The following is a 144,179-nucleotide window of genomic DNA, read 5'->3' as shown; positions in this document are numbered from 1 at the left end:
GTGGCAAATCATAAAGGATAGAAACCTGTCAGAATTAGGTGTTGCATTCCAACATAAATCCTAAATGAGATAGAAAAATGCGAGAATCCTATTCCTAATATGATTCGGAAATAAGAGTTACGTATTAATTAAAATCCTAACGAGCCTAGAGTTCGTAACGGGCCCAGACGCATTCCGTCATAAAATTGATACGCGCTTAAAGACTCGATTAAGTCTCAAACTCTACGGATTTCAGGAATCCGAATCTGACTAAAGAAAACAGCCCAGACCCTATTTTCAACGCCTGGCTCTGGGCGCCGAAATCTTCGGCGCCCAGGCCTGGGCGCTGAAAATACCTGGGTACGTGTTTTTTCCTAATTCTTTGTGGATTAGAGCTCTGCAATTCTATCTTTGCACGAACTCTTCCCTATAAATAGACCCCTAAATTCGACGTGAAAGACACACACAACACATAATTATATTTTGAGTATTGACTCCAACCCTTAGCCTAAGCCTCTCGCTGCGAAATTGTTCACGCGTTCTGTCGCAATCGATCCATAAATCAAACAGAACGTATCCTGTCCCATAATTGAGATTCGTTAAATAAAAAGGAGAAATAGCAAAGTCAAAGTGGTTAGTTTTCTGAGAACCGTGACGCACCTCTCAAGGGTGCGTCGTAATGTGTCCCTTTTCGATGATTTAACTGCTTTCCTCGCCCTTTTTATGAACTGTTAAACTAACCTAATCTGATTGTTCTATCACGCCTAACAAATATAATATTTTTGGGAAATCGGATTATCATGCTAGGTCCCTTAATGCTATTTAAATCAGATAATCACGATCGAATTAGTATTATATGTTGCATATTGCTATAATCAATTCAGATTAGTTTAATAGTTAACGCATGTCCCTTCAATTATTTATGCTGAGCTAGTAAGGATATCCTGCCTCTGGAGTTATCGACGAGCGAAGTACTCCTCTCGGTAGTTACAGTCCCCCGAACCCTCAATCTCTACCTTGCGGGTGTATGTTGAGAGATCCCCACACCAGGGATCACAAGGGAACCTACGGCCGTCGTGGTCAAACATAATTGCACTCCCTTTATGTCACGATAACCGGGTTTTGTCAGTTTTTCTCATTGTCGTTAAAAACTGAATGGCGACTCCTATATTACTAGTCAATTGGGTGTAAACTCACAGGAAATCCAATTACACTTGATTGAATAAAAAGAATCGTCACACCCACGAGGGACGAGGTCACGCATTAGCCTCGTGCTTTTTCGACCCCCTCACAGAGGGTAATCATGATGATATCCTCTCCAATGTCATATAAACCTCTTTTTTTCATTGGAGTTGGTGTAAACTAATCAAGTTCTCTATGATCTTGTACGTATATAACATGAGAAACTTGAGATGGAAACACATATGGTTCATCATTTATCCGATCACCAATGTGTATTAAGTGACAAAAACTGACATGTGTATAACCTAAACTATTTCTTTTCAATCCTCTTCCTTGGACCACATCCACCCATTCACAACCAAATAAAACATTCTTAAAATCTCCATAGTAATCCAACTATATCATATAATTAAATCTTCCACAATACGCCAAATCTCCTATCGTCGGCCTTGTATCAACTAGCATAACTTTCAGTCTAGCAATCAGTACAACTCCACAATTTGAGTACTCATATTTTTCTCTTACTCTTTAGTACTAAATCGATATCCATTGTTAACATCAAAGGCGTGAAATCTTCTTGCTATATGATTCGGTCCACGTGCAAGTGATTTGATTTCAGTTCTTATTCTCTCATCATATGCATTTTCTGGATCCTTAACCCATGTTAAGTCAAAGAAAGAAATATCATAAATATAAACCTTTCAATACATGTAATTTAACAACATAAACTTACATAATTTTGTAGCCAATCACTAAATCCTTCATTATGTAGTCCTTTTCATGTTGTAAATGTAAGGTTATGAACAATACAATACATGCGGAAAAACCATAAAAGCCAGGAATCCAAATTAATTACCACGTATTCAATTAGCATAATTTAGTATACATACTATGTGATGCGTGCCTTCCCTAGCTGCTCCCGAACCGAACAAGAACAAGTAAAGGACTCCAAGTGTCGTCCCTCCGTAGCAAGTCCACAGCACGTCCAGATCCGCCTTAGATTCAACCGACTAGAATATTCTCTAAGGTTTTTATGCACTCGGGAAACTCACAAATGTGATAGGAAAATATTAAACTCTCCCTTGAATTTAATGTATTGTATGTTATGTATAAATTGTGATCATGAACCACATATTTATAGGGTGGGAAATAGAGAATTGTAATCCTACTACGAATGAAATAACTAAACCTATTAGGATTCTAGCTACCTATTTCTATTAGAATTCTAGGAATAATTAAGTACCTAGAAGTCCAATTATTGTAGGGCTAGGATAAAAACTTACTTACGGCCCAAGTAACTTGGCGCCTAAGTATAACGTGTGGACAATGGGCCTTGGCACGCAAGCCATGCTTGCCGCCCAAGTTGCCTTGCAAGCCACGCTGCTTGGCGTGCTGCAGCCCACGCTTGGGCTTAGCCCATCGCTTCTTGTCATCGGCCCATCGCAAGCCTCGCTGCCTTTGCTAGGCGTTGAGCCTAGTGCTGGCGTTGGGGTTCGTGCTCGGAGCTGGCGTTGGGCCTTGTGCCTGGCGCTGACTCGTCGAGCTCGCGGGCCTTGCTCGTCGAGCGATGGGCTGGCTCGCTTGCGGGCCTGTCGCTCGTCGTGCTTCCGATTCATTTTACGATTCTGGAATTTATTTCTGATTCGAGCAATATTTACGTTTCCGTTAATATTTCCGATTTTGATAATATTTTCCGATTTCGACAATATTTTCGATTCCGGTAATATTTTCGTTTCCGACAATATTTTCGATTCCGGCAATATTTTCCGACACGATGCATATTTCCGTTTCCGGCAATATCTTCGACTTGGATAATATTTATATTTCCGTTATGAACCATATTTCTGTTTCCGGTAATATCTTCATTTTCGGTAATACCTTTCTTTACCTTGTGATGATTTTGATCTCGACTTACACAAATATAAATATGTCATGAAAGATCATCCAATTTCATAACATATGATAAACCAGAAATTATCCTTTTATTTAATCAAACATATTTGTATACAAACAACATATTTTGAAATAAAGATTTAAAATTCATCAAAACCAATCCAAATATTTCGAAAACCATTTGAACAATCCATCATCATTTGAAAATCAATAACATTATTAAACTTTCAAAATTCCTGAAATAATTATTCACCATTCAAGAAATTAACAATTCAAAATTTCTTATTTACATTTTCAATTTGAAAACAATTAATAATTAGAAGTCAATAGTCAAACCATACGGAGTATGTAGATTTCAATCATATAATAATCTAGACAAATAAACTTTCCTTGATTAACAATCACCTCACGCAAATATTAATTTGATCCTGCTACAGATCACTCATGAGTTCCTAACAATTGATAAATAAAAACCCTAATTAATCCCTTATTGAACAATTAAATTACTAAAAATAATTCTAATGGTCATAAATTTAATTCATGAGTTATGCATGCATAATAAATATATTATTAATCATAATTTCGAACTCATGGTTTATAATACACTTTTAAAAATTACGGCATTAATTAAAAAGAGTTTAGTTAGTAAAAATTGACCGTAAAGAGAGAAGACTTTGAAATCAATTGGGTTACGAAAGTCACGACATAAAGGGTAGACGTCGGTGGCAAGAAGTCCACGACAGGGGTATCGTGGTGGTATTTGGGTTTTAGTAAGAAGATTTAGGGTCAGAGATAGAGAAGAAGTTTAAGAGCGGGCATGAAAAAGTTCTCAACTTTTGGTGTGAATAATAATGAATGAGGTAAAGGGTATTTATAGGTGTAGTATTAGGGTTATGATCATAATTGAACCCTAGGAGTTATATTCAAACTTGGTGTTTAAGCTAGAATACAATTCTGAATCTAGTCATGATTATGGAGATTTCGTTATGGAGTGAAATTGATTTAAAATAGAAACACAAATGATTAAATTACGAAAGTTTATAAGGAGGCTTGAAAACATATTTCATATTCATCCTGAAATTTTCAGAATTATCTTGAAGTATTCTGGTTTTTAGGGAACTATGACTTAGTAAAACTCTTTAAATCCAATTTTGAGTAGAATTAATCTATTTTTCCAAAATAAATGCGAAATATAGTATTATGAATATATTATCATATAAAATATTTTTACAAAATATTTAACATAATTTTCGGATTCATATACTAATTTTAAGTGGATTAAAACTCTTTTCTTCAAAATCAATTTCTAAAATAATTAGGAATTTTATTCCACTTTAAAATTAAGTAAAATATTAAAAAAAAATCCAAAATTAATATTTCCTCCAAAATATTTAAAATATTTTACCTCCAAAATTTTTGAATATGTTTCCCATCGAAATAATTTAATATCAAAAATGTATTAAAAAAAATGCATAAATGTGATTATTAAAATTCCTAAAAATAGGAAATTTTGGTATTTACTACCTTTAAAATACACCACTTTTGTATTTACTACCTTATGAAAGTTTTATTTTAAATTACTACCTTAAACTTCCAATTTTTTTTTATTTACTACCACTTTACAGTTTTCTCATTTTAAAATTAAGATATCTCTTTCGTTTCTTAATCGTTTAAAGTGATTCAAAGTTCATTATTTTCCTTTTTCTATATTGATTTCATTGAGAACATCATTTCAAAAAAAATCGTTTGATAATTCATAAATATTTTAAAATTTTACAAATAATATTTATTTTGTTTAAACTTTTAAGAAATGTTAAAAAGGAAGATCCCTATGGAATCCTTACACATAAATGAGAAGAATGGGTTTTGAATCACCTAAAATGATTAAGAAACAAAAGAGATATCCCAATTTTAAAATGAGAAAACTGTAAAATGGTAGTGAATACAAAAAAAATGGAACTTTAAGGTAGTAATTTAAAATAAATTTTTCATAAGGTAGTAAATACAAAAGTGGTGTATTTTTAAGGTAGTAAATACCAAAAAAATCCCTAAAAATATGGGGTATTACACCGCTATATGTAGACACCTACTTTTGTCCCCATTCCCGAAAGGGAAAGGTTCAATGATAAAAACATAAATCTCCACTTGACAACGCATCTCCTATAAAATAACGAATCTCAATTCCCCTTTTCATTTCACCCGAAACCTGCTATTTATAGAAACCTGCTATTTATGGAAACCTGATAAAAATAGTAACTGCCCTAATGGGTAGTTGCTAAAAGTGGCAAGTCATAAAAGATAGAAACCTATCAGAATTAGGTGTTGCACTCCAACATAAATCCTAAATGAGATAGAGATTATGAGAGAATCCTATTCCTAATATGATTCGAAAATAAGAGTCACGTATTAATTAAAATCCTAGCGAGCCTAGAGTTCGTAACGGGCCCAGACGCATTCCGTCACAAGGTTAATACGCACTAAAAGACTCGATTAAGTCTCAAACGCTCCGGATTCTAGGAATCCGAATCTGACTAAGAAAATTGCCCAGATCCTATTTTCAACGCCTGGCTCTGGGCGCTGAAAATACCTGGGACGTGTTCTTTCCTAATTCTTCGTGGATTAGAGTTCTACAATTCTATCTTTCCACGAACTCTTTTCTATAAATAGGGCCTTAAGTTCGACGTGAAAACAACACACAATTATTATTCTGAGTATTGACTCTAAACCCCTAAGCCTAAGCCTCATGCTGCAAAACTGATCACGCGTTCTGTCGCAATCGATCCATAAATCGAACAGAACGTATCTTGTCCCATAATTTGAGATTCGTTAAATAAAAGGAGAAATAGCAAAGTCAAAGTGGTTAGTTTTCTGAGAACCGTGACGCACCTCTCAAGGGTGCGTCGTAATGTGTCCCTTTTCCATGATTTAATTGCTTTCCTCGCCCTTTTATGAACTGTTAAACTAATTAAATCTGATTGTTCTATCACGCCTAATAAAGATAATATGTTGGGAAATCGGATTATCATGCTAGGTCCCTTAAAACAATCTAAATTAGATAATCGCGCTCGATCTAGTATTATATGTTGCATATTGTTAAAATCGACTCAGATTAGTTTAATAGTTAACGCATGTCCCTTCAATTATTTATGCTGAGCTAGTAAGGATATCCTGCCTCTGGAGTTATCGAAGAGCGAGTACTCCTCTCGGTAGTTACAGTCCCCCGAACCCTCAATCTCTACCCTGCGGGTGTACGTTGAGCGATCCACACCACCAGGGATCACAAGGGAACCTACGGTCGTCGTGGTCAAATATAATTGCACTCCCTTTATGTCACGATAACCGGGTTTTGTCAGTTTTTCTCATTGTCGTTAAAAACTGAATGGCGACTCCTATATTACTAGTCAATTGGGTGTAAACTCACAGGAAATCCAATTACACTTGATTTGACAAAAAGAAGCGTCACACCCACGAGGGACGAGGTCTCGTATTAGCCTCGTGCTTTTTCGACCCCCTCACAGTGGCGACTCCACTGGGGATAGTGAAGGAAATTCTCGTGCTCGTAGGTAATCAAAATAGCCGAAGGGTGAAACGATCCTACCCCGCGTTTATTTCCCCATCAAGTTGGGACGACCTGAAAATCAGCATATTAATGTGAACGGGCAGAACCGCATAACGAATCTTGGCTCCCTCAGGGAGTTTGGACTAAGGATACCCATCGCCAACCGGGGGGTGCATGCGCTTCGAATGTTGTCCACTCGGCACTTTCTCTAGTAGTACACCCGTCCCAAACCCAATCGCTCGCCCACTAGGTCCCTCTCGCCTGCATGCCCCCTTGGCTTGCACTTGCGGGTTGGCCTTCTGGGAAGAAATTCGTCTGTTGAAAGCACTACCCCGACCGAGGCATGTGGTGGATCTGCGATAGAAGCGGTACCAAGCCAGGCGCAAATAACTACCCATAGAAGCCTATCATAAACTACATGACATATTATTATTGCCTCATGATGGAATGCTAGTTATGTGTAGCGAAATATATGATTGTGTGTGACAAACTATCCTAGAAAAACCAACGACCTTAAAAATTGCCCAAACATTCATAAACCAATTTGCCAAAGAGTTATACCGAAATACGTGTTCCGCAAACCCGAACGACCGCCACAAAAATAAGCGACGCTCGGGATGGCCTATAACGAATCCCACAAACGCTGCACAACGCGTAAAGGACGTTTTTAGACAAGCACGCAAAATCGAAGTCGCATAAACAAAATTAGACGCAAACAGAAAACGAGAACCAGCCAGGGACGCATTTTCAACGCCCCTGGCTGGGCGCCGGAATTTCTCACGCCCGACGCTGGGCGCTGAAGTTGCTGTTTGGCCTTCTGGTCAGGCGCAGCAGCCTCGGTGCCCGCGAAAAAGAAAACACGTAGCAAAAAAAACCGTTCGTAAAAAAAATTGCTGCGAGGGCGTAAGAAAAGCACTCGATTCTAAAAGCGATTCATAAAAAAGAATAAATCTTTGCGTCGTTGTTAGGCCTCCTACGACGACAATGCTCGGCACCAAAACCGAACATGCTAATAATTATGAATGTCACACGGGCAAGTGTTTCGAAAATCCAAAGAATGACCAAAAGAAAGAACTAAAAAGTGTACCAACAAAAGAAAGAGTGAAAAACCAATAGAGAGAGTCGAAGTCTAGACTAAGTAATACTTGAAACTTTGGGACCTAAACTTTAGCTTATCTTATGCATAGGACTGGTCCTGCCACTTGGTGCCGATCAGGAAATCAACGGTTAGTGCGCCTCGAAGATACATTGCCAACACCAGGTTTAGTGACTCAAAGCTCCATCCGTCATCCCTCATTTCAAGGATCTCCGCTTCCCCAACCTCGATTCGCACCCTCAAACATGTCCATCGAAGAATTACGAGACCAGATGGCTCAAATGACCCAACTCATGGGCCAACTGAAAATGGAAAACGAAGCCTTAGCGGCTGCACAAGCCAAAAATGACCTTGATAACGAGAAGAGGATTGACAAAATGGTCCTACAGCAAACCATGGGGAGCAAGTACTTCTCCCTCGATCCTGAACCTTTTCCTGGCAAACTACCAGAAAAGTTTGTTTCATCTGACTTACCAAAGTTTAAATCCACGGACAATCCCCGTGATCATCTATTGAGCTTTGCGAATGCCATAGACTTGAAAGGCGTGGACAAGTCCATGTATTTACCTACCTTTCCTTTGTCCTTGGAACCTGTACCGCTCAAATGGTACTATCACCAGGACCCTAAGCTCTTCCCCACTTGGGAAGACTTTGTCAATGTCTTCATCAAGCAATACTCGTCGAACATGGATTTTCAAGTCACCATGCGCGAGCTTGAAGTTCTCTTCCAAAAGAAAATTGAGGGTTTCACAACCTACTTTGCTAGATGGAGGGATCAGGCGGCCCAACTAATCAATAGGCCTCCCGAAACAGAATTGGTCCAAAAATTCATTGACAACCTGGACCCGGCCTACAGACAACACCTTAGGTACCTGGGACTTGACACTTTCAAAAGAGTTTATGATGTGGGAATAAAGATCGAGGATGATCACGCAAAAACAATACAAAGTAAACCCGCATACAAAAGCAACACCTACAACAGGGGCAACACATCCCAAGCCCAAGAAGTCCATGCCGTAGAGGAGACTCCCGCCCGAAGATGCCCTGGAAGATGGGTCCGAGACCGAAAGTTTTCCCCACTCGGGTCGACTTTGGTACAAGCCTTCGAAAGACTAACCAATCAAGGAAAGTTGAGACCTATAGGCCCCACCCGTGACCCTCCTGTCAAGAGCAAATATTGGGTCGAAGGTACTTATTGCAAATTCCATCAAGGAAATGGACATGACACTGAAAACTGCTAGAACCTAAAAAATACAATCCAGGACATGATAGAGGATGAAGTGATACCTCTCCCTAACGTTGGCAAACCCAACAACAACATGAGCCCACTCGGCTCTTGTCACATCTCTCTCGACCAACCAGAAAATGAGAACTTTGACCCTACGGTGTACATTACACCACAAGGTGCACCACTCGCTGTGGTCCCTGTGGATCGAATCGAGAGAGAAGTGTGCGGTGTGTGGGATGATGAGGCTGAAGATATTTACCTATCTCAAGTGTCGGGCCAGGACCTCTTTACTGAAACTTGGCCCGGGTATGCTCTCATTGACACCACCCCTCAGGAGCCCGAGGTCGACAACCTCACCCGATCCGGAAGAATATACCAACCGGATATTTGCCCACCTCCTATGGACGATGTCCCAGTTAGGCAAACTCCTGAGAATGGACGGCACACCACCGTCGCGGAAATCATAGAAAATCCTCTTTTGAAACAACTAAAAAGAACTAAAGCCGAAATTACCATCTGGGATCTCATGTGTACTTCAAAAGAACATCGCGAAAAGCTTATTCGCTCACTCGACCTCATCTCAGTACCTACAGATATCACACCTGACTCATTGGTTAGCCATGTCACGAGAGATGCCGGAGAAAAGGCCATAGTTTTCACTGACAAAGACTTGCCCAAAGAGGGGGTGCTCACAATAAAGCCCTCTATCTAGTAGTTGGATGCAAAGGACAAAACATCCCCCTAGCACTTGTAGATAATGGTTCGGCGGTTAATGTTTGCCCATTGCGAACCGCCCATTGCTTGGGGCTAGGAAACGATGACTTCCAAACCTCCACGTAAGGGGTACGAGCTTATGATAACTCCCGAAGGCCCGTGTTGGGAAAAATCAACCTTACCATACAAACCGGGCCTGTGGCACGCACCACGGAGTTTCAAATAATCGACATCAAGCCCACTTTCAACCTCCTCTTGGGACGACCTTGGCTCCATGACTTAGGAGGTGTGGCTTCTACCTTGCACCAAATGGTTAAACTTAACCATAACGGGATAATACTAGAAATCCGCGCCCCTCCTCTCGACGTCAGTTGTACTATGGTTGGAACGGCCAAAACTGCAGACGGCCTTTACGGGTTTCAAATGAAAGAAGCAATCCAGTTCATCGAAGACTATGATCCAGCATTCCTAGACCCGCACGCATCCCGAGTCATCCCTAGAATGCTGTTAGCTCAAGGTTATTTCCCTGGGGCATAAGGAAGAAGGAATGCACATTCCATCCTTTACCCAACAAATCTACTCCCTTTGGCTTAGGCTATGAACCAACGGAGGAAGATATTGCTGACCGCCTGTCTGGGCTACGCCTTAACAAGGCCAAACAAACCACCCTCCTTCCCCGTATCAAAGAACCCTTAACGGAATGTTCGTTCGGGAAGGAGAAGGACACCCATGCTGTGATTTCCCTGAACCCTTCGTTCAGGATGGCTTGCTAAAACCAGGATTTGAAATCATCCATTACTGCCACACCTTGGATGAGGCACCCCACCTCACCAAGACTAAAACAGCTGAAATATTGGACGACCAGCCTCTATGGACATTTTTTAACGAATCGAGGCCTATGGAGGACGAGACTGTGATGACTACCCTAGCTTTACAAGATGAAGGTTTCGATCCAACCCGGTTAATCTCTCCTGCATCAACACTAGAAGAGATCGAGAACGGATGGGTGAAGATGTATCAGTGGGTCAATGCAAAAGGAATAGAATTCAAGATGAGTACCGGTGAAGGACCAAAGTTTTACGAGACTAAACCCAAGGCTTGAGCCACATAGAGCACCGTAGTAAAAAGCGCCTAGTAGTTCTTTAGAATGGTAAAAAAAAAAAAAAAAGACTTTAGATGGTCCTAAGACCCCTTAGAATATAGGTCAATTTTATTTCAGTATGTTTTCCTTACTTTCCAAATTAATAAAGGCGTAATATTTCTCCTAAAAATTTTATTCTAACACTAAAGTAAGCACCAAATGTACTTGCGAAATACAAAAATAAAGAGGCGGCCCACTCTAGGCCCAACAAACGAGGCCCACTCGGTCTTGAAATAGTGTCATGGGAACCAATTCCCGAAACCCACAAAATAAACCGCACCATCCCCTTCATATCCCCAAAACATAAAGGTCAACCAGTGTCATCATAAAAGTCAATCCATGCAACCCAAAGAAATCGAAGGAAATCAAAATCCAAAACAAAAGCAAATGTTGCTTAAAAAAGGAATTAATAAAATGTAACCCCGCCATACCCTTCAAAAACGACACGCACCTCAACCCACCTCAAAAGCCTACACAAAGATCTTCATATCTTCCACACCCTAACTCCATTTTCAAAGCCGTTTCGAGTCACGGATAGAAAAAAATAATCCGGACAAAAATGCATCTCACGCTAACAGTCAAAAAAGCCTCCGAAATAGCCTCAAAATTGATTTTAAATACGAGCAAAAATCAAAGCACTAAAACGAAAAAAAAGAGAAAAAAGAAATGCAAGAACACGTGAAGCAAAGCGTCAAAAACGACCGCCCAAATCATTTTCAGCGCCCAGGGCTGGGCGCCGAAATCTTTGACGCCCCAGCCTGGGCGTTAAAACTCTCTGCCTGCCTAATATTTAGAAGTGCTCGTCATTTTATCCGCACATAACGGAAAAATAACGAACACTTGGGGGGTACAGCACGTATCCAAACAGGCTTACCAAAAAATATAGCCATACAAAAATAGTCGAATTTCATTTTTACATAATACTTACGGCAAAAACGGTAGACGAGGCAAAAATAATGATAATACTTCACTCATTTGACCGATTAAGTAATATGCTACCACCTCAGGGCATATCTATTAAAATCCGGCATCCTAGAACTTATTCTAGCTAGAACTACGCGCGACCTGATTCTGACAACATACGTAGGCAATCCTTACCAAGGATTCGGTCCAATAAAAAAAAAACATATATAAATTGTGCAAAAAGTGTTAGACATATAAAAATATAAAAAAAAAAGAGGAGAAACAAAAAATGAAAATGAAAAAATAAAATACGCCTTTATTAAAAAAAAAAATAAGAAGGAAAACAAAGTGCTAAGGAATGAAAAACAAACACAACTGAAATAAATAAAGGGCACCTACACCCTAGCAAGAACTACACTACTCTAGTTCTTCCGGATCATCAAATAAAGTCTTGTAGAGGGCAATGTTCGCAGGATCCACCCCCACAGTCTTCTGCGCTGCCCCTATATCAATCTCCACAAGAACCGGCTCCTGGACACTAACTTCGAAAGATGCCAAGGCTTCAGAAACATTCTCAGTTATAGCCCGCTCAGCCTCAAGGGCACAGACAATGGTGGGAGAAGGATTATTATCATCAACTAGACTAGTCACTGTTTCTATAGGCGGCTGAGCCTTCCTAACCCATACATTGTTCCGGCGACGGTCTCCGCGAGAGCTTGCATTTCTTTTAACAACAGCAGGCCCCTTCATGTTAGGCATCTTTTTATGCCTGGAACTGGAACGGGGAGGAACTTCCTTTCGCTTTCCATCAGGACGAGCTTTCACAGTCTTAATACCATGGGTACGAGCTTTGGCAGAATCAGGACCCTCATACTTAACACGAATACGAGGTATCAAAAGCTCAGCCGGCTCCCCATTTCGAGCCTCGGTCCTCACAGCTTTATCATCGGAGCTCATCCACAACTTGTAGTTTTCAGAAAGACCCACAAAGCCATTTGTAGCTACGGCCCAACGCGGGAGACCATCATAATACTTAGCCCACGCTTGAACCCGTGCTTGTGAAAAGGCCGCTACTTTAGGTGGTACCGTATCAGAAAAGGGGATAGTCTGCCTTAAACCGTATTGACGCATGACTCGGTAAGGGAAAATATAAGTGGGCCGAGATAGCCCCAACAAAGAAACATAAACCGGTACATCAGACCCCCCCGTCATAGTAGTCAAACCCCACCATGGTACCACCCACTTAATAGAACAGATGCCATGAGTAAAAAAGGAGGCTCATTCTGTTAGGTTATGATACATATGACATTACATAGATCATGCGGAAACAACCATTAACCCAGGACAACATATTATTTACACATAATCATATAGCATAATTTAGATGCATACTCTTTGTTGCGTGCCCTCCCTAGCTGCGCCCGAACCGAACAGAACAAGTCTTTAGGACTCCAAGTGTCGTCCCTCCGTAGATAGTCCACAGCACGTCCGGATCCGCCTTAAGATTGACCAACTAGAATCGCCCTTAAGGTACTAGAAAATTTCGGCACTTTTATGAGCAAGATGTGTGTTTTAGTTTTCTCTCAAAAACTCACTTTTTGAATACTTTGAAACTTATTATAAATTGTGAGCCCTAGCCTCATATTTATAGGGGTATGGAAAGGGAATCGAAATCCTATTCAGATACAAATTAATTAAACCTAGAATCCTACAAGAACTCTAATTTTAATTAATTTATCAAATAGAATTAGGAATTTAATCATTAACCGAACTCTGCATGTTTTAGGAAACGTGCACGAACACAAACACTTGCACACACACGCACGGCTGCCACGATGGGCCCCATGCGTGCGCGCGAGCAGCAGCCCACGCAGCGCCCGCGCGCGCTGCGCGCTGCGCGTGCTGTGCGCGATGTGCGCGCTGCGCAGCCTGCTGGGCCTGGCCTTGCGCTGGGCCTGGCGTGGCTGTTTGTGCGGCGCGCTTGGCTTGCTGGGCGATGGCCTGGCTTCGTGCTGGGCCTCGTCCGGCAGGCCTCGTCCTATGCTTATTCGTACGATGCGCTTCCGATTAAATTTTCCGATTCCGGAATTCATTTCCGATACAAACAATATTTAATATTTCCGATTCCGGAATTAATTTCCGTTTCGAACAAATATTTAATATTTCCGTTTCCGGAATTATTTTCCGATTCCGGTAATATTTCCGATTCTGACAATATTTCCGTTTCCGGCAATATTTCCGATTCTGGCAATATTTCCATTTCCGATAATATTTTCCGATACGTACCATGTTTCCGTTTCCGGCAACATCTACGACTTGGATAATATTTATATTTCCGATACGATCCATATTTCCGTTTCCGGCAATATCATCGTTTCCGGAGTATTCATTTCTTGCCTGTGACGATCTTAGCTCCCACTGAAACCAAGATCCGTCGGTTCCGAATATTCATAGATGGAGTATTTAATGCCATTAAATACTTGATCCGTTTACGTACTATTTGTGTGACCCTACGGGTTCAGTCAAGAGTAAGCTGTGGATTAATATCATTAATTCCACTTGAACTGAAGCGGCCTCTAGCTAGGCATTCAGCTCACTTGATCTCACTGAATTATTAACTTGTTAATTAATACTGAACCGCATTTATTAGACTTAACATAGAATGCATACTTGGACCAAGGGCATTATTTCCTTCAGTCTCCCACTTGTCCTTAGGGACAAGTGTGCATTTCCTAATTCCTTTGTCGCTCGATGCTTGCTCTTGAACATAAGGTAAGAGTTGTCATCCTTATTATGTCCAGAGGTGTTCCTCGGTTTCAGAGTTCAACTGATCAAATAAACAGATAATCATAGCCTATGATTCATCCAAGCACGGCCATGCATTTCACAGTTTCTAGCTCTCCGAGTGGCCTTGTACAACTTTTAAGCATCTCATCCCGATTTATGGGAGGACAATCCCAATCTTGCGATCTTGAGATTAGACTTCGTTTGATAGGTGATTACCTGAGCGTTGCCTTTATAGCCTCCTTTTACGGTGCGACGGTTGGTCAACGTCAAAGCAACCAGTTCTCAAACAAGTAATCTCAAATCACTCAGGTATTGAGGATTTAGTGTCTAATAATTTAATGAAATTTACTTATGACAGACTTTCATCTCTTACAGTAAAGTTTCATAGGTCTTGTCCGATACTAGTCTTCCCAAAGTAAGTATCTATGCAAATGATTATGACATTGCCATGTCCACATAGTTCAAGAAACAGAACTACTAGTCATCTTGCATTCTAATCGTCTAACGTTTTCTATGCGTCCAATTTTATAGAAAACTCCGACTAGGGACCATTTTCAACTTTTGACATTCAAGTTCACTTGATAGATATTTCTTAGTCACAGGACTGGTCCTGACAGTCTATCTTGAATATATCGTCAAATTGAAGGGACTCATCATTTAATACTAAACCAAGATTAAATGGAATATGAAAATACATTTCATATATGATAAATGTTCAACCCCAATGTTTTACAACCATGGGCCTCAAACCCATCTTCTAAAACAGTTCATGGAATTCAAAGCTATGCTTGATTTCCAGTGCTACAATGTGAGTGTTGCTTCTCACTTGTTGCATAGGTTTAGTTATCATGCTTTGCCAATCTTAATATCCTTTTCATCGAATGTTCTTCGAGATATGATGATAAGATCTTTTCGAGTTTGTTTATTATGTGATCTAGTCTTTCTTACTTCGATGGTGGTTTTACTCATTTTGCAATGAAGAACCATCAAGTTAGCAGACGTTTTTCTTGCTTCAAGAGTGGTTCTACGCATTTTTCAATGAAGAATCATCAAGCCAGCAGATAGGTGATCTACCCAAGTTCAGTGAAGAACTTTAAACAACCCTGTTTTATTGCTTCTTAGGCAATAATTACTTTTACTTCAACTTTATAGGTTGCTAGTGATGCTTTGTTTGGAATTACTTATCCAAGCAGTTCACAGATATGTGGAATACTCTCAACTATATATTAGAACATAGAAATCATTATTTTAATTTCCCACGCAACAACTCATGGTCTCCAACCCATGTTGCCATTTTCAAAACACGATGCTCTATAACTCGTCCTTATCAATGGTTAACTCCAAAGGGTCTTGCTTGATCCTTTGCCAGTGTTTATGCGTGTAGCATCAATATTTAGCATATCTTTATTTCCTTGAATCAAGAACTATTCCTATGTACCTTTTCAAGTACCATAAGTATTCTTGATCTCAATCTAGTTGATCTTCACTTAGATCAATAGAGATTGGTATATGTTCGTCATGCCTAAAGTCATACGATACGTTTTTGGCGATCCTCATATTATATCATACATGATAAATTCTTTTGCAGAATAATTCCCAATTGAATTCTATTCATGTAACTTTAGCTTATCTAGTTTCAGTAGATACTAAATTCAGCTAAATTCTTTGACATATAATATAGGTTGAGAATCTCATTTAGACTCTTTGATGTTTAACTTAGTAAGTGCTTATACATAGTTCAAACATCCTTTACTTAGATTTATTCACATGGGTCGAATATCTCCAATGGAGTTATTCGTGTTTGATTTAGTAAATGCCATTACTTAATCTAAAACATTAATATAAGATCTTTGTAAATAGATCTTAATACCCAGTATGCACTAAGTTTCGCCTTGGTCCAACATTGATGAATAATTTCAAACCTAAGTTATTAGCATTTGAATGTTATTTCACAATAGAGAGATATGTGTGTGATACACATAGGACCAATTAAGTTTTATGTACTCCCACTAAACTTCTTATATATCTATAAGAATCATGTACATTTTATGAAACTAAAATACTTATTAGCTTCACTAAAATACATTTCTAATTCCCAATTGCTTGCTTAAATCTGTACTTAGATTTCATAAGCTAGCTTTCTTTTTCAAGCATTTATTTGGATCCACAAATCCTATGACATACCATGTACATAGTTTATTCCAACATTTTATTGAGGAATTGTTTTGTCATCCAATTGCTATATGTACCGATATGCAATCATTGCTTGAATTATAGACTTGAGCATTACGATTATGCATGAGGTTTCAACACAATCCATGCCATGAATTTGCTTGTAACCTTTTAGCAACTAATCTAGCTTTGTGCGTGAACACAATTCCATGTTTGATGGTTTTTATCCTTAAAACAAACTTGCAACCAATAGGTGTGAAACTATTCTTGCAAATCAACAAAATTTCAATTTTGTCATCAAAACATTGAGTATGTTTTATGGCCTCTAACCATTTAAACATATAGTCTATATATGGCCTCTAACCATTTTAGGGAATCTATATTTCGTCATAGCTTTCTTACAAGTCACAAACTCATTAATCTATATGATAATAGTTTGACTGCAAGTTGTAGGTTTCTTCACTATTTAATAGAAGAATCTCATAGTTTCATTGACCTGATCTCTATGTTTCTTCACTATCTAATAGAAGAATCTCATAGTTTCAGTGACTTGAATTCTATGCCTACTTGGGTATAGAACATCAAACAATAGAATATCAATAGCCACTTGAAAGTCCTTTGAATATTCTGTTCTCCTTGAAGCACTTGTAAAGTCTTTTAAGAGATGTCTATTCTTTAAAGCCACTTGTAAAGTCCTTACAGAATATGTTCGGATTTTCTGAAGCACTTCGAAAAGCCTCCGGAATGTCCGTTTATGTTTGTTGTTTGCCTCGAAGACTTTCGAGGTCTATTTTCTCCCACTTGTCATTTTGGAAACGAATCTCCAAAAGGACATCATTTCGAGCAAACAAACATTATGTTCTCAAAAATTCGTGGTAGAAACAATACCCTTGTGTCTCATTTGAATAAATCATAATGAAACATATATCTAGACTTGGGCCTTAGTTTGTTGAATAACAAACACTAAGCTCCCACTGAGTTTAGCAACTCTTTAGATATATTTAATTGAAAAGATATCCTGAAATTTCTTTTCAATAGCTTTGACGAATTTGGTTTAGTTTGGTGGTAGTTGAGCATTTTGTTTTAGAAATTATAGGAAAAGTTTTTATGATTCATCATTAATCGAATCAAGTACCAATTGACTTCGATTATTCCAACTAAGATATGCCATATCTTATGGACCTAGATTGTGAAATTACAACACACAATCATTGATGATCATATTTGGTCTCAAGTAATCATCAACATGATCTAACCTAGATCTTTATGATTTCTTGCCAAGTGGATTTTATACTTCTGAATCTTTGAACTAGCCAAACAGATTCAACTTATATCACATTTGAGTAAATAAACCTATATTCACTCAAATCTGTGTGAAATAATAAAGTCATAAAACCTTTCTTTAGCTTTGAACTCTATTGTCTAGGCGTTCTAACAATACTTCATATCTTTTGTTACTTTCAACAAGTAAGACTAGTTGTCTTAAAATGATCTAGAAATCAATCAATTTTCAAAAGTCCATCAAAATAGAGCTTATGAATGTTAACTTGTTGATATGGTCTAAGCAACAATGCCAAAGATTAGTGGAACTCAAATCAAGGGGTTGATTTGAACCTAGTAAAGTTTTTATTGTTAAAGAGTTGTTTGTTTTAATCAAGCATATTGACTCAACCTGTAATTGACCATTTCATTCAAATAAACAAACAAACATTGTTTTTGTTTTTCTTGAATGTGAGTCTTTCTGTGTTTGAAGCAGAAATTTAGGTATGCTGATTATGGAACAAAATAGCCATTAAGTTCCAGCCTTTGAAAGGACTTAAAACAAACTTAGATGACCCTACAACTAATGTAGCATTGCCATGCTTCATTTCCCACTTGTAGGTCATTAGTGTATCCTAGCTTCCATTGTTTGAGTTATTACCGAAGTAAGAACCTCAAGCGGTATATGATACCAAGGAAGTTTGATTGCTAGGTCACTTCTCTATAAACATAAATTTATAGGTAGAAACGGAATCGTAAATTCCTTTCATTTGTTCCTCGTTTTCCTATTTCTTGTACCTTTTCTTATAGTCTTAAGAATTGAATTCTTTAGTGTTGACTTTTATACTTTGTTAGACATGTCCAATGTCACTCCAACAAGGTTCTTACCATTTAATTTATGTTGAATATTTTGCTTCAACTAGATGATCTTACCAGAAGCTTGAAAGTTCTCTAAGCATCGATCTATTCGAATGTCTAGGGACTAGACTCATTCGAGAATTAAATGGACAAAGATATTAGGTTGTTAACCATTGGTAAAGCTGAGCGTTTAAGCTCAATGCTTTATGATCTCAAAACTACATTGTATTTTGAATTCACAAGCACCAATCGGTTTTCCATTCGACTTTGATACTCGAAAACAACCATAAAAGTCGCTAAAAGAAACGTACATTTTAAATCGCTCATTTTCTCTCATTTCCGTGAATCGTTCTTGAATTCACTACCAATCGAGGAAATTTACTGTTACCTTTCTAAAAGGATTTATTGCAGTGCAAGATATTTAATTATAAACAATAATTAAAACATTCATTGAAGCATGCAAAGTCTAAACATTTATCATGAATAATAACTTGAAATTAAAGCAATCATGCAATTCAAACAAGTTATTAGCATTTTATTCGAATTTATTGTTCCGGCAGGTGTGAATAAAATGATTCCAAGACCCTAAAACCATCGAAGAATTAAGCACAGTTTGTCGACTCAATTCTAAAACATTTTAGGTAAGCAAAAGCCTTTTGCTAATAGTCTAGAAACTACTCTTGGTTGATAGGTACGTCTAAGAACTTATTAGGTAAACCTATCGATTTTGCCACGACATAAAAGGACTCCTTACTTATATCGTTGAGTTTCACCAAAACTAACATGTACTCACAATTATTTGTGTACCTTGCCCCTTTAGGACCAATAAGTAACACCTCGCTGAGCGAAAACTATTACTAGATTGATGTAAAGGATATCCAAGCAAGTGTATATTTTGGCATGGCACCTTTTAACTCAATTTTTAAGTTTGGAACTTAAGGCTCTTACTATGTTGGTTAGATTTTAAGTGAACTAAAATCCTTAATCATGCAACATAATCAAGCTTTTGATCTCATGCATTTTAAGACATATTTAAAAGCAATAAATAACTTAAAACATGCATAAGATAAATGTGATCTAGTATGGCCCGACTTCATCTTGAAGTTTTAACTTCAAAGTCCGTCTTGAAAATCTCTGTGGGAGGCACCATTTTCTTCAAATAGGATAAGCTATAATTAAAACTAATTACAACTATTTGATGGTACGCAGACCATATTTGAATTGAAAAACAATCTTTGGTACTTTAGACCAATTACATTCAAATTAATGGTACGCAGACCATATTTTCTATCCTATTTGGGCCATACTAGTCACTTCATAACCTGCAAAACAGTACATATACAATATATACCATTCACCCATTCATTATCATGAATGGCCCACATAGCTGGTTAGTAAAACACATTATGCATCACGTAAACATTTGCAGCAATTAATCAAGGGCACCAATAATCTACCAATTATTCAGTCCTTATTAATTCTAATCAAGTTGTTTTAACCTTAAGGATTTGTAGACCTAATCAAGAGTTTATGACTAAAAAGCGCTCCCACTTAAACCAATAAATTTATATGCTTTACTAATTTTAAACATAAAAATGTATTTCTAGTCCAACCGGAATCATACAAATTTAATTAAAATTTAAAGCTCATATCAATTTATAATTGAATCCAAAAGTTTAATTTAATTTCAGTCGTATTTAAATTAATTCATGATTTTAATTTTAGTAAAATAATTAGAATAAATAAAATTTATTATAATTACAATATTCAAAATTAAAATCCAAGAAAATAATTTAAATTATTAATTTTAAAATTAATTAAAATTACGTGAACTGAAATTTTCAAATTAAACATTCAAAACGATCTTTAATCGTAACGCAAACACCCTACGCGTTGCACGCCCATGGGCCGCACGCACACAGCCATTGCTGGCCATGTGCGCGCAGCCCATGCGCTCATCGCATAGCTGCTGCATCCCCATCGCAAGCCTCCGCACGCATTGGTGCTCGCTGCGCGCGCCAGCGCTCATCGCACGCGAGCTATCGCTCGCAGTGCGCGCGCGACATCGCTCGCTGGGCGCGCGAGCCATCGCTCGCTGGGCGCGCGACATCGCTCGCTGGGCGGGCGACATCGCTCGCTGGGCGGGCGACATCGCTCGCTGTGCGCGCGAGCAATGCTGGGCGCAGCGCTCGTGGCACGCGAGCTTGCGCTCGCTGCGCGCGAGGCTGCGCGCTCTTGTGCGAGGCAGCGCGCGTTGTGGCGCAGCTCGCTTGCTGCCCACACGCGACTGCCTTGGCTCGCCCTTCGCCCATGCCCATTCGTCCATTGCTCGTGGCACACGACACAAGGCAGGGCTGCTGCCTTGTGCTCGTGCACTACGCCCTTGCTCATTGCATTCGTGCCGCACGGGCGACGAGCTCCCTTGCTCGTCGTCGCATGCCCGCATTATACAACACCCCTTAAGGGTAACACGAAGCGTCCATTGCTTCGTGCGTGCAAGTTTTATGAACGAATCGCATAAAAATTTAAAATTTATATTTAAAATTTATGACAAATTAATAAATAATATTAATTTCATAATTTTAGGGCGAAAAATCGAAAATTTATTATCCAATTGATTTCCGATTGTTATGGATTCAAGTCTAGGTCACAAAAATTTAAAATTTATCATAAATTTACAATTTTTATGGTGGTTTTTAATCATAGGTTTCTAATTAAATTACAATTAATTATGAAAATCAAATTAATTCTAAATTATTCTAATTTTCAACAAATTAATCATAATTACAAATTAGATTGCATAATTAACAAGACTAGGCATTCAAACTTGTTAAACATATGCAGTAGGTCAATCAAAAATTCAAGATTTATCAACAAGAATCGCAAATATTTAATTTAACATCTTAAATTTACGAAATTTTGCATTCGAAAAACTAAAACCTTCGAAAAGTCATAGTTGGGCTTCGAATTTGAGAATTCTGGGTTCGGCAGAAAAATACTCTTTTTGTCAAAATTTTAGAATGCCTTTTACATGCGGAATTGACACAAAAATCACTCAATTCGGATGAGTAACGAAGAAACTGCCGAAAAACTGCGTACGTATAATTAAATAAACGCAATTTGCAATTAATTAACAATTACGAAAATTAATCACCCCTTTTAATTCTTGCAAATTTGTAATATTTAACCATGTTCATGCAATTTAGATTATGAAAATAATAAGGGGCTCGTGATACCACTGTTAGGTTATGATACATATGACATTACATAGATCATGCGGAAACAACCATTAACCCAGGACAACATATTATTTACACATAATCATATAGCATAATTTAGATGCATACACTTTGTTGCGTGCCCTCCCTAGCTGCGCCCGAACCGAACAAGAACAAGTCTTTAGGACTCCAAGTGTCGTCCCTCCGTAGATAGTCCACAGCACGTCCGGATCCGCCTTAAGATTGACCAACTAGAATCGCCCTTAAGGTACTAGAAAATTTCGGCACTTTTATGAGCAAGATGTGTGTTTTAGTTTTCTCTCAAAAACTCACTTTTTGAATACTTTGAAACTTATTATAAATTGTGAGCCCTAGCCTCATATTTATAGGGGTATGGAAAGGGAATCGAAATCCTATTCAGATACAAATTAATTAAACCTAGAATCCTACAAGAACTCTAATTTTAATTAATTTATCAAATAGAATTAGGAATTTAATCATTAACCGAACTCTGCATGTTTTAGGAAACGTGCACGAACACAAACACTTGCACACACACGCACGGCTGCCACGATGGGCCCCATGCGTGCGCGCGAGCAGCAGCCCACGCAGCGCCCGCGCGCGCTGCGCGCTGTGCGTGCTGTGCGCGCTGTGCGCGCTGCGCAGCCTGCTGGGCCTGGCCTTGCGCTGGGCCTGGCGTGGCTGTTTGTGCGGCGCGCTTGGCTTGCTGGGCGATGGCCTGGCTTCGTGCTGGGCCTCGTCCGGCAGGCCTCGTCCTATGCTTATTCGTACGATGCGCTTCCGATTAAATTTTCCGATTCCGGAATTCATTTCCGATACAAACAATATTTAATATTTCCGATTCCGGAATTAATTTCCGTTTCGAACAAATATTTAATATTTCCGTTTCCGGAATTATTTTCCGATTCCGGTAATATTTCCGATTCTGACAATATTTCCGTTTCCGGCAATATTTCCGATTCTGGCAATATTTCCATTTCCGATAATATTTTCCGATACGTACCATGTTTCCGTTTCCGGCAACATCTACGACTTGGATAATATTTATATTTCCGATACGATCCATATTTCCGTTTCCGGCAATATCATCGTTTCCGGAGTATTCATTTCTTGCCTGTGACGATCTTAGCTCCCACTGAAACCAAGATCCGTCGGTTCCGAATATTCATAGATGGAGTATTTAATGCCATTAAATACTTGATCCGTTTACGTACTATTTGTGTGACCCTACGGGTTCAGTCAAGAGTAAGCTGTGGATTAATATCATTAATTCCACTTGAACTGAAGCGGCCTCTAGCTAGGCATTCAGCTCACTTGATCTCACTGAATTATTAACTTGTTAATTAATACTGAACCGCATTTATTAGACTTAACATAGAATGCATACTTGGACCAAGGGCATTATTTCCTTCACATTCGGCCTCATCCTGGCCTCGGTGCAAATATTTTCGGTTACCCGAGGCTATAGGGAGATAATGATTAGGATCGGCAGGAGCTTCCAAGAGCCTAAGCCGTTCCACGAGCCAAATCTGCAAAAAACGGGTACGATCAAAAAAAATAAAAATAAAACGGTTCCTGGGGCGCAGTTTCAACGCCCAGGACCAGGCGCCGATAATTCTAGCGCTCAGCCCTGGGCGCTGAAACTCAGCCCCAAGGCAGGACGAATAAAAAATATATATGCAAAAAAACGTATACGTGCGCAAAGAAAAAAATCGATTACCTGCAGGAATAGGGGGCTTCCCTTAAAATATTCAGACTTGGCGTCCTTCTTCAGCTCATTCGCACTCAGCAAAGTCTCGGCAACCACCAACGGCATAATAGAATAGCAACTTTCCATCTGGCTAATCAAGGGGATCAACCTTATGTCACCGAACTCACCATTGTTATTCGACAGCAAATAATGATTCAACAAGCAAAATACAAGGGCTCGAATATTCAATTTCTGTTCGGTCATATTCTTACTAGGCCTAAAGTGGTGTTTTACAAGTCTTGCCAAATTAACCTCATCACCTACAACAACTTCAGCAAGCATGTTAGCATCTAGTCCTAGGAAAGCCCCTATGGTTGTTTTACTCTCTTCAATAGTGCCAGGAGTGGCAGGGGTAGCATTAGTAGGATAACCAAGGATCCCAGCAAATTCATCTGGCAAAGGACATATTTCGTTGTCCCGAAAGACAAAAACATGATGATCGGAATCCCAAAAGCTTAAGGCTGCGTGCAGAAAATTATAGTCAATGTTAATTTGTTGTAAGCCTAAAAGTGCCTCTAAGTGGTATTCTTTCAACAAAGCCTTTTCTGTAGGATTAAGGGCCCGTAGCCAACGCCTAACAGCCCGTTGGAGTGAGAAAGTGGGAATCGACATGACGAAAGCAAGGAGTAACTAAACCGCAGCAAAGAAAAAGGAAATTGAGAGTGATGGAAAATAAGGACGTATCTAGCCCCTATATATAGCTGAACGCATCAAGTGACATCCTGATCCCATTCGGAAACGCGTTAATAAATCCGAAAGTCAAAAATCCCCAGGAAAGGACTTTCAGCTCCCGAAGCTGGGCGCCGAAATAATTAACGCCCAGCCTTGGGCGCCGAAAATGCAGCCCAAGGCCCAGATTTCACAAAACGCGGAGCAGGAAAAGACTTAAAACCGTGTTGCTAGACACGAGGCCCTATTGCAATTAAGATCAAGCCCAAAAGCACCTTTAAGCTCCCAAATAGCAAAAATGGTAAAACTTGGTCGGAACTTAGACTTGTTTCAAGGAACATATATGTACACTTTTCAAAATAAATATGAAATATCAAGGTCATTCTTCGAAACACCAAAAAATGTTGTTAAGTCGTTGGTTTCTCAAAAAAATGTTTGTCTGTCAAAGATTAATCCGAGCCAAGCTAAACCGGATGATATTAAACCTCGTCGCCCGAAGACTGAAGTCGCACCCCATGACTTCGCCAAAATAGCACACCACTATGAAAGGTCGCTCGCACATACGAGCACGACCCCAAACATGATTAAAAGACGTTATGAAGTATGCGAAAAATGACCAACAAAAGCCCAAGTGCTTGAGGGCTCGCGAAAAGTATACTCCAACAAAGAGTGCGCAATTGAAATCACATTCCCGGACTACGTTATACGCCGTCCCATGTTTGGATGATCTCAAAAGAACAGGTTCGGCCTCAGAAAAGGGTCGTCATTGACACTTGTACATGGTCCTCTGATCAAAGACCAAGTGGTGCAAAAATCGAGCCATAAAGACTAGCTCAAAACCACAAAAGCAGACGGTCGCAAGACAAAGGTCCGTCTAAACCCGTTGTCAACCCACGTTCAGGTTACAACTAAATTCGAGCATCCCTCGAAAGAATTCGCTCTTGAAAGAATGAACAAAAGAAATTCTCAAAAAAAGAAATCACGATAAAAAAATAGGAAACTTGCCCATCTCAGTTGGCAAGATCACGTCACGAACCACGCGAGTTCCAAAACGAAAAAACGAATTCAGGGACGTCCACCCTCAGCGGACAGGGCTCGCCCATCCTCAGCGGGCGGGGTCTGCGTCACTAGCCGCGCAGATCCTCAGTTTTCCAAAAATAATTTTTTTTTTTCAAAATTCAAATGAAACAGGCTCGCCATCTTCAGCCGGCGGGGTCTACGGCGCAAACCACGTAGGTCCTCATTTTCAAAAAATAAACACAAAACAAATTTCAAACAGATTCGTCCACTTCTATCGGACGGGGTGTCCACCATTAGCAGACAGGCTCGCCATCTTTAGCCGGCGGGGTCTGCGTCACTAACCGCGCAGGTCCTTAATCGCTGCAGCGATAACTCTTTCTGGTTTTCCGTTTTTCCAAAAAAGAACGATGTGAGTAGCTTTCCAAAGATTGGTTTTCCGTTTTTCCAAAAAAGAACGATGTGAGTAGCTTTCCCTTTTTCCAAAGATTGGTTTTCCGTTTTTTCCAAAAAAGAACGATGTGAGTAGCTTTCCCTTTTTCCAAAGATTGGTTTTCCGTTTTTTCCAAAAAAGAACGATGTGAGTAGCTTCCCCTTTTTTCCAAAGATTGGTTTTCCGTTTTTCCAAAAAAGAACGATGTGAGTAGCTTCCCCTTTTTCCAAAGATTGGTTTTCCGTTTTTCCAAAAAAGAACGATGTAAGTAGCTTCCCTTTTTCCAAAGATTGGTTTTCCGTTTTTTCCAAAAAGAACGATGTGCTGGATTTTCCTTCGTTTTACGTCCCATAAAAACAAGGGGGTTTTCTCGTTTAGCTAACCCTGAAAATGAGAATCTTTAAAAATATTTTTACCTCGTGATTGGGCTTAGCCATGCCCAATTACACTTTATAGCTTTGATTTCGAAAACACCTGTAGCTACTCCCAATGACAAAGTGAGGGAGTTTCTACGCACCTTTAGATCCTTCCAATGACAAAGTGAGGAAGTTTCTATACTATTAGTTGACGAATCCCAATGACACGTGAGGGATATGTCGACACTTCAAGTGATGACCCTTAAGTCAAATGTTATCACTTGGGGGCTCGTGAGACCCTCGCAAAACAGGTCACATGCACCATGGCTTGTGTGGCGCACTCCGTCCAGTACTTTGACCATCGTCTCATCCCGAGACTCAGTCAAAGTGGGGGCTAACTGTAGACACCTACTTTTGTCCCCATTCCCGAAAGGGAAAGGTTCAATGATGAAAACATAAATCTCCACTTGACAACGCATCTCCTATAAAATAACGAATCTCAATTTCCCTTTTCATTTCACCCGAAACCTGCTATTTATAGAAACCTGCTATTTATGAAAACATGCTAAAAATAGTAACTGCCGTAATGGGTAGTTGCTAAAAGTGGAAAGTCATAAAAGATAGAAACCTGTCAGAATTAGGTGTTGCACTCCAACATAAATCCTAAATGAGATAGAGATTATGAGAGAATCCTATTCCTAATATGATTCGAAAATAAGAGTCACGTATTAATTAAAATCCTAGCGAGCCTAGAGTTCGTAACGGGCCCAGACGCATTCCGTCACAAGGTTAATACGCACTAAAAGACTCGATTAAGTCTCAAACGCTGTGGATTCTAGGAATCCAAATCTTACTAAGAAAACGGCCCAGATCCTATTTTCAACGCTTGGCTCTGGGCGCCGAAATCTTCGGCGCCCAGGCCTGGGCGCTGAAAATACCTGGGACGTGTTCTTTCCTAATTCTTCGTGGATTAGAGTTCTACAATTCTATCTTTCCACGAACTCTTTTCTATAAATAGGGCCTTAAGTTCGACGTGAAAACAACACACAATTATTATTCTGAGTATTGACTCTAAACCCCTAAGCCTAAGCCTCACGCTGCAAAACTGATCACGCGTTCTGTCGCAATCGATCCATAAATCGAACAGAACGTATCCTGTCCCATAATTTGAGATTCGTTAAATAAAAGGAGAAATAGCAAAGTCAAAGTGGTTAGTTTTCTGAGAACCGTGACGCACCTCTCAATGGTGCGTCGTAATGTGTCCCTTTTCCATGATTTAATTGCTTTCCTCGCCCTTTTATGAACTGTTAAACTAATTAAATCTGATTTTTCTATCACGCTTAATAAAGATAATATGTTGGGAAATCGGATTATCATGCTAGGTCCCTTAAAACAATCTAAATCAGATAATCGCGCTCGATCTAGTATTATATGTTGCATATTGTTAAAATCGACTCAAATTAGTTTAATAGTTAACGCATGTCCCTTCAATTATTTATGCTGAGCTAGTAAGGATATCCTGCCTCTGGAGTTATCGAAGAGCGAGTACTCCTCTCGGTAGTTACAGTCCCCCGAACCCTCAATCTCTACCCTGTGGGTGTACGTTGAGCGATCCCCACCACCAGGGATCACAAGGGAACCTACGGTCGCCGTGGTCAAACATAATTGCAGTCCCTTTATGTCACGATAACCGGGTTTTGTCAGTTTTTCTCATTGTCGTTAAAAACTGAATGGCGACTCCTATATTACTAGTCAATTGGGTGTAAACTCACAGGAAATCCAATTACACTTGATTTGACAAAAAGAAGCGTCACACCCACGAGGGACGAGGTCACGCATTAGCCTCGTGCTTTTTCGACCCCCTCACACTATATCATAATTTTTTTTGTAGTGTTCTTGGAATTGTTTGTTGTACTTCATAATTGGAAAAAATAGGACGTTTCCCTCGTGGATCCACTTGTTTCATCAACTACTTGTGAAGTTGTTCTAAGGCCTTGTTCTTAATTTTGAGCTTAATTGAACTAAACTGAACTAAATTTAAATGAATCGAACTGAACTGCACTGCACTGAACTGAAATTAATTGAATTGAAATGAACTGAACTTAACTTAACTGAACTAAACATAACTTAACTTAACTAAATATTACTGAATTGAAATAAATAGTAAATAATAAATAATAAATACTCCCTATGCATGTTCTCGAATATTAGTCTCTTTTGGAATCTTGTCACTATTCACAATTGAAGAGAATATTCTAACTGTTTTTTCAATTCGTATTTCAAATATATTCATGTAGGATCTTGTTTTGTTCGTCTTAGTGTGTATTTTAACAATATTAATTTTTTATATTTCTTTGACCTATATTTGGAGATGTTTACGTTGAAATATTAAGTTAAAACGCGTGAAAAAAAGAAGTCAAAATGGGACTAATAATAAAGAACGGAGGGAATAACAAATAACAATTAAAAAGTACAAATAACAAATAATAAATAATAAATAGTATATAATAATACTCCGTATATAATAAACAACATATACATAGCAGTTAATATTAAATGCAAAGTAGTAAATAATAAATAAGTAATAATTAATACTCACTCCGTTCCATAATGTTCCTCACTTTTCCATTATGCGCGGTCTCCAATGCACTACTTTGACCGTTAATAATTTTAATTTCGTATTAGTAAAAATTATAAAAAATTGATATTTAGAAAATTTATATTGAAACGAATCCAATGATATCCAACAAGTTAACATTTATACTCTTAATCATACTTTTAATAACTAAAAGTAAACATGAGGAACATTATGGAACAGAGGGAGTAATTAATAACTAAATAATTAACCATTAATAATCCTTAATTAATTACTAAATAATAATAATGATGATAAATTAATAAATTATAGTAATTAATAATAAATCAATAGTAAATAATAAGTTATACTCCGTATACAGAGTATAATAATAATAAATCTAATGTCTAATATATATATATATATATATATATATATATATATATATATATATATATATATATATATATATATATATATTAATATATTATAAAGGAGGCATGTTTGCTTAAATATTAGAGCGCCACCTAGGATTACTATTGGTTTCGGCCAATGAAAAATAAGATTTTTAATTTATTTTTGAATTAAAAAATTGAGTGCCACGTAGATAATTAATTATGTGCCACATAGATATTTTATTTAATTGATTAATTACTGATATATACAACTCCATCCAAAATCAAACACTCTAATAATTAAAAAATATATCTAAAATAAAATTCACCCAAAATCAAACACTAATCTAAAATAAATTCAATTCAATCCAAAATCAAAAATAATCTAATCTAATATATAAATATAGCAGTTGGCATATTTGCTGAAATATTAGACTGCCACCTAGGATTACTATTGGTTTCGGCCAATAATATTAAGATTTCTAATTTATTTTTGAATTAAAAAAATCGAGTTTCATGTAGATAATTAATTAGGTGCCACGTAGATATTTAATTAATTATTAATATATACAACTCCATACAAAATCAAACACTCTAATAATTAAAAAATAAATCTAAAATAAAATTCATCTTGAATAAAACACTAATCTAAAAAATAAAATTTATCCAAATTAACACTAATCTAAAACAAATGCAATCCAAAACCAAACACTAATCCAATATTAGAGCATCACGTATAAAATCTAATGATTCCGGCCAATGAAAAATAAGATTTCAAAATTATTTTTGAATAAAAAAAGCCGAGTGCCATAAATAATTAGGTGTCACGTATATATTTTTAATAATTTATTACTAATATTACGCATATAAAACTTCATCAGAAGTCAAACACTCTAATAATTAAAAAATAAATTCCATCTTTAGGGTGATTCCTTGGGGGGGGTGAGGAATCATAGTAGAGGGATGTTTGGGAATTAAGTGGGTAAAGAAATCGTGCATCGCACGGGCTAAAATCTAGTAATGAATAATACGGAGTAAATAATATCATGCATGGAATTCAAACAATCTTAGCATAGAAGTCATTACTAACAATAAACTAATTATCCATATGTCACACGAAAGACTTTTTTTTTTGTGTTACCATCCGGTTCACCTTTAGGGCTAATCCGGATTCGGGGCAAGTTTTGGGTGGATAGGTTACACTCTCCTCCCAATTATTATTGCGAGGGATCGAACACGCAGTCCTCCTTACCAAGTTCAGCCTCAATCACCACTAAACCAACATACAATTGGTACACGAGAGACATTTATAATAAAAGGCCTCCATAATGTTAGAATGCACAAAATTGACAATATTAAAGGCATAAAATTATGAAAGACGAGCTTTAGAAATCCCTTTTGGAAAAGAAATAATACTACTACACTAGCTAGGGGCCTCCTCCTTTTTGCATTTTGTTGTGCAAAGATATACGGAAAATCGAAGAGTACTTATCCATAGTCTTGACAACGATTTGATGCCAAAAGCTTTGGATTTGCATATTCGCAATGGATTTCACTTTTTCTATAGCTAGGTATTTCTGTCTCCCTTCCATTGGAGCGGTTTTTCATTTCCCTTTTTCTTATTTCCTTTTGTGATACCTTGATAAATTAATTACGGGGATATTTGCCATTCAACCGGTTGTAACCAGTAACTACTCCCTCCTCCGTCCTTTAATATTCGACCTGTTTTGACCAGACACGCTTGCTGATGCACAACTTGCCACCAATTTCTTTAACTATATATTATAAAAACTTATAAAAATATTAATATTTTGAATATATATATTAAGATGAAGCCAACAATTATTATATACTAACATTTATTTTCATATACTAGAAATAAAATAGGGTCAAAGTGAATTATGTGAATAGTGCAAAAAGTCAAAACAGGTCGAGTATTAAGGGACGGAGGGAGTACCTTATAACATACGAGGTTAGATCCCGTGCAACGCACAGATGAGACTAAGGTCATGTTCTGTTCACCTTATTTTCACTTATTTCAGGAAAAATAAGTTCAAATAAGTTCAGTTAATTTCAGATAAATTCAGATAAGATAAGTTCATGAAAAATAAGGGTTGGCCAAATACAATTTATAACTAAAATAAGTTTTGATAAGTTCAGATAAGTACGGATAAGTTCAGTTAAGTTCGGATAAGTTCAGTTAAGTTTGGATAAGATAAGTTCAGGAAAAATAAGTGAAAATCAGGTGAATAAAACGCAGACTAAATAATTTTTTTTTCTCTATTCTGTCTAATTTATTTAAAATGAATTTTTAATAAAACAAAATCATAGAAGTATCAAATTTTATCATGGGTTGTTGGAAAGTTAGAGAAAATTATTATTTATTCGAACTATAAAGTGATTAGTGCAATCTTAGGTGTTTAGGGGTTTAGACAAAAATACTTAAGTTGTGCGGGAAAAAAAAAAACTTATTATGCCTTTATCATGTAACCGTTTCTTTTAAAATTGATATTCATAGCTTGTAACCATACCCGTACCCGCTACATAAAATGGAAGAAAAAAAAATGCTTGTTTGGATATGGACATATAATAACACATTTTTTTTTAAAAACTATTGCATGTAGGCTAAGAGTATAATTAAGTTTTTTTGAAAAAGATTTATGAACATAAAAATACTATCTTACTATTACGGAGTAACAACTTACTACGTATAATATAAAAACAATAATATCATAAAAATTGTGAATTTTTCATTTCTGGCATATATTTTCAAATTAGTATTAATATATTTGCCGTAATACACATTCTATCGTAATTGTAGAAAAAAAAATTAGAACAAAATAATAGGAAATTAGATATTATAAAATATTCTTTCATTAATTTTTTAAAAAAAAAAAATCTAAGGACATACTAGGAAATGACATGTGTCATTTCTGATGTATCTTTTAGTATATAGTATTGATGATTGATGATTAGCCCATGAGAAAATAAAGAGGTAGTTATGATTGTAACATGGACAAGATACAATCGGTTGTACATATATAAAAAATTGTCAGGAAGTATAAAAGTACTTTAAAAGTTTTGCTACAGAAATTAATTACGGATCTAAAATTTACATGGACTAAGTTAAAGTTAAACATGTACAAAAATGTTGATTTTGAAGATTCAATGTCCCCCACATTTTAACAATAAAAGGTTAGAGACAAACATATGGAATCAATTGACCTTTTTATCCATGCTTGTTACCGTACTGGCACTCTTCTCCTGCCCTTTTGTAGGGAAAAAAAATGTTTATTTCGTTAATAAAAGATCATATGACATTTGACAAAAAAAAATTCTAAAACATTAAATCTAACGAATACATAATAAAAGAAAAACTACAAACGAAATTACAATCATACTTTATGTGTTTTTTTTTTTATGCTCCTCTCCCACTTTTTACTTTCTTTTCTGGTTTTATTGTTGGAAATCCCAGTGAGAATACAAAAGAAAAATGAGTGGGGAAAAGGAAATGTGAAAAGTCCCACATGGAAAAAAAGCCAACTACCTCTAATGTTTATATTTGGGGGCTTGAGGGAATCATTTGTTTAAGAAAGCATGTGAGTGACATGGGTGGACACACAACCCACACACGCGTGCGGGCCGGGCCTTGGTACTTGGCGAATGCGGTTCGCGGGCGTGGGGTGGGTTTTGTGGTCCGGGTCTTTCTTTTTGGTCAGTGGTGGGCTTAATTAATTCTAACGGGCAGAAAGAATTAATCAAACCCACTAATTCCGTAACTGCCCCATTAACTCCACTTAATAGCCGTTTTAACTGCCCATTAATTACCCAGTAAATGTGGTAACCTCCCACTACCCCACTACTAGCCGTTTATGGCTGTTGCAACTTCCCTATAAATACATCACTTCTGTTTTCCATTAATACACAGTTACAGAAACATTCTCTAGAATTCTCTCTCAAATTCTAAACACTGTCCTCGTTTTTCTGGGCAAATATTCTGATCTCCAACCGGGGCTTGTGGGTGCACACAAACCTTGGTGTCGTGTTAACCCTGGAGGGCAACCGCAAGTGTTCTACTGCATCGGAGGTAGTGCGGAATTGTCTTTTAGAGCAGTGGTTTGGCCACGGCGCGACAATCGTTCTAAATCAGTCACCTCATTCATCACGATATTGAGATAAGTTTATTCTAATTACATTCCAATTATATTATTGTTGCAACATTATTTTTTTATAGTATTAAATCGCAACATTTATTACTTAAAAATATATGAATTTATTCCTTCTATTCATTTTGTATAGTTTTGGGTGAATGAGTTACAAGGATAATAAAATGAAAAAAAAGAGATTTGAACATGTAATGTATTGTACACATGCCTCATTCACGACCACAAAAATAGACCAAGACCTCATTGATTTATTTTTGTCGTGATAAGTGGACAAAAACAATGTGTTTTAATTTGTTAGACAAGTAATGTTAGCCATGCTAAGAGGGAAGCAAAGGGAATAATAAACCCTCTTTATAGTGTGAAGAGTCTCACCATTCGTTGCATTTAAAAGATGTATGGAATCTTTAAGCATAATTTATGGATTTTGATTGTTCATTAACAACTAACACGCTTTAATCAAATTTAAAGGAATTCTTCTTTAAAAGTGGACTTTCGAATCCATTAACTATATTCCTCTTTAATTTGTGCCACATATTATTATTATGTTCTAAAACTTCTAATATTATATCCTTGATGTCAAAATATAATGCTCTGTTATACCTATTGTTGTTTATCCAAATAAATTCTTTTATCGGAACAAAATTCGAGTATTTAGTTATTCTTTATTGATGATATTATATTACGAGGAAAAGTGCAACAAATATACGAAGAAATTGAAAGAAATGTGTTAGTTACCTCTCAAGAATATGAATTTATGAATATGAACCTTTCGGGGAATATGAATATGAATTGAAAGAAATGTGTTAGTTACCTCTCAAGAATATGAATTTATGAATATGAAGCTTTCAGGGAATATGAATATGAATTGAAAGAAATGTGTTAGTTACCCCTTTTGAGTTCATGTCTAACTATGTTACCCCTCTAGAATATGAATTGAGTTGTGTTACCCCTCAATAATCATTGGAGGTTGTTAAGGCATTCGACATTACATATTGAAGTAATGGCATGCCTCCGTGCACTACATTGGGTAAAGGACTCCTCAATAGATTCCTAGTTGTGTACACTGACTCAACTACCTTGATTTCTTACTTGCAGAGACAGATAATTCCGAACATTCATCTCGCTTGGACGGTGCAAGACATTTTTTTTAGAAAGGTAAGGATTTAGATATTGCAGATTTGCAAGGTGGATCGGGACCAAACGCAAACTGCTCACGACTTGGGTAAAAGGGCGGCAAAGGATGGACTTCAGTTCGTCTTTCCTTTCGTCGTTACGCCAAGTGGCTAGTTATAAATTTATTTTATTGATGCAAAATCAATCCATTCTAATATATTATAAAAAAGTCTTTCGAAAAATGTACATGTTTGAAACTCGAAACCAACCAGAAACGAATTAAAAATCTTACCATTTTGACAATCTAGTTATGCTTCTAGACTCAACTCAAGTATTATCTTAAAAAAAAAAATATACAATAAGCATTGTGTGCATATGTGCATAGTCCGTTGGAGACAAGAAGAAAGACAAATTAAAGGAGGCTAGGGAAAAGGTTTCACGGAATGAATACGACACATAATTAAAATGTGTGAATGTTGTTCGATAATCTTTGATGGATTTATCCGAGTCATTTGGGGTTTGTACAAGAGAAAGGATAATGATATGGGTGTTGAGAACTCGTGGTTGAGTCAGTGATGAGCCAATTAAGATTTAAGATGCAAATCTAGTAGATCGATTCTTACTTGAATGGACGCCGTAACTCCATTGCTGGCCACTGATTTTCCCTTTTGTATATACCAATCCATGTGACTTTTCTCTATTAATAGTTCGTACACTTTATTATTTTATTTCTTAAATTTAAAAGTTACACTTTTTCTAGTAAAATATTTATGCTCCATCTCCTCTTATGGTTGTTACATCTCCTTGATTATGTGGTCCTAATTTCATAATTTGATCAAATTGGAAACAATGTAATGATGTTGTTAAAGTTAAAAATCAAGTTGATATATATAAATATATACACAACCGACATCTATACCTCTTGCTAAGAGTGTAAAAACTAACTCGATTGTCAAGTGATCCGTACTAGAATTTCACCGATCTAATTCGACCTGAAGACTCTTGGCTCTAATCCAAGCTGTACCCGACCTGAATTCAACCCGAACGGATCCGACAGCGGACTCGAATATTCTTGATCATATTCAAAACCGACTTGTGCCTGATCCGATATCAATCCGCAACTGATTAGATATGGCCTTATGTGTTATGTTTAACATAGAAGTAAACGGGTGATGAATCGGGCGTGGTGGACCAAAAAATATCACTCGCATCAATCACCAAAAGATAGAAGTATGTTTTATTACATGAGCGATCTGGATCATCCACTTGATATTTTCATCCCCACATATAGTAGAAAAGTCGATTTTTGATCGAGTCAAGCTAAGCCTCGTCAACTAAACTCATTTTTTGCGAGGAACATATTTCCTCTGTTTCATAACGATTTTCTTATTTATTATTCATGTAGTCAAAGTTTAAATTTTTGGACGCGTGTGATTGATGATCCAATTAAGTATTGTAGAAAAAACAATATCTTGTGGGGTTTGTTGGATTTTTTTTCAATATAAATTTTCGAATATAGATTTATAATTTTTTTACTAATATTACATATGGAGTAATTTAATATATTAACTCGCTTTTGATCTCGGGCGATACCCGAGTTATTACATAAAAAAACCATATTTATAACATTACATACAAAAACGTGATTAGATGCTACAATTATTTTAATTTTTTTTAAACTATTTTGTCATTTATTATGTTTTGTTTGAGAAAGAAAAAAAATAAAATATGACATAATTTGATGGATATCTTTATTGTTTGAAACTTGAAGTCAAGGGTTCAAATCTTATTTAAACAATATTTCTATTTGTTTTTATTGTATATAAATACATGGAGTTGATTATAACTTTATAAGGATGAATATAAACACCTTTTAATATATAGTATAGATTAATTAGTGGTCAAAGAATGAAAGAAGTGACTCACAGGCCACGTGTAAAATGCAATTGAGGAACTTATAAATGCGATGGAGTATTAATTCTTCACAAATAAATAGAGTACGGAGTAATTATTTTCTTTTGGCATAATTTATCAAATACAGAGTATTTATTAAGTGATCTTTTGAAATAGTTTAGTCATACATTATGGCCTCCGGGTGTGTTTTATTCACTCGAATTTCCCATTCTAACTTATTATTTTTATTTAGCTTAAGTGATGTCATGTTCTCTTCACTTTAAATAACAATATAGTAAAAATAATTTTTTATCACTAAAATAAATTTTAGTTTGTATATTTAGTAACAACTATTTTATTCAATAGAAATTGGTTTTAATCAGTAACTTTGATGTACATATAAATATAGGAAAATTTTCCAAAACAACCTCCAAAAATTTGCCACTTTGCGGGTTACAACCTTGAAATTCTATTTTTGCAAATTACAACACGAAAAGTCGCCCGACATTTAAAACTACAAATTCTGGTCGAATTTGGAACACAAAAATAGAAAGTGTATATGTCTTTAATAATTAAAAAGATAATATTTTCTTAAAAATATAATAAAAAGATTCATTTAAAATAATGAAATTCATTTAAAAAAAATAATAAATACCATTTTTTAAAAATCCATCTTAAAAAATCATTTAATAAGAATTAGTTTTTAAGAGAATTATTTAACAAAATTTATTTATTAATAAATTCTTTGAATATACATAATTTTCTTTTTTAAATCATTTTTTTAATAATTATTATTTTTAAATTCATACTTCCTCCGTTTTTTTTATTATTATTATTGCACCATTTGCAATTTTACACTATTTGAACCTTCTGTTTTATCATTTTTTTATGATTTATATATAAGAAATTATATAGGAATCTGAAATCTTGTTAGATTCATCTCGATGTATATTTTCAAAATATCAGCTTTTTTATAATTTTAGCTAATGCATAATAAAGGAAATGGCTAAAGTTTTGTATTTGCAAGCGTGAAATATCAAATGGTACAATAATAATAAACAGATCGAGGCACTATAATAAGAATAATTTCTTTCAAAAATCAAATCAACTATTTTTCAAAAAAATAATTTTTCTTTTTTTATTATTAATGATATCACTTTCCATCCCCGGCCTTACAACGGAATTTGACAAGTGGTTGTAGTTTTAATTATCAAGTGGCTTTAATTTGAAGTTGTAATTTGAAAATAGAAGTTCGAGGTTGTAACCCGTAAATTACAAGTTAGGTATTGTTTGGAAAATTTTCCACAAATATAAGCCATGAATCAGTAATATTCTTTTAGATTAGTAAAAATCATCCTGCCACAGCACCACTTGACACTGTTCACACTCCTCTAGGCCGGGCTCTAGGCAGGGGCGGTGCCAGTAAGGGTTCAGTGGGTTCAACTGAACCCTTACTGGCCGGGGAAAAAACTGCCTAGGCTTAAGTAGAAGAAACATCAAACTATAGTTATTCAACGCATAGAATTATCACAAACAATATTAGTGCTTCAGCGGTTCTTCTGCACTACTATCATCCTGGCAATTAGGGTTCGATTCCTAGCGGAAGCATATTTTTACCTTTTCCCTTTACTTTTGTTGGTTTTTCTTGTACACTTCAAAAACTAGAACAAAATTATATGTGTTGTAGATCTTCCTTGCCCCATATTTTTTCTGTATTGATGAATATACCACTTGAACCACCTCAAAATGAATATCTAACACCTTGAAGTGAAATTCCATCACCTCAAAGTGAAAAACTCGTAGTGTTTAATTGAAATTTGTTTTAATGTTATTATATTAGAACATGTGTATCATCAAATTATTAGTTGTAATTTGAATTTCTACTATGAATTTTAATTTTATTACATGTGTCTGAAAATTTCGAACCCTTAGTCAGAAATTCCTGGCACCGCCACTGGCTCTAGGGCATAGCTATCTTATCTAATTAGGTTTCAACTATTTGTGATATTTAACTATTTTTCAAAAATATTCAAAAGGACCGATAATATGATGTATAGTAGTTGTATAGAAATATGATGTAGCAGTTTTTGGTGCATGCAAAAATAAAAAATGCAATAGTTGAAAATGTATGTCGAGGGCAAATGGTGCATGCGTAGGTGAAAATGTGGTTAGTGTATAATATTTCAATATCTAAAAGAAATATACGCGCAGAAAGCAGAGCCTCTCTGGGATTCTCTGAAGAAGAAAACAAAAGGCTGCCCTCAAGATTTGGGAAAAGATATGTAATACACTATACTGCCATAGTAAAAACAACAACGGTTTAACGTACTGCATAATTGCATTTTTTTTGGGGGCCGCAACTTGTAGTTGTCACTCGATCTTGAAGTATAATTTTCCAACGTCCATTTTTCACAATAATATTAACCATTGCAAGCCAACTCAGCCCATTTTCAACGCAGAGGCTATTATGTTTCACTTCTCTTCCATTTTCATTGTTCTTCATTTTCCAGATGGGGAACTAAGCCTATATACAGAGTTTGTTATTTTCATTTTATTCTTATTTCTTAGTATTTCTTTTTATTAAAATTTGATCATGACTATAACAGACCAGGAAGATTCAGAGTAGTCCCAATTAGAAACTAAAAATAAATAAAAAATCAGATCTCACCAGGCGAAGAGAACATAAAATAAGTTGCAGACTTCATAATTTATTTCGGATATAATGGCAAAAAGCTCTTTTGTATTAATTTTCCTTTCAATGATATATTCAATCTCTTTTGTTATCTCTAAATGATGAGTACATCTTTGTTTAATTCACCTTGTTTCATGATTTTTTTTTTATATTACAAACCTAATTAGATAAGATGATATAAGTTCAAATCAGATTATAAAAAGTAAGTTCAATTCAAAAAAAAAAAAAAACAAATTTAGATAAGATTAGATTAGATTAGACTAGTTTAGGCCCGGTGTGAAAGTAAAAAAAGATATATGTAAAAGTATATATAAATTCAAATTATTTACACTAATATAAACCTGGTCCATGCTAACTTAGCGTGGACCAGGGCAACGGAGTAATTTGTATGGGTAACGTATGTAATTGTCACGTGACAGTTATTTTGTAATTTTAAATAGTAACTATATGCGTATTACAGTAACTATGTGTTCTAAAGAGTTACTATGTGTTTTGAAGAGTTTTAATGCGATTTATGTCTAGCCCACTTTATATCCGTTTTAAACTTTTTTATTTTTCAAAATTTCAGATCTACATTCTATTCATTCTCTTTCATTTTCTCTCTCTTCATTTTCTCTCTATGCTTTTCAAAATTTAGCCCAAATTTCTAGGTTTTGTTCGATTTTCTTCGTTATTATCTTATAATTCTTATGATTGGATCTATTAGATGAGGAAAAATTGGAGGAAGTAGTAGATCAAGAAGGAGGTTCGTCGTTGCCGAAATCGAATCGAAGAATTTGCGCTCGCCTACAAATCTTCGCAAGAATTTTTAGATATCACATCTCGGTTTGTTGTTTTTTAAAGAATTTTAAGTCTATTTTTATTTAAAATTGAAAATATTTGTTGTTTTGAAGAAATTAATGTTTGTGTTTTACCGAAGTATCGTTTTCACTTCGCGAATTCGATAAGTGACTTCACGATTTTAAATAGTAACTATATGAGTAATACAGTAACTATATGGTTTAAAGAGGTACTGTGTAATTTTAATGGTTACTATATGTGCACAATAGTTACTATATTATTTTAATGGTTACTATATGTGTACAACAATTACTATATGTGTACAATAGTTATTATTTTGTTGAGTGATTCGAAATGTTTGTTGTTTTGTTGAAATTAGGGTTAGTGTTTCACATAGTTAGTATATAAATGATATAGTCACCTTTAATATATGTTGCGAAATAGTGTTTTTAATAGTCACTGGAATGTCCGTTGTGTTTATGTTAGTAGTATTTTTTAGAGTAACTATATTCTTTTAAAAAGTTACTATAACTTTAAAACAGTAACTATGTGTTTAAAATAGTCACTATATTTTTTAGAAAGTTATTATAAGTTTAAAACAGTAACTATGTGTCTAAGATAGTTATTATGTTATGAACAGTTTATAGTGACTTTTTGATAAATAATAGTTACTATACGATTACATTATGTACTATGTTATTTAGAGTATGTATTTGTCCGCTTCTTAGATAGTGACTATATGATTATAATGGTTACTATATGTGTTCAATAGTTACTATATTTTAATAATAGTCACTATATGTTTTATATAGTTACTATATGGTTTATATAGTTACTATATGGTTTATATAGTTACTATATATTTGATATTTGTATAAGAAAATAATACGAAGTATCAATCACATGTTATTCCAGGTCCTAAAGTTGCACTATCTAGTGAGGAATCTCCAAAAATACTTTACAATATCATTTGTATAAGAAGAAATAATGCCTTAAATTTAGAAAAAAGAGACAAAGGTTGTGAACTTTAAGAATTGATGCAGCAAAGCACAAGAGGTAGAAATAGTGTTTGTTGTTTGGGTGAAATTAGGGTTAGTGTTTCATATAGTTAGTATATAAATGATATAGTTACCTTTAATTTATGTTGCGAAATAATGTTTTTAATAGTTATTGGAATATTCGTTGTACGTGTTTATGTTAGTAGTAGTTTTTAGAGTAACTGTATTTTTTAAAAAATTACTATAACTTTAAAACAGTAACTATGTGTTTAAAATAGTTACTATATTTTTTAGAAAGTTATTATAAATTTAAAATAATAACTATGTGTTTAAGATAGTTACTATGTTTTGTGTAAATAGTTACTATGTTAAGAACAGCTTATAGTGACTTTTTGATAAATAATAGTTAATATACGATTAGATTATGTACTACGTTATTTCGAGTATATTTTTGTCTGCTTCTTAGATAGTAACTATATGATTATAATGGTTACTATATTTGTACAATAGTTACTATATTATAATAATAGTCACTATATGTTAAGCTAGTTGTTGTGTGATTATAATGGTTACTATATGTGTACAATAGTTACTATATTATTATATTAGTTACTTTGTCTTACTCCCTCCGTCCCGGAATACTTGACCTGTTTTCCTTATCGGGTCGTCCCTTAATACTTGACCTGTTTCTAAAAATGGAAATATTTTAAGAATATTATATTATTTCTCACTCCACCCCTATTAACCCACCTACCCCCTACTCCATACAAAAAATAATTAAAAATTCAACCCCTACTCTCCCCCAACCCCACCCCTTTACACATTTCCCACTAACTACATTAAAATAATACCCCACTATCAACTACTACCTATTAAATTAAATAAGTCAATTCAAGTACCTTAAACTCTGTGTCGGTCAAACCGGGTCGAGTATTTCGGGACGGAGGGAGTATATAGTTACTATATTTTTGAAATAGGAACTATGTTAGTTTATTATGTTATGTGCATGTTTTTATGTTATTCTATATTTTTAATGATATAGTTACTGTATTATGGATAGAGTTACTATATTATTATCACATCAACTATGTCTGCAACTCTGTGACTAAATGACCATCAATAATATTTATAGGTATTATATCTTGTATTATAGTAACTATATTTTTGGTATAGTTTTTTATGTATAGTATAATGTTCTTTTTATGTTCTTTGTTGTCTTCTATGTTATTAGTAATAAGAGTTACTATGTTATGATCACAACAAATATATGATCATAACAATAACTATATCTACAACCTTGCTCGTATATGACTATCATTAATATTAAGAGTTACTATATCATGTATAATAGTAACTATATATTTTTAATAGTTATTATCTTATCATTATGTCCTTTTTATGATCTTTCTTTGTACTCCATGTTATTATTAATAAAAGTGACTATATTATTTTGACAGTAACTATATGACTATAACAATAACAATAACTATATATGCAATTCTGCAAGTATTTTACCATCGTTAATTGTAATAGTTACTATATGATGCATAATAGAAACTACTCGTTTTACATAGTTACTATGTTATTTTTTCATATTTAAATGTTAAATTATTAACTTAGTTTAAATATTATTGATTCAGAAATACAAAGATGATGCACCCAGAATTGAAATCGTGCAAAGAATTAATTCTGCAAGGAAAATAAAAGCAAGAGGAGAAGAATAAAATCCCGACAACAATGGAAACCAAGAACGTGGTAGAGGAAGGACATGATGTGTTGGTGGAGAAAAGAGACGTGGTCCACGTGGACATGTCGATTAGTATTTTTTAGTTCAAAAAACATTTGAGTTTAACATGGTTTATTTAATAGATGCAAAGAATTAGAATGTCGTAGCTAAAACAACGAACCAAGTAGTTAATGTTTTCTTTATTATTGTTCAAGAGTTATAATTACTGTTACTTTTGATATAGTTACTCTTTTATATTTCAGTAATTATGTGATATATAATAGAAAAAATTACTATATGACCTCTAAACCATCTATATCATATTGTTTATTTTTATAATATAGTAATTGTTTTACAGCTAAAGTTATTTTTCTATATAATATAGTTAATCTTTGGATAGAATAATTGTTCTCATCGAAATTACTATATTATTATTATTATTTATTTCATAGTTACTATTCTGAAAATATAGTTACTTTACAGGACCTATAGTTTCTATAATTTACTCTTTTTGTCTGCAAGAATGAATATATAATAGTAATTGTTTTACAGTTAAAATTACTTTTCTATATGATATAGTTACTCTTTGGATAGAATAGTTATTCTTATTATTATTATGTTCATAGTTATTATTCTGGAGATATAGTTACTTTACAGAACCTACCGTTTCTATAATTTACTCACTGTTAAAATTACCTAATTACCCTGGTCCACGGTAATCTTATGGTGGACCGGGTCCATGCAAGTGGAATTGAATTCAAATTGTATAAAATAAATATCAAATGAACTGAATTTGCATACTCTATATTACAACAAAAGTAAGGGAGCGATTTCCATCAATATTGCATAAAATCCAATAATTCCCAAAATACGTTACTTTCTAAGTTATTTCCCACCATACCGTCCACGTAAGCAAGGGAGAAAGAGAAGTATTTTTTTTTCCGGTTCAGCATTGAACCGCCATATGAGATAGCGGTTTCGTTTTAAAGCAAACCGCCATCTGTTATAAACCGCTATCTGAGATAGCGGTTTGCTTTAAAACAAAACCGCTATCTCAGATGGCGGTTTGCTTAGTTGTAAATTATTTTTAACATGAATTACAGTTTAATAATGTAGAAGTAACCTCTTGTGACATCAATTGTGTCTGTAGCTCAATGGTGGATAGATTGTGTTTTTAAGCAGAAGGTCGTGGGTTCGACCCCTACCTAGCGCGCTTATTTCTTTTTTACCATTTCTTAATATTAAGTATAAACATTACCAAATTTAACTTATCAACATCAACATCTGTAGCTCAATGGATAGAGCGTCTGTTTCCTAAGCAGAAGGTCATAGGTTCAACCCCTACCTGACACGCTTATTTTTTTTTCCTATTTATAAATAGTTATTATAAACCGCTATCTCATATAAACCGCTATCTCAGATAGAGGTTTACTTAAGTCAACCGCTACCTGAGATAGCGGTTTAGTGTCGCTTCGTTAAAAAAATAAAAACCGGTTTTAATGCTGACGTGGACGGTATGGTGGGAATTAAGTTAAAAAGTGGCGCATTTTGGGAATTTGACGTTCTTTAAACAATATTGAAGGAAATCGCTCAAGTTAAGCTTTATAGTAGTATACATGTATGTAGTTGGATCTATCAAAGTTAACCAACCCAGAATGACCGAACCAAGACTAATATTTATCATAAAAGAGTGACTCGAGAACTATTTTCGGAAATAGATAACCCGAAAAAGACACGAGCATAACTGAGTTAGTCAAATAGTTTAAATTTAATACAATTTTGATAAATGGACTTTTAATATTAGTCTACTTACCATGTCTTATTATTTTAATTAACATCCGTAATCACCATGCATTATTACTAACAGTAGACTAACATTAGAAGTTCATTCACCAATATTATTTAAATTTTTTATAAAATTAAAAACTTATAATAATACATAAATAAAATCAAATTGTAAAGGAAAGAATAATGTTGATTCATCTTTCCTCCAATAATATAGTACGTAGTATGTTGTTATATTTTTGGTAATTGAATTATATTTATATTTTATTTTTATTTTAGTTTCCTAAAAAGGTAATGTGAATGTAAAAAAAAAAAAATTGGCGGAAAAAAAATGACACCAAAAAGTAATACCTGTCATTTCTGATATATGTTTTAATATAATATACAGTAATAGATAAGGAAAACTAAGATTACCTAAAGAAAACCTAAAGATGGTCCTATTCGACTGGTATAATGTGTTTTTCTTATAAAAAGAAAACAATAATACTTGTAATATACAAAGTAAAAAATAAAACGTAGGGAGTATCTTCTAAAAAATCAAAAGTCTTATAGGGTGTTGGAGTAATGCAGGCCGACACACATTTGACTTATTAACCGAGTTCCACAAATATGTTTGCCACATATCTGTTCGTATCAAATCACCTGGTTCCAGTGTTCCACCAATAGTCCAATTAACATTTTGAATATTTTGAACATATCATGCACATGCAGTTGCACACTGTTTTTTACCCTTGTACTTTTTAAAAAATAATTTAAATTTAAATTGGTATTGGCGGATCTAAAAAATATATTTAGTGTGTAAACTAAAAATTACAGAATTTAATGGGTTTAAAATTTAAATAATTAATTTTGTAACAAAATTTGAAGAAAACCTTAAAATTATAAAGAAAATTTTATAATGTAAATGGGTTCAATTGACCTCATTATTTCTATATTGCCTCTACCCTTGGGCAGTATTTGGTCTCTTTTGACATTTGTCATTAATTTAGTCCGATCTTATTGAAATTAATTATGCACACTGTTCAATACTTCCTTTGTATTTAATTAAAAGATACAGTTTGACCAACACGTAATTTTAGAAGGGTGAGTTGAATTTATTAAAATAAGGTGAAAATGGGATATTGAGTTACTTCGTATTATTTATTGTAAGAAATTGATAGTGAGTGGATAATTTATTGTAGTAAAAAGAGGATTTGAGTAAGTATGGAACCGCAAGAGGGAAAGAAAGATTAATATAATTGAAAGAGGTGACCATTAATGCCAAAAATAGGAATTGAAGTGTACTCATCTTTTAATTAAGGCCCTGTTTGGTTAGGAGGTGTTAGTTACGTTGTTTGTTGATAGCTTCTTTGACTAGCTGTTAGCGGTTAGCTGTTTGCATTAGCTGATTTGACTACCTGGTTGCATTACCTGTTTGTGCAAAAGTGTTTGGTCAATTAGCTGATAGTTATTAGCTGTTTAATATGTAAAATGACAATTAAGGACATTGACATACGTAGTACTTTGTTTCTTATTAATATTAGACAAATAGTTTATTGTGTTGATTTTTTATCTCTTTATTTTTTTAATAAACATTGACTAAATAAAATAAATTTATTTTTTAAAAGAAAAAACATTTTTAATTTAATTTTTTTAATAATATATATTTTTCAAATAGAGAAATATTACTAATATTTCAAGCATGATTGTAAAATATTTCGATTGCTTCAAAGTACTAATATAAAATTTATTACAACAAAAAACGAATCTAGTAAATCGGATGAAATGAAAAAGAAAGTGTGAGTAATGTTTTTAGGAGAAAAACAATGTAGGGTACCAAGGTTGATAGTGGTTGTAATTATAGGCAATACTAGGACAAAATTTCAGCCGGTTTAAAGGCTAATCAGCAGAATTCTTCTGTATATTGTCATGGTATGTAGGAAGGTGATGTCCAAAGGGTAGTGGATGTTTCTGGTTTCTCTAGAAATCTTCTTCCCTTTAAGTACTTGGGTGTTCCTATATGTTCTAAGAAGATTTATGTGGCTCAATGTGGTCATTTGGTGGATAAAATGATAACCATGATTAAGGTTTGGAGCTCTAGAAACTTATCATATACAGCTAGAATGCAACTAATCAATTCTGTTCTGCTTAGTCTGCATATGTACTGGGCTCAAATCTATGTTTTACCAAAGAGTGTTATGCAGGATATTGTGAAGATATGGAGAGAATTCCTATGGAGTGGGCAAGCTTTCAATCATAAACCAAGCAACATTGCTTGGGAGATGGTCTATAGTGACAAAGAGACTGGAGGTTTGGGTTTTAGAGATGTACTTCTGTGGATTACTGCTTTTATGGGAAAATATGTGTGGGCTTTAGTCACTAAGCAGGATAATGTCTGGATCACATGGGTTACTTCTGCGTATTTAAAAGATGGGGAATGGTGGGAGTATCAACCTAGCTCCTCTACTAGTTGGTACTGGAAGCAAGTGTGTAACACAAAGGAGAAGTTAAAACAGTTCTTTACTCTTGCTGAGCTGGAGAATATGACTCAGTATTCAGTGAAGCAAGTGTCTGAGAAATTAGTTGGGGAGAAACCTAGGGTCCATTGGGATAGAATGGTGTGGAATAGATTGAACATTCCCAAGCATAGATTCATCAGTTGGTTAGTTGTTCAATCCAGACTTCAGACTACAGCTAAGCTGGCAAAGATTGACATTAGTCAATCCCCTAAATGTCTAATTTGTGGTTTAGATGATGAGATTCATCAGGATTTATTTTTTCAGTGCCCTTATAGCAGTCAGATTATCCATGTAGTGAACCAGTGGATTGGTTTCTCATTTGATGACAATTTGGTTCAGTTACTCAGGAAGGCTGGACAAGGTAGAGTTTCAAAGTTCAGGAAGCAAGTGTATTTTGCAGCCATTGGTGTTGCTGTCTACTTGATCTGGAAGTGCAGGAACACTAGCTTTTGGGCAACTACATCCCCACTGTTACTCACAGTGTGGAAAGCCTAAAGCAGATGGTACGAAGCAGAATTCAAGTAGTTTTGCCAAGACATGTAAGCAAGAGATAGCGATTGGTTTACAACTTTAAAATAGCCTTTTGGTTTTGTTATTTTGTTTTTTGCAAGCTTTGTTTAGCTTTGGTTTCTGCTGATTCCTGGTGCATAGAGTCCAACCTAGTTGGTTTGTATGGCTTGGAATTGGCTTAAGTTGTAATTGTTTGATTATTAGTATTATTTCTCTCTTGCTTAGGAAAAAAAATTAGTAATACAAAATAGTCATTTTCATCTACTTTATCAAACCTCTAATTACAAAAAGCTCCTATATTGAGCTTTTTCAAAATTAGTTTTTTCACCCCAAAACTCTCTTCTAAACCTCTTCTAACCAAACACTTCAATTCCAATTAGCTTTTTCTAAAGGTCAAACCTCTAATTCATCCCAAAAAGTTCTTTTTCTCTCAAACCTCTCACAACCAAACACCCCTTAAATATAGCGATTATGAAAAGTATATTTTTTTAATTAAATACGGAGGGAGTATGAATTAATATATTTGTAGTAGTGAAATATGAAAAGGTGCATATACGATAAACTCAAAGATTTGACGTTGTGCATGCAACCACCATATAAACATAGGAAGTCAACATATATTGATTGGATTTGTAGAATTATGAGAGACAAGATTGAGAATCAAGGAAAGCAGAAAGCATTGACTATTAAGGCCACAAAGAGAGCAAATGACCATATATGGAGGAAGGCAGGCTCGACCGGCCACTTAGCAATAAGTTCAACAACCAACAATATACTTCTTATTTCATCGATCACCATTCACCAACAATATGTTATATGTGTAACCCACTAGGTCTATGATTAGGACACCATTGTTTCCCTCTGGTCTTTGTGTACGCAATAAGGGTACAATAAGTACTAATTAAGGGACCTAGCTATTTGAGCATGCATGCGTTCATTACTCGATCCTACTACTACTACGTACGAGTAACCACGACGACCTCCATGGTAGCCTTTTTTTTTTCTACTCACGTAGTCACGTACCTACGTAATATAAGTTCATCTTATAATTTTAGATGATATAAGATCAGCTCTAACACGTACTTTACAAAAATATCCTAACAACACAAGAGTTATTAGATGTACTATTATATACGCGGTACATTACTCGGACTACTCATTTTACATCATTACTCCGTGTTTGACCCTTCACTCTTTAACACTATTTTTTCAATGGAATAAAGACTTTGATATACGAGTATATATTCATGTACATATAACACGACCTATGTTCTCAAATAATATGCTAGTACTAGGATATTTTGGCATAATTAACTTTAGTAGGTAGTCCGGCAGGCATAGTGTGGAGGAAGTCTTTGTGTATACTAGGTATACCATTTAAATGGTATACTAGCAATAGAATAATACTAAAATCAGAAGTGGGGTCATTTTAGTTAGAAAAGAAAAAGGAAATGGGGGTTAATTCTTAGCGCCATGGAATTTTGGTGAAATTGTAGAGAGAGAGTGAAAATTTCCCCAATTGCGCCGATGTCACTGCTGAAATTTTAGGCGGCAAAAATGGTGAAATTATTTGCATAATTTTTTTCCCGTAAACTTTAATTTCTATTCTGTTTAATTTCTTCCCCCAATTTCTTCCCCCAATTTCATAATTATCTTTCAGATCTGGTTTGTTTGATTAAAATTTTGAAATCCGTATGAATGAAGCCCTCGAATGTGGAAGCTGGGCTCACCTTGTGTATGGTGTTTGTCATGAAGTACGCGTGGATAAGTTGGCCAAAAATTGGTAGGCGCCGGAAATGAGAACTTCTAAGGAGGGTGAAGGAGTGGTTGGAAGCAAAATGAGGTTGCAATTAAACCAGGTATGTTTCCAAGTTTCCGTAATTAGTTGTAAATAAACCAAATATTTCATTTTTTCATACAATAAATGCATTCAACTATTAGTGGAAAAATAATTTCAAAATATTTATTAAAACGAGGTCATTCAATTCAGTGAGTAGAGACTGAGAATTAGTTATGGTATGAATTTTTTTATTATCCATGTTATAAATTTGAGTAATGTTGAAATTACGGTTTGAATTTGGTTACGAAATATGGGGGAAAAAATTAGGATAAAGATGATTGGGATAATAATTAGGATCTCAACGATGATTGGAATAAAATTTAGGGTATTGTTACTGATAAATTGTGAAATTACGGAAAACATTTTGTTAAAAGAGGAAAAGGCAATGGGGAACACGAACTCATTGGTAAACATTTTTAAGGTTTGGTATCGGAATCCTGTACCATACTCCAAATTAAACACAATAAATTTCATTATGTAGGTTCTTGAATTGGATGGGGAGGAAGAGTTGTTGGATGATGTAGGGGAATATTGTAGTGATGATGGGTTTGACGAAGATGATGGGGTAGGTGATGGTGTAGAGTCTGAAGATGGGGGAGTTGAGGAGGTAGAAGTTGGTGAAGAACGTTGGGAAGATGACGAGGATGATGTTGTGGATGATTATGATGAAGCATTAGATGAAGGAGATGAATTAGATGAAGAATTGTGTATTGAAAATGATGATGACCTGAATGAGGTTAATGATGATAATTATGATGAATCCGGAGAAATGGGAGTGGGGCGAAACACTACTTGTATGGAGGATGGAGACATTGGCGGCCCTGGTGATGGAGATGGGGTTTCAACCATTAACGCAGATATGTATACAACTCCTACGAAGCGGAACAAAGGTCCCGTTCTACCGACCCCTTTCGCTTGGAATGTCTTTTGCTAATTGGGAAGCATTGAATAACTATTTTCGATCCTATGGGGAGCAGCAAGGTTTTGGTGTAGTGTGTATGGGAGGGAATAAGAGCGGGGTGAAAGACAGTGAAACGGGCAAATCGAATTCCCTGAGGACCTATGTTTGGAGGTGTGAGTGTCATGGAAGGCCAAAATACCGGCGGATGGTGAATGGCAGGGTAGTTACCTGCGCAGAGGAACCAATTCTTAAGAGGAAGACGAAGAAGTGTAGTTGCCCTGTTATGCTATATGGGGCTCGGACCAAAGAGAATTTATGGGTTGTGAAGAGTGTTGTTACTGAACATTTGAACCACATTCCCACTCCTACCAAGTCCAACCATATTTCCATGTTCCGGGTCAGGAAAATAACTCAGACAATCCTGAAACAGATTGAAAATGATCACGATTCAGGTGCACCTGTGGCTCAGATTTTCAATAACTTAGCGGGAAGAAGGAATGGTGTAGAGAATATTGGTTTTACGAAGAAAGACGTGCATAATATTTTGAATAGGAGGATGCGATTGAGGCTACGAGATGGGGATGCTGTTGCAATGATAAATTATTTAGATAAAATGACAAAGGATAATCAAATTTTTTTCCATCTCCACCGGCTTGATAAAACAGGGAAGTTGCAGGATGTAATGTGGGTTGATGCTCGTAGCAGAGCCGCGTATGAGTATTTTGGGGATGTGGTTTGTTTTGACTCCACGTACTTGACAAACAAGTATGAGTTGCCATTTTCGAACTTTGTTGGGGTGAATCACCATGGGCAAACAATTTTGCTTGGATGTGCATTAGTGTCTCATGAAACCGCGGAAACGTTCGTTTGGCTCTTTAGGGCATGGTTGTCTTGTATGGGGGGTAAAGCTCCCGATGCTATTATGACCGACCAGGATGCGGCTATGAGGAAGGCAATTAGAATAGCAATGCCAATGCCTAAAACCAGACATCGTTGGTGTATGTGGCATATTATGCAGAAGTTCAGCCGAAAATTGGGTTCGATGACTGATTTTCCCCAAATAAAAGTTGCCCTACAGAATGTCATATACAACAGTTTGACCCCTGTTGAATTCGAAGAAGGTTGGGCTGAAGTGGTGGAAACTTTCAAGCTGAAGGAGGCTAAGGAAAGCTACAAGTGGCTAGTAGGTATTTATCATGGTTTGGTACTACTTTTAATTCTAATCGTGATATGGTAAAGTATACATCATACGAAACCGTGATAACATTTTGGATTGGTACACGTTTTCATTTAATTATGTACCAAACTGCAATAAATATTTGATTTACATGTGCAATGTGGTAGGTATTTCATATATGGCATTGTCTTTGGTGAGAATGTCTTTCATGTTCAATTCCTTTGTTGTTAATTTACCTAATGACCTTTTTTAAATGTATAGGGTTGTATAATCAGCGAGAAATGTGGATACCTGCATATGTGAAGCATATTTTTTGGGCGGGGATGCAGACGACTCAGAGGGTTGAGAGTATTAACAGTTTCTTCGACGGGTACTTGAAGAAGAATACGAGATTATATCAGTTTGCTCCTAGGTACTGCAAGGCCATGGAAAGTAGGGCCAATGATGAAAAAGCTGCTGATGTGAACTGCTGTCGTTTTACTCGGTCTTTGGTTGGAGAGTTTGCTGTGGAGAGGAAGTTCCAGAAACTATATACTGATGCGAAGTTCGTTGAAGTCCAGATCCAATGTATGCGGGTATGTTACGTAACACCTATTACTTCGAAAGTAGTTTCTGATGTGGAGGTTGAGCATACGGTGTCTGACAAAGTATGGGTATGGTCCAAGTTCTTGAGAAAGGAAATATCTTTGGCAGGCCGGAAGCGTATATACGTCGTGATGTTCAACAAGGAGACCTCTTTTGCAAAGTGTGACTGCAAACATTTCGAGTGCCACGGCATTATGTGTAGGCACATCATTAAGGTGTTGGACGTGGAGGATGTGGAAAATGTGCCTGCTGGATATATAGTTGACCGATGGAGGAAAGATATACAACGCAAGCACACTCTTGTGAAGGTTGCTTATCATGATCCCGAGAAAACAGAAGAAGTTAAGCGCTATGACCGGATTATGAATGCGGTGGAACCTGCTGCCCTCCGTGGATCACTTTCCGAGCAGAAGTTGGATTTGGTCATAGAAGGTATTATGAATATTGTGTTACGTCTTGATGAGAGTGATGCTCTTTCAGCAGTTGGTGATAACGAAGCTGGTGCACTGACTTCCGGGGGGAACAGGATGGCGATTGTTGGTCCTACGACACCAGGCTCCGTTAACAAACCTCCAAACAACGTTGGGGATGATACTACCACACTTACCCCCCTGTTATGGTTAAAGATCCTGTTCCGCGCGGTGGTTTAAAGGCTCACAGGACTCGTGAAAAAAGATTTTTACAACCAGGTGAGAATAAAAACCCCGCAAGGAAGCAAGTCAGGAAAAACAAGAGTGTTGTACCACAAGACTTTCCAGAAACCAGCAATTGTCAGAACACTTGCCTTCCTCAACACAAGTACGTGCAGCCGCCAAACACCTTCCATCCTGGTTGGGGATCCCACGATCAATATGTGAGTGAATCACATACGCTACAAATTAAACTTAAACAAATATTGATGTGAGTTTGTGAGTTTGTGATATTCTATTTAAACAAATATTGATTTGAGTTTGTGATATTTCCAGGGGTATAGTGCTGATTACCTGCCTCAAATGGCTGGGCAAGTAAGGGGGACTATGGTATACCCTCAGCAGAACTACAACAATGGGGTATCTGTTCAACAGTTTCAGGTGATTTTTTTCGTGTCCTTTTGTACCACTCATGTTATTAAATGTTTATTAACCGTCAACAACATTTAGCTTGTATTTATTAGCGTTTGACATGTATACAGTCATCTGGAAGAGTAAGTGGAGTTGTTGCCACAAATTTGTTTCCCTCAGGACAGACAGAAATTCGCATATCTGTGGGTGGGATTCGTATGACCCCGGAGGGTGGTGACGTACTTTCGTCCCAAGACCGTTGTGGTATATCAATGTCACAAAACATATCTGGTGGTCCAATTGCCCAAAACCTATCCGGTTTACACATGTCCCAGAACATTAATGGTGTGCAAATGTCGCAAAACTTGAGTGGAGTGCAAATATCTCAGATGTCGCAAATGTCCCAGAATGCTGGTTCCATTCGTTACTTCACCAGTAACAGCAGCAGCAGAGGTGGAAATTATCAAGAGGCCGGGACTCATTGTATGCCTGCAAATCATAACCAGCACCGGCATAGTTTCCAGGTTGTGAACGAAACCTCCCATGGGATCACCGTAGTTATCAACCAACTACTAAACACTTGTTGCAGTCCAATCCGGGTTTGTTAGTCAATGAGGGTGGGTGTGGAACGCATTCTATACATGGCGCCAGTGGTAATCCAGTATTCACTCAAGACCTGCTCTGTTGTCATGACCTTACGAAGAATTAGAATTGATTTCCATGGTGAAATCCACCCAATAAATCTACCTTTGTGGTACGTTATTTGAAGTTGATTGACTTCCATCCAATAAGTCTGAATTATGGCGTGTTACCATATGTGCATTCCTCTGTAACATATGATTCAATTTGTAACCCAATTTGTGGTTTACAGGATGTCGTAACTTAAATAAGGTTACTTTAGATACTTTCGTAAACTGAATTTTCATAATTGACACAGAACTCTGAATTACTTCGTGTTTGCTATGTACTAAACCATGTATAATTCGGTAATTTGGTACCCTACTTCGTGTTTGCTATGTTTTACAGTATTTGTGTTAGTGTTTTTGCGGTATCTGTTATAGAACGACTATTTGTTAAAGTTATAGGGGTACTACATCTTGTCGTAACACCAGTACTTTTTTTTAAAAAATAAAGACGAATAATACGTATGAAGAATAAGAATAAGAATAGTAATACGAAAAGCATCATCCGCAAAATATTACATGGAAGGCAGCGCCGCCTAGGTTGAAACTATAAAATACACCTATTACATTTCCGACGAGCTAAAGGTAGGCAATGTCTGAACAACAACAAATAACTTACCTGTTACTATTACGCCATAGAAGTAGGATAGAAAAATCTACCCAAACCTAATAACTAAATACGTCATGGTGATGAATACTATGCCGATAAATACTACGCCGTAGTTAAGCTAGTACCTAACTAAGTTCTTATACTATAGGTAAAAACCACCCTACATAATAAGTACTACACACACACTGATGGGGAAAATTGTGTATAATAGCTCCAGACTCTGGCGCTTACAGTTCCAGTTTACGCGCAAGTGGTTGCTTCTGGAACTTCACCGACTGCATAAATCAAATAAACGATTACAATCAACTTAAATGTTTTCTAATTGTCTACATTACATAGTTCGTATGAGACATAATAATAGCGGTAGCGGTACCATACTCACCCATAACGGTACCATACTCACCCATAAAATACCGGTATGCATTGTAATGCAGTACTATGTACACCTGTTTGGTACTGTGGAGTCAACCCAATGCAGTAAGCATACCTGTTTGGTACCCTAATGGAAGTACCAGACGGTGTAAAACAAAGCGTTGGGAACCGAAATAAGAAATTAAATGAAGTACCTCAAATAAGACAGTAAACAGGAGGTTGGCCGAACCCAAATCAGATTCATTGTAGTTTGGTAACAAGTCGTTTCCCCGCCACATAAGGACTACCCCTCCGCATTGATTCTCAAACCATTTGGATTGATATTCTCCTGGTAAGTTGCTAATTAGCTCCCTTCAGTCGTTGTTACTTATTCGGGCTTCAGTAACGACCATGAGTGATGGATGGTGCCTTGCAAACATCTCAAAGAAGGTGGCTCTGAATGAGGGTCTGGTCATGGATAGGGCGTTCCATGCAACGACCACCGTACCTCGTGGTATGAAGGCGGAAACCTCCGTCCCAACCATAGTCTTTCCCTCTAAGAACACCTCAGTGTAAGCCCGTCGTTTGGTCTGAAAATACCTTGGAACAACAGTAATTTCCACCCCAGTAAACGTATGTTCCACACTCATAACATGAATAGCATGAGCGTTGGATGCAATGAAAACGTGGCTCCTGGAATCAGGGAAATTGTACACAGGGAGGTCGTCCACAACTACAGCTGGTCTAGGGTCTACCACAGCGAGGAGGTTGTTCGGGTACAACAACCACGACCCTTGTGCAGCAAGCCGGTTGGAACACCAATCTAAGTAAGCCCAAAACCCAAGATGCATATTAGGGTGGTCCGTAATTAAAGGGTGGTGTGCAGGCAGGATTTTACCTGCAGAGGTGACCATCACAGAACAAGGGAACATAACAGGGTGGTAAGGCAACTTACTAACGGCACAATAAAGCTGGATATTCAGGTCAGTTTTGATTGCGTGCGGCACACGGAGACCCTTTTCTGCGTCTTCGACGTCGATGGAGTAGTAATTGGTGCTGTAGTTCAATTCAGGCCCGTTTGAAGATTTTGGCTGCTCGAAGTACATTGTGGCTTTTGGGTGGCAGAGTAGTGTTCGGCTGCTATCACAAACAAGGATAGATTTGCCTTTGTCCATTTTTGGCAGGTTTGCCGGTGGAGAATTTGGAAACAATTAGGGTTTGAACAGCTAGAAGGAGAAACAAGTGGGTTGGTTTGAGGAGTCCCCACTGGAAGGAGGTTGTCAACTATAAAGGGAAGTGAATACTACACTAAAGTTGTCGGTGAAAAAACGTAGTGAAATAAATTCCTAACAACCTAGGTGGGTTAAAAAGTTATTACGTCGTTTGGTACCACCAGGTTTACTGATCTTATTACTTGGTACCGCTCCAGAGTACTTTTCCAGTAAATGCAAACTACTGCAATTTAACGTTATCAGCATAATTGTTCTTATTGTTGAGTGAAATCAATAGTTGAATGTTGAACACAATTTATCCAACTTTGGTGATGTTTTCGTTTGATTCAGTAGTTTGGGACACTAATATTGTCGGTATGGAACAACAGACTACTAAGAATCGGATTTTAGGGTTATGTGTTGTCGTTACTATGACTTGTACAGGACACTATTATTGTCGGTATGTAACAGTAGACCACTAAGAATTCGATTTTAGGGAAATGTGGTTTCGTTATCATAAGTAGTTTGGGACACTAATATTGTCGGTATGGAACAACAGACTACTAAGAATCGGATTTTAGGGTTAGTTACTATGACTTGTAGGACACTAATATTGTCGGTATGTAACAGTAGACCACTAAGAATTGAATTTTAGGGAAATGTGGTTTCGTTATCATAAGTAGTTTGGCACACTCATATTGTCGGTATGGAACAGTAGACTACTAAGAATTGGAATTTAGGGTTATGTACAAGTTAGTGATATGTTTGAAGGTAAAGGGTGTAGGGTACTTTAATGTGTTAAAAGTCGGATATTATAGGTCTTTAATTTGCCGTGACCTATTCGACACTAGGGTGTCCGAACATTGTTAACTCATATTTGAAATGACTCCAAACCCAATATTAGTAATAAAATGTAATGATTACATTTGTGAACTTTTATTAGTATTAGTACCTCATTAATAGGTTGTTTACATCTTACAATATAATGTGTTTATGTCTTACAATATGTGTTTAAAATTGAAAATTCTCACGTCTTAGAATAAAATGTGTTTACGTAAGATTACATGGTTGTCTTAATTTACGTATGTTATGATGTTCGATGATGTTATCCTGATATTTATATTCAAAATATCAAGTGTTATTAATTTATGCAAATACGAAAATTGAAATTTTATGATTTCATGATGACCACGATCTGTACGCATACGACCATACATTACACTTAGTAAGACTATTACTACATAATTATATACATATGTGGTTATAAAATGAGAATTACCTCCTACGTGAATGAATTAGGTAAATCTAAGGTAATCGGATTGAATGGATTTAATCAACTATCGGGTTCTTAACACTACTAAGGTTTGTGAGCGTTGTCGGATTTATACCGTCATTGGTTAGATTTTCAACCCTAGACCCAAATGAGATTGGGGCGACTTCTCGACCGGGTACACATTCAGTCCCTTAACCAATACGAATAATTTACCAATGCGATTAATTAACCGATACGATTAATTAACCAATACGATTAATTAACCAATAACAAATATGATACATTAAAAACTAATTTTAAATTAAGGTCCCAAACGTACGAAATGGCCTATCCCAAACAACGTAGTAATAGGAGAATTCCAAAATTAATTTGAAACATTGAGCGGGAATTTTCCCGCCTCCCTCAGTAAAAATTCAAAAGTGTTGGAAGCTTGTCAAAGAATCTTTGACTTTGACCACCACAGCTATATAAGCCACAAGAAATTGGCCACTTCCTAGCTCATTTTAAATAATTTAAAATCAAATAACGCCGGCTAATGTCTCATAGTTCTAATTCCCTAAGGTCACCGCCGGCAAACGTGGGATGCGTAGATGGCCGAAAGATGCTCTGGTGCGAGACGATCAGTTGTCCAACATGCATCACTTGCATAAATGAACTAAGGATTTCACAGACAACCACAAATCCACATAAATTATATTTTAAATGTCGATTTTGTGGGTGGTTCCGGTGGGTTGAAGATCACAATTTAATAACAGAGGAAAACATGCTGCCATCGCGTCTTGTTGATGTTGGGCTGGACCGCGTCCTCCACCGCCTCGACAAGATTGAATCATGCATTTGGATGTTGTATAAATTATTCGTCGTTTGTCTTATAGTTTTTGTGTATTTTCTCCTCCCAAAGTAAATCGACGTTTCCTTTGTAAAAGATCGTAATAATCAATAAAAAGCGTATTTTAAGAGTTGGACAATTTCATCAATATCTTTCGTATGTAAATTACATCTGTGTGTCGTATTCCCGTAAGTTTTGTTCGCGTTAATTGGGGGACTGTTTTTAGTTATTATGGATTAGGGAAAGCTAATATTACCTTTCATTGGGTCTGTCCGTCTGCAACGCTTAGCACATCAATAGACGTCGTTTTGCTCGGGAAGTCGTTTTCGGGATCACAGCCTACGTACGAATAAAAGGAACATATTGTTATATGTTTTATCAAACATTATTGAGCTACAATGAACCACAAACATACATTCCTCCCTTGTAACCCCCATTTGTACACTATCAAACATTTGGTGTTTTATATGCCCTCGTTTGGTATAGTAATACCCCAAAATACGTGTTTTCTCGGTCAAATCAGTTTTATATGGATCGAAAATGCATGGCCGAAACTGAATGGTTTGGTACACCATGTAGTTATTGTTTGTGTACCAAACCGTCGTTTGGAACCTTATCTCATACTATATGTCTATGTAAAACGGAGGACACTTACATGAAATTGTAACGACGCAAGGTGTTTAGGTTTTGCTCCCCCCATTTGACAAACGGGATCATGCCGGTACGTCATCGATGGCTGGACTTGGTTGACAGACCAAAACATAACAACACCCCCGGCTCGTCCTTCGGGACCGAATAAGTCATGTTGGTACGTCCCAGGCAGTGTTTGTGCGATAAGCAGTAGTTGAGGTTCATTTATTCTTGACTCGGTCACGATGATAATGGACGGTGTAAGTTGGGAAAATATGCGATAGAAGTGTTCCTTGAACGAAGGCCTGGTTACACCTCTAGCATTCCAAATGACCACTAACATTCCCTTTGCCAGTAGTGTCGGTGTTGTATGACCGACGTATTGTTCTGTTGATCACAGGTGAATATGGTGGTAACCCTTTTTATACAGGTTCCCTTCACGGTAGAAGACATCAACGTCAATTGAGTGAATGTAGTTAGAGTTTTTCATGACATGAAGTCCTTTGGTGTAAGAACCAAAAAATATAGGGGTTTTTTTGATTGGTACAGTGTATACCGGTGTTTGGTCAATATGTAGTACTGGAATGGGATCAATGAAAGGTAAGTAATTATAAGGGATTACCTCAAACGCCTCAAACTCGGCCCTGCTCCTAGCTTCCCACTCTATGTAAGCTAACAAACCAGCTGGAATACGACCACCCGAGTCTTCGGGAGTGGGGAGGTGGAATGGTAATACACGGTTGTTCTCCGTTACCATGAACCTACAGGGAAATCCTTCTCTGTCCGATGTTTTTGAAAATATTGCCCGTACGATAGTGTCCCTATCAACGGGGTTCCACTCCTCTTCCCCTATGATCTCGTCATAGGTCTGAAAGTAAAAGTTCCGATTTATATCCAACTCATATCGCATACCCGCAGCCGGGGAGAAGTACATTGCTTCGCGAGGATGATATAGGAGGTTCCTGGTTGGGGACGTTTCATTGCTTAAACATTGTTTTAAAACGTTTTGGGTTGGTGATTTTGGCATTAGGCTTCCTTTGATTAACAGTATAGGGGGACTTCGGGTTTGATTGTAGGGGAGGACCTCAAGTCAGTCAGTCGTTAGTGATAAATAGGGCAACTAGTAACTTTAATTACGGACGTTGGTGTTAAAGTACGTTGTAGTTATTGCATTTCCCCTTAAAATTTTATAATACATAAACAATACAAATTCAGATACTTTGACCTTGTATTTTTTCCTCGTATTTTTTGTGAATAGTACATTACACAAGTAAGTTTATTTTATGTCTTTTCATTAATATACTCTAGTTACGCCAACTACCCTTTACTAAAGTTGTACTTGGACTTAAACCCCAACCACCAACAAAGGTAATCATTCATTGTTGCATTCCTTATCCTGTACTTCTATAATTAAAATGAGGCATTCCTAGGTTTTATTTCATTTTGCATCCAACTTTCTATAGAGATTTAACAAGAAACTACTTCCAGTCATGGCGGGTGGTCCTACTCGGAAAGAAAATAAAAGGTAACTTCTGCTAATGTATGACCTTGTTCTGTTAAAGACAAATATGTGATAAATACGGCTTTTTTGTTGTGTTTATGTTTATATTACACCATTGACATCTATTTATTTTAGTTTATTAATGTCGATCGTACTTTACTAATACGGAGTGTGTACGAAATCGCTTGGTATGGTACATTTGTGTAAATATATTTGCAGTCATGGAAAAGGCAAGGCAGCTGAACAGGAAGAAACACCAAGGACTAGGAGGTATACAGCCAGGGAGAAGGGAAAGGCCAAGGTAATGGATAGTGACGAAGTGTTAAAGGTCATGGCTGATTCCGGCCAACGCGACGTAAAGGACGTCGTCGGGATCCACACGGTACGTAAAAGGGCTGAAAGCCTTGTCTTCCCCCACCTTCTGGCAGCTATGTCCAGGAACGGGGATGAAGCCATAGGTGGAATAGACTTCAACCCTAAATGGCCGTACCTCACACCTCTCAAGATAGTTAGTGCAAGACGCTTCAGGAAAGAGGCGTACTGTTTTTTATATTACTTACTAGATTCGTATAAGATGGCTTTTAGTTTTAACCTGAACAAACTTAAAAAAATCATCCTTAAGTGCATGGAAAATGATCTTTTCTACCGCTACCTTGTCAAATTCTTTGAGATGTTCAAGCCCTTGAAAGGGTGGTTGGATGAGGTCAATTACAGGTTACAGGTACATGAGACAGAGTCGGGTCCATTCGGCCTACTAGTGCTTGGTCGGAAATACATGGGTTTCAAAGAAAGGGAGACCACGTTCGAGTGGATGAATTTCGGAAACGAGGATCTTTTTTACTACCTCTCTTACGATGAAGACAACTACCTCCATTTCAAGAACGAAATGATAGATCTGAATGGGTTGGAGACGATGAGTGAGTTGGATTTACTCCTTGAAAACCCTTTTTACTCTACGCATAACTACCCTGCTCATTACGATCAGCAGATGGAACTGGCCTACGCTTCGAGATGTTCTAAGATATATTATCACGACGAGGACATGGTGTACTTTCACCCTGACTCAGCTGATGAGTACGATAGTTCTAACAGCGACGCAAGTGAAGAAATTTGATGCTAATTGGTACCTACACTTCGCTAATATGGGTACCAAATGATGCGGTTTGGGATACACAAACATTACGTAATCGGTGTGTCCTCGGTAATTTTATGTTTTTTATTCTGAAAGTGTTATTACTTTAGCCCTAGGAGGTTTGCAAAATTCTCCCAAAAGCTTGTATTTTTTGGTCGTTTTCAGTAAGGCCCTAGGACTGTATTTGTACTATGTAATCGGTATTTGGTACACACGGTAGTACCAAATAGCCAATTCGTACTTTATGTGAATTTATATGAGTTCACAATTAATATATTATTAACATTACATTTGTCATGATAGTCTAGCATTACTAATAAATAAACCTTGTTCAATTTAATACAAATTCTAACATTATATATCATAATACAACACTTAAGGAATTTAATTCTTCAGCTTACACAACACTGATTATAAGAATATAGCCGACTACGAATACAAACCAATATAATAAGAACCCTAGTTGTTTATAATTGTTGTAGTTGACTCACCCTCAATCCTTGCCATCTTCATAGATCCAACTCCGACGTACGGGCCACTTTTTTCTTTCTTGACACGTAAACCACCGGCTGTACACAAAATTGTAAGTATGAGTTACATAGTAGACGTCGAATTAGGAAACGTATTGAATATAATTGGGTGCGTCCTCATTTGAACTTATATACTCTTGTACTTACTTAGCTACCTACCCACAACATTAATTTGGAGAGGCCATCGCACAATCTAAAAGTGTCCAGAAATATTAAGGTGGATTGCAAAGATGATACTAGTGTAGTTTGTGTTTGGTACCACATTCGTAAAAGTTATTAAGAAAAGTAGTAGAAAGGTACAACTACATGCACGGGAATGGAACCCTTTTCGACCTTATTACGGTACTAAACTCTCATATTAAGGTCAAATTAGTTTCATGTAAAGGTAATCAATGTCGTTTCAAAGGGCATTTAATCTAAGTAGAGTATGTAGAAAGAGGGGTGTTGTACGCTTTTTACCTCAAATGTGAAGTTGAACAACCCGCTTTCTGCCGTGGAATCATCTTCTTTGTAAGATACGAATAGATCGTTAACGCGCCACATAAGAACCACCCCTCCACACTGATCTATGTTATCGAACACTGCACTCTCGTACTTTCCTGGTAGGGTAGTTATCAGTTCCTGACAGTGTTCGTCGCTTATCCTGGCTTCAGTGACAATCAAGAGAGCCGGGTGGTGGGTTGCAAACAGTTCCAAGAATGTCGCCTTGAATGATGGCCTTGTCATGGACTTAGCGTTCCATATTGACACAATCAAACCGCGTGGGATCGTATTTGGTACCCCCTCGAATTTCTTTTGTCCCTCAACAGAAATGTCTGTGTAGGCACGAGACATGCCCCAAAAAAATCGCCGGCTCACTCTGACATTTAGGCTATAGAAAAAGTCCTCCGCCCTCATAATGTGAATAGTGTCTGAGTAGGATGCAATGAAAATGTGTGCGTCGAAGGCGGGGATGTTATAAATTGGTAGATCCTGGACATCTATGTCTGGGACGGGGTCAACGACTGCAAGAAGCTCCGTTGGGTACAACTTCCAGTCAAGTTGTTCCCTCAGTTGGTTGGAGCACCAGTCGAGAAACCTCCATAAGCCCAAATGCATGTGCGGTTGGTCTCTGATTAAAGGACGGTGAGCTGCAGCAGCATTCCCTTCAGTTGTTGCCATGATGGCACAAGGGAAATTTTCATGGGTGTACGGCAATTTGTCCATGACAACAGTAACTTGAAAATTCAAGTCCGTCTTAATTGCTTCATCTAACGGAAAAAGCATTTCTAAGTCTTCCATGTCGACGTAGTACGAGGTGTTGTTGTAGTCCAACTCAGGGACGTTTGTTGATTTTGGTGGATTGAAATAAAAAACACAATTTGGATGTGAAAGGTAATTTTGGCAAGTCCCAGAGACCTGGTTTTGCGCAACCCTACTCGAAATCGACTTCAGTTTCTTCATGCTAAAAGGTAGTAATGAGAAATTGGCTTTTGAGTGAGGGGGAAAACACTTATGGCTATAAGTTTGTATAAAGGGAGAAGATTAAATGAAGTTATACTAGAACAGGTAGTTGATAGCCATTACTTACAGTGGTTGAAAGTAATTAATGTGACTCACATTTCCCAACGTTTTTACGTAAGTTAGTAAATGAACTTCAAATCTTTACGTTTGGAACCCCAAACTACCAATTAACTAGGTTTGGTATACGATGATTTATTCCCGTATACTTTTTAAACCGGTATGTACTCAAACAAAACAATACAAACTTATTTATATACACACTTATAAATACTCCGTATCACACCTGGACCATAAATACATGAAACATATATGTGTTATACAAAAGGTTTAGTTAATAAACAATCGTTGAGAGTGTGGATTGTTTGGGACTCTGTATTTAGGAGGTTGAGACAGCATAACCTTGGGAATGGTACTTTATGGGGATAAAACAATGACAAACTTGGCGTGGTAGTTTTTAAGTTTGGTAGGCGGGTATTGCGCACCATACCCCCGATGGGTAGTTACATATAGAAAGGCAGTTTCATTATAATAATAAAGGTAGTTATTCATTTCCACATTATTTGGATAAGGACGGACCCAGGGATCGTCTTCTATAAATAGGAGAACACATTCACGTTTATAGAGTGCATGTATTGGAGAAATACGATAATAAAATGGCATCGTCCGCAAACTCAAGATGGTCTGGCGTCCCTCATAGACCCACGGCGGAAGAACGTGCCATGGAAGAAATTAATGCAAAGGTGCAACAAATCAAGGAAGCGAAAATAACTCAACGTGACTGCATAAAATCAACAATGATAAGAATGAGGTGGGAAGGGAATAATCGGGCTGAGACCCTTTTCAAGGATTTTCTACAGAGGTATGACGATGTGGAGCAAGGCGTTGATGAAATGAACAAGGTAATGGAGAATGGGATACGAAATTGCAAAGAACATATACATCGACTCAAATCCATGCAACGTCATTTCTTTACATCGCTACACCAGGCGCTGCGTATCGGTGGTCATGGGGATCTTTGTGACCATATGAAAGAAATCATTGAGCAATATGACGACGCAGAACAAAGGGTGATTGATCTTAATATAGGAATTGAGCGTATCAAGTCCCCTACGCTTGCTCCGTGAGACTGATTATTCCCTTCGTTAACGCAATTCCGTATGTTTGCTAAAGTAAGGTGTGAAGCATTATAAGTAGTACATATTAATAGTAAGTTAGTGTGACGCAGTGTAAGTTGTAAATGTTATTTTAAAAATTGATGTCATTGTGTACAACTGTGTAATGTTAGTGCGTCTTTCTGTTTATGAAATTAGGCTTTGCAGATGTGTGTAAGTGTGTCTTATGATAAGTGATTGCAAGTATGTTAAGTGTTTGCAACTATTTAATGAACCATATTGTGTAATTACCATTTGTGGGTAATTTTATTGTAATTTTCGATAACGCCTTTGTACTCGACTACGCTAAATTTTCATACGGGCTACTTAATACTCGACAATCCTATTTTTTCGTCAACATTTAGTGTAACGAAGGGACGCTGTCTGGTAATTTCTTTGGGGGTCTTTAATAAAGCTGAAATATTAAAGCGTATTAGGTTGAAAATCGCGCGAATTGAATATCATAACTGACAACAAAGGTCAGCAGTTTGAAGAAGATATAAAGTTTGAAGAAGATATAAGGTTTCTTAAGTGTAAATGTTGGCGTCAATAAGTGTGAGTATATTGTGACGGTTGATTATCTATATTGTGACGGTTCATTATCTAAATAATATAAAACCGAAGAGGTGGCAGTTTTGTGACCGTTACATCAAATCCTCTATAAATAACACTTAGTATGAGGGAGATATTCAAAAACTTTATTCTCTCTTCACATCTCTTCACAACAAAGCATTTCATTTGCAAAATGGAAATTCCACCAAATGCATACCCCAACGTCTGCCCTAACCACCATTACCGTTATGATCATGTCGCACAACACAAAACTGCTCGCAAACTAGATCTCATACAAGAATTCGAGATCGACCTCGCGGAAAAGTACGGCCATGCGGTGGTTGCACCAGACCAACACGGTGATGAACAGCCCACGAGCGTCGATATTGTTGCAGGAGATGAGAATGTAATGGGTATCATATGGTCTAAGATGGACAAGCCAACTAGGGCTAATTCAGTGTTCGCATGCAAGAAGTGGGCCATGGAACTGATCAATCAATACTACCGCCCCAACTTCGACTGCAGATTCTCCGAAAGAGTACGTACCGTTAATTTTCGATACTATGAGATCCTAGAGTACAAAGAAACAAATGGCACTTACACAAGGATTAAATATAAGTGCGTCTGTGACCTGTGGAAGGAAGCATCAAATCTCTTCAACCCTAGGGAAACGCTGCTCAATGTACCGAGTGACATTGATTTCAATAATTTCGATCAAAGTGGGAACAATGCAAACTACAATTGGAGGATTCAGTGTGGTGCCATGTAATGTCTTGGAATTGGAATTCTCTACCCATTTTCGTTCTGTTATTTCAATGTCATAGTTTTAGGTGTGCGATTGTTTTCTTTTCATCTTATGTTTTGCTTAATTTTATTTAAATGCCCTAGTGTGAAGTGTGATTTGGTGTGTTTGTCATCCTCCTTTAGATTATGTTATTGTAATGTAAAGGTGTGATTTGGCTTAATAACTATGATTGCTAAAATGAAGTATTTTTTTAAAATTTGTATAATGGTAATTAGGTTTTCAATAACGAACGACAAATAACACTAACAGTTTCAAAGGTCATGTTATAATTTCGTCGAATGGTCTACGATCACCCTTATTCCGTAGGCATATGGTACCATTGAGTAAAGTAGTACCAAACCAATGAACAACACATGTTTGGTACTGTTTATATTGCGACAGAGGTACCAACGGTATAATTTTTTCAAATTAAAGGAATAGTGTAAGGTTAGCATAACGAAATATGGGTGTTTTTTTTTATTAAATGGATAAGGTGGCAGTTATGTGACGGTTAAAACAGGCGCTCTATAAATAACACTTCCTGTGAGGGTTATTTCCATAAACTTCATTGTCTTCACAAAGCATTTCCATAAACTTCATTGTCTTCACAAAGCATTTCATTCGAGAAAATGGAAATTCCGCCAAATTATTACCCCAGAGTCTGTCCTAACCACCGTTACCGTTTCGATTATACGGAACAACACAAAACTGCTCGCAAACACGATCTCATACAACAATTCGAGATCGACCTCGCGGAAAAGTATGGCTATGCGGTGGTTGAACCAGACCAACACGGATGTGCGAAGTCCAAGAGCGTCGAAATTGTTGCCGGAGATGCTAATATAATGGGTGTCATATGGTCTAAGATGGACAAGCCAACTAGGGCTAATTCAGTGTTCGCATGCAAGAAGTGGGCCATGGAATTGATCAATCAATACTACCGCCCCGACTTTGATTGGAAATTCTCCGAAAGAGTACGTACCCTTAATTTTCGATACTATGAAACCCCAGAGTACAAAGAAACAAATGGCACTTACACAAGGTTTAAATATAAGTGCGTCTGTGACCTGTGGAGGGAAGGGTCAAATACCTTGAACCCTAGGGAACCACTACTTAATGTACCGAGTGACATTGATTTCAATAATTTCGACACAAGTGTGGGGAATGCAAACTACAGTTGGAGGATTCAGTGTGGTGGCATGTAATGTCCTGGAAGTCTGGCCATTTGCATACTATTATTTCAATGCCATAGTGTTAGCTGTGTGATTGTTTCATATTTCACAAATGTATTGCTTTAGTTATTTTTTTAATTACCCTGTGTGTTTGACATCCTCCTTCAGCATAATATTTCCTTTGATTTGGTTAGTGTGAATGTAAAAGTGTGATTTGGTTAGTTTAAACATATGTTTATGTGTTGATTCCAGATTACTCTACAAACAATACACAAGATCACATTTTTCAATTTTCAAATTCAAATTAACGAGAATTAACCACAATAAAAACCCAACTACCGAACTTGATACCAAACGGGTGATAATTTACGGCTGATAATGTACCAAACCAAGGTATTGTACGTTTTTATCTCATATTAGTATTCAGTTGAGTCCGAATCAAATAGAAGAGGTATACCAAACTGTAACCCTTATAACATATGATTAATATTACCGAAAATTAAATAGTTCATTTACAAAGAACCTTCCAGAATCATATTACCCAATGGTAACGGGGGATAATGTAATCCATGATTCGTATTACCCTCTTCGCTTTAAATAATGGAAACTACTTAATAATGGAAACTACTTCACACGATCTGCATAAATATATATAATGCTCTTGTTTTTTTGGATGGATTACAGGATGAATTATACAAAATGTAGAAATTCGTGCGCCAGTACTTATGTATCTCAACTCGTGTGCCAGTACTTAATGTTTTGTAGCAACCGTTAATTTCACTCTTAATATCTCAACTCGTGTGCCAGTACTTATGTATCTAAAAAAACTAATGTGTCAAAATTGTATTTCGATACAAAATTACCAGCCTGTCGAACGGGTCGGACCTGACTTAGGACTTGATATAACCTTTTTATCCTTTATAACAATAAACACTGCTGAAATGAAAAGTAGTTATTGACTAAATTCATAAACACCGCAAATATTGATTACTGAGGTCACCGTGTTTGCGTACTATTTTGTCTAACTCTTAATCATCCAACTTTTGTAGCAACAATTACTAATGTTCGTGTGGTACATATCTGGTCTTGTTTGGTACTCAATTTATGCTTGGTACCATGCAAAGCCGGAACAAAGTTCAGGCTGTACCAAACTCGTAGATTGTACCCAAACTTTTCTAATAACGGTACCAAACAACCTATTAAGTACCACAACACGTACCAAACTCGTATTGTAAATCTTTAATGCACGATACAAAGCATACCACAAAACTTACAAAACATACCTGCAAGCAATGAATCCCATCTCCTAGGAATAATGTGAGTATCAAAAGACAACAACTATGATTTAGTTCACGCGTTAATCACATTTCAAAAAATGACCAGATAAGTGTGCAATTGTTTTCTCGGTTAAAAACCCTAAACGTTAGCAGATGAAGCACGACCAAACATCAACGAACTGGGCAGTGGGTTGCAACGATTTGGGGAAGAAGCGGGCGGCAGGAGTTGAAATCTGAATTCAAGTGAGACAAAAACAGTGCCTTCCGAGCTACATTGATGTCCCTCTGTCCCAAAACAAGTTTGAAAAGACAACTGTAAGTTTATAGTGTGGGGGTATAGCACTTACAGTTACAGTAGTAGAGGACTTACCACTTGCATCGTCTTTGTAAATGCCCTTGCACTTTCCTGGATAGCCATAAGCATTACTATTCCACACGCATGACTACAAAGCCAAACAAAACATATCAGTAAGACTTAAGGTGGTTACTCGACGATGAAAAGGTAGCATAAACAGTACTTGTCGTTGTAGTCAGGGAAGCTAATGGAGTCCAAGGGCCAAGTATGCATTTGCTTCAACTTCCAAACAAGAGCTGCATTATACTGCGTGTCCCTCCAATGTAGAACGTACTCCACAGCTGCTATCTGGAATGAGGAGACCGTATTATGTTAGTACAATAAAATGAGTGAAGTCAATGTTCTTAAACTCCCACCAAACCAGGTTAAGTAAAAACTAAGTAAAAACTACATATCACATGATTAGATACCAATTTTTTAACATCCCCAGAATGCTCGGAAGCAGGATTAGTATACATGCTGTCAATGAACCATATCTTCTGGTCTTTCAGTGCAAAAGCAACACACCACCAATGTCCGTTGTCCACAACTGGAACATAGACCTGGACATGATAATTACAAATTCTTACAAATCGCATACCTGTGTGTCGCGGACAATTAATACACCAAAAACTAAAATAACAAATTGTACAAGGACGTTCCTCAAAAAGAAGACAGATCCCGAACTGACCAAATAGAGAGCAATCATTCAACGTAAAAGGCATGTAGGAACTTATTTCCAAATCCTTAAAATACGGCCTCATCACTCAGTTATTAGTCCGAAAATAGTCAGACACATGTTGTTGGCATATAATCAGACATCTAAACATGGAGTAAAAAGACTAATTAGACTTACCACAGATATATCAGCTGACACAATCTTCTGGAGAGGGGTGGACCACTTCTTCAGCAGACCAGCATATGTTTCCCTCGTCTTTAATTTCTGATACTGTAAAGCACAACAACAAAAAACTAAGCAACCGCGTACGCTTACTTTATTGATTTCATTAATGGTGAATATTAGGAGAACATACCGCAAATGAGGAGTCCAGCATGATTCTGCGAGAATTCGTTGGGTATTCCAGAGCCCATTCCCTGTTGTATATGTTTGCAACGGCCCGAACGTACTGGGAATGCACGTACTCCCTAGGACGCACAACCGAGTAGCACATCATCCGATTTGCATCATTACCATCACACTCGATAAGCATGGCCCCCCTGCAAACATAAAATACAGATACAAGTGATTATCATTACATAAATGTACAACGTACATTAGTGTATACAACGTACTTAAGTGTTACATGAGTAAAAGTTGTAGAACGTACTGCTCTTTCCCTTTAGGATTGTATGACTCCACATAAGCTACTACGTCACTCTCAAGTTTTGTCATTCGTACTCGCGTCTGCCGATAGCGTGTTTTTGGGTTTGTTCTCGGAATCCTTAGGATCAATTTCTCCCGTGGTCGTTCTTGGTCATCGGTTTGGAGATTCTCATCAGTGGTCTTCCCTTCAGTGGGGTTATCTTGTCTGGTGTTCTCTTCACTGTTCTTATCTTCAGAGGGGTTCTCTTGAGCGATGTTCTCCAAGGGCGATGCTGCAACCGTTCCTTGCACAGGACCATTAGCCGGTCCCTCATCATCGTCATCATCCCTATTATTCGGCCCCCCATCCTTGACGCCACCATCCTGCTCTTCCGGCTCCTCAACATTCTCCTCACCATTGTCTTCATCATCCTCTTTGTCTTCAACTACACCCAGCTGTCCCACCTTCTCCGATGACATTCCATCTGAAGGTGGCCCGTCACCAGCTTGAACCTGTCCGTGCTGATGTGTCTGGTCGACCGGGTGCTTGCTTGTTTCTGGGTCAGTTGCTACTACACCTACATCATCAGCAGTGTGGACCAAAGGTACATCACCGTGGCTGACAGCAGTGTGGACCAAAGGTACATCACCGTGGCTGACCGGGTCTAGGGGATTCATAACTGGCACACTCCCATGAGGGCCCACAAATACACGTCCCCCATCAGACGGTTGCAACTCCACATCGGAATCGTCATCGGCATCCAACTCTGTAAGCACCTTATTGACAGACTTGTCCAACGGCATAGCCACACCATCAACATCTATCGTCAAATGATCGGTAGCATGATATGACCTCATTCCTCTTTCACGGGATACGCCCCGGCGATCTTGCAATAATGGAGCAAGCTGCCCCATAACCTAAACAGAAAAAAAGGTAAAGTAATTCATACACACAGACATGACTCCTCCAGACCTTGGTGAGTACTATTTTTTACTAGTTAAATATGTATGCCTGTTTATCACTAACACTCAATATTTGAAAATTATCCCACTACAGAGAGTACCAAACAACATCAATATCATTCATATGGTACACCTAAAGACATTTATGAGTACTATTTGAAACCCTAAAACATTTATGGCTATTAATCACTAACATCAACATAAAATTGAGGAAAGCGTTTAACTTCCCATACCATCTCTGTGACCTCCTGAGCTAGGGTGCGTCTCCATTCTGAAGAAGTCATCTGTGCTACCATCTCAGCAACCTCTACTGCGGGAGACCGTCTACCCTCCCTGCCGTAAAGGGGATGAGGATCCCCGTACACAACATCAACAGTCTGGAAAGATTATAAAAGGAATAGATTTCAGTCAGATTAGATAATACAAAACTTAATATGACAAATACGACCGACTAACAACCAGTTACCCACCGTAATCCTTCCATAATCTTCACTCGCTTTCCTATCCCGATTCTTGGCCTCATCCACTTCCTCCTGTGTCCAGACTTTGATCCTGGGAAACTCATCCCATCTCACAGGATGCGTGCATAAATGGTCTAGGTAGAAAATCTGTAAAACAAATCCACTTTCAGGTAAGGCACTGTAATATAAGACAGGATACTAACACCACAACAATAACAGTATTAACCTTTTATATAATTTAAAACATTAAATATTTCAGTAAGATAGACGCACCAGCAAAAACGACACACAACCACCAGTCCCAGCGGCATACCCCTGATGGTCTATCTTCCGCTGACAAGCGTCTCCGTAGTCTAAAAGCCATGTGTGACAAAACTCACACCAATTGTACAGTGATGCATTCTTTGCCACGGAAACTGCACCTAGCAATTTTAAAGACATGTTACCCCCATCTTTAGAAGGACATAAAATCTGCCCCAGCAACACAATCATGAAATTTTCCATGAACGAGGCCCTATCACGCTGATTAGCCAGGGGCTTTATCTTTCCTTCACCGTCAACCGGCCCTGCCAATTCCTTTACAGATTTTGCTATGATTATTGTGCTCTTTGAGGTTGATGTATTCTTTTCACCATACTTGAGGGCCATCGCTTTAAGGGTGCCTGGAGGAAGATCAGACTCCTTCACTGGCACCGGAAGACCGCTGTTCTGGAATCCGAATACATATTCCCAATGGGAAGCAGTTATCGGCAACACATGGCCGTCCCCTCCAACAAGGTAACTGTTACCCCCATCCAACCGGGACATCAGCCAGTAGCACAGCTGCCTAGGTAGCTTGGATATTTTCAAATCCAACATCCCCCCGAAACCCATTTTCCTAACGCAACTTCTCCTTGACTCATCAAAAGCAGCAATAATCTTAGAAAATGCATCCGTGCGACAGATAACGCTTGGTTGCTACACATAATAGTTTAAGTAAAAAATTGAAATTATCAACTGACAAAACCTAATCAAAATACACAATTCATCTTTAAATAAAGGATCAATAGTACCTTCCGGCCACAATTAGCCCGCTGAGTAGCAACTACCACGCCGTGAAACTTCGCATACTCACCCCTAGACATAGGATGTTTGGGAATCGGTACCTAAATATGAAAAAACATTAGCATCAACTACGTAGAAAAAACATTATTATACCATAAAAATCCTTAAAAACAATGAATAAATTTCAAAATTATATACCCGCACAAACATCCTCCTGTTATTCCCTTTGATTGCCTTCTGTTTTGCAGGGGGCTTTCCTTTTGCTACCCCTGTTTCATCAAACTTCCTACCCATCTGCTTCATCGCAGGAAGTATCGTCTTCTTCACAGGTCTCCTTCCCTCGTCAACATCATCATAATCCTCTCTACGCCTCTTCCGCATCATCTGCAGATGTGCCTTCTTCTTCAAAGCATTCTGCCCGACCTCCTTCCAACTCTTCCCTCTTTTCTGAACGCGAATAACAACATCCTCTCCTTCATCTTCATACCCACCATCCATATATTCACCGTCTTCGTCTTCTATATCTTCTTCCTCCTCTACTTCATCGTATGAAATAACCCTCCTGCTTTTAGCAGATTGCCTTTTCTTTGGCGCACGTTTCACTGTTCTCTGGCATAATTCATCCTCGAATTCTTCGTCCTCATATATCTCATCCTCATATTCATCATCTTCAACATCTTCATATGCATCCCCGTCAAAAACAGATTATTCACTGTCATCCCCAGACAGCGATCGCCCTTCCTCATCTTCTTCCATTTCTTCATCGATGACAGGGTCTTTGCCCTTTAGCTTACTATTCCGAGCAACTTCCACGCGTTTTTCCTTAAAAACAATATTGAAATACATATCTTGTGAATAAACGTATAACAATATACATACTATCAATTATCAGCAAATACGATACACTCATAAAATGAGCAGTGACACTCACCCTAGGTTTGCTGCTGCTACCACTTTGTCCCTTGATAACCATCCTACAAATACAATTTTACCAATCATTATACCATGCATACCTTCGATATAACAGTACCAAACACATTGGTAATTTAGGTTTGGTACCAAAAAAAATACCAAATCATATATCCTTTACCTAAATGTACCAAAATATGTAATATTTTCCATTTGGTACCAGATCAAGTACCAAACAACAATAAAACAAACAAAGGTAGTTTTAAAACCATGCCATCACACGAATTAAACATTAATCAGGCACCCCTTCATATCAGTTTAACTTTACCTAAACGAAGGCTTATCAAATTACTTAATTCGACTAGGAAAGTAATTCAACAACAAACATCACAGTATAAAATTCGCATAATAACCACAAATTAACCACTAATTAACCCGAAAATATGAAAAGTCCATAAAAATAGCTACTTCATCACTAAATTAAATATACACACTTAAATTTCCATAACAAGAGCTACTTCAAGTAATTAGAACATAATTGTGAAAAAAATTCACTTTCAATTCATCAGCAACACAATTGTCAAACAAAATGGTGAAACCCTAAAAATCAAATCAGCCCCAAAAAACTGTGAAAACATAAAATATTACCAAAACAAGAACTAAACATCAATTCATACAGAAAAAAATTAACTTCACCTGGAAAAGTTGAGCAGTTCGTTAGTTAACAAATATCACCGATTATAATCGCCCTGGCAAACACCCTTTTTGGAAGGTATGAATTGGAAACCGGTCACGAAGTGGCTAACCTTCTAACGAGAGACTGACAATTTGGGAAGTTCTTGCCGGAGAATTTGGAGGGAGAACAATTGAGCGGGAGAGCACGCAAGGAGGAAGAAGACGAAAGAACCGTATTTTGGAAAGAAACTGTAAAAATGAAACCCGCCTGATTTTTTACATTACATTAAATTAATAATCAGTAAATTATAAAATAGAAAGAAAAGAAAAACTGAAATTAAAAAAGAAATTTGAAATTCAAATTTTGGAACAGATTTTTAGAGAGAGAAGTTGAAAATATCTGAAGTTATAATTAATGGTGGGCCACCCACCTTTACTCCACTTAAAATTACCAACATGTTCCTAGTATACCATTGTTATGGTATACCCAGTATCGATTTAGACAACCTCCATAGTGTGAGTAACAACTGACATATAAATTAGAAAAATGATGCAAGCAAAGCTAGTACGTGAGTAGTGACATTCAAATATGAATGATGAATGGTGAAATTCAAGTACAAAAAGTATAAGGATGAGTATGTGTCGCGGTAATAAGTCGACACGGTTCATACCAAGTACAGTGAGCATATTCTAGTTGCAGTTAAAGGACTTCGCTATAATCACTTGTACTTCGTACTATACTACTCGTACCCATTAAGTCATTAACCCATACGGCATACCTGTATGATCAAGTCATGAAACCACCTCCAGTACTAATTATACAAAAAGGGTAGATGTACCCTCAGAGTATCAAATAGTTTCATATCATTGGCTGTGATTGATCTAAAATTTCAAATTCAAATACCATTTGATATTTTAGTTTTAAATTTAAATCTCATATGAAATTGCTTATACGACAACAACCGGTCAATGGGATCCCAGGATATGTTACTATTTGGTACCTTGGGGGTACATGTAGCAGCTTCCCTAATTATATATGCATACGTAGTACATTCTACCATTACGGACTATTACCTTTTTCTTAAATAAGGAAAGAAAATTATCGGCAATACTTGAATTAACATTTCGAACGTAATACTCCTATGAAGCGTACTTCCTCCGACCCAAAATACTGAGTAATCAGAACTACGTACGCTACTCATCTTTACATAAAATTTTAGGTGATAAATGCTTGTTTGATTATCAATTTGTTATTTTATGAAAAAGCTAAATGTAATACAGAATAGGAGTCAAAATGAGAGACTGTATGCAAAAATCAAAATATTATTTGTCAGAAAAGAGAGAGTAAAATATTGGCGAGGTCATTGTTAATATGGCACTAATGGCAGTGTACGTAAAATGCGTTCTAAATCCAATTCGGAGTATCCCTAACTCCAATTACAAGCGATTAGTGACACATACAAGGGTACAAACCTAACCAAGCTAAAATGTTTTGAAATGTATCTCAAATCATCCGAAACTAAGGCAACCTCTAAACTAACCTAAATACCTAATAAAGCAGAAAGCTGAAAGCCTGAAAGAAAAGTCCGAATTCATTTTTCTTCATGGTTTGTTTCGTCGAATTCTTTATTATGAGTACGAGCAGTACTTTATGCTACGCAATATAAATACTTCATCCGTTCCATAAATATCACACTATGGTTGACTTTTACTCATTTAATACATTACTTTGATTCTTAATATCTCAAATTACGTGTAAGTAAAAATTATAAAAAATTGATATTTAGAAAATGTATATCAATAAGAATCTAACATGACCTCACATGACTACAATTTTCTAACATATGAATCACAAAAATGGTCAAAGTCGTAATGTGGATAGTGTAAAAAAAGTTAAATAGTGCGATATTTACGAAACGGAGGAAGTATATAGAGGGTGTATTTCACTATCTGATATGATTGAACCAAAAAATAATTCTTTATAACTAAGGGATAACTTTTTAGGGTGAGTTCTCCCCAACATATAACACTGTAATTTACACTTCCTCCGTTTCAAAAAATTTATAAACCTGGTAGAACTTATTTGAAATATTTTTTTAAAAGAAAAGTTAACTCATTAATAAAGAGTCATATACGCCATCTATAAGAGAAATATATATTTAACACATACTACCTCCGTTTCAAAATGATCTTTACAAGTACGAACTTCGCCCGTACAGTGAAAATTTAGCTGAATGAAATGATATTAAAAGGGTAAAAAAAAGTATTATTTATAAATTAGACTGTTTTCAGCCTACAACGGCAAAAAATTAAACCTCGGGTGATGGAGAGAGAGAATTGAAGAGGGGAGAGCGGCGCTCAATTGGTATATATTCACAACTTATCTGGACTTATTAGCCATAAATTAAAACTTAATTTTTAAAGGTGAAGAGAATGCACTCTTAATATTTAGAGAAATATTTATAAATATTTCAATAATAACTATTGTAATTGCGACTCAACTAAATACTTCATTCACCAGTAACATCAAGGCCAAAATTTTCTTCATAAAATAACAAAGAGCATCCAAGAGAGAACTTATTATAAGAAGAGACTTTTTTATTTGTTGAAGTTTTGTTAAACTTCAATGTTAGAAATAACAAAAACATACAGAATTAAGTTATTTGTTTTGTCTATTTTGATACGGTGTGGTTGGAGGTAGATTGACAATATGGTATAAATGATGACGTATACTCACTGCTCAGGGTGAGTTTATCCCTAGTTTTGCAACGCGCGGATGGTGCAGGGGCCTGCACGTAGATCTACGTGCACCTTCACCAAAAAATACAAAAAAAAAAAAAAAAACATAAGAAATTAAACAGAAAGAACATAATAGAGTAAACGAAAAGAACATTAACCAAAACCTGAAAAGAACACTAATGTTAAAAAACTAAAGAAAATGTACAAAATTGAAAATAACATATTCTATCTCCTGATACATTATAAAAAGAACAACTATTTTACAAAAAGAACATCATGTGAAAAATGCAACAGAAAAACAAAAAAAAAACATATTATTGATAATATTTATAAAATATTAAAAAACAGTAAAAAAGTTAAAAAGTTAAAAAGAACACAAAATAATTAAAAAAAGAACAACAACTTTTTTAGAAAACACAAAGAACAAAATCAAAAAGAAAAATAAAATAAAAAACTCAAAAAAATTTATGAAAAAGGCAACAAAAAAAAGAACAAGAGAACAAAACACATGAAAAAGAACAACATTTTCCTTATCAAACAAAAGAACAGAATGAAAGGGACGAAAAGAACAACAAATCTATGTTCTTTTATTAGTTGTATTTGTTCTTTTCAAACCACTTAGTGTTCTAATTAAAAAGACAAAATCGATGATATTTTGATGCACTTAAAACTAGATCTATATTTTTATTTAAATGTATTTTTGTTCTTATCCATCGCATTAGATCTACGTTCTTTTATTAAGTGTTATTTGTTCTATTCAAACGATTTTATGTTCTAATTAAAAAAGACGAAACGACGATTTTTTGATGCACCTAAAAATAAATCTATAAAAAAAAGTATTTTTGTTCTTTTACCACGAATCAGACTATGTTCTTTTTTAAGTGTTATGTGTTCTTTTCAAACCATTATATGTTCTTTTTTTCACAATCTATGTACGTTGATATAAAAGAACAAACTATGTTGATTTAAAAGAACAAACTATGTTGATGCCACAGTAAAAGTAAAGTTGTGAAAAGAACATTACAATTTGAAAAGAACATTAGAGGAAAGAACAAGGAAACGTACCTTAAACACTTGATCAACATTTATCAGGAGCATCAATATCTTTTAATAAATCTTCAAAAACTGATCTCAATCCTCGAAAAATATCACGCTCTCCAGATATTCTCTTGTTTCGAAAACTAGCCAAATTGAACTAGTGTTTTTCTTAATTCACTCATTTTTCAAACAAAGGAGAAACATTCAGAAAGAATTTTAGAGAGAGAATAAGGAGAAACCATACTTTTTACTCTTTCACTCACCATCTCACTCTTTCTCTCTCAAAAAATCCCTCTTATGTTGAGAGAATATAAATCCTCTCCTCTTTCTCTCTCTAAAATGTATTTATAAAATGACTAATGGTTATGATTCATAAGTACAATTATTATATATATATAGTTGCTGAAAAATAGAAAATGAAAAAATAGGAAGTAGAATCAAAGAATAACAAAGAAGGAGAAAGGAAAAATTCTTAAAGAGTGTATAATGAGAACTATGCACGTGTTTTTATTTTGTTCTTTTAACAGAATATTATAAAAAGAACAAATGAAAAGACTAAAAGAACAAATAGAGAGACTAAAAGAACAAGTCAAGTACCTTGTCCAACAATAATATATGATTCGGAATCATCATTTTGATCATTCTGTTATCAATTATCAAGCACATTATTCATAATATCAGGAAAAAATAATAGGTTAACATGTATACAACCAAGAAAAAGAACGCAACCAAAAGAACAAAGGATAAATAAAAAGTAAGAAGAAAAATAACACAATAAAATAAAAAGAACAAGTTATGAAACGCAAATGAAATTGAAAATAATAAAAAAAAAAAAGAACACAATAGAATGAAAGAACAAATTATGAAACGCAAATGGTCTATTTTTCTACTATAATGAAACTGTTCTTTTAATACGAGCATAAATAAACTGTTCTTTTAATACGAGCATATGTTCTTTTAATACGTAAAATTGTTCTTTTCTGGAAAAAAATCGTAATTACATAATCCAAATCTTCAAAATCAGCGATTTCAACGAATTCAGCGTGTTGTTACATAATTTGATTCATTAAAATCATCAAAACCATCAAAACTCGATTATTACAAAAACAAAATAATCAAAATCATCAAACACACGATTATTACAAAATCAAAATCATCAAAACCTAGAATTTATTATTTCAAAATTGAAAAATTACCTCCCAAAATCTGATTATCAGCTACAGAATTCAGATTTGAAGAAGAAGAATCGGTTTAATTTGATGTTGAAGCAGAAAAATCAACGATTATTTGGGAATTTTCACTACTTTCTCACTCTAAGAACCATTTTAGAAAACCTAGTTCGTACTTTCTCTCTCCTCTTCACAATTTTAGTTCAAAACATAAAATCTAGAAGAATATATATCGCAAGAAGAAAGCAAATCGAATAAAAAACGCGAAATACAGAGCTGAAAAGAACATAGCCTTTAATGTTCTTTTGCTCTAGGGTATTGTTCTTTTGCTCAAGAAAAATGTTCTTTTATTCCAGGGATTTAATGAAACACGCGCGTTTTATGTGTTTTTTATGTCGTTTTGTTTCCGGTGCACCTAGAGCACGGTGCACCGCCTGCACCGTCAAATTTGCGCTAGTTTTGAAGGGAGTTTTTAGGTGAGTCTCGAGTCTTGGGATAATGTGGTAAAAGACTACCCCAAGTCTTGAAGTGAGTTTGAAAATCCAAAACTCACTCAAGACTCACTTAAGACTCCACTTTTTTCTCTCCCCAATCAAATCATGCCAAATCATCAAACTTAATTTATCTTATTTCACCCAAAAAATAAAAACTAATTATATTTTTATTCACTTTTGCTTCAAACTTAATTTATCTTATTTCACCAAAAAAAACTAATTATATTTTTATTCAAAAAAAAAAAAAATCAAATCCCATAATATGAGAAATGAGAAAGTGGAAAATTTAACCCAATTTATCCAAACATCAAATTTTCAATCTACTTATATTAGTCAAAATATCGATCATCCTTCCATTACGCCGTTAGTATTGAATCCACTTCCGACATCCTAGACCTGATCAAAAGGTGGGCCGGACCGAGAGTATAAAAATCTACCCATAATGTCGGGCCGGGCCGGCCCAATGTTCGGGCCAATTTTGTGTGCCCAAAACCCGCTATTTCGGGCCAAAATTAGCGGGCTTTCGGGCCATTTTCGGGTCGGGTCAAATTTATAACTAAAAATGTTGTTTTGCGTTGCCCAAAGCCCGCAATTTTTTTTTAAAGTTCGGGACGGGCCCGAAAATCGGGTCGGAATAATCTGCCCAAAATCCGCTAATTTTCAGGTCGGGTCGGGCAAGCGGGCCGAGCCCATGATGATCAGCTCTGCGACATCCTATATACTTTGTTCATTTGTTGTATATAAGAAAACATAATTTCAATATAATTTAGAAAATGTATCCAAAAAAAAATTATATACATAAAGTATTATTTTAGGAGTTAGGTGAGTCTGAGGTGAGTCTGGGGATAATGTATAAAAATAGGGAGAGTCTTATGTGAGTCTGAATAATAAAAAAAGTTAGTGGAAAGCTGATGTGGCAGAGTCTGAAAATTGAAAGTGAGTCTGGGGATAAACTCACCCTCAGTAGTGTATTTAACTAGCTCATGAAATAGCATCCTCACATCGTAACACAAATAGGGATGGGTTTGGGTTGGGTTTAGATCAGGTTGAGCCTCTCCGCCTAGTCCATTTGTCGATCACCCAGTTTATCCATCAACCGTGTTCCGTCCATCCATCATCCGCGGGTTAATCGAGTGGATCAGGTAAAAAATATGTTTATATTCCTATATTTTACTTCCGCCACATATAGCTATTTCTCATCACCATAACTTATAATATAAAAAATTCATGAAATACTAACTTTAATAAATAACGGATTTACCAACAGCTTACCTTTTATATATGTTTAAAATATAAATAAAAATAATATGTGTAAATAAATGGGTGATGGATCTCGTTAGGGTGATAAACAGGATATGGATAAAAAAATATCATCCTGTTAAAATATTAATCTAGAAAAATCTAGATAATACACTTGTAAAAATATAATAGTGAAATGTATTGTGTAGAATAATTTAGAAATATAATTGTAAATTATAATCTAGAATAATCTTAGGAAATATCTAGGAGTTAGCCTAGAAAAATCTAGTAACTAAAATCTAGATGTATGACAAGTGTAGAAAAATCTAGAAACTAGGATACACCCACTATAAATATGTTGTATGCATAAGTTGAGAGGTGCGCAAATCAAGAGAGCTCCCACACAAAACATGAGTGAGGGGTAGAAACAAGAGTTTTACAAAAGATATAAGTGAGAGACATGAGCTAGCTCTCCCAAATATTGTTGTATAATTCTTACTAATGTAATCAATGATAAAAATACAATTTTGTTATATTATCAGGTCCATCAAAATTTCCGCGTGCGTCCTCAAATTTCTATCACATCCCCATCCATCACTCACTTTACCCATTACCTGCTTTTCATCCATTTAATTCGGATTTTCATCCGTTTAATTGTAAATAATGGATTTATTTACAATTAATAAATACTGACTTTAATAAATAATGGATTTACCAACACCTTACCTTTTATATATGTTTACCAACACCTTACCTTTTATATATGTTCAAAATAAAAATAAAAATAATATGTGTAAATAAATGGGTGATGGATCTCGTTAGGGTGATAAACAAGATATGGATCAAAAAATATCATCCACATCCATCACTCGCTTTACCCATTACGTGCTTTTCATCCATTTAATTCGAATTTTCATCCGTTTGATTGTAATAGTTAGATAACCGAAAATCCAACATATTAATCATCCACTAGATATTTTCATCCTTATCCACAAACCATGCAAACAACAACAATGACCGGCCTTGACATGAACTCGATGAAATTTGGTAAATGAAAAGTTTTATGGAACTTTTTAGCCTTGACAAAGTATTGGTACAAGTTAATTGACTAATATTTTTTAAGATTTGGGTGATATTTTACGTGCATGCACAAGGTGTGCAATAAATTTATTGTATATTTGAATAACTTTTATCTAGTTTTTGATAACTTTTATATTATTAATTTTGTGATGATAAACATTTAAAGGGTTATATAGTTAATTTTATACATTATTAGTGATTTTGAAAGAACAATTTTTATTAAAGCAAAAAATATTTATCCCTCTGTACTAAAAGATGAATAATTTTTAATTTATATTAATTATTAAACATGAATCCCTCCTTCCGACATTTGTTAGCAATGACGTGTGCTTGTTCCACTCTAATCCTGTTTGTTTTAAGGATTGTGCAAACATTGATGTTGCATAAATAATTCGTATTCCTTTTAAAAGAAATACTACCTAGGAGAAATGTGCATAATTATCAAGCAGTACTCGTGGTACGTAATTTTGAAGACACATATTTAAAGTTGTACTATCTCTGTTTTAAAATGATTTTTACATTTACTATTTGCACAGATATTAAGACAAAATAGTAAAAATGTATAAAAGAGGTGGGTGAATATAATAAAATATAGATAAAGTAAGATAGATATGTAAAATGGTAAGTAAGTATAAGAAAAAATGAGTGGAAAATTATAAACATTGTGGAGTAATTAAGAGGGATAAGATAGTAACTTTTTATGTCCATAAATAGAATAAAACACAATGTAAAAAACATTATAAAACGTATTAAAATGGAAATTGTAAAGATCATTTTAAAACGGAGATGGTACTCGATTATGAATCAAAAATTTACTGCTTGTTCTACAATAGTGTTTAGAAAATCTTATTCCTTGTAAACAACTAACATGTACTCAGTATATCAAAAGTGTTGCCAATATAATATATATTCTAAAAATATTCCACAAGAAAACTTATTAAATACGGAGTACTACCTATATACGTAGTACAAAGTCGCAAATTTGATGGTAAAGGCGTGTGCACCGTGCTCTAGGTGCACCGGAAATAAAACGACATAAACACACATAAAACGCGCGTGTTTCATTAAATCCCGGGAACAAAAGAACATTTTCCTTGAACAAAAGAACAATACCCTAGAACAAAAGAACATTAAAGGCTCTGTTCTTTTCAGCTCTGTATTTCGCATTTTTTATTCGATTTGCTTTCTTCTTGCGATATATATTCTTCTAGATTTTATGTTTTGAACTCAAATTGTGAAGAAGAGAGAGAAAATATGAACTAGGTTTTCTAAAATGGTTCTTAGAGAGAGAAAGTAGTTAAAATTCCCAAAAATTCGTTGATTTTTCTGCTTCAACATCAAATTAAATCGATTCTTCTTCTTCAAATCTGAATTCTCCAGCTGATAATCAGATTTTGGGAGGTAATTTTTCAATTTTGAAATAATAAATTCTAGGTTTTGATGATTTTGATTTTGTAATAAACGTGTGTTTGATGATTTTGATGATTTTGTTTTTGTAATAATCGAGTTTTGATGGTTTTGATGATTTTAATGAATCAAATTATGTAACAACACGTTGATTTCGTTGAAATCGCTGATTTTGAAGATTTGGATTATGTAATTACGGTTTTTTTCCAGAAAAGAACAGTTTTACGTATTAAAATAACATATGCTCGTATTAAAAGAACAATTTCTTTATGCTCGTATTAAAAGAACAGTTTCATTATAGTAGAAAAATAGACCATTTGCGTTTCATAATTTGTTCTTTCATTCTATTGTGTTCTTCTTTTTTACTATTTTCAATTTCATTTGCGTTTCATAACTTGTTCTTTTTATTTTATTGCGTTATTTTTCTTCTTACTTTTTATTTATCCTTTGTTCTTTTGGTTGCGTTCTTTTTCTTGGTTTTCTACATGTTAACCTATCATTTTTTCAGATATTATGAATAATGTGCTTGATAATTCATAACAGAATGATGAAAATGATGATTCCGAAATCATATATTATTGTTGGACAAGGTACTTGACTTGTTCTTTTAGTCTCTCTATTTGTTCTTTTAGTCTTTTCATTTGTTCTTTTTATAATATTCTGTTAAAAGAACAAAATAAAAACACGTGCATAGTTCTCATTATGCACTCTTTAAGAATTTTTTCTTTCTCCTTCTCTGTAAATCTTTGATTCTACTTCCTAATTTTTAATTTTCTATTTTTCAGCAACTATATATATAATAATTGTACTTATGAATCATAACCATTAGTCATTTTATAAATACATTTTAGAGAGAGAAAGATGAGAGGATTTATATTCTCTCAACATAAGAGAGATTGTTGTGAGAGAAAGAGTGAGATGGTGAGTGAAAGAGTAAAAAATATATTTTCTCCTTATTCTCTCTTTAAAATTCCTTCCGAATGTTTCTCCTTTGTTGAAAAATGAGTGAATTAAGAAAAAACACTAGTTCAATTTGGCTAGTTTTCGAAGCAAGAGAATATCTGGAGAGTATGATATTTTCCGAGGATTGAGATCATTTTTTGAAGATTTATTAAAATATATTGATGCTCCTGATAAATGTTGATCAAGTGTTTAAGGTATGTTTCCTTGTTCTTTCCTCTAATGTTCTTTTCAAATTGTAATGTTCTTTTCACAACTTTACTTTTACTGTGGCATCAACATAGTTTGTTCTTTTAAATCAACATAGTTTTTTCTTTTATATCAACGTACATAGATTGTTAAATAGAACATATAATAGTTTGAAAAGAACACATAACACTTAAAAAAGAACATAGTCTGATTCGTGGTAAAAGAACAAAAATACATTTAAAAAAAATATAGATTTAGTTTTAAGTGCATCAAAAAATCGTCGTTTCGTCTTTTTTAATTAGAACATAAAATCGTTTGAATAGAACAAATAACACTTAATAAAAGAACATAGATCTGATCCGTTGGATAAGAATCAAAATACATTTAAGTAAAAATATAGATCTAGTTTTAAGTGCATCAAAATATCGTTGTTTTTGTCATTTTAATTAGAACACTAAGTGGTTTGAAAAGAACAAATACAACTAATAAAAGAACATAGATTTGTTGTTCTTTTCGTCCCTTTCATTCTGTTCTTTTGTTTGATAAGGAAAAAGAAAATGTTGTTCTTTTTCATGTGTTTTGTTCTCTTGTTCTTTCTTTTGTTGTCTTTTTCTTAAATTTTTTTGAGTTTTTGTTATTTTATTTTTCTTTTGATTTTGTTCTTTGTGTTTTCTAAAAAAGTTGTTGTTCTTTTTTTAATTATTTTTTGTTCTTTTTAACTTTTTAACTTTTTTACTGTTTTTTAATTTTTTTATAATATTATCGATAATATGTTTTTTTTTTGTTTTTCTGTTGCATTTTTCACATGATGTTCTTTTTGTAAAATAGTCGTTCTTTTTATAGTGTATCAGGAGAGAGAATATGTTATTTTCAATTTTGTACATTTTCTTTAATTTTTTAACATTAGTGTTCTTTTCAGGTTTTGGTTAATGTTCTTTTCGTTTACTCTATTATGTTCTTTCTGTTTAGTTTCTTATGTTCTTTTTGTATTTTTTTTTTATTTTTTGCGTTTTGGTGCAGGTGCACGTAGATCTACGCGCAGGCCCCTGCACCATCCACGCGTTGGTACAAAGTATGTATTTCTAAAATTAAAACAAGTGAAAAATAAAAAATTTCAATAAAAATTAATTTTCTATGTTATTAATTTATAACTTTTACATAAGGATAACTTTAAAAGTTTGAGTTAACTTTTACTCCTATAATATTTATTGTACACCACTTATAAATAAGAATTTGTGATATTCGATATAGTTGGTTGTCCAAATTTTTTGTCCTACAATTTTAACAAAAACTTTTGTGTAAGACCGCCTAACGGTTAGACCACTTTTTTGGTAATAACTAAACTAGTGTAAAACATAACTAAAAGTAATAAAATCATAACTAATTAAATAACAAAATAGTTAAGGTATAAATACAAAGAACTAAATGTATGAGTCGAATAGTTATTATTTTTTAACAAACGTATTATTAACTAAAACTCATAAAATCTTAACTAATTAATCTCATTGCTTAACTAATCAGTTTCATTGTTAACTAATTGGTTCGATTGTATAACTAATTGGTTTCGTTGCTTAACTAATTGAATTTCAGACTTAACTAATTGGTTTCAGTGGTTAACTAATTAGTTAAAGTGCATAACTAATTGGTTCAGTGCATGAAAGTGGTCTAACCATTAGGCCGTCTTTCCTAAAAGTTTGTACAATTTTAATTTGGCGCAATTTTTTGATTTGGATCGTACTTGTATATTTTGAATCAATCACAATTTGTATATACAAACTAATACGGAGTACTATTAAATATTATAATTCACAACTGGAATAACTAACTTAATATAGTACTCCGTAGTACGTACGTCAGCAATTTCCAAGAAAAGATAAATTTGGAGTATAATAAACCCAAATAAAAGTGACTATTTATATTCAAGAGTGAACCCATAACAATTACATGAATGAAGCAAAAGCCAGGAGAAATGGAGGGTACAAAAAAAGTTTCTCTCTTTTTCTTTTCAAGTAGCCACCCAAAAAGGCTCCCAATTGATTAATCTCTGACCTCTTTCTTTGCATCTAGTTGGTCTTTGAATCTTTTGTTTTCCCAATTTAACCCTTAACTCTACTTTAATTCCATTCATATCCTCTATCATATTTGCATCACTTTTGTTACATTCCTCATATTCTTCCTTACCAACCTTTTTTTCTTCATTTTGTACCAATTCATTTTCAACCCCATTACCAGTATTCTCTTGACAATTATCTTCGTTGTCGTTGTCGTTGTCATTGTCATTGTCATTGTCATCGTCGTTAATGTCTGACGAAGGCACCCTTAACATGGACAGCTTTAGTCGGCCATCACAACGTTCCGCTTGCATACAAGGCTGAACTGTAGGGGATGAAACAGCTTCAATTACTAATCGGCCATCTTCACGATATTGTTTAACACGAATAGTAGTATTACTCGACCCACTAATGGTGGTCAAGGGAGGCGGAAAGTTCCCTTGATCAAATGAGAATTGTTTCCTTATATCAAACTTTTGTCGCGGTGTTCTTACTTTCATCGTCGCTTTTATAGTCGATGACGATGATCGCGACGACGACGACGACGACGAAGGGAAGAGGCTATCGAGACTTACCATGTCACAAGTGCCGGTCTCGCATCCTAGGCTTTCCGTACACATTTGTAGACTTTTTTCACTGAGCATGTATGATGACCGTTTAACAAGTGGGTGAACATATATAGCCTCTTCTTTCGCTTTCCCGTCTACTTTACTTGGTAGAGTCTCAATGGAGCTCCAACCGCCGTTACTACTCGATTTTTCAAGATTTAACGGATTATTGACTTTGAGGCTCAGAGTTCTGGAATCAATGTTACTATTACAACAAGGTTGTAATTCTTGGTAAACAATGGTAGACATTTTCAAGTTTTCTCACTGACTAATTAATTTTATGGGAATTATTAGAATTGAAGAGAGTTTTAGAGAGAAGGTTTTTGTTTTTGAGTAGTAGTAGTAGTAGTGAACATGGGATGTAATGAAGAGGAGAGTTCCTCTATTTATAGCCCCTAAAATGTCACCCCATAAAGTTTCAAACGTAAGAGAGAGAGTATGGGATTGTGGGGGAAAGGACCTTTTTTCCACCACTTGAATTGTAAATTAGCTTGACACACTCTTAACTTTTAAAACAAAAGACTTAAATAAATGTTCTTGATTAAAAAAATTCAACATTAGGGAGGCAAAGAATATACTCTTCTCTTATTTGAAATTGGTTAAGAATCACCCGTTTAGCTATAATTCTTTTAGTAAATAAAAATGGAGTAAAATTAGTGCATGCGTCATCCACACAATTGATCACCTTAATTTGGTAGATCTAACTCAATTTTCATCCTAAATATGACTTTTACACTGGAGGTTCGGTATAATTTAATTCTTGCATGATCAACTCTGCGTTAAATGCTATGATTGAAAATTGCGCGCCTCCTAATAATTTATGTATAACCCTTTTCTCAAAGGAAAAAAAAAAGGAAAAGAGCATAAAACAAAGGATTCTATCAAATTTTGTTGAAAGTGATTGTTCCTCTCTTTTTCCTCTAAAAAAGAAAAGAAAATCTTCACACATGCCTAAGAAACACAGCTTTAGTCAAACTCATTATCGGGGAGCCGTACCATTCACAATATTACATTTTTTTTACACTATAAAAGTATAAATCATCAAATCAGCCAACACCCTTGACATTTCCAATTATCAAAAGCACAACAAATATTCCACATAATAACAGTAATCAATACATGCTTTGAAAACTTAAAACATGTGTTTGCTCACAAAATAAGAATATGAAACAAGTGGGCTCACTGTTGTCACAGCGGGCCGTGTCAACCCAACCCAACTCGGCTATCAGTATAACCGTCCATAACCCGATTAATATATACTACGTATGTTATAATAGAAGCAAGAAAGATTATAAATAATGCAAATAAATACAGAGAGTTAACGTGGTTTACTAACAATGAGTTAGCTACGTCCACAGGCAGAGGAGAGGAAATTTTTTATTGATCTTGAGGAGTACAAATTACAGAATACAACTAGGTTACGTGCTGGGGTATTGCAGTAAGGGGTTGACCGATTCAAGGCTTATTCTAATAATATGCCCAGACAACAAAGCTCAATCGATGTCTCAACCTAGGAGCTTGGTTAGCTCATAAAAATTTTTTAGCTAACATTTTTTATAAAGTAAAATTAATTCATTAATAAAAGAGTCATACGACATTTACAATACAAAATCAAAAGTAGCAAATAAAGAGCATAAAATACTTTCTTTCACAATGTTGTCCTAATTAATGTCCTTCTCACTAAAATTAATGAATAACCTCTTTCACATCGTTGTTTTATTAGCTACGATTAACATTCTACCACACACCAAGTCCGGTAAATAAAGATTTTTACGGTGACGAAACAAATATTGAGATGCTAATAAGATTGTTATGAAAATGACAGTACATATAGGATACATGGTAAATACAATTTGATGTAATATCTTGCAACCTAAAGTATAAACTTAAAAGAAGTAATTAAATGTAAAAAACATTATCTAAATGGATTAATTGAAGTCTTAATTGGTGACGTAGTTTAGAGTGTATGATCCAACAGCAAACAAGTTTGATGGTAAGTTAAGCTTTATTTGTAAAAAGTTATAGTAATTGAATCAATTCTATTCGCCGTCCACAAGCTTCCAATTAGTTCCACTAAGTTTAAATTAACAAGACAGTGTTTCCCATTCTGTTGCTAAATTAGTTTTGTAATCTCAACTTTAATTCTATGTTGGTTCTTGTTAACATCAGTGAGTAAAGCCTAATTTTTATTTAATAAGGACTTAATTGTGCTGACGTCAATCAGCATCGAATTGAATACCTTTTAACTCATGCATGCATGTATCATGTATGTCTAACACCCATGTATTATGTATTATACCAATTGCTTGTTGGTTCAGTGGTGATTGGGGTTGAACTTGGTAGAGAGAACCCGTGTTCGATCCCCCGCAACAACAATTGGGAGGGGAATGGAACCTAACCACCCAGAACTTGCCCCGAATCCAGATTAGCCCTAAAGATGAACCGGGTGCTAACACAAAAAAAAAACAAAAAATGTATGATGTATTATGTATATAAAGGAAGAAGATAAAATGATTGCGCCGGGTAATATTATCGTCTCGTGTGTCGGTGATATTAGTTAATTACTAACCGGATGCTGCTAATTACCGGCAACATCATCACATTATCACGGCCTATGTTGCACACAACTTGGTCTTGTTAATTAGTAAGCCTGATATTCAACATTTTAACTATAGGCAATCCATTGATCAAATAATTTATAGGTTGAGGCCAACAACAATTTGTAACAGGATTTTTCACCAGTTGCCTAGCTTGAGGTTTGTTAAATTAAATTAATTAACTTATAATTGTACTCCGTAATTTTTACCAGATACACCTAATTAAGGATATACCATTGTGTTTTAGTAAATGCACTAGGGAATCTTGAGGTATCACATTGCTCCCAAACCAACACAAGTTGACGAGTTGACTCACACTACTATATGGATTAGATATTTAGATTCGATATCCTACCCAATCCAAATGCCTTAGAAATAGTGACATTTAACTCCCATAAGCGGATGCTATAACATAACATGAGAAAATCTACCAAATATGCAACAAAAGACATGGCAAAAAACAAGTTAATTATACACGATTTTTTTTACCAGGTTCTTTCGAGGTTTGTGAAATTCACTATTAATGGTTTATAGTGATTGTCCCAAAAGTACATGATACCACAATCAATTATCAAGGTAATTTTCACCTTATACACCTAAAGTCGTATAGTAAAAATCACAAGGTAGCATCCGTGGTTTAGAAATGCACTAGGGGTACGTTCTTGCAATCCGTGGACTATGGACCCTGGTGCATAGTGAGCATGGTGCACAAAGAACACATGTGCATAAACAAAAGAACATGACATTACGACAAAAGAACATGCAATATAATGTATCACTTTTTTGTTATAAAAAATAACATATTATTTCACTATTTATTAAAAATATAAAAAATATATATCCATGTTCTTTTCACGTAACCAAATGTTCTTTTAATTATATACTTGTGTATTAAGGTGCACCATAGTCCACCTTCTAAATTACGACATTCTTGAGGTATGGCGTTGGGTGCGTGCTCCCAACTCGACACAACTTGACAGATCCTATGGATCAGATATTTTCTCCCTCCCTCCCTCCCTCCCTTCGTCCAAGTGCCTTAGACAAAAGGACACCCAACTCCCATAAGCGGATGCTACAAGTTTGGAGAATGGAACATAGGGCAGCATAACATGGGAAACTCCACTCTAAAGATTAAACCCACTAGTTAATTGTCTCCAGAACCATGTTAATTGTCTGGTGGAGGCCAACTTACTTGCTGACCTACCCTAATACTTAAAGTACATACCCTTATAAACTAGGGGTACTACTACTACTTGCTTCATTTTGATTTATACTAATTACAGCTTGTCTCGCTTTCCTAATGTAGAAAATACAAATGTACTCCTTACTTTTTTGTGTATGTGGAAAATAAAAACAGCTACCAATACGATATCAAGAACATGTATTTGTACTATTTTACTCCTTTTTTTTATATAAAAAATTTCTAACTTGTTTTGGTATGTATGCCATGTGCATTCACTTTTCATATTACCCCTTTTCTTTTGTAGATCGAATTTAAAGAATTTTAACCTATAGAGAATTGAAGAAGCCTTAGGGCCATACCAGAGGGCAAATTATTCGCAACAACGTACAATTACCCTATACAAACCAAGGAGATCCTGATCTAGTGCTTAAGACCGAGATCCTGTGTACAATAGGTGTCAGTACTCATTTGCACAAAAATAAATAAAAAATAAAAAAAACAACAACTATCGTATACGAGTAATTTAAGTTAGGTCATGCTCCGGATTGTTACATGATCTGAAAATTTTGGACATTCGGCCCATATTTGAAAGTCTCAAATCTATTACTATATACTAAAAGAGACACCAAGAATGACACGTGTCAATTACTGGTGCGATTGTTTTCCGCCAAAAACCATTTTCCTAAAAAAGTGTATCTATTTTATTTTATTTTTTATTTTCTACTTTTTTTTTGGTTAACTATTTATGTATGGAAACAAAATTAAGTTTTATGGCAACAATAGCTACGACATAATAATAATTATTCTAAATTAGTAATATTGTCAAATCGCAATATTAATAATAAAAAATATATCACTCAATATTTTGATCAAATTACCATATTAGCATTTTAAATATGCAGAGTATGTCAAAAATGTTATAACTATGCAGTCGTTTGGGAGATATTCAGTTAAATATTTTGTGAAAAAATTGTCAAAATCCGTGCGTGCACGGGATCTAATCTAGTTGGACATATATAAATGTCCGATGTCCATATTTTCGTTTAGAATGTTACAATAAATGGATATCCCACATTGCTAAGAGTATTTCAAATAAGTTCAAAACAAGTCAGTCTAATAAGTCTCTATACTTTTATTCACATGTACAATAGTTTCAATACGTTTACAAATTATAATATTTCAGAATCTTTTTAGATTATAGATTCGGAAAAATATGTTATGACAAGTAGAATACAATTAAATTGAACGACAAACTAAAAATTTTAGATGTGCTTTGAGCCGTATGATGGTTAGATCACTAATGAGCTATTTAAAATCCTAGAATCAAGGCTCTTTAGAGAGGGGTGCATGGGAGGAATGACCTAATGAGGTAGGTTGTATAAGGCACTTTTGTGATATAGCGTCCATAATTAATTAATTATTTAGTTTAGGTCTCCTAAGACTCCTATATCTAGATAATCTAGATATTTAAATTGCGAATCATGAATCTAAAATATCGAGGAAAAGTAAGATTGTTCAAAAACGATTAGGACTGGACCAAAAAATAACCTGTCTCATAGTAAATTTATTTTAATGGATTTTAGTTTAAAATTATTCATATAAATACTTAAAATGACCAACTTTTTTCTTAAAATATACTCCGTATGTTGGAAAGATTACTAAATACTGCTCCGTACGTATAAATTATGATACTACATAAGTAGTACCAAGCTTTTTCAAATATGCACTACAAGAAATTGTACTATTAACGACGGGAAATCCCGTCGCGAAAGGCCAATAATCGTTGATTAACGACGGGATTTCCTGTCGCGAACCCGTCATAAAAGGGGGCCGTCGTTAATAGAAATCCCGTCGTAAATCCGTCGTAAACCCGTCGTAAAAGACATTTGCGACGGTTATTCCCGTCATTGTTTGGTTGTTAGCCCCGTCGCAAAAGGCTTTTACGACGGGATTTTTGACCCGTCGTAATTAGGTTGTCGTTAAAGATACAAATTTTTGTAGTGATGGTTTGAACAAATTCTGTTTCTTTTGTCCTTTATTTTATCCATATTAATTAATAAAGAAAAGTTATGAAACTAATCTGGTCTTAGTTACCGGATTATAGACTTTTAAATAAAAACCTAAATTCAGTAGATAGACAACATGAGTTATTAGATACTACGTACTCCGTAATTTGGTATATCATGACATTAGGCAAAGACACTAGTACAACTGCATGTACTGGAGTACTTGAAAGTAGTCTATGATAGTGTTGGTTGAAATTAGGTCATGATATTTTGTGCTTATCACTTGATTGTACACACATGGTAGACTAAAGCAACCTCCAATAATCACGACCGAATACCTAATGTTTGGGGAGAATTGGACATAAATATCTTTTCAACATTAACAGAAAGTAATAAGAATGTTTTACCATCAATAAAAAGGTACTCCATGCATGAGTATATATGTCTTTGTTGTACTGTTTAATGGTCATATTTGCCGGAATATTGGACTACGATTACTCAATCCTGTTTTCGTTGTCACCTTACAATCTAGACCAAGAGTCCAATATGTCTTGACAATATCACTCTTCAAATCTTCGACTTAACTTAATTATACAACTCCTCAATTTTAATTATGATGATTAACCAGAGTTTAATAATGTTGCATGCTAATTATTGTGTTTGTGTCATATATAATCTAGTCCTATATGATCCCATACTTTAATTATTGAGAGTTTTGGACTAAATGTGAATGTGAACTTGCTTAGTTTGTTAAATTATTATAAGTGCTATTCAAACCGACTTGAGATCGTATCTGGTCTATATTATTTTTTTTGGTTCTACTACGAGGAGTTCACACCGCCTTCGCCGAGTGGATTAATCTCCCGCGGGAGTTTGCGTGAGTACCTCGATGGACAGCATCCCTCCCAGTTGAGATTTTTTCCATACCTAAGGCTTGAACCCGGCAACGCGCGACCTTGGTTAATGAATAAGAGACTTTTAACCACTCATGCCAACCTCAGTTGGTTTTGATCTATATCATTGTCTTTGAATACTTATTCATTTATACCACAAAGGATTTTTATAACGGTTGTATTAGAGATATTTTTGAGTGTTTTAGTTGAGATCATTAAGCAATGAGGTTCAAGTCAAAAGTCTAATTAAAAGGCACGTTGTATTGAATAATTATGTCATCACCAACATCTGTTTAAAAGAATAAAAGTAGTGAAAATGGAAGCCAAATGTAAAACAACATTCAGTAACAATTTCCTCTGTTCTTTAATGGTCTCTGACGTAATGTTTCAAACTAACCAATTTTATAGATCTCGTTTTATTTAATACACATGGAAGACTTTCGGGTTTATGGGCCCAATCATGAAATCAACATTTCAATGAAATAATTGCTGATAATAGGAGAATACAAATACTTCTATGATAGTAGTCGCCTTTTATGTGTATATATTTTTATCCCATATGCAAACACAATGAATAAATTAAACAAAATCCTTTGTTTGGCAAATAGTTATTGGCCAATTTTTCTATATTTGTTTTCAGCTTAAATGGTAGAGCAGGAATGTGGTTAAACATTGAACGAGAGTATCTATTATGCACCTATATGTACACCTTACGTTTTCATATCCAAATAATGCGTATAAAAGTAGAGTAAACGAGGACATTTATTTAAGAGAGTGTACATTACTTCTTTCTAAGTGCATAAAACTTGATGGCGATAACTTGGCTTCTCAACAAAATTACAAAGAATAACACTTTCAAAATGTTAAATTCATATGTCTACCGATCTACGTTCTATGCAATTTAGAAATTACAATACTATCAGTAACCATCAACACGAATAACAATTTAGAATCACCAAGATAATTCCGATAAAAAAAATAGCAATTAATAGTAGTCGTACTTAAAATTATATCCCTAAAAATATCACATTACTAGTTCAAATTTTACCATCATCCAAACTAATAATTCAGAATTCCGACCAACAGAAATAGAAATCGATAAGTCCAATTTTAAATTGAATGCTTATGTAAGCAAAAAGAATCAACAAAGATGGTCCCCTACACAGCTACAGTTAGCAGTGATAATTAATGTAATTAGATGCAAATGATAGCCCCCAAAGTTAATTAGAGAGACAAAGTAGCAACTGGTAGCTTAAAAAGGCGAGGCTGGTAACCTTTGAGAGAGTCTACGAGGGAAGCTAAACTGCTAATTATAGAACATAATCACATAATTAGTGTGTGGTGAGCAAACCGAAGAGACAAAACAAGAGATGCTGCTGTTAATTAATTCACATTAATTAGAATCAAATCCTTTGATTTGGTTTTACTAATGACAACTAATTCCTTCACAGATCGATCTTATTTCTTCTAAGCTTCTCCGTAGTACTTTGCTGACATAATTATGTCATCTACAGCCTGGTTTTGTTTTCAAGTACGGAGTATCTTTTAAGGATCATCATTAAATCTTTTAATTAAGGTTATTCTCACTTGTTTTTGGTTTGTTCGTTTAACCAAGAACCACATTACAACCCAAAAACACCAAAAAAACCCCCAAAAGAACTAAATACAGCAACTTACTTACTTGGATTATTCTTGAGTGGATTTGGTCCTTAATACTCCCTCTGTCCCTTAATACTCGACCTGTTTTAACCGGACACGTTTATCAATGCACAACTTTGACCACCAATTTCTTTAACTATATATTATAAAAACTTATAAAAATATTAATATATTTTGAAAGTATATATATTAAGATGAAGCCAACAATATATTATATAATAACATTCGTTTTCATATACTATAAATAAAATAGGGTCAAAGTGAATTATGTGAATAGTGCAAAAAGTCAAAACATGCCGAGTATTAAGAGACGAAGGGAGTAATATTAGTGTGGATCCAAAATCAATAATTTTTTCTAGCACCCTTTTTACGAGGAAGTCCAAATACATGCCTGGCATGTATTGGCAAATACATGCCAACCCAAAAAAAAAGATAAATGTAATTGTGAAATAATTTTGGGGGGAAATGGATAACGGAATAGTGAAATTGTAAAACGTGATGGTGACGTGGCATTGCTGAGTTGGCAATCATTAAACCCCTATCTTTTAGGTCTTCTTTCTTACTGAGTGTTGGGTTCCAATTGCTAGACTCACCATATTCGAACACCACCAATTCTTCGAACTCCATTGTCGAACACCACCGTAATTCATACCAAAAAAAAAAAATCAAACCCATTTTTTTTTTCTTCTTCTTCTCTTTTTCTTCATCAAACCCATTTTCGAACACCATTTTTTTCGAACACCACGTTTGTTGAGATATTATTTGGGGGTTGCTCCATAATGTCAATTTCGCAAATGGAGGGCATTGGTGACGAAATTGGTGACGAAATTGGTGAAGGTAGTCGCGAGGTTGAAGTAGAAGAGGAAGAAGAAGACTTCATATGGAGGTATGAACCACAATCCTCCTCCGACGAAGAGGTATGAATCTAGATCTGTTCTATAAATTATCCAATTGATTTTTCATGGAAATGGTGAAGGAAATAATGCCCTTGGTCCAAGTATGCATTCTATGTTAAGTCTAATAAATGCGGTTCAGTATTTATTAACAAGTTAATAATTCAGTGAGATCAAGTGAGCTGAATGCCTAGCTAGAGGCCGCTTCAGTTCAAGTGGAATTAATGATATTAATCCACAGCTTACTCTTGACTGAACCCGTAGGGTCACACAAATAGTACGTAAACGGATCAAGTATTTAATGGCATTAAATACTCCATCTATGAATATTCGGAACCGACGGATCTTGGTTTCAGTGGGAGCTAAGATCGTCACAGGCAAGAAATGAATACTCCGGAAACGATGATATTGCCGGAAACGGAAATATGGATCGTATCGGAAATATGAATATTATCCAAGTCGTAGATGTTGCCGGAAACGGAAACATGGTACGTATCGGAAAATATTATTGGAAATGGAAATATTACCAGAATCGGAAATATTGCCGGAAACGGAAATATTGTCAGAATCGGAAATATTGCCGGAATCGGAAAATAATTCCGGAAACGGAAATATTAAATATTTGTTCGAAACGGAAATTAATTCCGGAATCGGAAATATTAAATATTGTTCGTATCGGAAATAGATTCCGGAAATGGAAATTTAATCGGAAGCGTATCGTACGAATTAGCATCGGACGAGGCTTGCCGGACGAAGGCCCAGCACGAAGCCGGGGCCATCGCCCAGCAAGCATACGCGCCACAAGCCCAGCCAAGGCAGCGCCCAGGCCTACCGCAAGGCAGGCCCAGCGCGCGCCAAGGGCCACGGCTGCGTGGGCCGTGCTGCGCGGGCTGCTGCTCGCACGCGCATGGGCAGCCCTTGTGGCTGCCGTGTGTGTGTGAGTTTGTGCTCATGCGTGATTCCTGAATCTACAAGAGTCAGTGTATGATTAAGTTTCTATTCCTAATTGGATAAATTAATTAAATAGAATTCATGTAGGATTCTAATTTCGATTAATTCGTATCCTACTAGGATTACGATTCCTTTTCCATAACTCTATAAATAAAGGCCTAGGGGTCATAATTTACACAGAAGTTTCAAAGTATTCAAAAGTGAGTTTTTGAGAGAAAATTAAAACACACATCTTGCTCAAAAGTGCCGAAATTTTCTAGTACCTTAAGGGCGATTCTAGTTGGTCAATCTTAAGGCGGATCCGGACGTGCTGTGGACTATCTACGGAGGGACGACACTTGGAGTCCTAAAGACTTGTTCTTGTTCGGTTCGGGCGCAGCTAGGGAGGGCACGCAACAAAGAGTATGCATCTAAATTATGCTATATGATTATGTGTAAATAATATGTTGTCCTGGGTTAATGGTTGTTTCCGCATGATTTATGTAATGTCATATGTATCATAACCTAACAGTGGTATCACGAGCCCCTTATTATTTTCATAATCTAAATTGCATGAACATGGTTAAATATTACAAATTTGCAAGAATTAAAAGGGGTGATTAATTTTCGTAATTGTTAATTAATTGCAAATTGCGTTTATTTAATTATACGTACGCAGTTTTTCGGCAGTTTCTTCGTTACTCATCCGAATTGAGTGATTTTTGTGTCAATTCCGCATGTAAAAGGCATTCTAAAATTTTGACAAAAATAGAATTTTTCTGCCGAACCCAGAATTCTCAAATTCGAAGCCTAACTATGACTTTTCGAAGGTTTTAGTTTTTCGAATGCAAAATTTCGTAAATTTAAGATGTTAAATTAAATATTTGCGATTCTTGTTGATAAATCTTGAATTTTTGATTGACCTACTGCATATGTTTAACAAGTTTGAATGCCTAGTCTTGTTAATTATGCAATCTAATTTGTAATTATGATTAATTTGTTGAAAATTAGAATAATTTAGAATTAATTTGATTTTCATAATTAATTGTAATTTAATTAGAAACCTATGATTAAAAACCACCATAAAAATTGTAAATTTACGATAAATTTTAAATTTTTATGACCTAGACTTGAATCCATATCAATCGGAAATCAATTGGATAATAAATTTTCGATTTTTTCGCCCTAAAATTATGAAATTAATATTATTTATTAATTTGTCATTAATTTTAAATATAAATTTTAAATTTTTATGCGATTCGTTCAAATAACTTGCACGCACGAAGCAATGGACGCTTCGTGTTACCCTTAAGGGGTGTTGTATAATGCGGGCATGCGACGACGAGCAAGGGAGCTCGTCGCCCGTGCGGCACGAATGCAATGAGCAAGGGCGTAGTGCACAAGCACAAGGCAGCAGCCCTGCCTTGTGTCGTGTGCCACGAGCAATGAACGAATGGGCATGGGCGAAGGGCGAGCCAAGGCAGTCGCGTGTGGGCAGCAAGCGAGCTGCGCCACAACGCGCGCTGCCTCGCACAAGTGCGCGCAGCCTCGCGCGCAGCGAGCGCAAGCTCGCGTGCCACGAGCGCTGCGCCCAGCACTGCTCGCGCGCGCAGCGCGCGATGTCGCTCGCCCAGCGAGCGATGTCGCGCCCCAGCGAGCGATGGCTCGCGCGCGCAGCGCGCGATGTCGCTCGCCCAGCGAGCGATGTCGCGCCCCAGCGAGCGATGGCTCGCGCGCACAGCGAGCGAGCCAGCGCGCCCAGCGAGCGATCTCGCGCGCGCGCACTGCGAGCGATAGCTCGCGTGCGATGGGGCGCTGTGCGGAGGCTTGCGATAGGACAGCAGCAGCTATGCGACGAGCGCATGGGCTGCGCGCACATGGCCAGCAATGGCTGTGTGCGTACGGCCCATGGGCGTGCAACGCGTAGGGTGTTTGCGTTACGATTAGATCGTTTTGAATATTTAATTTGAAAATTTCAGTTCACGTAATTTTAATTAATTTTAAAATTAATAATTTGAATTAATTTCTTGGATTTTAATTTTGAATATTATAATTATAATAAATGTAATTTATTCTAATTATTTTACTAAAATTAAAATCATGAATTAATTTAAATGCGACTGAAATTAAATTAAATTTTTGGATTCAATTATAAATTTATATGAGCTTTAAATTTTAATTAAATTTGTATGTTTCCGGTTAGACTAGAAATACAATTTTATGTTTAAAATTAGTAAAGCATATGAATTTATTGGTTTAAGTGGGAGCGCTTTTTAGTCATAAACTCTTGATTAGGTCTACAAATCCTTAAGGTTAAAACAACTTGATTAGAATTAATAAGGACTGAATAATTGGTAGATTATTGGTGCCCTTGATTAATTGCTGCAAATGTTTACGTGATGCATAATGTGTTTTACTAACCAGCTATGTGGGCCATTCATGATAATGAATGGGTGAATGGTATATATTGTATATGTACTGTTTTGCAGGTTATGAAGTGACTAGTATGGCCCAAATAGGATAGAAAATATGGTCTGCGTACCATTAATTTGAATGTAATTGGTCTAAAGTACCAAAGTTATTTTTCAATTCAAATATGGTCTGCGTACCATCAAATAGTTGTAATTAGTTATAGCTTATCCTATTTGAAGAAAATGGTGCCTCCCACGGAGATTTTCAAGACGGACTTTGAAGTCAAAGCTTCAAGATGAAGTCGGGCCATACTAGATCACAAATATCTTATGCATGTTTTAAGTTATTTATTGTTTTAAATATGTCTTAAAATGCATGAGATCAAAAGCTTGATTATGTTGCATGATTAAGGATTTTAGTTCACTTAAAATCTAACCAACATAGTAAGAGCCTTAAGTTCCAAACTTAAAAATTGAGTTAAAAGGTGCCATGCCAAAATATACACTTGCTTGGATATCCTTTACATCAATCTAGTAATAGTTTTCGCTCAGCGAGGTGTTACTTATTGGTCCTAAAGGGGCAAGGTACACAAATAATTGTGAGTACACGTTAGTTTTGGTGAAACTCAACGATATAAGTAAGGAGTCCTTTTATGTCGTGGCAAAATCGATAGGTTTACCTAATAAGTTCTTAGACGTACCTATCAACCAAGAGTAGTTTCTAGACTATTAGCAAAAGGCTTTTGCTTACCTAAAATGTTTTAGAATTGAGTCGACAAACTGTGCTTAATTCTTCAATGGTTTTAGGGTCTTGGAATCATTTTATTCACACCTGCCGGAACAATAAAATCGAATAAAATGCTAATAACTTGTTTGAATTGCATGGTTGCTTTAATTTCAAGTTATTATTCATGATAAATGTTTAGACTTTGCATGCTTCAATGTATGTTTTAATTATTGTTTATAATTAAATATCTTGCACTGCAATAAATCCTTTTAGAAAGGTAACAGTAAATTTCCTCGATTGGTAGTGAATCCAAGAACGATTCACGGAAATGAGAGAAAGTGAGCAATTTAAAATGTACGTTTCTTATATCGACTTTTATGGTTGTTTTCGAGTATCAAAGTCGAATGGCAAACCGATTGGTGCTTGTGAATTCAAAATACAATGTGGTTTTGAGATCATAAAGCATTGAGTTTAAACGCTCAGCTTTACCAATGGTTAACAACCTAAAATCCTTTTTCCATTTAATTCTCGAATGAGTCTAGTTCCTAGACATTCGAATAGATCGATGCTTAGAGAACTTTAGAAGCTTCTGGTAAGATCATCTAGTTGAAACAGAATATTCAACATAAATTAAAATGGTAAAGAACCTTGTTGGTGACATTGGACATGTCTAACAAAGTATAAAAGTCAACACTAAAGAATTCAATTCTTAAGACTATAAGAAAGGGTACAAGAAATAGGAAAACGAGGAACAAATGAAAGGAATTTACGATTCCGTTTCTACCTATAAATTTATGTTTAAAGAGAAGTGACCTAGCAATCAAACTTCCTTGGTATCATATACCGCTTGAGGTTCTTACTTCGGTAATAACTCAAACAATGGAAGCTAGGATACACTAATGACCTACAAGTGGGAAATGAAGCATGGCAATGCTACATTAGTTGTAGGGTCATCTAGTTTGTTTTAAGTCCTTTCAAAGGCTGGAACTAAATGGCTATTTTGTTCCATAATCAGCATACCTAAATTTCTGCTTCAAACACAGAAAGACTCACATTCAGAAGAACAAAAACAATGCTTGTTTGTTTGTTTATTTGAATGAAATGGTCATTTACGGAATGAGTCAATATGCTTGATTAAAACAAACAACTCTTTAAAGAACTTTACTAGGTTCAAATCAAACCCTTGATTTGAGTTCCACTAATCTTTGGCATTGTTGCTTAGACCATATCAACAAGTTAACATTCAAAAGCTCTATTTTGATGGACTTTTGAAAGTTGATTGATTTCTAGATCAATTTAAGACGACTAGTCTTACTTGTTGAAAGTAACAAAAGATATGAACTATTGTTAGAACTCCTAGACAATAGAGTTCAAAGCTAAAGAAAGATTTTATGACTTTATTATTTCACATGGATTTGAGTGAATATAGGTTTATTTACTCAAAGTGATATAAGTTTGAATCTGTTTGACTAGTTCAAAGATTCAGAAGTATAAAATCCACTTGGCAAGAAATCATAAAGATCTAGGTTAGATCATGTTGATGATTACTTGAGACCAAATATGATCATCAATGATTGTGTGTTGTAATTTCACAATCTAGGTCCATAAGATATAACATATCTTAGTTGGAATAATCGAAGTCAAATAGCACTTGATTCGATCAATGATGAATCATAAAGACTTTTCCTATAATTTCTAAAACAAAATGCTCAACTACCACCAAACTAAACCAAATTCGTCAAAGCTATTGAAAAGTAATTTCAGAATAACTTTTCATAAAATATATCTAGGGAGTTGCTAAACTCAGTGGGAGCTTAGTGTTTGTTATTCAACAAACTAAGGCCCAAGTCTAGATATATGTTTCATTGTGATTTATTCAAATGAGACACAAGGGTATTGTTTCTACCACAAATTTTTGAGAACATAATGTTTGTTTGCTCGAAATAATGTCCTTTTGGAGATTCGTTTCCAAAATGACAAGTGGGAGAAAAAAGACCTCGAAAGTTTTCGAGGCGAACAACAAACATAAAACGGACATTCCGGAGGCTTTTCGAAGTGCTTCAGAAAATCCGAACTTATTCTTTAAGACTTTAGAAGTGGCTTTAAAGAATAGACATCTCTTAGAAGACTTTACAAGTGCTTCAAGGAGAACAGAATATTCAAAGGACTTTAAGTGGCTATTGATATTCTAATGTTTGATGTTCTATACCCAAGTAGGCATAGAATTCAAGTCACTGAAACTATGAGATTCTTCTATTAGATAGTAAAGAAACATAGAGATCGGGTCAATGAAACTATGAGATTCTTCTATTAAATAGTGAAGAAACCTACAACTTGCAGTCAAACTATTATCATGTAGATTAATGAGTTTGTGACTTGTAAGAAAGCTATGACAAAACCCAGATTCCCTAAAATGGTTAGAGGCCATATATAGACTAAATGTTTTAAATGGTTAGAGGCCATAAAACATACTCAATGTTTTGATGACAAAATTGAAATTTTGTTGATTTGCAAGAATAGTTTCACACCTATTGGTTGCAAGGTTTGTTTTAAGGATAAAAACCATCAAACATGGAATTGTGTTCACACACAAAGCTAGATTAGTTGCTAAATGTTACAAGCAAATTCATGGTGTGAATTGTGTTGAAACCTCATGCATAATCGTAATGCTCAAGTCTATAATTCAAGCAATGATTGCATATTGGTACATATAGCAATTGGATGACAAAACGTATTCCTCAGTCAAATGTTGGAATAAACTATGCACATGGTATGTCATAGGATTTGTGGATCCAAATAAATGCTTGAAAAAGAAAGCTAGCTTATGAAATCTAAGTACAGATTTAAGCAAGCAATTGGGAATTAGAAATGTATTTTAGTGAAGCTAATAAGTATTTTAGTTTCATAAAATGTACATGATTCTTATAGATATATAAGAAGTTTAGTGGGAGTACATAAAACTTAATTGGTCCTATGTGTATCACACACATATCTCTCTATTGTGAAATAACATTCAAATGCTAATAACTTAGGTTTGAAATTATTCATCAATGTTGGACCAAGGCGAAACTTAGTGCATACTGGGTATTAAGATCTATTTACAAAGATCTTATATCAATGTTTTGGATTAAGTAATGGCATTTACTGAATCAAACACGAAAGTCTCCATTGGAGATATTCGACCCATGTGAATAAATCTAAGTAAAAGAATGTTTGAACTATGTATAAGCATTTACTAAGTTAACATCAAAGAATCTAATGAGATTCTTCACCTATATTATATGTCAAAGAATTTAGCTGGATTCAGTATCTACTGAAATTGAATGAGCTAAAGTTACATGAATAGAATTCAAATTGGGAATTATTCTGCAAAAGAATTTATCATGTATGATATAATATGAGGATCGCCAAAAACGTATCGTATGACTTTAGGCATGACGAACATATACCAATCTCTATTGATCTAAGTGAAGACCAATTAGATTGAGATCAAGAAAAACTTATGGTACTTGAAAAGGTACATAGGATTACTTCTTGATTCAAGGAAATAAAGATATGCTAAATATTGATGCTACACGCATAAACACTGGCAAAGGATCAAACAAGACCCTTTGGAGTTAACCATTGATAAGGACGAGCTATAGAGCATCGTGTTTTGAAATGGCAACATGGATTGGAGACCATGAGTTGTTGCGTGGGAAATTAAAATATTAATTTCTATGTTCTAAGATACAGCTGGAAAGTCTTCCACATATCTGTGAACTGCTTGGATAAGTAAATCCAAACAAAGCATCACTAGCAACCTAAACAGTTGAAGTAAAAGTAATTATTGCCTAAGAAGCAATAAAACAGGGTTGTTTAAAGTTCTTCACTGAACTTGGGTAGATCACCTGTCTGCTGGCTCGATGGTTCTTCATTGAAAAATGCGTAGAACCACTCTTGAAGCAAGAAAAACGTCTGCTAACTTGATGGTTCTTCATTGCAAAATGAGTAATACCACCATCGAAGTAAGAAAGACTAGATCACATAATAAACAAACTCGAAAAGATCTTATCATCATATCTCGAAGAACATTCGATGAAAAGGATATTAAGATTGGCAAAGCATGATAACTAAACCTATGCAACAAGTGAGAAGCAACACTCACGTTGTAGCACTGGAAATCAAGCATAGCTTTGAATTCCATGAATTGTTTTAGAAGATGGGTTTGAGGCCCATGGTTATAAAACATTGGGGTTGAACATTTATCATATATGAAATGTATTTTCATATTCCATTTAATCTTGGTTTAGTATTAAATGATGAGTCCCTTCAAATTTGACGATATATTCAAGATAGACTGTCAGGACCAGTCCTGTGACTAAGAAATGTCTATCAAGTGAACTTGAATGTCAAAGGTTGAAAATGGTCCCTAGTCGGAGTTTTCTATAAAATTGGACGCATAGAAAACGTTAGACGATTAGAATGCAAGATGACTAGTAGTTCTGTTTCTTGAACTATGTGGACATGGCAATGTCATAATCATTTGCATAGATACTTACTTTGGGAAGACTAGTATCGGACAAGACCTATGAAACTTTACTGTAAGAGATGAAAGTCTGTCATAAGTAAATTTCATTAAATTATTAGACACTAAATCCACAATACCTGAGTGATTTGAGATTACTTGCTTGAGAACTGGTTGCTTTGACGTTGACCAACCGTCGCACCGTAAAAGGAGGCTATAAAGGCAACGCTCAGGTAATCACCTATCAAACGAAGTCTAATCTCAAGATCGCAAGATTGGGATTGTCCTCCCATAAATCGGGATGAGATGCTTAAAAGTTGTACAAGGCCACTCGGAGAGCTAGAAACTGTGAAATGCATGGCCGTGCTCGGATGAATCATAGGCTATGATTATCTGTTTATTTGATCAGTTGAACTCTGAAACCGAGGAACACCTCTGGACATAATAAGGATGACAACTCTTACCTTATGTTCAAGAGCAAGCATCGAGCGACAAAGGAATTAGGTAATGCACACTTGTCCCTAAGGACAAGTGGGAGACTGAAGGAAATAATGCCCTTGGTCCAAGTATGCATTCTATGTTAAGTCTAATAAATGCGGTTCAGTATTTATTAACAAGTTAATAATTCAGTGAGATCAAGTGAGCTGAATGCCTAGCTAGAGGCCGCTTCAGTTCAAGTGGAATTAATGATATTAATCCACAGCTTACTCTTGACTGAACCCGTAGGGTCACACAAATAGTACGTAAACGGATCAAGTATTTAATGGCATTAAATACTCCATCTATGAATATTCGGAACCGACGGATCTTGGTTTCAGTGGGAGCTAAGATCGTCACAGGCAAGAAATGAATACTCCGGAAACGATGATATTGCCGGAAACGGAAATATGGATCGTATCGGAAATATGAATATTATCCAAGTCGTAGATGTTGCCGGAAACGGAAACATGGTACGTATCGGAAAATATTATTGGAAATGGAAATATTACCAGAATCGGAAATATTGCCGGAAACGGAAATATTGTCAGAATCGGAAATATTGCCGGAATCGGAAAATAATTCCGGAAACGGAAATATTAAATATTTGTTCGAAACGGAAATTAATTCCGGAATCGGAAATATTAAATATTGTTCGTATCGGAAATAGATTCCGGAAATGGAAATTTAATCGGAAGCGTATCGTACGAATTAGCATCGGACGAGGCTTGCCGGACGAAGGCCCAGCACGAAGCCGGGGCCATCGCCCAGCAAGCATACGCGCCACAAGCCCAGCCAAGGCAGCGCCCAGGCCTACCGCAAGGCAGGCCCAGCGCGCGCCAAGGGCCACGGCTGCGTGGGCCGTGCTGCGCGGGCTGCTGCTCGCACGCGCATGGGCAGCCCTTGTGGCTGCCGTGTGTGTGTGAGTTTGTGCTCATGCGTGATTCCTGAATCTACAAGAGTCAGTATGATTAAGTTTCTATTCCTAATTGGATAAATTAATTAAATAGAATTCATGTAGGATTCTAATTTCGATTAATTCGTATCCTACTAGGATTACGATTCCTTTTCCATAACTCTATAAATAAAGGCCTAGGGGTCATAATTTACACAGAAGTTTCAAAGTATTCAAAAGTGAGTTTTTGAGAGAAAATTAAAACACACATCTTGCTCAAAAGTGCCGAAATTTTCTAGTACCTTAAGGGCGATTCTAGTTGGTCAATCTTAAGGCGGATCCGGACGTGCTGTGGACTATCTACGGAGGGACGACACTTGGAGTCCTAAAGACTTGTTCTTGTTCGGTTCGGGCGCAGCTAGGGAGGGCACGCAACAAAGAGTATGCATCTAAATTATGCTATATGATTATGTGTAAATAATATGTTGTCCTGGGTTAATGGTTGTTTCCGCATGATTTATGTAATGTCATATGTATCATAACCTAACAAATGGCACTCATATGTTTCTGGAAATGGCATTCAATGGCACTTCACTCCAATTTTTGATGTTTTATGGATTTTGTAGCAATCATGTGTTAGGGATTTGTAAAATCTGATTGTTTTTCGTTATTTGAAATTTATTGCGATTGGTTAATGTGTTGATTGGTATTAATCTATTGGTTTGTTGGTATGAATTTATTGATTTACTGAATTTGTTGATTGTTGAATTAATCATTAAAATGAATGATTGAATGCATTAATTAATCATTAAAATTAATACTGAACTTGGAAATGATGCTAATTAATGATGTAAGATTATAAATTTGATGGTAATTAATAATAATGTAAGATTTCCAAAAAGATTATAAAGGATGATTTTTTTGAGCATTATATTGGTGTGTGTTCTGGTTTGGAATTGGTTGGTTGAGATTGGTAATTGTGATGGGGGTTGGCTTTAATGTAATTGTAGGAGGGTGGTGAGGATTGTTTCACAACCCCAAAAAAGCGAATGGTAGTAACTGCCTACGGGGAAGAGGAGGAAGTTCTTGAATTGAAGGTTGGTATGGTGTTTCCTTGTTGGGAGGAGATTGAAGAACAGTTTAGGGGGTATGCCAAACAAAAGGGTTTTGGTATTGCCTGTCGTTGTGGTACGGTGAAATCTGTGGTTGGCTCTGATAAAGAGAAAGGAATCGGGAAAGAGAAGCGTAATTGTTTGTGGACTTGTGAGTGCTATGGTGTGCCGGAAAGAAGGCGCAAGGCATCCGATTCACTCCATGAAGTAATTGGGAGTGGGGTACGCAAGTCTAAGAAATGTCAATGTCCCGTACATGTATTTGCAAGTGTAAATAAGTTAGGAGAATGGGTGATACGTAGAGCAGTAATGGTTCATGAAAATCATCACCCCACCCCTAGTAAGTCTAGGATTATTGCTTATAACCGGAAGAAGTTTTTAAGGGAAAATCCTCATGTGTTGAGACAAGCGAATGTATGTTCGCAATCTGGTATGTCTGTAGCTCAAACTTATAACTTAATGGCGGTGCAACGGAATGGTAGAGGTAGAATGCCTTTCCTACGGAAGGATCTTAATGGAGTGGTTGTGAAGGTGAGGAAGGCAAGGACAAGTGGTGGTGATGCGAGGGCAATGTTTGACTATTTTAAGAAGATGAAAGCGGATAATTCTGATTTTTTTCACGTGTACTGGCAAGATGCAAAAGGGATGTTGCAGGATGTTTTATGGGTTGATGCTCGTAGTAGAGCTGCTTATGAGGAGTTTGGTGATGTTGTCTGCTTTGATAGTACGTACTTGACCAATAAATATAAAATGCCGTTTGCGAACTTTGTTGGTGTAAATCATCATGGTCAGAGCATATTACTTGGATGTGCGCTTGTTTCGCATGAAAATAGTGACACATTTGAGTGGATTTTCGGCAATTAGTTAGAATGTATGGGTGGTAAAGCCCCAATTGGGATATTGACTGATCAAGATCCCGCGATGAGGAGGGCTTTGAGAACAACCATGAGCAATACATGTCATAGGTGGTGCATATGGCACATTCTTCAGAAGTTTAGTAGGAAGCTTGGAACGCATGTAGAGTACCCCGATTTAAAGGTAGACTTGGAGCGCGCAATATATGATAGTCTAACATGTGATGAGTTTGAATTAAATTGGGCAACAGTGATGGAGAGGTACCAGGTTGATGATGATTGGCTTGAAGGTACATTCTCCGTCTGTGAATTATATATTTATTCTGAAAAAAATAATCTAAACTGATGCACACCACCACTGATCTGTGCACACCACCACTGATCTGTGCACACCACCACTGATCTGTGCACACCACCACTGATCTTTGCACACACCTGATCAGTGCACCTGATCAGTGCACCTGATCAGTGCACCTGATCAGTGCACCTGATCAGTGTACCTGATCAGTGCACCTGATCAGTGCACCTGATCAGTGTACCTGATCAGTGCACCTGATCAGTGATCCTGATCTGTGCACCTGATCTGTGTACCTGATCAGTGTTCCTGATTAGTGCTCTGATCAGTCTACCTGATCAGTGATCCTGATCTGTGCAACTGATCAGTTACATGAGTTGTTGGTGAAATTCATCTGATCAGGGTTGTATGCGGAAAGGAACATGTGGGTTCCTGCGTATGTGAAGCATTTATTTTGGGCTGGCATGAAGACGACCCAACGAGTTGAAAGTATAAACAGCTTTTTTGATCAATTTGTACACAAGCATACTCATTTGTATGAGTTTGTTGAGGCTTACTGTGAAGCAATGGAGGCAAGGGCAAATGAAGAAAGTATGGCCGATACGAGCACTGCGAGAAATCTAAGGCAAATTGTCACCTGTTTCCCAACCGAGGAACTTTTCCAGAAATTATACACGGACGCCAAATTTCATGAGGTCCAAAGAGAGTGTAGTAGGGTACTGTATGTGCGGTGTTTGAGCAAGAAAATGTTGGATGAGTCTATTGAAGAGTACGAGCTTGAGGATAGGGTTTGGATAAAGCCTAAACACGCAAGGAAGGAGATTGTTACGAAGCATAAGACGAAGTTTGTTGCAACGTATAATTACGTTACCAAGGAAGCATCTTGTGATTGTAAGCACTTTGAATGTCACGGTATAATGTGTAGGCATATGATATTGGTTTATGACTTGAATAACCAGACTAAAATTCCTGGCAAGTACATACTTCGTCGTTGGCGGAAAGATGTTGAAAGGAAGCATACGAAGGTCAGGGTGATGTACCACAACCCATTGAAGACAAAAGTTGTGTGTAGGTAAGAATTATTATTTCATTAAAACAATTATTATTTTATTAAAGCTCATAATGTGTACATGTTGTCATTGTGTATCTGTTGTTCACATATAATGTTTAATATTGACAGGTACGATAAGCTAATGGTGTTGTTTGAGCCTTTACTTTCAAGGGCAGCTACCTACAAAGAGTCGATGGATGTTGTTGTTGAAATATCTCACTTGTTGGCAATGCGTTTGGATGAGAAGATTGCAATGCTTGACAGGCAAAGGCAAAATGAGGATGTTGTAGTTGGTACCCCGTCATCTGTGTGTTTGGAGAAAGGTTGTACGGAATTGACCCCCTCATCCGTTGGCCAGTTACAACCTATTGGGGTACGACGTATGATGGTGTTTGATTCCCCACAAACGAATGAACATGAAGGAAGTTGTGCCGGTGGTGGTGGTGTATCGGGAAGCGTTGGAGGTTTATCTGGCAGCTTTGCTCGAGGTTTATCAGGAAGCTTCAATGATAGAATAGATGCAATGGATGCAATTGCAGCTGGTTTAACAGGTGGCTTTGATCATGATGATGATGATGTTGGTGGAAGTCCTAGCCTTGAAAGCATATATGTGGGCCTAGATGGGACCCAAGAAAATGGCAATGAGGTTTTTCCTTTGTTAGATCCTCCAATACCTCCAAGACCGACCCACAGGACTACTAGTTACCGGTATAGGTCATGTACCGAGCGTCTGAAGCGGCCAATTACCCAAGAACAACTAATGAACAGAGAGACTCTAACTCCTAGCTCAACCAATGATGTTGGTCCTTCTTCTCCTTGTCCTCCATGTCCTCCTCCTCCAGCTCAACCAAAGGCTGCACCGAGGAAGGCAGCGGCACCGAGGAAGACAGCGGCCCCAAGGAAGCCTGCGGCACCGAGGAAGCCAGCAGCACCCAGGAAGCCAGAAGCACCCAGGAAGCCGCGGAAGAGCAAGAAGGTTGATGAGCAACAACTTATAGTGCATCCTCAGCAACAACAACCGCAACAAAACTTTGTGCATCCCCAGCCACCCCAACAGGTAATTTACAAAGCTTTCATTATACAAGTTCATCTTTCGTCTGAAATATAGTTTAAGCTAGTTAATTAAGCTAGTTATGTAGTTTAAGAAATAGAAATAGAACTAGTTACGCTAATTAAGTAAAATAGAAGAATTAAACAATTAAGCTAGTTAATTAAGTAAAATAGCACCAGTTGGAAATTAAGTCTATTTTAGTAAAATTGAACCAGAAGATTTGGGTTTGGCAGTTGGAAATTAAGTCTCTGATTTGGTTTTGGCAGCTGGAAATGAGTCTCTGATTTGGTTTTGGCAGTTGGTCTGTTAGTCTGTTTTCACTGTTAGTCTGTTTTGATTTGGAAATTAAGCTTCCTTATTTGATTTGATTTGGTTTTGGTTTTGGTTTGATTTGGTTTGGTTTTGATTTGGAAATTAAGCTTCCTTATTTGATTTGATTTGATTTGGTTTGGTTTTGGCAGTTGGATCCTTATTTGATTTGATTTGGTTTTGGAAGTTGGATCTTTATTTTCAAAATTAAGTCTAGTAGTCTGTTTCACTGTTGGAAATTAAGTGGACAAGTTGGATCTTTATTTTCACTGTTGTTTTCAGGAATTTGTACAAAGTGTTGGTGGTATACAAATGTTGGATGGTTCCTTTAGGTACTATGCCCGGCCTGTTTCAGCTCCCGGATGTGTATATCAACAACAACGACCATATGTTGGCGATGGATATATTGATGGCTACATAGACCCGTCTGGGGACCATGTCACGTTTGGTTCTCCTCAATCGGGGCATTCTCAAATGGGCCATCCTTGTCAAATGGGCCATCCTACTCAAATAGGTCATCCTTCTCAAATTGTCCATCCTTCTGAGGTGAGCCATCCGTCTCAAATGGGCCATCCGATCCCTGTTATAAACTCGTACTATCCTGGGTCGTCATCTTGTCAAGGGTGTTCCTCCTCCGTAGGTCAGTTTCGTCCACTAAACAACATCAACAACAACACTGCTATTGTTTATAATAACCATTTTCCTTCGTTTACGCAAAATGGAAGTGTTTCTATGCAACCTGTTTCAGGCAACGATGGTGGTTCAAAGGCGACGATGGTGGTTCCTAGATTTATACAAAATATCTTGTTGGGAGGAAATGGCGAAGGTTAAGGACTTGTAATTCATTCAATTGGAATAGTTATTGTGTTTGTGATTTACTCAATTGGAATAGTTGTTGTGTTTGTGAATTAATTTTCCTTTCTTTGTGGGAGACTTTAAACAATTGATTTGGTACATTTTTACATTATCCTTATCCTAGTGCATAGTTTCAAAGGCCCATATTCAAAATTGGCCAATATTCAAAATTGGCCAATATTCAAAATTGGAGTATTCAAACATACGTTGTTTTTTATCACTAATGGTACTATCCGATCCAAAATGGCACTCATTTACATAAAAATGGTATTCATTTACATAAAAATGAAGTTATATTGCATGGCCCATAAAAATGGCCCATAAAAATGATACTCATTTGCATTAAAATGGTATTCGTTTACATAAAAATGGTACACAGTTACAAAAAATGGTATTCATTTACATAAAAATGGTACTCCTGTTACAAAAGTGGTACTCATTTAAAGGTGTTATTCAAGATATAACTTCTAAAAAGGGAACCATGTTCGCTTGAGTCACCATGTTTGAATCATTCGTGAAATCGATTCATAATCGAATCATTAATTCATCGAATAATTCGAATCATAATCAAATCATTATTCGAATGATGTGAAATCGAATCATTATTTATAAGTAAAAGTATCGAATGGTATATCGAATCATTAGAATGATTTTTGATTCATATGCCGAATTAGAAATCGAATAATCTATCAACACCTTAGGGTCAACCTTATTCAAATAATTAACCATTTTACTCAAATATCACTCTTAAGTATATTTTTTAGGGCCTATAAATTCAAAATTAAAAATTAAAAATTTTAACTCTAACTTCAAAATTGACAATATTACCAATTCGAATGATATTTAATAATTTAAAAATGACATTGATTTCTGAAAAATGGTTTAACATACATTTAGAATGGTGTTATATTGTCAAAAATGGTATCAGTCATCCCCAAAAATGGCATTCAAAAACAGAATAAAATTTTACACCATGTAACCCTAAACCCTAAACCCTAAACCCCAAACCCTAAACCCCATTAAGTGACACTAAGTCACTACATCACTACATAAATCGAATTAATTAATCAAAACATTACACCATGAATCCAATCATCCTTATTCACATAATTACCGAATATCCTAGTTCAATATGGAATGGAATTGAATCATCAATCATTCACCTTATTCAACTCTACATTTGAATCATTAATTTGAATTCATCGTACAATCGAATTGTGAATCATAATTCATGATTTTATACGAATCATTATCCATGATTTAACTCTCACCTATAATTACACACCCTAAAATTAAAATTAACCACATATCAAATTAATGATTTAATTCAAAATTTCCAAATTTAATTCAAAATACATAAAAATGGTATTCAAATAGGTAAAAGTGGTATTCATTTATAAAATGAGTGGCACTGTGTTGTCAAAAGTGGTGTTATGGTTAAAGAAAGTGGTAGTAAGATATCTACAATGGTATTAAGATATCTATAATGGTATTAAGTTATATTTGAAAACTTATGTTTTATAATTAAAATCATAATATAGCAATTGTAATTGGATTGATTATTAAGTCATTCACCATATTTTATTGATTAAACTATGATTCCTAATTATTTCATTAAATCGAGTCATTAACCATCAAATTCCCATTCAAATGATTTAGAGGGAACCATGTTCTCTTGAGTAACCATGAGTCTTATGTGAATCGTAAATTTGAATCATTTCTATAATTGAATCATAAATCGTTATGTGAATATGAATCATAAATCGAATCGTTAAATCATATCCTTAATTTCATACAATATTTACACTCTTAATTATAGAAATTAATCCTAATTTCAAAATTAAACCATACTTTACTTCACTCTAATCATTTTCTAAAATTAAACCATACTTCACTCATTTATATATGGTATTGTTTTATGAAAAATGGTATTACTTTATAAATAGTGTGCCACTATTTTCTCCAATATGGTACATAGTCATCAAAAATGGTTTTATTAATAGAACAATGGTGTTATTTGTTATTAAAATGGTACTCATTGCAATTCATTTACATTGAATGGTTCTCATTATTTAAAAATGGTATTCGTGTTATATAAATTGGTATTTAAGTGTATGATTATGGTGTTAAGAAGGGTACAAAATTGGTACTGTTTTTTGAAAAAAATGGTGCGAATATGGTCATACTTTGCATATAATTTGGGCCATATTTGGGCCATATTTTGCAAAGATTTGGAAATATGCATCCTGCAAAAAAATACATCCTCAAGCCTGAAATATTCATCCTGCAATACATCCATGATCACAAATTCTTGATCCAACTGCAATATTATCCATGATCCTAAATCGATCCTAAATCGCAACAACAACAACAACAATATTATCCATGATCCTAAATCGCAACAACAACAACAATATTATCCTAAAGTCTTCCAACAACATACATCCTAAATATTCAACAAAGTCTTCCAACTACCAAATTTACAAATTAATAACAATTTATCCAACAACTATGATCACAAAATTATCCAACACCCACATTATCCTGCAAATCATCCAAGAACCAGTTTAGGGCAAACCACTACTACCCCCCCTTGTCCTAGCTCGAGGCAGCATTGCTTCAAGCATGGCGTAACTCACGTCATTGTATTCCGACAGCAAGTCGTCAAGCATTAAGTCCGTTCTTAATTTCACCAAATCATGCTACAAAATCAGGAAAAATGTAAGTCCTACTACTATGTTGGACCACACAAAATCTTAAAGTTGAAGTTGAGAAAATTATACTTACCACTTCATACTGTGCCACGAACCGAGGCGCACATGCCTTCATGCAGATTAACATTATAATCCCGCATGACTTACTACAACACATTTACACATTTTTAAGTCAAACAAATAATAAACTTTACAGGCACGATTAAGAATACAAATAAACCGCATATATACTTACTTGTCCACATTGCCTGCTATGTTGATGACCTCAGTACGCCAATTTCTCATTGTCCCTGCCTGGTATCCAGGTACATTTACCTCGAACATGGTGTCCATTGCATTAACCTGGTACGAGTATACCAATATTCACATTTTTAACTCCTCAACAAACTACTACAAATTTATGAAAATCAGTACAAAGTCAAGTCCTCAACATTTACCAGATCATTAAGGTTATCGGCATGTTTCTCCGCTGGGTTTTTGAAGATCGAATCAATCAATCTTATTTCCTTCCCCTTAATGTCAAAACAGACACCCCACCAATGTTCTTTGACCAGTACGGGGACAAATACCTGTACCACGGGTGTCCCGTTATAACTGCTTCACTTAAAAATTAACCACACATATATTAAACCAAAAAACATACCGTCGCTAGAGAAGTAAACGGGATGTTTTTCAGAACCTTGCCGTACTTGGTGCCTATGATGTAGTTGGAGTCTCTGGGTTCCAATACCCTTAACTTTGAACCAAGAAAAACAACAGTCAGATAATACAAACCAACATAGATGGGAAAGAAAAATAAAGTTAACTCGACAATACTTACGGCAAAATCAGGAGTCAGCAATATCCTTTCACTCTTTCCAACGAACTCCTTCACCCTCCACACCTTAGTGTACAGAAAGGAAGCCATCCGAACATACCCGGTACTCACACATTGGCTCGCCATCAATGTGTGGTAACAATCCCTTTGATCAGCCACCCCACCATCACAGCTAATCATCTCTGGTCCCGGGCTATATACAATTCATTTACAATTAGAGCCACATTCAATAAATATAAATAAACGTAAACGATTTATTTAAATATTCATACCAGGTGGGGATGTTCCTTGATGACCGCCAAGATAGGATGAATACAAGGACACGGTTTGCAAACGCTGTAATTCTCTGTGGATTCGTAGACAACTCATACACAGCAGAAGACAACGCAGGCTTAGTCACTCTTTTGGGCCCAGTCCCGGGAGTAATTGCTGGCTCGTTCTCTTTTTCTTTCTCTTTTCCCTTATCTACAATTGTGACTTGCTCAACATTTGTCACTTGCTCAACTTTCTGGTGGAACGGCTGCGGTGGAACGGCTGCGGCGTCTGATTTCTTTGAAGATCCAGTTGTTGAGTATAGCATCTCCTCAAACAAAAGTTGATTAGCTAGCTTCACACACGAAGCTGCCACCATTCCAACCATCCCAACAGGACCTTCCTCGACCTGAACAGGTGCCGCAGTAGTCGAGAGACCGTTCGAAACAGCAGCTGAAACACCGCCACCCCCACCACCAATGTTATAGTGGAACGAACCAGAATCGCCTGCTGAGTAACCCCCACTGTAGACACCTACTTTTGTCCCCATTCCCGAAAGGGAAGGTTCGATGATGAAAGCGTAAATCTCCACTTGACAACGCATCTCCTATAAAATAAACGAATCTCAATCCCCCTTTTCATTTCACCCGAAACCTGCTATTTATAGAAACCTGCTAAAAATAGTAACTGCCGTAAAAGGTAGCTTCTAAAAGTGGCAAGTCATAAAAGATAGAAACCTGTCAGAATTAGGTGTTGCACTCCAACATAAATCCTAAATGAGATAGAAAACTGCGAGAATCCTATTCCTAATATGATTCGGAAATAAGAGTTACGTATTAATTAAAATCTTAACGAGCCTAGAGTTCGTAACGGGCCCAGACGCATTCCGTCATGAAATTGATACGCATTAAAAGACTCGATTAAGTCTCAAACACTACGGATTTCAGGAATCCCAATCTGACTAAGAAAACAGCCCAGACCCTATTTTCAACGCCTGGCTCTGGGCGCCGAAATCTTCGGCGCCCAGGCCGGGCGCTGAAAATACCTGGGTACGTGTTTTTTCCTAATTCTTTGTGGATTAGAACTCTGCAATTCTATCTTTCCACGAACTCTTCCCTATAAATACAACCCCAAATTCGACGTGAAAAACACACACACGCACAATTCATATTCTGAGTATTGACTCCAACCCCTAGCCTAAGCCTCACGCTGAGAAATTGTTCACGCGTTCTGTCGCAATCGATCCACAAATCGAACAGAACGTATCCTGTCCCATAATTGAGATTCGTTAAATAAAAAGGAGAAATAGCAAAGTCAAAGTGGTTAGTTTTCTGAGAACCGTGACGCACCTCTCAAGGGTGCGTCGTAATGTGCCCCTTCTCGATGATTTAATTGCTTTCCTCGCCCTTTTTATGAACTGTTAAACTAACTAAATCTGATTGTTCTACCACGCCTAACAAATATAATATTTTTGGGAAATTGGATTATCATGCTAGGACCCTTAATACTATTTAAATCAGATAATCGCGATCGATCTAGTATTATATGTTGCATATTGCTAAAATCAACTCAGATTAGTTTAATAGTTAACGCATGTCCCTTCAATTATTTATGCTGAGCTAGTAAGGATATCTTGCCTCTAGAGTTATCGACGAGCGAAGTACTCCTCTCGGTAGTTACAGTCCCCCGAACCCTCAATCTCTACCTTGCGGGTGTATGTTGAGAGATCCCCACACCAGGGATCACAAGGGAACCTACGGCCGTCGTGGTCAAACATAATTGCACTCCCTTTATGTCACGATAACCGGGTTTTGTCAGTTTTTCTCATTGTTGTTAAAAACTGAATGTCGACTCCTATATTACTAGTCAATTGGGTGTAAACTCACAGGAAATCCAATTACACTTGATTGAATAAAAAAGAATCGTCACACCCACGAGGGACGAGGTCACGCATTAGCCTCGTGCTTTTTCGACCCCCTCACAGTGGCGACTCCGCTGGGGATAGTGAAGGAAATACTCGTGCTTGTAGGTAATCAAAATAGCCGAAGGGTGAAACGATCCTACCCCGCGTTTATTTCCCCATCAAGTTGGGACGACCTGAAAATCAGCATATTAATGTGAACGGGCAGAACCGCATAACGAATCTCGGCTCCCTCGGGAGTTGGGACTAAGGATACCTTTTTTTCGCCAATAGGGGGGTGCATACGCCGCGCATGTTGCCCACTCGGTACTTGTGAAGGTAGTACACCTATCCCGAACCCAATCGCTCGCTCATTAGGTCCCTCTCGCCTGCATGCCCCCTTGGCTTGCACTTGCGGGTTGGCCTCTTGGGTGAAATTCGTCTGTTGAAGACACTACCTCGACCGGGGCATCTGTTGGATCTACGATAGAAGCGGTACCAAGCCAGGCGCAAATACTACCCATAGAAGCCTATCATAAACTACGTGACATATTTAATTTTCAAATCCATGTTTGTAATGTAGTAATGTGTAGCGAACTATGTGACTATGTTATGATTGTGCGTACGAATAATGTTAGACAAATAATGCTAGACAAATAATGCTAGAAAACCAACGACCTTAAAAATTTCCCAAACATTCATGAACCAATTGACCAAAGAGTTATACCAAAATACGTGTTCCGCAAGCCCGAACGATCGCCGCAAAAATAAGCGACGCTCGGGATGGCCGTATTGAATCCCACAAACACTGCACAACGCGTAAAGGACGTTATTAGGCAAGCACGCAAAATTGAAGTCGTATAAACAAAAGTAGACGCACACAGAAAACGAGAACCAGCCAGGGACGCATTTTCAACGCCCCTGGCTGGGCGCTAAAATTTCTCACGCCCACTGCTGGGCGCTGAAGTTGCTGCCTGGCCTTTTGGTCAGGCACAGCAGCCTCGGTGCCCGCGCATAAGAAAAACATACGTAGCAAAAAAAAACTTTTCGGAAAAAAATTGCTGCGAGGGCGTATGAAAAGGCACTCGATTCTAAAAGCGACTTGTAAAAAATAAATAACTCCTTGTGTCGTTGTTAGGCCTCCTACGACGACAATGCTCGGCACCAAAACCGAGCATGCTAATTAAACGACCTTGAATGTCACATGGGCAAAGTATTCAAAAAGTAATGTTCGAATAAAGTCTTCAAGAAAAAATAAATGTTCAAATGAAAAATAAGTAAATCCGAGTCTAGACTAGGCTATGCCAAAGTACAATCTAAATCCTAAGTCTTAGTTGTCTTATCAATAGAATCGGTCCTAATGCTTGGTGTCGTTCCGCAAGTCAAAAGGTTAAACCATATTGAGTCTCCCTTCCTAACATTTAAATCAATAAGCACCCATATGTAATTGTCATCCCTTGCTAAGAGTCTACGGCCTCAATACTCTCTCTCACCCATAAAAAGAATAATACATGTATTTGCAAAATGGAAACGGTCACATTCTGAAAATCATTCCCCCATAGTCGCACAACCCCCAAAGTGAACCTAAGGTGTCAATACCATTGGCGAAGAAAAAAATTAATGGCCTCAAGGCTTATAATCACATTGGGTCACGACTATCATAGTCCTCTCGAGTCACTCACTCCTTGAAATATTCCTAAGTACAGACTAAAAGATTTTCCATGAATGCAACCTGACAAACCATGAAAATACCCAAATCGGCATGCCATAAGGCTACCATTGGGGTAAAGCAATACACACTAAGAGAGAAGCCGCACTAATGATTCTAGCCTTGCAAAAATAAAAATTCGATCTCCCCAATTAACTACCTTGCCAACATTAAGCAAAATGGCGCATGACAAATGAACACCCAAGGTTTAAATCTGAAGTGTCAACCAACGAAAGTTATGGTCCAATTAGCCTAAGTCTGAGAGTCGCTTGGTCAAGTATTATAGGCTTACGCCACGTCATTATTTTGAGTCTAGGCCACCTCCTTATATTCACACACGGGTTATAATCAGAAAGATTAATGAAAGTTCGAGTCTAAATCACAACTTCCAATTAAATCCCGAAAATTAGAATCTGAAAAGAAGCAAAAAAAAATATTTTCGATGTAATTCTTTCGTTAAATTTCAATAAGGTAAAAAACAACATTTTGAACGTACACTATTTGCACATTTTAAGAAACGACTAAATACGCTTGCAAAGTAAGACAATTTAAAGGTCCACCCTAGGCCCACTAAAGCTAAAGGTCCACCCTAGGCCTACTAAAGTTAAAGGTCCACTATAGGCCTACCAAACGAGGCTCACTCAGTCTCGCCTCGTGACTCAAAGACCATAACCATCTACCTTTTAGCCCAAACAAAAAATTGATTGAAGGATTTATGTTGGGGAGAAATCCCAAGCAAAAAGAAAAAAGAGAAAGAGAAAAGGGAGAGCGAAAAGAGCCATGAAATACTTAGCCCGTACCTCCCAAAGTGCGAAATCTACCCAAGTAAACGAAGGAAAGGAATTGAGTCAACCGATCCAAATCATAAAATTCTACGATGTCTACCCTTTCCAATGCTTATGCTCTTAGACGCCTTCGCTCTGAGGTCCCTGTGCAGCTCATTTAACCCATCCATGTTCTCATTGCTATAACCCAAGAAACCATTACCTCAACTCTTGTTTTTGAACTTGTTATCAACCGCAAACCACGCACGGCCATTGACACGTGCGTCATGCCCATTATTTCAAAAGCCCAAACATGTTCTTACGCCACCATTAGCATAATGACCATATAACTTGTGTGGATACATCCTATACCCTTGAGCTGTCCCCATGATATTCATTGGCCTTGGTTGATGTAATCCTCGTGCTCGACTAATAACTACACAAATTACCCAATCTCATTTAACCCATCCTTCAAGCCGTCTTGAGTCACAAATAAAAAAAGAGACAAATGAGAAGTACATTCTACGCTCAATGGAAAAATAAAAAAAATATGTGAATAATAAAAAAGGAAACTTTGCAAAGCGCCTCTAAAGTTAGTCTAAAAAAAATGAAGCATTTAGCGCACCAAAAAAGATCCGCCCAGAAGTCATTTTCAGCGCCCAGAGCTGGGCGCCGAAATCTTTAGCGCCCCTGCCTAGGCGCCGAATCTCTCTGCCTGCTAAAATTTGTCCAGAAGTGCTCGTCATTTTATCCGCACATACACGGAAAAATAACGAACACTTGAAGGGGTACAACATGTATTCAGATATACATACCACCAAAAATACATGTACTCAAAAAAATATATAAAACAAATTTTCACTTATTCTACCGTTTCAAATAATATGTTTCCACCTCAGAACATACTTGTTTAAAATCGGCATTCTAAGAAACCATTTTCTAGGCTAAGAACTACGCAAGACCTGATTCCAAATTAAATCTATTTAAGGCGGATACGTAGGCAATCCATGATTCGGTCCAACCAATTTGCAAAAATATTAAAGCCTATAGAAAAACAAGAATAAAAATAGAAGTCCCTTATTGAAATTTAATTACTTACAACCCAAGTCGAAAGAAAAATTTGAGTCAAAGGAAGAATCCAAATCATCAAGATGTCAAAACGAGCACACATCAAAAAAATAATAAGGGCACGTACCCTTGCCAGAAGGAGCACTCACACTCCTAGGCACTTAGCCAACACTCAAAAAAATCGCTTTGCCTCAATTGAATAGGGGCTAGCGCAAGCATCCATGACCTCTAAAGTACTCGACTTGACCCTCCCTAAAGCGAACTAACTCACTTAAAGACTTTCTTTCACCACTAGACATAGTCGTTAGCCTAAAAACCTTCTTTCACCACTAGACATAGTCGTTTCGCTTAAAGACCTTCTTTCACCCCTAGACACAGTCATAATCGCCAACAAGTAATAAAGGCAGTAAGCTTGCAATAAAGAGGATTGTTCTACGGCGTCGCCCCATCGTTCCTTCGAACTCAGGGCACCCGTTCATGGTAATTCAAATGCTTGCGAATCCCCTTTGGAAAAAAATCAGACATTGTCAATAGGACTTGGCACTTAACCAAGGCTCACCCTACTCAGACATATAACACGGACATCTAAAATCGAAATCTAAAAGCATCATTAATGGGAAGACATAATAGCAATTGGGGGCTAAAAAATTGAAATGAAAGAGCTAGGGAAAGAACTAAGTATACCTTGACCTTTTGTGCAGACATACACCAAGTAAATCTAAGTGAATTTGAAAACGGTTTATATTCCCGCGATCATGGAAAAGATGGCCCTAAAAGCCTAAAAGCATATGCCAAACGGGCACAAGTAATATCTTGACGCCTGCACCCTGGCTTCCAGCAAATCCTTAGACAGCATTCCAAAAATCGTAACAGTATTTTGATTCACTCATGTAATCCTGTACGAACCCTTGTATAAGTCAATCTACTTAGGACACCTCGGATTGTACACAGTAGGACTCGGATTTCAAATAATTTTCAAAGGCTTCTTCGAACATAATAAAGTGTCATTGGTTTAATCTAAGTATGCGTTTTGCAAGTGAGTCAAAGATATTTCTAAATATGATTATGGGTAAAGAAAGGCACCTAACTTTTGGTCAAGGCACACTTCCACATGTTACTACCTTGACCATGGCGATGTCGCATAATACGACATCTACAAGAGAAGTAGCAGGTCACTACTCGAACGTACCTCGCACTAAACGAGTCTGGTTCAAACTATTCATGATCCATGTCACCATGAATGCATAAAAACGTATGCCAAGCATTATAGCACCAAGCCAATCCCGTAGCTACAGTTGGGGGCTTGAGAAAAACACTCTAAAAATGCTCGAAATGACGATTTTATCGCAAAGTCTCGACGCTAATGCTATACATACGTCATAGGGGCACAATCCTAAGGTCTGATCATGTAAAACGAACCTTAGAATGGCTACAACCCCTCCCAAATTCTAAACACTACTTAGAATACATAAAGTCACCTCACTAACAAGGGTAACTGAAAATCGCGAGTCACCAACACTCCGATCAAACTACTGCACATAACGCTCGCCCTACAAGCGCCCGTTACACAGTCTACCTCGTTCCAAAGCAAAAGCGAAAGAAAAAAAATCAAGGATAAGAAATGTCAAAATATACCCAGAAATCAATTTCAACGCCCAGAGCTGGGCGCCGATATCTTTAACAGCTGAATCTTTCTGCTAGCCAAGTTTTGCCCAGATAAAAAAAAAAGGGAAGAAACACCTATGAATCCTCGCATCGAATGAAGTAATAAGCCGTGCAAACCCACGCAGAAGGTGCTACACTTGTTCAAGCACCTGAACTAGGCGTGATGAAGTACTCCAATGCAAAATATAATAATGATATCCCAACACCTGGAGGAATGTTCAAAGACACGTTGTTAGGCCACACAAGCCTACGTCGCACCATAAGTTCAACCATCCCACAGTACAAGTCTAAAAAAAAAGAGTAAGGCATATTGCAGTAATGTAGGCACGACCAAGAGCATGTGTAAAAGAGGCAAAGACTACTTATCGCCCAAATTCAAAATGCAAGCCACACGACTTCTACATTGAGGATTAAAGGTAGCAAAACATTACCTACCGCGGAAGGGATAGCTCGCACCTACACGAGCGGAACCCCAATGCATCTTTCTCGAAAGAACCTACAAAATCGTACGCCAAAAGGAAGCATCCCAACATGCATACTTGGGGGCTCCAAGCTACGAAACAACCATAGCAAAATAAAAAAAACCTCGAAGCAAATGTTTGAACAATCAAAAGGGCACGATGTTTGAGCCCACTTCATGAATGGGCCTGAACCCTATCAAGCTTCTAAGCAAACTATTCAAAATCAGTCATTGCTCAAAAAAAATGATTCAAGCAAACTGATTAATGGACCGCCCACAACGGCCATTCTATGAACGCTCGTTCGCACATACGTATCATCTTTTCTAAGTATCGAACATTTACAAACGCGTTCAAAAGAAAAAAAGAAAACGAACGAACAAGAGGCCAACTGTGTCATCAAAAGACCAGCCCAAACAACACTTTCAACGCCCCACCTGGGCGTGAATTATTTCAACGCCCAGGCCTGGGCGCCGAAAATGAACCCAGACTCAAAAAAAAGGGCCCTAACTTCTATTGGGCCCTGCCGCATCCATTTGACTCGAAAATTGCCAATTTCCTTACTGAAAGTTGCACCTCACGACTTTGTCAAGAGTAGCACACCACTACGAAGATCGCTCGCACTTACGAGCACGATCCCAAACACAATCAAGGACATTACAAAATGCGTATCCCCAAAGAACCTCTTTGACAAGAACTGACCGCCAAGCACGAGTACTTGATGGCTCGAAAGAAGAAATATATCCCAAAAAAAGGGGTATGCAAAGTTAAAACAATGTTCCCAGACTACGCTGTACAAAGTCCCGTGTTTGGATGTCTCAAAAAATAAAACCGGTTTACGACCTCAAGACAAAGGTCGCCATTGACACTTATACATAGTCCCCTAATAAAGGACCCATGTAGTGGAAAAATTGAGCCAAAAAGACTAGCTCAAAACCATGAAAAGGTGATGACCACGAGACTATGGTCCATCTAAACACATTGTCAACCCACATTCAGGTTGCAACTAAATTCAAGCATCCCTCGGAAGAATTCGCTTCTATAAGAATGAATAAAAAGAAATTCTCAAAAGAAAAAAAATGAAATAGGGACTTGCCCACCTCAATCGGGCAAGATCGCATCACAAACCGCGCGAGTTCCCAAATCGAAAAAAACGAATTCAGGGACGTCCACCCTTAGCAGACAGGGCTCGCCCACCTTCAGCGGGCGGGGTCTGCGTCACTAGCCGCGCAGGTCCTCAGTTTTCCAAAAATGAAGTCTTCAAAAACAAAATGAAACAGGCTCGCCATCTTCAGCCGGCGGGGTACACGGCGCAAACCACGTAGGTCCTTATTTTCAAAAAAAAAAACACAAAACAAATTACAAATTAGATTCATCCACTTCTATCGGACGGGGTGTCCACCCTTAGCGGACAGGTTCGCCATCTTTAGCCGGCGGGGTCTACGGTGCAAACCACGTAGGTCCTTATTTTCAAAAAAAATGAACACAAAACAAATTTCAAAATAGATTCGTCCACTTCTATCGGACGGGGTGTCCACCCTTAGCGGACAGGTTCGCCATCTTTAGCCGGCGGGGTCTACGTCACAAACCGCGTAGGTCCTTATTTTCAAGATTTCAAAAACAGATTCGTCCACTTCTATCGGACGGGGTGTCCACCATTAGCGGACAGGCTCGCCATCTTTAGCCGGCGGGGTTTGCGTCACTAACCGCGCAGGTCCTTAGTCGCTGCAGCGATAACTTTTTCTGGTTTTCCCTTTTCCAAAAATTAAAAGGATTGGTTTTCCGTTTTTTCCAAAAAAGAGCGATGTGCTGGATTTTCCTTCGTTTTACGTCCCATAAAAACAAGGGGGTTTTCTCGTTTAGCTAGCCCTGAAAATGAGAATCTTTAAAAATATTTTTACCTCGTGATTGGGCTTGGCCAGGCCCAATTACACTTTATAGCTTTGATTTCGAAAACATTTGTAGCTACTCCCAATGAAAAAGTAAGGGAGTTTCTACGCACCTTTAGATCCTTCCAATGATAAAGTGAGGAAGTTTCTATACTATCAGTTGACAAATCTCAATGACACGTGAGGGATATGTCGACATTTCAAGTGATGACCCTTAAGTCAAATGTTATCACTCGGGGGCTCGTGAGACCCTCGCAAAACAGGTCACATACACCATGGCTTGTGTGACGCACTCCGTCTAGTACTTTGACCATCGTCTTACTCCAAGACTCAGTCAAAGTGGGGGCTAACTATAGACACCTACTTTTGTCCCCATTCCCGAAAGGGAAGGTTTGATGATGAAAGCGTAAATCTCCACTTGACAACGCATCTCCTATAAAATAAACGAATCTCAATTCCCCTTTTCATTTCACCCGAAACCTGCTATTTATAGAAACCTGCTAAAAATAGTAATTTCCGTAAAAGGTAGCTTCTAAAAGTGGCAAGTCATAAAAGATAGAAACCTGTCAGAATTAGGTGTTGCACTCCAACATAAATCCTAAATGAGATAGAAAACTGCGAGAATCCTATTCCTAATATGATTCGGAAATAAGAGTTACGTATTAATTAAAATCCTAACGAGCCTAGAGTTCGTAACGGGCCCAAACGCATTCCGTCATGAAATTGATACGCACTAAAAGACTCGATTAAGCCTCACGCTGCGAAATTGTTCACGCGTCCTGTCGCAATCGATCCACAAATCGAACAGAACGTATCCTGTCCCATAATTGAGATTCGTTAAATAAAAAGGAGAAATAGCAAAGTCAAAGTGGTTAGTTTTCTGAGAACCGTGACGCACCTCTCAAGGGTGCGTCGTAATGTGCCCCTTCTCGATGATTTAATTGCTTTCCTCGCCCTTTTTATGAACTGTTAAACTAACTAAATCTGATTGTTCTACCACGCCTAACAAGTATAATATTTTTGGGAAATTGGATTATCATGCTAGGTCCCTTAATACTATTTATATCAGATAATCGCGATCGATCTAGTATTATATGTTGCATATTGCTAAAATCAACTCAGATTAGTTTAATAGTTAACGCATGTCCCTTCAATTATTTATGCTGAGCTAGTAAGGATATCCTGCCTCTGGAGTTATCGACGAGCGAAGTACTCCTCTCGGTAGTTACAGTCCCCCGAACCCTCAATCTCTACCTTGCGGGTGTATGTTGAGAGATCCCCACACCAGGGATTACAAGGGAACCTACGGCCGTCGTGGTCAAACATAATTGCACTCCCTTTATGTCACGATAACCGGGTTTTGTCAGTTTTTCTCATTGTTGTTAAAAACTGAATGTCGACTCCTATATTACTAGTCAATTGGGTGTAAACTCACAGGAAATCCAATTACACTTGATTGAATAAAAAAGAATCGTCACACCCACGAGGGACGAGGTCACGCATTAGCCTCGTGCTTTTTCGACCCCCTCACACCCACCAGCATTGTTCTTTCCACCTGATCCTCCTGAACCTCCTGATCCTCCTGAATTCTTTCCACTTGCAAATGCATCAAAGCCGATCGGTGCTCGAGCAGCAGCATCGTAGCCTTGACGAGGAGCGTTCTCAAACCCAGGAGGACCTAGACCTAGACCTACACTTACATCATCACCACCCCCTCTTCCCATTGAAGGAAATAATGCCCTTGGTCCAAGTATGCATTCAATGTTAAGTCTAATAAATGCGGTTCAGTATTAATTAACAAGTTAATAATTCAGTGAGATCAAGTGAGCTGAATGCCTAGCTAGAGGCCGCTTCAGTTCAAGTGGAATTAATGATATTAATCCACAACTTACTCTTGACTGAACCCGTAGGGTCACACAAATAGTACGTAAACGGATCAAGTATTTAATGGCATTAAATACTCCATCTATGGATATTCGGAATCGACGGATCTTGGTTTCAGTGGGAGCTGAGATCGTCACAGGCAAGAAAAGAATACTCCGGAAACGATGATATTTCCGGAAACGGAAATATGGATCGTATCGGAAATATAAATATTATCCAAGTCGTAGATGTTGCCGGAAACGGAAACATGGTACGTATCGGAAAATATTATCGGGAATGGAAATATTGCCGGAATCGGAAATATTGCCGGAAACGGAAATATTGTCAGAATCGGAAATATTATCGGAATCGGAAAATAATTCCGGAAACGGAAATATTAAATATTTGTTCGAAACGGAAATTAATTCCGGAATCGGAAATATTAAATATTGTTCGTATCGGAAATGAATTCCGGAATCGAGAATTTAATCGGAAGCGTGTCGTACGAATTAGCATCGGACGAGGCCTGCCAGACGAAGGCCCAGCACGAAGCCGGGCCATCGCCCAGCAAGCCAAGCGCAACAACCACACGCCAAGCATACGACCAGGCCCAGCGCAAAAGCCAGGCCCAGCCGAAGCTTGGGCGCGCGCGCGGACAAGGCTGCGACAGTGGGCCTTGCGCTGTGCGCTCGGCGTGGGCCGCAAGGCCTGCGTGTGGGCGTGCGGTGCTTGTGCGCCACTCGTGTGTGTTACTCGGAATCCTAAGGCTACCGGGATTCGTAATATGATTAAATCTAATCCTAATAGATAAACTTTGTTTAATTAGAATCCTAGTAGGGTTATAATTAAATAGATATGTATTCTAATAGGATTACAATTCCTTTTCCATACCTCTATAAATAAGGGCCTAGGGTCATTATTTGTATACAAGTTTTCAAGTATTCAAAGCTAGGATTTTTAAGCAGAAAAATCAGTCATAACTCTTGCCCATTTAGCCAAAAATAAGTAGTACCTTAAGGGCGATTCTAGTTGGTCAATCTTAAGGCGGATCCGGACGTCCTGTGGACTTTCTACGGAGGGACGACATTTGGAGTCCTAAAGACTTGTTCTTGTTCGGTTCGGGCGCAGCTAGGGAAGGCACGCAACAAAGAGTATGCATCTAAACTATGCTAAATGATTATGTGTAAATAATATGCTTTCCTGCCTTTATGGTTTTTCCGCATGATTTATGAATTGTCATATGTATCATAACCTAACAGTGGTATCACGAGCCTCTTATTATTTTCATAATCTAAATTGCATGAACATGGTTAAATATTACAAATTTGCAAGAATTAAAGGGGTGATTAATTTTCGTAATTGTTAATTAATTGCAAATTGCGTTTATTTAATTATACGTACGCAGTTTTTCGGCAGTTTCTTCGTTACTCATCCAAATCGAGTGATTTTTGTGTCAATTCCGCATGTAAAAGGCATTCTAAAATTTTGACAAAAATAATTTTTTTTCGGCCGAACCCAGAATTCTCAAATTCGAAGCCTAACTATGACTTTTCGGAGGTTTTAGTTATTCGAATGCAAAATTTCGTAAATTTAAGATGTTAAATTAAATATTTGCGATTCTTGTTGATAAATCTTGAATTTTGATTGACCTACTGTATATGTTTAACAAGTTTGAATGCCTAGCCTTGTTAATTATGCAATCTAATTTGTAATTATGATTAATTTGTTGAAAATTGGAATAATTTAGAATTAATTTGATTTTCATAATTAGTTATAATTTAATTAGATACCTATGATTAAAAACCACCATAAAAATTGTAAATTTATGTTAAATTTTAAATTTTTATGACCTAGACTTGAATCCATGTTAATCGGAAATCAATTAAATAATAAATTTTCGATTTTTTTCGCCCTAAAATTATGAAATTAATATTATTTATTAATTTGTCATTAATTTTGAATATAAATTTTTAATTTTTATGCGACTCGCTCATATAACTTGCACGCACAAAGCAATGGACGCTACGTGTTACCCTTAAGGGGTGTTGTATAGTGCGGGCATGCGACGACGAGCAAGGGAGCTCGTCGCCCATGCGGTACGAATGCAGCGAGCAAGGGCATGATGCACGAGCACAAGGCATCAGCCCTGCCTTGTGTCGTGGGCTGTGAGCAATGGGCGTGTGGGCAGGGGCAAGAGCAAGGCACGAGCAGTCGCGTGTGGGCAGCAAGCGTGCTGCGCCACAGCGCGCACTGCCTCGCGCAAGCATGCGGAGCCTCACGCGCAGCAAGTGCAAGCTCGCGTGCCACGAGCGCTACGCAAAGCAGCGATGGCGCGCGCGCAGCGAGCACCAGCTCGCATGAGGCCTTGCGAAGGAAAGCAGCAGCAGCGATGCGACGCAGCGCATGGGCTGCGCGCACATGGCCAGCGATGGCTGTGTGCGTGTGGCCCATGGGCGTACGTCGCGTAGGGTTGTTGTGTTGCGATTAGATCGTTTTGAAATTTTAATTTGAAATTTTCAGTTTACGTAATTTTAATTAATTTTAAAATTAATAATTTAAATTATTTTCTTGGATTTTAATTTTGAATATTGTAATTATAATAAATTTTATTTATTCTAATTATTTTACTAAAATTAAAATCATGAATTAATTTAAATACGACTGAAATTAAATTAAACTTTTTGGATTCAATTATAAATTTATATGAGCTTTAAATTTTAATTAAATTTGTATGTTTCCGGTTAGACTAGAAATACATTTTTATGTTTAAAATTAGTAAAGCATATGAATTTATTGGTTTAAGTGGGAGCCCTTTTAGTCATAAACTCTTGATTAGGTCTACAAATCCTTAAGGTTAAAACAACTTGATTAGAATTAATAAGGACTGAATAATTTGTAGATTATTGGTGCCCTTGATTAATTGCTGCAAATGTTTATGTGATGCATAATGTGTTTTACTAACCACCTATGTGGGCCATTCATGATAATGAATGGGTGAATGGTATATATTGTATATGTACTGTTTTGCAGGTTATGAAGTGACTAGTATGGCCCAAATAGGATAGAAAATATGGTCTGCGTACCATTAATTTGAATGTAATTGGTCTAAAGTACCAAAGTTGTTTTTCAATTCAAATATGGTCTGCGTACCATCAAATAGTTGTAATTAGTTTTAATTATAGCTTATCCTATTTGAAGAAAATGGTGCCTCCCACGGAGATTTTCAAGACGGACTTTGAAGTTAAAGCTTCAAGATGAAGTCGGGGCATACTAGATCACATTTATCTTATGCATGTTTTAAGTTATTTATTGCTTTAAATATGTCTTAAAATGCATGAGATTACGGCTTGATTATGTTGCATGATTAAGGATTTTAGTTCACTTAAAATCTAACCACGATAGTAAGAGCCTTAAGTTCCAAACTTAAAAATTGAGTTAAAAGGTACCATGCCAAAATATACACTTGCTTGGACATCCTTTACATCAATCTAGTAATAGTTTTCGCTCAGCGAGGTGTTACTTATTGGTCCTAAAGGGGCAAGGTACACAAATAATTGTGAGTACATGTTAGTTTTGGTGAAACTCAACGATATAAGTAAGGAGTCCTTTTATGTCGTGGCAAAATCGATAGGTTTACCTAATAAGTTCTTAGACGTACCTATCAACCAAGAATAGTTTCTAGACTATTAGCAAAAGGCTTTTGCTTACCTAAGATGTTTTAGGATTAAGTCGACAAACTGTGCTTAGTTCTTCAATGATTTTAGGATCTTGGAATCATTTTATTCTCACCTGCCGGAACAATAAATTCGAATAAAATGCCAATAACTTGTTTGAATTGCATGGTTGCTTTAATTTTCAAGTTATTATTCATGATAAATGTTTAGACTTTGCATGCTTCAATGTATGTTTTAATTATTGTTTATAATTAAATATCTTGCACTGCAGTAAATCCTTTTAGAAAGGTAACAGTAAATTTCCTCGATTGGTTGTGAATCCAAGAACGATTCACGGAAAAGAGAGAAAGTGAGCAATTTAAAATGTACGTTTCTTATATCGACTTTTATGGTTGTTTTCGAATATCAAAATCGAATGGCGAACCGATTGGTGCTTGTGGATTCAAAAATACGATGTAGTTTTGAGATCATAAAGCATTGAGTTTAAACGCTCAGCTTTACCAATGGTTAACAACCTAATATCTTTGTCCATTTATTTCTCGAATGAGTCTAGTCCCTAGACATTCGAATAGATTGATGCTTGGAGAACTTTACAAGCTTCTGGTAAGATCATCTAGTTGAAACAGAATATTCAACATAAATAAAATGGTAAGAACCTTGTTGAAGTGACATTGGACATGTCTAACAAAGTATAAAAGTCAACACTAGAGAATCCAATTCTTAAGACTATAAGAAAGGGTACAAGAAATAGGAAAACAAAGGAACAAATGAAAGGAATTTACGATTCCGGTTCTACCTATAAGTTTATGTTTAAAGAGAAGTGACCTAGCAATCAAACTTCCTTGGTATCATATACCGCTTGAGGTTCTTACTTCGGTAATAACTCAAACAATGGAAGCTAGGATACACTAATGACCTACAAGTGGGAAATGAAGCATGGCAATGCTACATTACTTGTAGGGTCATCTAGTTTGTTTTAAAGGCTGGAACTAAATGGCTATTTTGTTCCATAATCAGCATACCTAAATTTCTGCTTCAAACACAGAAAGACTCACATTCAGAAGAACAAAAAACAATGCTTGTTTGTTTGTTTATTTGAATGAAATGGTCATTTACGGGATGAGTCAATATGCTTGATTAAAACAAACAACTCTTTAAAGAACTTTACTAGGTTCAAATCAACCCCTTGATTTGAGTTCCACTAATCTTTGGCATTGTTGCTTAGACCATATCAATAAGTTAACATTCAAAAGCTCTATTTTGATGGACTTTTGAAAGTTTATTGATTTCTAAATCAATTTAAGACAACTAGTCTTACTTGTTGAAAGTAACAAAGAATATGAACTATTGTTAGAACGCCTAGACGATAGAGTTCAAAGCTAAAGAAAGGTTTTATGACTTTATTATTTCACATGGATTTGAGTGAATATAGGTTTATTTACTCAAATGTGATATAAGTTGAATCTGTTTGGCTAGTTCAAAGATTCAGAAGTATAAAATCCACTTGGCAAGAAATCATAAAGATCTAGGTTAGATCATGTTGATGATTACTTGAGACCAAATATGATCATCAATGATTGTGTGTTGTAATTTCACAATCTAGGTCCATAAGATATGGCATATCTTAATTGGAATAATCGAAGTCAATTAGTACTTGATTCGATCAATGATGAATCATAAAGACTTTTTCCTATAATTTCTAAAACAAAAAGCTCAACTACCACCAAACTAAACCAAATTCGTCAAAGCTATTGAAAAGTAATTTCAGAATATCTTTTCATAAATATATATCTAAAGAGTTGCTAAACTCAGTGGGAGCTTAGTGTTTGTTATTCAACAAACTAAGGCCCATGTCTAGATATATGTTTCATTGTGATTTATTCAAATGAGACACAAGGGTATTGTTTCTACCACGAATTTTTGAGAACATAATGTTTGTTTGCTCGAAATAATGTCCTTTTGGAGATTTGTTTCCAAAATGACAAGTGGGAGAAAATAGACCTCGAAAGTCTTCGAGGCGAACAACAAACATAAACGGACATTCCGAAGGCTTTTCGAAGTGCTTCAGAAAATTTGAACTTATTCTTTAAGGACTTTAGAAATGGCTTTAAAGAATAGACATCTCTTAGAAAACTTTACAAGTGCTTCAAGGAGAACAGAATATTCAAAGGACTTTCAAGTGGCTATTGATATTCTATTGTTTGATGTTCTATACCCAAGTAGGCATAGAGTTCAAATCACTGGAACTATGAGATTCTTCTATTAGATAGTAAAGAAACATAGAGTTCTGGTCAATGAAACTATGAGATTTTTCTATTAGATAGTGAAGAAACCTACAACTTGCAGTCAAACTATTATCATGTAGATTAATGAGTTTGTGACTTGTAAGAAAGCTATGACGAAACCTAGATTCCCTAAAATGGTTAGAGGCCATATATAGACTCAAATGTTTTAAATGGTTAGAGGCCATAAAACATACTCAATGTTTTGATGACAAAATTGAAATTTTGTTGATTTGCAAGAATAGTTTCACACCTATTGGTTGCAAGTTTGTTTTAAGGATAAAAACCATCAAACATGAAATTGTGTTCACACACAAAGCTAGATTAGTTGCTAAAGGTTACAAGCAAATTCATGACATGGATTGTGTTGAAACCTCATGCATAATCGTAATGCTCAAGTCTATAAATCAAGCAATGATTGCATATTGGTACATATGGCAATTGGATGACAAAACATATTCCTCAATCAAATGTTGGAAGAAAACTATGTACATGGCATGTCATAGGATTTGTGGATCCAAATAATGTTTGAAATGAATGCCAGCTTAGGAAATCTAAGTACAGATTTAAGCAAGCAATTGGGAATTGGAATTGTATTTTAGTGAAGCTAATAAGTATTTTAGTTTCATAAAATATACATGATTCTTATAGATATATAAGAAGTTTAGTGGGAGTACGTAAAACTTAATTGGTCCTATGTGTATCACACACATATCTCTCTATTGTGAAATAACATTCAAATGCTAATGACTTAGATTTGAAATTATTCATCAATGATGGACCATGGCGAAACTTAGTACATACTGGGTATTAAGATCTATTTACAAAGATCTTATAATATTGTTTTGGATTAAGTAATGGCATTTACTAAATCAAACACGAAATACTCCATTGGAGATATTCGACCCATGTGAATAAATCTAAGTAAAAGAATGTTTGAACTATGTATAAGCATTTACTAAGTTAAAACATCAAAGGATCTAAGTGAGATTCTTAACCTATATTATATGTCAAAGAATTTAGCTAGATTCAATATCTACTGAAATTGAATGAGCTAAAGTTACATGAATAGAATTCAATTGGGAATTATTCTGCAAAAGAATTTATCATGTATGATATAATATGTGGATCGCCAAAAATGTATCGTATGACTTTAGGCATGACGAACATATACCAATCTCTATTGATCTAAGTGAAGATCAACTAGATTGAGATCAAGAACACTTATGGTACTTGAAAAGGTACATAGGAATAGTTCTTGATTCAAGGAAATAAAGATATGCTAAATATTGATGCTACACGCATAAACACTGGCAAAGGATCAAGCAAGACCCTTTGGAGTTAACCATTGACAAGGACGAGCTAAAGAGCATCGTGTTTCAAAATGGCAACATGGATTGGAGACCATGAGTTGTTGCGTGGGAAATTAAAATATTAATTTCTATGTTCTAAGATACAGCTGGAAAGTCTTCCACATATCTGTGAACTTCTTGGATAAGCAAATCCAAACAAAGCATCACTAGCAACCTAAACAGTTGAAGTAAAAGTACTTATTGCCTAAGAAGCAATAAAACAGGGTTGTTTATGTTAAAGAGTTCTTCACTGAACTTGGGAAGATCACCTATCTGCTGGCTTGATGGTTCTTCATTGAAAAATACGTAGAACCACTCTTGAAGCAAGAAAAAGGTCTGCTAACTTGATGGTTCTTCATTGAGAAATGCGTAGAACCACCATTGTAGCGAGAAAGACTAGATCACAAAATAAACATACTCAAAAGATCTTATCATCTATCTCGAAGAACATTCGATGAAAAGGATATTAAGATTGGCAAAGCATGATAACTAAACCTATGCAACAAGTGAGAAGCAACACTTACATTGTAGCACTGGAAATCAAGCATAGCTTTGAAATTCCATGAACTGTTTTAGAAGATGGGTTTGAGGCCCATGGTTGTAAAACATTGGGGTTGAACATTTATCATATATGAAATATATTTTTCATATTCCATTTAATCTTGGTTTAGTATTAAATGATGAGTCCCTTCAAATTTGACGATATATTCAAGATAGACTGTCAGGACCAGTCCTGTGACTAAGAAATGTCTATCAAGTGAACTTGAATGTCAAAAGTTGAAAATGGTCCCTGGTCGGAATTTTCTATAAAATTGGACGCATAGAAAACGTTAGACGACCAGAATGCAAGATGACTAGTAGTTCTGTTTCTTGAACTATGTGGACATGGCAATGTCATAATCATTTGCATAGATACTTACTTTGGGAAGACTAGTATCGGACAAGACCTATGAAACTTTACTGTAAGAGATGAGAATCTGTCATAAGTAAATTTCATTAATTTTATTAGACACTAAATCCTCAATACCTGAGTGATTTGAGATTACTTGTTTGAGAACTGGTTGCTTTGACGTTGACCAACCGTCGCACCGTAAAAGGAGGCTATAAAGGCAACGCTCAGGTAATCACCTATCAAACGAAGTCTAATCTCAAGATCGCAAGATTGGGATTGTCCTCCCATAAATCGGGATGAGATGCTTAAAAGTTGTACAAGGCCACTCGGAGAGCTAGAAACTGTGAAATGCATGGCCGTGCTCGGATGAATCATAGGCTATGATTATCTGTTTATTTGATCAGTTGAACTCTGAAACCGAGGAACACCTCTGGACATAATAAGGATGACAACTCTTACCTTATGTTCAAGAGCAAGCATCAAGCGACAAAGGAATTAGGAAATGCACACTTGTCCCTAAGGACAAGTGGGAGACTGAAGGAAATAATGCCCTTGGTCCAAGTATGCATTCAATGTTAAGTCTAATAAATGCGGTTCAGTATTAATTAACAAGTTAATAATTCAGTGAGATCAAGTGAGCTGAATGCCTAGCTAGAGGCCGCTTCAGTTCAAGTGGAATTAATGATATTAATCCACAGCTTACTCTTGACTGAACCCGTAGGGTCACACAAATAGTACGTAAACGGATCAAGTATTTAATGGCATTAAATACTCCATCTATGGATATTCGGAATCGACGGATCTTGGTTTCAGTGGGAGCTGAGATCGTCACAGGCAAGAAAAGAATACTCCGGAAACGATGATATTGCCGGAAACGGAAATATGGATCGTATCGGAAATATAAATATTATCCAAGTCGTAGATGTTGCCGGAAACGGAAACATGGTACGTATCGGAAAATATTATCGGAAATGGAAATATTGCCGGAATCGAAAATATTGCCGGAAACGGAAATATTGTCAGAATCGGAAATATTATCGGAATCGAAAAATAATTCCGGAAACGGAAATATTAAATATTTGTTCGAAACGGAAATTAATTCCGGAATCGGAAATATTAAATATTGTTTGTATCGGAAATGAATTCCGGAATCGAGAATTTAATCGGAAGCGTGTCGTACGAATTAGCATCGGACGAGGCCTGCCAGACGAAGGCCCAGCACGAAGCCGGGCCATCGCCCAGCAAGCCAAGCGCAACAACCACACGCCAAGCATACGACCAGGCCCAGCGCAAAAGCCAGGCCCAGCCGAAGCTTGGGCGCGCGCGCGGACAAGGCTGCGACAGTGGGCCTTGCGCTGTGCGCTCGGCGTGGGCCGCAAGGCCTGCGTGCGGGCGTGCGGTGCTTGTGCGCCACTCGTGTGTGTTACTCGGAATCCTAAGGCTACCAGGATTCGTAATATGATTAAATCTAATCCTAATAGATAAACTTTGTTTAATTAGAATCCTAGTAGGGTTATAATTAAATAGATTTGTATTCTAATAGGATTACAATTCCTTTTCCATACCTCTATAAATAAGGGCCTAGGGTCATTATTTGTATACAAGTTTTCAAGTATTCAAAGCTAGGATTTTTAAGCAGAAAAATCAGTCATAACTCTTGCCCATTTAGCCAAAAATAAGTAGTACCTTAAGGGCGATTCTAGTTGGTCAATCTTAAGGCGGATCCGGACGTGCTGTGGACTTTCTACGGAGGGACGACATTTGGAGTCCTAAAGACTTGTTCTTGTTCGGTTCGGGCGCAGCTAGGGAAGGCACGCAACAAAGAGTATGCATCTAAACTATGCTAAATGATTATGTGTAAATAATATGCTTTCCTGGCTTTATGGTTTTTCCGCATGATTTATGAATTGTCATATGTATCATAACCTAACACCCATACCCCCAGGAAAACCAAAAGGCCCTCTTCCAATTCCCATACCACCAGCCCCTCTTCCCATTCCCATACTCGTACCAACACCGTAATCACCTCTGCCAACAAACCGCCTAGTGCCAAACCCACTAGTGCCAACCAACCCACTAGTGCCAACCAACCCACCAGTGCCAACTAACCCACCACGAGGCCCAACCCAACCACTGCCAACACTGCCAGCAAACCCCCAGCGCCAACCAAACTACCACCCCACCCACTGCCATCACCACCAACACCCATACCACTACCGCTCGCTAACCATTCCCTCTCGGACACAGCATTCACAATCATACGCTCCAACTCGGGTTTGAACAACTCAAGTACCTGCACAAACCAAACATGGTGCACCAAAACAACTTAACATTGCACACATCCAAAACAATCATACGCTCGGGTTTGCACATAAATTACACTAACCCTAACCAACAATAACACAAAAATTCAACCTAAAGTAGTTTCCTGATTTGCACATAAATTACCTGATGCGCCAGTTCTTGTACAGCGACACTATCTCTACTTAGATTTCCTAAGAGGGAAACACCAGCGTTTCCCCCTGCATTACCAACATCTGCCCTACTAGGATCAGTTTCCGTGCCCTTGCCGGTCAACGGCTCATCTACAATATCAATCCGCCTGTCAACTTCCTTGTTTGTCAGGCCACTAACACTGTTTCTCACTTCACCATCATAAACCACCTTCTTTGACTGCAAGTACATAAGTACCTCGTTAATTACAACGTAACTAAATATTTTTCAATCAAACATCCACCAATTTTGTATTACCTTGGATCTACCATAGTCATATCCTTTTCTCTTGCCTCTCTTGATTGCTTTTTTCACTTCCAGATTCCCCCAAACCTTCAACCTAGGTAAAGGTTCTACATCAACGGGGGTTCCCGCCAAGCGATCAAGGTAAAAAATCTGCAAATTTAGTCAAACAAGTATTAGAACTAGATTTGCAGTTATATAAAATCAAATAAATAAATTAAAATGTGACACAAATCTTACCATTAAGGCCACAACACAGCCACCGCATCCACGAGCATAACCATCATCGTAAAAACTCTTCAAAAATACTTCCACACGTTCCATCAGCCTATTATAAGTCCACGTGCACCAATCGTACTCCTCTGCCACACCACCCAACGAAACAACAGCCATCAATTTGTGTGACAGGTTGGTGCACATGGCTGTAGGGCAAAGTAAGTGGCCCACTACTACAGCCAAGAACGCATTCCTAAATGCTAACTTCTCACCAGGGGTACTTAGAGGTATAACCTCCCCCGCTGAATCTTTCTCCCCCTCCACAACTTTGGCTACCTTCGCCAACAACACTATATCCTTCGAAGGATCAGCAACTCCAGTACCGTACATCTTAAATAGCTCAATGGCAGGACGTACCATTTGCTGATCCTTCCAATCAATTGCCACAGGTGCAGGAACATCCTTCGTTCCCATTGGCAGCCCAAAAATCCTTTGAACATGTTGCGGGGTAAACCGGAACACATTCCCATCCCCAAACTCTACATGCCCCTCAGCATCTACCCTGGTCATCAACCAGTAACAGAACCTTCTGTCCAACTTCCCCAACTTCATTTCCAACAACCCCGAGAAACCCATTTTCTCTACTTCTTCCCGTCTTGAATCATCCAGTTTCTTGATTAACTTGACGAACGACTCGACCCGGCAAATAATTTTAGGGGCCTGATTAAGAAATATTTTAAAAATAATACATATAACTTTTATAACTTATATAACTTTTATAATACATTACTAAAGAAATTCTAATACTCAAATGTTAAATCTAACATAAATAACACAATTTACCTTGTCACAAGTTCGTAAATGCGTCAAGACAACACGATTACGTGCCTTGACAATCTCCCCGGCACTCTTGCTCTTTTTCTTCGAAACCTGAAAATATATTACGCAAACCTGTTAAAATACTAAATTGATTTAAATTTATATTTTATTGAAAATAATACTTATTTAATTTAAAACAATAATTTAGTATTACTTAAAATACTAAAATTTACCTTCTTCGAGGCCTTCTTTGAGGCCTTCTTCGAGGCCTTCTTCGAGGACTTCTTCCTCTTTCTCTTTCTTGGCTCTTCATCCTCCGAAGAAGAAGATGAAGACGAGGAATCACCTTCTGACCCTTCCGTGGATGACGCAGAAGATGAAGCATAGCACTCCTCAGAGGAGGACTCCTCGGAGGAGCACTCCTCGGAGGAGGACTCCTCAGAGGAGGACTCCTCGGAGGAGGACTCCTCGGAGGAGGACTCCTCTTCACTACTTTCCTCCTCACTGCATTGTACGCCATCTAGATCTTCACTTGCCTCCTGGTACACCAGCTTCTGCCTCTTCTTCTTCCTACTACCACTTGCACTAGGTTTCACAACATGCTTCTTCGGAGGGGTTCTCCCAGCTTTCTTTGAACCACCCCCTTTCTTCGTTATCTTTAAATTCCCCATACTAACTTCTACACAAAATTAAACCAGGAATGTCAAACTACACAACTAATACCAGGACACTCAAACTACACAAACTCGATTTACATCGATTAACATTCAACTAACAACAAACAACTGACAAACAAGAAGCGGGGGTAGGGGTTCCCTAACACTTTCACAACAACGACAACAACCCTTACAAGCTTGTTGCAAATACCATGCATTCAATCAAATCAACATACTCCTCTTTTTATAGAACCGGTTTCCGACTACCCAAACACCAATCAAAAAACAAGATAAAAAGGCAAGAATTGCAAATACCATACATCGATACATCACAACTAGCAGACCCATCCACCACCACCACCACCACCACCACCTACACCTCCACCATCACAACAAGGCATGCCACCACCTTATTCTAAAAAAATCAATCAGAGTTTCATTATAAACAAAGTTATGACCAATTTCTATTTCGATGAATTGCAAATACCAATACCAAATTATTGGACAAAAAACCTAACACTATTTCCCATTTAACCAAGAAATTGAAACTACTTCAACCATTTAAACAGAATTATAAAATTAACCAACTCAAGCAATTAATTAAATCGTATCAATTTATCATCTTTATCAGGAATGATGCAAGCACTTTATCACATTCAATTTATCATCTTTATCAAGATTAATGCACAAGCAATTCACAGCTGAAATCAACAAAAATCCATTCTCGCATGAAATAGGGTAAATTAGTGCGAATTAATACAATTTATGCAAACATTTGCTCAAGGATTGAAAAAATTTATGCAAACATTATGCAAAAATCATATCAAGCCCAAATCTATAAACAATTGACAATAATTTCAAATATATAAACAAAAACCCTAATTAATTTCAAATTAGGGTTTTACCTCGAAAATTTGGGGCTTTTTCATGAACAGAAATTCGACCAAATTCCTAGTGATTCTTGCGAGAACTTCTGTCACTAGAACTTGAATGCTTCCTCCGAGAACAAACGCACCTTGAGTGATTGTTTTTAGAAATTCGATTTCGTTTTTTGGGTTTTCAGAAATCGCGACCAAGGAGAGAGAGAGAAGTTGGAAGATGATTCAAGTGAGGAGTGAGTGAGGATGACAAGTTGGCCGTTACGGAGTCCACGTAGCCAAACGGATTTGCTTGCTCAGCATTTTCAAATTGTGCGCGAAAGTACCAATATGCCCCTGGCATGTATTTGCAAATACATGCATGGCTGCTATTTTGACGCCCTCCCCTTTTTACATACATAGGGACTTATAAGGTTTATATAGTGACTAAAATAAATTAAATACCAAATAGGCAAATAGGAAATAGGCCCAATATGTTAAGGCCCTGTTTTCTCACAGTTGTAAACTTGTAAAGTTGTAATTGAGGATGGAAGGTTGGATTTTTTTTTTGTTAAATTAGTAGTGATGAATTTTATTTATTTAACCTTGATCATTATAGCAACAATATGCAAAAAATTATACGCGATACTATGTTTATACGAAATATATTTGTAAATTAATAACTCGTCATTTAATTCTTAACTAAAAATAAGTAAATGTTATAAAATCCATTGTCCATAAATATCATTTACACTAATAAATAGTTAACGGTTTTTAGTTTTTAGCTAAGTATTATCAAACACATTTATATAAACAACTAGTCAAATCCACAGTTAAATCTGCTAAACAAAAGGCAATCAACTAACTGCTGATGCAAACAATAAACATCTAACCTCTAAACTCTATTTACCAAACATAGCCTTAACCATTAATTAAAACTTTGTTGCTTCAGTTTTAAATGTATATATAACGACTAAATATTTTTAAACTTCGTGTTACCTTAAAACAATCATAACTAATGAGTATACATGAATAACATGATGAGGTAATGGCACTATCTTCTTAACTATTTAAGAATTTAATATTGAACAAATGATGTCTTGGCCTAGTGGTTAAGATTAAGGGTCTGTGTATAATAGATTTCAGGTTCGAATTCCCCGCCCCTATTTGTAATTTATACTGCCCTTGCGGCTCATTCGCGCAAAAAAAAATATTGAAATAAGTTATGACACACACTTTCAGCAGTCCAGTTCCAAATTCGCATTAGTACCCAATCCATACCATTAGTACTTGCCTATCCATTTTTTTTTTTTGCTAGGCAAGTAAGGATAATATTAAGCACAAAACCAAAGTACAACCTAAGCTTAACTTCAAGAGGCACGAACCAACTAGGTTGGACCTTACCACCATGAAGCAAGCAAGCAGAAACACCTATACAAGCTCAAAGAGCCAAAAACTAAATACAATCCCTCCTATTAACCTTCTTAGGCATAACAACTTTGATTCTATCTTTCACAACATGCTTAATGCTTTTTACAGAATACTGCACTGTAGGAACATACTTATCCCAAAAGCTACCGTTTCTGCACTGCCAAACCACATAGACTGTTGCTGCAAGTCCTGCATACCAGACTTGCTTCTTGAAATGAGAATGTCTGCTATGATCAATCCCCCTTGTGATCTGCTGAAGATCAGAAGAAACACCAGGGATACTCAACCAGCTTCTAATACCATTAAGGCATTGCTGACTGTAGGAACAAGAGAAAAACAAATGCTTATGATCCTCATTCTGTTGCCCACACAATAAACACAGGGGGGACACACTAACTCCAATTCTAGCAAGCTTTGCTGTGGTTTGAAGTCTAGCTTGAACAACCATCCAGCAAATAAATCCATGTCTTGGAACATTTAGTCTATTCCAAACTAACCTGTCCCAGGTGACCAAAGGTCTAGCCTCAATTAATTTCTCATATACCACTTTAACTGAGTACTGAGCAATAGTACTAAACTCATTCTGAGAGTAATATTGCTTCAAAAACTCCTTAGTTTCACAAATTTTCCTCCAATACCAGCTGGCTGAAGCATTAGGCTGGTAATCCCACCAAACCCCATCTTTAACATACACAGCATTGCCCCACTTAATCCAAACATTATCCTGTTTAGAAGCAACAGCCCACACATATTTGCCCATCAGTGCAATGTTCCACTTAACAACATCTCTGAAGCCTAAACCACCCTCTTTCTTGTGACAGCAAGACTGTGCCCAAGAGATATTACTTGGTTTTGTGCTGTAAGCTTTGCCACTCCAAAGAAAAGACCTACAGATTTCATTAATCTCATATAAAACTTTCTTAGGGAGCACATACACCTGGGCCCAATACATATGCAAGCTCAATAAGACTGAATTGATCAGTTGCATTCTAGCTGAGTAGGAAAGATTCCTGGAACTCCAAACTTTAATTCTTGCAATCATCTTGTCCACCAACATATCACATTGAGCTGTGGTGATTTTCTTAGAACATATTGGTACCCCCAAGTACTTGAAAGGCAAGTAACTTCTGGTAAAACCAGAAACCAATTCTACCCTATTAACATCAGAATCAGACATCCCATAGCAATAGATAGAGGATTTCTGTTTGTTAGGCTGCAAACCAGAAGTATCAGAGAATAGGTTGAATGCCTGTAGCAACAGATAGATAGAAGCAAAATCACCTTTGCAGCACAAGATCAGATCATCTGCAAAGCAAAGATGAGTGAGATTTACAGATTTACACCTTGGATGGTATTGGAACAAGGGCAACAAGCTCATGCTGTGCAGAACTCTGGACAAATATTCCATGCAAATGACAAAGAGCAAAGGAGACATGGGATCACCTTGTCTTATCCCTCTCTGAGATTTAAAGAACCCATGCATAGTGCCATTAATCATCAAGGAGAACATAGGAGTGGTGACACACTCCATCACAATATGCACAAAATTTTCAGGGAAACCCAATTGATCCAACATCTCCTGTAAGAAATTCCAATCCACAGTATCATAAGCTTTTTGTAACCTATCCATTTTCTTCGTCCCTTTTTAATCTTTACGCGATCATGCACATGATTTAACTAATTACTGTGGATAAAGATATTATTGTTACTTAAACAATGCAAATTATGCTAGTTACATAGTAACTTTTATCCAAAATCAAAGTGACAGAGATTTATGTCCAATGGAAAATTGTAAGAGATTTAATGTCCCAGTGAATTTAATTGATAAAAGTAATCTCTTGACACAAACTTTCACAGATTGTTAGGGGCATTTATGTTACAATATACAAAGACGTACTCCAAACGTAAAGATTAGAATGAGACACTCAAAAGTCAAAACGTATTACCTCCATTTCATATTGATTTTTACGGTTATTGTTTACACAAATATTAAGATAAATGTGATAAAGTGGGTAAAAAGGTGGGCGGGTAAAATAAAATATGGATAAAGCTAAAAAAATTGTGTAAAGAAAAAATGATAAAGTAAGAGAAAGTGAGTGAAAATATGTAAATGTTATGGGGGTACGTAAGACTGATAAAATGATACATTTTCATATCAAAAAATAGTATAAAACACAATGAAGAATATTATAAAACGGACTAAAACAAAAAAAATGTAAAGATCACTTTAAAACGAAAGTTGTAATATATACTGTAGACACTAAAAAGAGTAAACAGGAACGGAGACAGTAACATTCTATCCCGGTGCTAGAAAATGCCTACACCATTTTTTTTTGGTACGAATGAGCCATAAGGGCAATGTAAATTACAAATGGGGGGCGGGGGGATTCCAACCTGAGACCTATCGTACGTAGGCCCTCAGTTTTAACCACTAGGCCAAGACATCATTGGTAAATGCCTACACCATTTCATTAACTTTGGATTTCAAACTACAGAGCACAGGAAAAAGGAAAACTAGGACAAATATTTAAGAAAAACTAGGACAAATATTTAAGAACGGAGGTATTAATTTCCACTCCCTCTGTCCCATTTTATTTTTAGGCCTTCCATTTTTCACATGTCTCAAATTAGTTTTAACCTTTTTAAAAAAAAAAATACACCCCGCAAATATTTTAATAACTTTATTTTTCACTGCTTAA

At 36.4% G+C, this 144,179-nt stretch overlaps 4 protein-coding genes and 1 long non-coding RNA gene across 5 annotated transcripts; 2 read left to right on the top strand and 3 right to left on the bottom strand.

Moving 5' to 3' along the window:
• The first annotated feature begins 50,194 nt into the window (after positions 1–50,194).
• Positions 50,195–53,518, top strand: LOC130469583 (protein FAR-RED IMPAIRED RESPONSE 1-like). Its single transcript, XM_056838952.1, has 5 exons — positions 50,195–51,295; positions 51,547–52,410; positions 52,497–52,723; positions 52,836–52,940; positions 53,042–53,518. Exons 1-5 carry the CDS (start codon positions 50,206–50,208, stop codon positions 53,516–53,518), a joined length of 2,763 nt encoding a protein of 920 aa, XP_056694930.1. The 5' UTR covers positions 50,195–50,205.
• A 14,336-nt stretch (positions 53,519–67,854) lies between these two features.
• On the bottom strand, positions 67,855–72,984 carry LOC110800185 (uncharacterized). Its single transcript, XM_056838951.1, has 14 exons — positions 72,403–72,984; positions 72,213–72,305; positions 71,434–72,117; positions 71,170–71,358; positions 70,933–71,076; positions 69,762–70,654; positions 69,468–69,651; positions 69,290–69,382; positions 68,865–68,996; positions 68,618–68,742; positions 68,470–68,542; positions 68,280–68,384; positions 68,106–68,160; positions 67,855–68,018 (listed from the first exon to the last, which is right to left on the bottom strand). The coding sequence occupies exons 1-14, from the start codon at positions 72,700–72,702 to the stop codon at positions 67,855–67,857; spliced, it is 3,234 nt and encodes a 1,077-aa protein (XP_056694929.1). The 5' UTR covers positions 72,703–72,984.
• A 150-nt stretch (positions 72,985–73,134) lies between these two features.
• Positions 73,135–74,044, bottom strand: LOC130469195 (uncharacterized). Its single transcript, XR_008929584.1, has 2 exons — positions 73,810–74,044; positions 73,135–73,178 (listed from the first exon to the last, which is right to left on the bottom strand). It is a non-coding gene; the product is annotated as an uncharacterized lncRNA (long non-coding RNA).
• Positions 74,045–85,993: 11,949 nt separating this feature from the next.
• On the bottom strand, positions 85,994–87,138 carry LOC110800369 (protein FANTASTIC FOUR 1). The gene has a single exon (XM_022005683.2). The coding sequence runs from the start codon at positions 87,009–87,011 to the stop codon at positions 86,109–86,111; it is 903 nt and encodes a 300-aa protein (XP_021861375.2). The 5' UTR covers positions 87,012–87,138; the 3' UTR covers positions 85,994–86,108.
• An 8,756-nt stretch (positions 87,139–95,894) lies between these two features.
• LOC110800176 (protein FAR-RED IMPAIRED RESPONSE 1-like) lies at positions 95,895–107,916 on the top strand. Its single transcript, XM_056838950.1, has 2 exons — positions 95,895–96,017; positions 106,951–107,916. Exons 1-2 carry the CDS (start codon positions 95,895–95,897, stop codon positions 107,914–107,916), a joined length of 1,089 nt encoding a protein of 362 aa, XP_056694928.1.
• Positions 107,917–144,179: the final 36,263 nt, after the last annotated feature.

This window comes from Spinacia oleracea, chromosome 3, assembly GCF_020520425.1.
Source record: "Spinacia oleracea cultivar Varoflay chromosome 3, BTI_SOV_V1, whole genome shotgun sequence".
NCBI classification, from domain to species: domain Eukaryota; kingdom Viridiplantae; phylum Streptophyta; class Magnoliopsida; order Caryophyllales; family Amaranthaceae; genus Spinacia; species Spinacia oleracea.
This window is presented reverse-complemented; position numbering and strand designations above follow the sequence as displayed.

What these genes read in the sequence shown, in the direction of transcription:
- LOC130469583 (XM_056838952.1), top strand. Translation starts at nt 50,206, where the DNA reads ATGGGAGGGAATAAGAGCGGGGTGAAAGACAGTGAAACGGGCAAATCG. An exon ending in AAGCTACAAGTGGCTAGTAG is followed by an intron (nt 51,296 to 51,546) that starts GTATTTATCATG and finishes TTAAATGTATAG; the next exon opens with GGTTGTATAATCAGCGAGAA. An exon ending in GAACAGGATGGCGATTGTTG is followed by an intron (nt 52,411 to 52,496) that starts GTCCTACGACAC and finishes TTATGGTTAAAG; the next exon opens with ATCCTGTTCCGCGCGGTGGT.
- LOC110800176 (XM_056838950.1), top strand. Translation starts at nt 95,895, where the DNA reads ATGGAGGGCATTGGTGACGAAATTGGTGACGAAATTGGTGAAGGTAGT. An exon ending in AATCCTCCTCCGACGAAGAG is followed by an intron (nt 96,018 to 106,950) that starts GTATGAATCTAG and finishes ATGTAATTGTAG; the next exon opens with GAGGGTGGTGAGGATTGTTT.
- LOC110800185 (XM_056838951.1), bottom strand. Translation starts at nt 72,702, where the DNA reads ATGGATGGTGGGTATGAAGATGAAGGAGAGGATGTTGTTATTCGCGTT. An exon ending in AATCCTAAAGGGAAAGAGCA is followed by an intron (nt 69,652 to 69,761) that starts GTACGTTCTACA and finishes TTATGTTTGCAG; the next exon opens with GGGGGCCATGCTTATCGAGT. An exon ending in TGTCAGCTGATATATCTGTG is followed by an intron (nt 68,997 to 69,289) that starts GTAAGTCTAATT and finishes TATCATGTCCAG; the next exon opens with GTCTATGTTCCAGTTGTGGA.
- LOC110800369 (XM_022005683.2), bottom strand. Translation starts at nt 87,011, where the DNA reads ATGTCTACCATTGTTTACCAAGAATTACAACCTTGTTGTAATAGTAAC.